This window comes from Vanellus vanellus (genome assembly GCF_965231255.1).
Source record: "Vanellus vanellus genome assembly, chromosome: 1".
Lineage (NCBI taxonomy): Eukaryota > Metazoa > Chordata > Aves > Charadriiformes > Charadriidae > Vanellus > Vanellus vanellus.
Window position 1 is genome coordinate 200,147,355 of NC_138905.1, and position 144,179 is coordinate 200,291,533.

The 144,179-nt window shown below is 42.0% G+C and overlaps 2 protein-coding genes across 3 annotated transcripts; one reads left to right on the forward strand and one right to left on the reverse strand.

The window, feature by feature from the left end:
- Positions 1–10,454: 10,454 nt before the first annotated feature.
- On the reverse strand, positions 10,455–104,648 carry CDK8 (cyclin dependent kinase 8; the record flags this gene model as incomplete). Of its 2 annotated transcripts, none has more annotated exons than XM_082488325.1 (13): positions 10,455–11,752; positions 16,403–16,558; positions 16,681–16,759; positions 18,142–18,239; positions 24,474–24,546; positions 25,589–25,658; positions 27,725–27,868; positions 29,977–30,108; positions 32,883–32,940; positions 58,605–58,745; positions 61,891–62,001; positions 71,677–71,752; positions 104,521–104,648. In XM_082488325.1, the coding sequence occupies 13 exons, from the start codon at positions 104,646–104,648 to the stop codon at positions 11,627–11,629; spliced, it is 1,392 nt and encodes a 463-aa protein (XP_082344451.1). In that variant the 3' UTR covers positions 10,455–11,626. The 2 variants fall into 2 exon arrangements, with proteins under 2 accessions (XP_082344451.1, XP_082344450.1); XM_082488324.1 differs by having other exon boundaries at positions 16,403–16,561.
- A 9,144-nt stretch (positions 104,649–113,792) lies between these two features.
- Positions 113,793–122,117, forward strand: RNF6 (ring finger protein 6). Its single transcript, XM_082487065.1, has 4 exons — positions 113,793–114,494; positions 115,832–116,044; positions 116,633–116,740; positions 117,953–122,117. Exons 1-4 carry the CDS (start codon positions 114,443–114,445, stop codon positions 119,686–119,688), a joined length of 2,109 nt encoding a protein of 702 aa, XP_082343191.1. The 5' UTR covers positions 113,793–114,442; the 3' UTR covers positions 119,689–122,117.
- The last annotated feature ends 22,062 nt before the right edge of the window (positions 122,118–144,179 follow it).

A 144,179-nucleotide genomic window follows, 5' to 3' on the forward strand; every position in this document is an offset into this window, starting at 1 on the left:
CTGAGACCTGCCTGTGCCCTGCCCCTGGCACCGGAGGGCAATGCCCTCCCTGCAGTCATCACCGACACGTCTCTGCCAGGCACCAGCTTTGCCCCCACAAATCACCATCTGTGAGCAAGACGTTTTTTATCTTCGTGAGATATTTGAGCTTGATTCGGGGCGGGGGCAGCACTGGGAAACATTGATGCCATTTGGGGATGCGAAGCGGACTCATCTGCCTACTCAGCCCCCAGCACGGTGGGAAGCAGCGGGTCCTGGTGCTGCCCAGCCCCAAACTGCACCACATCCTCGCCCGCCTTGCGGCACCCTTGGACACACACACCTCCAGAGCATCTTCAGACCACTCGTATGCCTTTTTCTCTAGTTACTTTTCATTTTGGTGCTCCTTTTAACTTTTCTTACCTCACCTTTGGTATTTTCACAGTCAACATCATATCCACATATTTCTTTCCCTGCCTTGTGGTTTCACAGGTCTCGGGGTTTTGATGGATTTTTTTTTCCCCTCTTGCTGTCACCCTGAGCTGGAAGCCTGAGGGGGTTTGGTGATGGTTTATTTGTGGGATCCTGATCCCAAACTGCATCTGCTGACTCCAAACCATTGATGCTGGAATGTTACTGGTGGAGCTTCAGCCCGAGGTCCGTGAGATGAAGGCACAGAATCTCTCCCCGTGACTTTGCCGGGGGTATGCACGATCTCTCGTGCAGGTGTTGGTCTTCCGCAGGGAAAGCGATGCGAAGCCCCTTCCCCCTTTGTGCATTTCTGTCCCAGTGCAGAACTCAACAGGAACCATCCATGGCCTCTGGCATCTCTTCTGCAACTAGAGAAGAGGGCTGATGCTTTTAGCTTGTTGTTCAGCCTGCTGAAAAAAAGGCCAAAATCTCTGCAGAAATCCTATTTTGCTAAATCCTCCTATTTTCTATTATTTTCAGTAGAGCCAAAGTTTGAATTATTTTCAGGTAAAAAGATTCATTGAAATACAAAGAAGGGGGGAAAATATATATACATAGATACAGTAATCCACCCTGATACATCACCACGAAGATTAGTAACCTTTCAGGAACAGGCACATAGCTCTTGGATATTAATTAAAATTGTATAAATAATTAGCATAATCAATATTTTAAATCATAGCATTGTTAAGGATTACACAAGGATTGTTAAGGATCCTTGTGTAATCCTTGTGTTAAGGATCTAAAAACACAGGTGTATCTGTAACCTCAAGGAGCATAAGCTACCGTACTTAAATATTACTATTTAAGTAAGTTGCCTCTCTCGAGGAAAATAATTTTTACAATCAATTCACTAGGTTTTCAGCTAGTGGAAATGGGTTTCAGTGTGGATGTTTAACTTTTTTCCCTGGGAATGCCTTTAATAAGGGAATAAATTGTAAATCTGTATAATGGCGATGACATCTATATATTATATTTAGTGTCCTCTGTCCGCGAAAAGGGCTTTCCTGCCCCATTTTGTGAAGTTCTGCAAAAGGCTGCGGTGGAAACAAAAGGTGCACCACCCCTTCCCCTGCCTGAGCCCCTGCACCCTTCAGATCCCTCCTCAAACCCACCGAAACCCACGAGCAGCACTTCTGGCTGCAGCACCCCACGGCCACGCACAGCGGGATCCATACACCGGGGAGGGAGCTCCCCTTTCATAGAAACATAGAATCATAGAATCATAAAATCATAGGGTTGGAAGGGACCTCTGGAGATCATCTAGTCCAACCCCCCTGCCAGAGCAGGGACACCTTAGAGCAGGTTGCACATGAACGCGTCCAGGTGGGTTTTGAATGTCTCCAGAGATGGAGACTCCACCACCTCCCTGGGCAGCCTGTTCCAGTGCTCTACCACCCTCAAGGTAAAGAAGTTCCTCCTCATGTTTAGGTGGAACTTCCTATACTCAAGTTTGTGCCTGTTACCTCTTGTCCTGTCACTGGGCACCGCCAAAAAGAGCCTGGCCCCATCCTCCTGGCACCCACCCTTTAAGTATTTATAAGCATGGATCAGGTCCCCCCTCAACTGTCTTTTTTCCAGACTAAAGAGACCCAATTCCCTCAGTCTTTCTTCATAAGAGAGGTGTTCCAGTCCCCTAATCATCTTGGTAGCCCTATGCTGCACCCTCTCCAGCAGTTCCCTGTCCTTCTTGAGCTGGGGAGCCCAGAACTGGACACAATACTCCAGGTGCGGCCTCACCAAAGCAGAGTAGAGGGGGAGGATGACATCCCTTGACCTGCTGGCTACACTCTTCTTGATGCACCCCAGGATGCCATTGGGCTTCTTGACCACAAGGGCACATTGCTGGCTCACGGTCATCCTATTGTCCACCAGGACTCCCAGGTCTCTTTCTACAGAGCTGCTCTCCAGCAGGTCAGCCCCCAAACTGTACTGCTGCATGGGGTTATTCCTCCCCAGGTGCAGCACCCTACACTTGCCTTTACTGAATTTCATGTTTCCTCTCTGCCCAACTCTCCAGCCTGTCCAGGTCTCTCTGTATGGCGGCACAGCCTTCTGGTGTGTCAGCCACCCCTCCCAGCTTTGTATCATCAGCAAATTTGCTGAGGGTGCACTCTATCCCCTCATCCAAGTCATTGATGAACAGTCCTATTGAACAGGACTGGACCCAGTACTGACCCCTGGGGAACACCACTCATCTCTGACCTCCAACTAGACTCTGCGTCCCTAACCACAACCCTCTGAGCTCTGTCTTGCAACCAGTTTTCTATCCACCTTACTGTCCATTCATCTAACCCACTCTTCCTATGAGTATGCTGTGGGAGACTGTGTCGAACGCCTTGCTGAAGTCAAGGTAGACCACATCTACCACTCTTCCCTCATTTATCCATCCAGTCACACCATCATAGAAGGCTATCAGATTAGTCAGGCATGATTTCCCCTTGGTGAATCCATGCTGAGTACTTCTGATAGCCTTCTCTTCCTCCACGTGCCTTGAGATGACGCCCAGAACAAGCTGTTCCTTCATCTTTCCAGGGATGGAGGTGAGGCTGACCGGCCTGTAGTTCCCCGTGTCCTCCTTCTTGCCCTTTTTGAAGACCGGAGTGACATTGGCTTTCCTCCAGTCCTCAGGCACCTCACCTGTTCTCCAGGACCTTTCAAAGATGGTGGAGAGTGGCCCAGCAATGACCTCTGCCAGCTCCCTCAGCACTCGAGGGCCTATGGACTTGTGAATATCTAATTGACCTAACTGGTCCCTCACTTGATCCTCCTCAACCCAGGGGAAGTCTTCCTCTTTCCCCGTTACTTTCTCCAAGGCATGGGACTCCTGAGGGCTCGGCTGGGTAATAAAGACCGACGCAAAGAAGGCATTCAATAACTCCGCCTTCTCCACATCCTCCGTCACCATGGCTCCTGTCTCATTCAACAGTGGGCCCACAGCTTCTCTGGTCATCATGGCCTTGTTGTTCAAATTGCAGGTTTATGACATGTTACACCCACGTTGCCTTCCAGAGTCCGGCGTGGATTTTCCCCCCTTCCTTTGAGGTATGTGCATGTTGCCGGTTTACAGACACCGCACAGTGCAGCGTGGGTTACTTCATTAGAACACAAACCTCTGTGATACCATTTCTTCCCGTTCCAAGTGAATTGGATTGCATACTTTTAAATGTCTGTCAAGAAAAAAAAAAATAGACAAATATGACAGACAAACTTCCATTTGTGTTTTATGAGTGACCTGGACAGGCCTGTGCAAACCTCATGAAGTTCAACAAGGCCAAGTGCAAGGTCCTACATCTGGGTCAGGGCAATCCCAAGCACAAATACAGGCTTGGTGGGGAATGGATCGAGAGCAGCCCTGAGGAGAAGGATTTGAGAGCATTGGTTGATGAGAAGCTCAACATGACCTGGCAATGTGCACTCACAGCCCAGAAGGCCGACCGTATCCTGGTCTGCATCAAAAGAAGTGTGGCCAGCAGGTCCAGGGAGATGATTCTGCCCCTCTACTTCACTCTTCTGAGACCCTACCTGGAGTACTACATCCAGCTCTGGAGTCCCCAACATAAGGAGGACGTGGACCTGCTGGAGCGTGTCCAGAGGAGAGCCACGAGGATGATCCGAGGGCTGGAGCACCTCTCCTATGAGGACAGGCTGAGACGGTTGGGGCTGTTCAGCCTGAAGAAGAGAAGGCTCCGGGGAGACCTTATAGCAGCCTTCACTATCTGAAGGGGGCCTACAAGAAGGCTGGAGAGGGACTTTTTACAAGGGCATGTAGTGATAGGATGAGAGGTAACGGCTTCAAACAGAAAGAGGGTAGATTTAAATTAGATATTAGGAGGAAATTTTTCTCTCTGATGTTGGTGAGGCACTGGAACAGGTTGCCCAGAGAGAAGTTGTGGATGCCTCATCACTGGAGGTGTTCAAGGCCAGGTTGGATGGGGTTTTGAGCAACCTGGTCTAGTGGGAGGTGTCCCTGCCCATGGCAGGGGGGTTGGAGCTGGATGTTCTTTAAGGTCCCTTCCAACCTAAACCACTCTATGATTCCATGATTCTACGTTGATCCATTTTTCACTGTCTTCTCTCCTGGTGGAAGCTAAAATCACTCTTAGAGTGATCTCCCACTCTGTAATATTTCAACCAAAATCATGCATCTCCTGTAAACATGGTGCAGCTCGCAGTTTGTCACAGCAGCAGTTTGGTGCCTGTGTCACCAGTTTCCCCAGTGACAGCGTCTCCCTGTACACAGCTTTGGGGTTCTGCACTTGCGAGAATTTGCCTGGCAAGGGCACAGCAATATGTTCCTGTGGAGGCTGAGAACGGCATTGCAGCTCCCCACAAACACTTAACTTCAAGCAACACGGGCCACCCAGCGCTCTGTACAGCAGCTGTACACCATCGGGCAGTCTTCTCCTTTCACCCCCCTTTGGGCAATTTGATCTGCCCTTGAGCACCCACGCGCTCTTCAACTTCTCAGTCAGGGAAAAGGAGGTTTTCTGGCAAATTGGCCCTTCTGCATTGGTCCCTGCAGCATCTTGAGCCCTCGCCATCCCGCTGAGCCCCAGGGTGTGGGTCAGCCATCGTGACTCACCAGCACCTCGCTGTCTGCGGCCGCTACCTTCCTTCCTCCCCTCAGACCCCACCAGCAATGCCTGTGCCTCCCGCGGAGCTGGAGAAGTGTGTGATCGCAAACGACAGCCTCACCTCTTCACCCACGGAGCGAAGGCTGGACGAGATCTGATCAAGCAGCTGCTCATCGGCCCCGGGCGCCGACTGCCCGTCACTCGGGAGGCAGAGGCTGCGTCAGACGTCTCCAGCAGAGCCTCCAAGGCAACTGGGGTGGGATTTTCAAACCAGCTGGTTTTGTCCAGCATGCAAATAAATTAAGCGGATATCTTACATACCTGCGTGGCTGGTGGTAGTGGAACACGTATTAAGAGCTTATATAAGGATTTTTAAGTTCCTGTGCTGGGACGTCATACTCCTCTCACCTTTTTCCTGATTTTCTGAAGGTAAGATGGGGCAGAGAGCCAGGGCAAAGCCTGAACACTCTGCACAGAGGACTTCAGGAGTGCCCAAGCTGTGTACGAGCTGCCGGCACTGAGGTGAACACAACTGAAAGCACACAGCCACCATGGTGATCATCCCTGGCACCCAGACCCAGAATTTATCCCCAAAGAGTCCTTCTCCACAGCTTGCTGGCTATCTCCATATTCTGATCTACAGGTGGAAATGGCTGAAGCAGATGTGAAGCACGCCGAACAATTTATTCTATTGTCTTCCCTACCCAGTCAGCAGGAAGAGCTCACTAAGGTTGGTGTAGGAAGCCTCATAAGTCCCTACCTATATTTGAGAAACACTATAAACAGCAAAAGAATTTTAAGTTGACTGGTAAGAATAGCTCTATGCACACCCTGCCAGCATCTGGTGGCAAGACCAGCCGCTGGATACCAAAGGCGACCCTGCATAAACCGGGAACACACAGTCAGATTTCGGCACAGGGACTCGGAGAAGGAAAGAGCTCCCATTAAAGACAGGAGCGTTATTTACACCCCACAGGGCAAGACAGTACCTCTTCGCCTTCTCACACAGCACCTTTGGGAAAGGCATAACGGTGCTTTCTGTAAGCGTCTGCTCAGGGCTTTGCAACTCTAATCTCAGGATTCACGTAGGCACTCTCCTTACACAGATCCCTGCTTCATGTCACCCCCTTCCTCAGTCAGCTAGTTGCATTTCTTGCGTGGCTGGTGGGGTGGCAGAGAGGCTGCTGCTCCTCAGACGCTGTGGGTAAAGCACTGGACAAATCCAAAGCTCCCACAACTATTCAGCAAGGGCTCGCTCCGAGCACACGGCAGCTTTCCCACATCCCAGGCTGAGGAAATGCGAACAGCTCCTGAAAGCAGGTGCTGCAAAGGCTGTCCTTGGAGCTTCTGTGGGCACGGGGTTACGTGCCAAGGCGTGCTGTGCTGCTGAAATAACAAGCAGTTCTTGCACTGGCCCCTTCTCCACCTCCTCTGGCCCCAGCGGAGCATCCAGCCCACCTAAGCAGGACCCGAAATGCAAAGGGATAGTTAAACTCAGTGTGAGGGCCGCGGAAAGACACCCTAATCCCGGCAGGCTGAAAAGTGCTTTTCAATATGGTGTGACGTGGGAGCTTTCAGAGCAGCGATGGAGCTTGTCCAGATTCCCGTCCTGGGCTGGAGCTGGTGTGTGTCACCCCAGGGCAGCGGCTTCATTAACATCAGTGCTGGTGCCAAGTTCTACAGCCCCAGATCCCTTTAGCAGTCCTCTGGAGGTAGCTGCCTTCTGCCAGCGCTGAAGCCAACCACCAAGATAAAGGCTGCTTAAAATCCTCGAGGAGAGGAACTTACTGCAAGAGTCCTGGTGGAAGAAGCACCTTTGTTTCTGTTTTGCTGTCAAAGAATAAGCGCCTTTCTCTCTACCTCTCCTACTGCTAGAACACAGTTTGTACATCCCATCATGCAGATGTCTGACATGATTTCACAAAGCGTTCTTTATTCACAGCTGTGACAAGCAAATTACACCGAATTAAGCTAATCTACCTTGGTCTCAAGGGACGCTGGCTATTAAACTGTCTCAGAACTGGCATCCTGAAGCACTGTCACCATTTAGCCTGGAGGAAGATGCTGAGACGTTGCGTTACCCAACAAAAAAGGGCTGCTCTGTTCAGGGGTGTAACTAAAATAGCACGTACTCAGCCCTTCTGCACAAAATAGGCTCAACTTATCAGCAGCAACAACTTTTAGTCCAAATGGCAGGTATGCAACTTCACCACTGGCTCCGAGAAATAATCTATGTCCTTTCTTTCTGATACACAATAACTAATTTGAGATCCTGCAGGCTCCATCCCACCACCATTACCCCGCTCGGTGGCAGTCAAACTGCCTAACCGTGCCCATGAAACCAACAGCCTCCATACATGAAAGGCAGAGATCACCACTTGCCTTTCAGTGAAGCCAGGGCAGGCTTGGGGGAGATACAACAGGAGCTTCTTATTGTTCAAAGAGCAATTTTAGAAAGAAAGCGATGGATGCTGGGGAATGGCACAAGTCATTTCTTCACAGAAAACCTTCACTTGCAACTGACTCCAACCCTTGTTCTCACCAGCTGCCACCTCTACTGGGGTCTGAACAGGCAAGAGATATACAAGAAGGTGAAAAAGACAGGAACAGCTTCCAAGATCCTTTTTGACAGAGCTTCAGGCCATTTCCCATGACACTGCTAACTCCTGCATGCTTCACTCACACTCCAGGCATGCTTTGCTGTCATCTTCTTGTTTCAGTTGGCAAAGGAGAATTGAGTTGACACCACTTCCTATAAAATAACAGGCTAATGATCAGCCGCACAGAAATGTGCTGCTCCACATTGCGGAGAAAGCTTTGTGCAAAGCCACCACGGACATGGTAGCTGATAAGACACGTGCGACGGGCTGCTGATGCCCCTCAGCAAAGAAACATGGAGGAACTTGCTCATTGCTTTTCGAGGAGCCCATCTAGTGGAAATCAGATGCCCAGGACTGCCACACTGTTTGACCAGGCAACGGCACATACCTGCCACCTGCATTACATATCTGCCCTGAGACACCAGAGTATAGAAACAAAAATCCCATAGAAACTAAGCATCACATACAGAAAGTAAAAAGGAATTTGGAGAGATGTGTTCGCTCCCTCCTCTCCCGCTCAGGCCCACCACCCTAGCTGCCAAAGGGGTTTGCTGCCTACACATGAATCACCCCATAAGAGACTCTGCCCAGCAGTGGCTTCAGAATGAAGGAAAAAGGAAGCCGAAAGAAAACCTGAACTACCACCGGCCTACCCCTCAGCAGGGGAGTGCTTGGGCACTACCACAGGCCATTCAGCGAGTATTTTCCAATTTATGGACACGCACGGGCAAGACCAGGACAGAACCAGTCTCATTTCCTTCCTCAGACGGTTCAGAGCTGGCAGAAGCTAGGCTTGCTGTGAGCGCCCAGGGGCAGCAACATATTTATCCTCACCATCAAGTTCAGCCTGTAGCCCTTTTTCACCATCAGCCTACTCTAGAAAAACAACTTGTTCTTTAGTCAGTCAACACAGACAGCCTCCCAGATTCCAGCTATTTGAAATGCACTCAGATTGGGCCAGATAATTGTTGGTGAAAAATGAAAAGCTTTGAAGTTCTTGAGTCGAGACATTCCTTGAGGAACGAGGCAGGGCTCACGCGCCGGCTGCTGCTGCGTGCCCAGCTGCCGTCTCCCTCACGGGAACTTACACCTCTTCAATTAAATGTTCTCAAAGGTACTTTCTTCCTCCCCTTTCTGTAACCCCCATGTAAAGTCACCCAGAGCAAGACAGGGACAGGCTGTTTTGTTTTTCTTTTTTTTTTTTTAAACCGTTCAGGAAAGTAATTTAGAGCCTTACCCTCAGTATTCCTAAAACCAGTATTAAAAAAAAACCAACACTTACTTGATGCAGCAGATCATTTATAATTGTCATGAATACGACAAGATTAACCTTATCGGCAACAGAAATATACCCCATCTCGAAAGTATCAGAGGTTACACCAAGCTCTGAAAAACCTTTTCTTTCTGCAGCCCTAGAGAAAGAAACCTCAAATTCCTCCTCCCAACTGACAGCCGACTCAGACAGCAGAACAACTCAGATATTAAGATTTGACTTCCCTGTAGGATCTCAGTTTGTCGAGGTAATCTGCAATACAACTACTAAAAATGGAGTAGAATGAATGAAATTACTGCAAATGGAGTAGCAGACTATTTAGAACTAAATGCAGAGTATAATTTAGTTTTATTATAATTAGTTGATAAGCTGTGTCTTCATCTCAAATGCCTTCTTAATAGGAAAATTAAATTCAAGCGCAAACTAATAGCAAGAGTCCTTTTTGTCGGTTGGATGCATTTCCATTTGCAAAACTGAAATTAAAGCCAGCCTGCTACTTTTAAACAAAGCGTTGGAGACATCACAATATACCGGTATCAAATAAGGCTGGCATTAATAGGAATAATATTAACTACTATGCATTAATATGAATAACATTAACTATTATGCATAAATATGAATATGCATCAATAAAAAAGCAAAAAAATCTAGGCCAACAGCACTATAGCCAAAGAAAAGCTACTCCCATCGCCATTTCAGTAGCTGGTAAGAGTTTAGAGATACTAAACAGGCAAGTTCAAAGCCTATATATAAATTAAGGAAAGGACAAAAAAAGGCTGTCATTTGAGAAACAAAAAGAAGTTTAAGGCACTCCCACCTATGTATTTATTTTTATTCCAGAAACTGAGATAAGCCAGATTTTGACAAGGCTTGTGTCAAAATGAAGAGGGTTGATACCACAGTGTTACTAAGGCAGCATAAACTGCACTCAGATTTTTTTTTTTTATTGTGTTTTAAGTCTCCTGAGTACGTAAACCTCTACTCCACTCAGATAATTCCATCTTCACCTCAAACACGGCTTGCACTTCAGGCTGGCTGCCTATTCGGTTTTTCTTTTGCTCCCTGTCAGCAGCTCAGCGCATTTGAACAGACCATACTAGCTGATGTTCACGCCACATGAAGCACTTGCGGGAAAAAAAATCCTGCGTATATTGCATACATTTATGTCACAAAATCACGGTGTGGTATTAGATACCAAGATAAGAACGAATTACAGAAACCTTAGAAGAACTATTCAGAGAGGAACGTCTCTAGATTCTGTAGATGAAAAGGAGCTGTCTGATCTATGAAATGTAACTAGTAATAAACCCAAGTTCGGCGTATCTCCAGCTGATCAGCTACATGTACACAACAGGGGTAATGACATTTTGTGAAGGCACTGTATTTTTTTCTGCTATTAAAGAAAAATAATTCCTTCTCAGCGGTTAACAGAAGCCTGCTCGCTTGCAAGAAAAATTCCTGTCAGATACTGTTTCTCAGGACTCAACCCGATACAGATGTACGATGGGGAACGGGTGTTGTCGTTGATAAAAAGGAATACAGGCAAAGGTCATATGCAGATTTATGAAAAATAAATTTATTACATAACACCTTGTTTTAACAATGTTTGATTTTTTTTTATTCAGAATACTTGCGTCATTCATGTAAAATAGTTTGATACAGTACATTGTATGTAAGTTTTTCCTCATAAATTCTAAGGCTCTCCTAACACCTTGATCCTCTGCTGTAGGAATGGCACCCCTAAACAACGTGCGAACATTTAAAAGAAATAATTAACTGAACAAAATTTAAAATCCACTACACCAAGCTGGTTCTCAAAAATCATGACGAAATATCTGAATGGATGCCGCACCTTTTTAGGAAATATCACTCATGCTTTTTTAATCCCAAAGCATGCTCACAAATCATTAACACCAACAGGAAAAAAATAAAACACTGTCTATGACAATCATTTTAGTTTGTTTGCTGAACCAAACATGTTTATATCAATGACAACATACTTATTTTACTATCAAATAGCAGCTTTAATACCAGTCAAGTCATAGATTTAAAAACAAAACCAAAAACTTATGTTGGAAATTAATCTTTGGGACATTTGTAATTGCTGGGAAAAAATGCAAACGTTTCCATGTTCTTAAAAAAAAAAATCTCATTGTAGCAATCGTGTCGGTCATAAAACATTGATCGAGGTGGAAACTGAACCAACCCACAAAAGTCACTAAAAATAAACGTCTATCAAAATTGTCTCAATCGGAGTCACGGTTAGTTTGCTTTTTTGCCATGGTAACATATACTGTATGCTTCAAGTACCAGTTCAAAGATGTTGTGTACTATTGGTCAGATAAAGTTGTTACATCAAGAGAATTCACCACATACGACAACAAAAATGCTTGCCCCTAGCACATTTCACAGCTTCAACTGCTACAGACTGTCACTGAAAAAAAATGCATCGGTCAGTCTGAACCATGTCAAGTAAACTATGGAAGTAGCATATCCACAACACAAACTGTGCTAGCACTTTCTTTTCAAGTCTAACCCCAAAAAACCAGGTACAATTTGGGAGCCACTACTCCGCTCTGTGGAAGGGGGTGGATCGTGGCGATCGGACAGGTTGGAGGTGTGGTTGTACAGTACATTCTCGTGGCCCAAGCCGGGTTCCAGGCAGGCAGCTGCGCGGCCGGTCCTGCAGCATTAGCAACAGTGCATTGGCGTTATTGGGATGCAGCTCAGTACCGATGTGTCTGATGCGAGTACTGTGGGGGCTGCTGGGAGGTAGTTGAATATCCCATGCTGCTCTGTGGCTGTGATGTGCTTGGTCCAGGGTTGGGGTAGGCAGCATGGGGGTTGGAACGCTGTAGAGGGGCAAAAGCAGAGGAAATGCTATCCTTCATACATTGCAAGACATCACCTACTGATTTAGTTCTTCAAGAGGCACCAAGCACACAGTCTCAAAGCAGCTGCACTTCCAGGCTTCTTTTCACCTACTCTGATTACAGCAGGTGTAGGTATGAACATCAGGAATACCAGATTAGACAGTGAGAGCTACCACCCTTTAGTTATCCACCCTAATTACCACCTGTGAATCTACACCTATCATAGTCAAACCTCCAGCCAGCCCTCCAGATGGCTACGGTACACCTGCATGTTACACAAGGCAACCACCGCTCACAGCAGCAGTCTTCTCCACTTGCTCCCTTCCCCTACCAAGAAGGTATGTTGGGGTGGAGGTCCAAACATCTGTGCAACTTGCTGCTGACGAGCATTATTCTGGAGATTTTCTTATACAAAGGATATGCTTGACACCCTTTTGTGTGCCCTAGGAGTAAAAGGCTGAGAGCGCTGTGATTATTTAGGCTACGGTGTCATCTAGCAGCAGCCTTACAAATACTTGAAGGAGAGGTAAAGAACAGCCACAGACTTCCCAGTGGAACTCAGTATTTCAGGGAGAAATGACCATAGACTGTGGCCTGGAAGGTTCAGGTTGGACATTAGGGGTAAAAAAAAAAAAAAATTTAAAAAAAGAAATCACTAAGAGACCAGTATAGCACTAGAAGAACTTGCCCAGAGATGCTGTGAAGTCTCCGACTACAGAGCTTTTTAAGACTCAGCTGAACAAAGCCATGGCTGACCTGATTTAGCATTAGCAACAGTCCTGCTTCCAGTGGGAGACCGGGCTAGAAGGTCTCAAGGCCCTTTCAACCAGCATTTCTACAATTATTTATTGAGCGGAGCATTCATCACTGCAAGAAACTCTGAGCAAACCAGCAACTGCCTACTTCAATTTTAACCTAGAAGTTAGCTATTTACACATCATGCATTATAAAGGAAAAAAGATTGTCAGATTTTCAATCTAAGCATGAGTGCTTAGTAGCGTTTAACATTTCATTAAATTAACACAGTTTCAGGACATTACTGTGCTATTTTACATTTATGTTAAGCTTTACACATACACAAATTCTGCAGCATTTAGAAACTGTTGTGTAACTTGTGAACTCTTGGTATCACAAGATGTATTAGGATTTTTAGCAAAAGCTGTTTCTAGTAAAGGTCTGGAAACTTCTCTAAGGTGAATATTCCAGGGCTAGGGTATTGCTACTGAGACCTGAATACACAAAACTATGGTGAACCAACATCCTGAAAAAGTAAAATATTAAAATAGCTTTACAGATTTTATAAGTCGCAACATGAAATAATAAATAGCAGCTCATTTTTTTCCTGCTGTTCAGCATTTACAATGGAAGCTATAACCAGGATGCTGAGATGATGGCAGAAATGAAAAGGAAAACTCTACCTGTTAACATGTGCTCACAGGACTGAGCTAATTCTTTGGGGGTGTACAGCATAAAGGGGAAGAAAAGCTGGAGCAGCACTTAATGCCAGCAGGAACAAACCAGCACTGATGAACTGCACCATCAACACAGAGACTGAGCTTTTGTGACATTTGCCTTCAGTCTTGAGAGATGGACGAAGTCACTGTCACAGCTCTGGGTCACCCTGCTCCATGTAACAAATACAGGACGTACTTCAGAGTATTCTTTTTCTGAATATTCTTTTTGCACAAGTGTGGCTCCTGTATGTAGGAAACTGTCACAAGTTTAACCATTTAAATACTGACCATTCATGTCAGTTGTAAACATTTTCTGCAACCTGACTTCTAAGACAGATCTTATTTTAGATGGACGCAATTAAAAAAAAAAAAACAAAAAAAGAAATCAGACTCTTTCACGACACCCAGCACAACAAATGGCTTTTGTTTAAGAACAAATGTAAATATCCAGTCTTTTATAGATACCATTAAGCACCCAGAGAGGCTAATCACAAGCAAAAGCTCAGTAGTGGAATTGCTCCAGCCTGTTTAGCCACATTGCCTTTGGAAGTGTCACATTCCAGATTTAAATGAGAAGGCAAGGAAGCCTGTGTGCCATGTGTCTACTATTTTTATGCATGGCAGAAAAGGATACAAGGTCAACTTGCTCTGCACAGAGTAATTCGACTTCTGAGTGGATGGAGAAACTGCCTTAGTGTGTCTTGCCCAGGAGATGGCAATCCTTCTTCACAAGCTTTATATGGGGAATTTGAGCAAATTAAATGAAGAACAAAGGAACAGGTGTTTGATTAAAACAGAGGGCTGTATTGTAGTATTTGTTTGCCGTCTACTCAAGTTGCAGGATCAGAAGCAAAAAATGTGAGGAATTTTTTTCAGGGAGACCTGAAACCACCAATAAGCAACTCTTAACTGCTTTTGTTCCAGTGCCAGCAAGTTCAAGTCTCCTCCCTTTGATTACCATGTTTTCCAGATACCTTAATCAGAAAAAAAATCTACCCACTGCCTTCTTGCAAGGCTGTAGGACAGATTTATTTTTTTTTTTTTTTTAAACCAGGTGGTTTGTCTCCTAAAGACACAGCAAAAAGATTAGTCAGGAGCAGTCAACTTACCAATAAGAGCTCCTGAGATAGCAAAATAGCAGTTATCACTATCTCAAGGAAAAATTATTCTGAAATTACATTTCTTGACAAAGGCTACCCCCAGCTACAATCCTGGGATGGACATCTGAGAGTACAAAAGTTTTGATGAATGTGAGTTGAAAACAAACCAGCATCAACTCCTGCTGAAGCAATCTGAGTCTTCTGACTTCTCAACTAGCAAATCTCAGCCCTTGCTCAAGGAAGTGGAAGCTGAAGTTTGTTCAAACTGCCAAGCTGCAGTAGCAAAATGAGGTGAAGGGCATGTAAATAGGGCATGTAAATGGGGCTCCCTGACACAGTATGTGCAACCTCTGCATCAGTCTCCTTAGATATGTGGCTCAACACGAGGGGAAGATTAAGAGAGAGTTGCATTTGCCTTCTTAAAAATACACACACAGAACAGAATTAGTAGACAGAGACAGCTAAAAGGCCCAAACAGCAATCAACTTTGCAGCTTGTCAAACTGAATGGGATGAATCTCATGTAAAGGAGTGCTCTGTGATGCATAACCCAAGTAAAAGAAAGACAATGTTTACACTTAGAGGCACCCCAAACTGCAGTACTGTAGTTAAGACTGACCACTGTTTCACAGAGCTCTAAACATTTGTATTGTTCAAGAAGAACAACTTGAAAACTGAAATGCTATTTATGTCCTGGGATGAGCTGAGCAAAGGCACTTGTGGACTATATGAAGGATCTTAGAGCAGTGCTCCTGAAAATGACCTTGGTTTACATTTTTCGGTACTCTCAAGTTTTTCCCAATGCTGGAAATGCAGAGATCTATGCAAGGATGAGGGTAACATCCCCAAGCAGCCTTTGAGGACATCTGGTACGCTCAAGAACAAACTCCAAAATGAAAGATTTCAAAACCACTGGTGTTTATGGAGAAACAGCGTCAAACTGTGAAAAGCAAGCTGACAGCAGCAGGTTTATTGACAGCATTCTTTAAGTCTCCCTAAGTTTTGAGTGGGTTCCAGATATTGGGGGAGGGATGGAAGGACAGACTATCCTTTTGCGTCTTTAAATTAACTGAAAACACTGCCAGCAATTTCTGACTTCCCCATCTTTCGATTCCATCAGAGACTCTCTTCCAATTGGCCTTCTGCACTATGCACTCCATGTGAACAAGTATTTATCAGCTCCTGCAGGCTAACATTTTCACCAGTATGCCTCCTCTTGAGATCTTCTATTCCCTAGGCTTCCAAAATCTGCCACCTCTCTAACTACTCCTATGCACGTCATTTGAAAAGTCTTCCTTGTTCCTCTTTTACAATTTCTTAGCTTGCATTAACTAAAGGTTCTGTCTTCTCTGGGAGTAATCTCATCCAAACCCACAAATTCAGGTATCGTTCCCTGGGATGACTCTCAGATATTCTCCTCCTCCAGACTCCTGCAATTTCCTAATGTTTGACCATAAACTCAAATGCAGGACGGCTAGAACACAGTTTTCAAGTTTTCCTCATGCTTTTTTCCTACACTCCTCTTACTCCTCACTCATTGATTGCCAACACCCCCACCGCCTCTTCAGATCCGGAATACCTGGAATCTGCCTTGGTCTTCAAAACAGAGATTATGACAGCATCATGTAAAGTCTTTCTGTTTCCCATCCCAAATATTGCTTTCCAATCCATTTCCCCAACTAAAACTCTTGTTCAGATTCTTATTTCACAGCTTGTTTACTGCAATATCCTTGCCTCCTACTGTTACAGGCTTGTTCAAATAAGGAATGGTATTTCCAGGTGATACAGAGTGCGGCAATACAGGCTCCTGTTCCACAATCAGCGTTCCTCAATATGAAGGTAAAAATTAGTAACTGTAATAATCTCTGATCCTAATTTCCTTACTGCTAACCTAAAGAGCATCAGCATATCAATTTACAGGCAAACCATCAACTAAACGCATCTGAAAAAAACATCTGAAAGATGCCAAAAAATACCAGTTAATACAGTGACATTTACAAAATTATTTTTTTAGCTTAAAGAGAAACTGCTGTAAACATGAGAACCAAATACACAATATATGAATAAACCAAATACCTGATAGTCTGAGGTCATAATAAGTCCACCTGAGGTAGTGGTAGGAGGAACAACTCTCACTTTTTTCAGTGGGGGTCCCTGTGTGTGACTGTTGTCTTGGTTCCCTGGATGACCAGTTCCATTAGTATGGTTATTGCCCTGCTGCTGCTGCTGGTTCTTCTCAATAGTTTAAACACAAAGAAAAAATTCAACTCAAAAGCAGTACGTGAAGTAACACGAAAACAGGAAATAGTGTGAAAGCCAGTGAAGCATGATGATACTGTTCTTCCAGTACTTACTTTGTCTCCTTTATCATCTGGTTCTTCTTCTGTTAAAAATTCTCGTTTTGGGTAAGGGATTTGACAACCTGCAAAAACACTGTCCCCCAGAAAAGTCTATTTATCACTGTATTAGAACAGAAGGGTTAGACCTGTAAGATTCATACTTCACCCATGCTAGTTTCAAGTTGCCTGAGCCACAGCCTAATATCTGTAACTAACAGAGAAGTTTTCCCCGTCTTACTTTCATCATGTTCTGAACTTAGTAAACCTATTCAACATTTACTTTTAATCTTCAACTGCCTCTTATACAGTCAAACTCCTAATAGTTTTCATGACTTCTGGTAACTGGCGTCTGGAAAGGTACACCACCTGTTAGATATCTGCAAGGGCACAAAGCTATCTTAGTCCAGCTATCACGTAATTCACAACCCCAGGACTAACTAAAAATACTCCTGGAAACTCCACTGACTATTAATAAAACCACCTGGAACAAAGTTTAAAAATACCTAGAAATTTAATCTGTCAATTCATATCTCATGGTCTGCATGAATTTGCTACTGCAAGCTAATATTTACCTGCCCTTAATCAGCAGAACGCATTTATAATAAAGTCTCTGTACACCCGTTAGCATTATTCATTGTGTATTCACATTAAAATGCCAACCTAACGTTGAGAAAAAAGCCAAACGCTGTCCTAAAAGCAGTTTCTGCAAAAGCAAATCATTCACATGACAACATTAAATCACAGAGACGGGTCAGGAGCTGTTATAAATAATCCAGTAGGTTTTAGTGAAATAATTTCATTTTTAATTAATTACTTATAAATATACATACCATATTTTATACATTCTTCCCTAGATAATGGTAGAGAATCATACACAGGATGCACTAATAGCCTTCCTAAAAAGGCGTACAATCATGCTCTCTGGCTAGTCTTTTGGGAGGTGGGCTTAATTTTTAACAAAATCACTCATTGTCCCTAAATTTTCTTCCTTTTGTAAATCTCCCTGTGCAAACAAAAAAAGAGGAGTGTCTACAGAAAATGGATTTAAGTTGTTAAGGATGACAGCACAGAGACCCAGAGTTGACTTCCCCCACCCACTGAATTTACAACAAAGGCTAAGACAGAAAAATGTAAGCTAATTAGAGAGTGTCATATGGCATTCTGGAGCAGAGAAGTGGACCTGCAGGCACTTAGCAGTTGTCTACAAAGATCTGTAGCGTGCATAATCAACCTGTCAGTGAATAACAAGATTAGTGCTGGGACTAATAGGATCAAAGTTCCATAAAGCAAGAGATTAATAAGAATGCTACTTAATTTTAAAAACCACAAATGGCATTTTAGTGGTTATAGCTTTCTTTGGCTGTTAGAGAGTAAGTATTTAGCTCAATATTCACAAACATATTTATAGCAGAGAGAAAGCACGCGTTTCTAAAGCATCTCTGGATGTACTGATCGGTTAATAAACTGACCACTTACTCGGATGTGGGAAGAGGATCTTCTAAGAAATAGGGATCCTGCATAGCCTGTTCTGAGGTAATTCTCTTTATTGGATCCATAGTGAGCAATTTCTGAAGCTGCAAAAACAAGAGATAAAAAACTCTGTGTTACCAAAATGGTTTACAGAAACTTCACTGTGAGTATTATTGCTGAAAGCCAAGCTGATACAAATGTGTGTGAACTCAAAACCCTAACCATAAATGGCATAATCACATTCTTCCCTCTTGTTAAAATAGTAACTTCACTTCCCATCGAAAACCACCTATTTTTACTTGCAAAGCCCACGACACACAGTTAGGTCCAGGCAAAAGTGTTCCAACAACAACATTCAGAGTTTCCATGACATATCAGCAGCTTTAACCATAGAATCATAAAATAGTTTGGGTTGGAAGAGATCTTTAAAGGTCATCGAGTCCAACGTCCCTGCAATGAGCAGGGACATCTTCAACTAGATCAGGTTGCTCAAAGCCCTGTCCATCCTGGCCTTGAATGGTTCCAGGGATGGGGCATCGACCACCTCTCTGGGCAACCTGCTCCAGTGTTTCAGCACCCTCATTGTAAAAACTTTCTTCCTTATATCTAGTCTAAATTACCCTCTTTTAGTTTAAAACCATTACCTCTTGTCCTATGACATGAGGCCCTGCTAAAAAGTTTGTTCCCATCTTTCCTGTAGGTGTGCTTTAAGTACTGAAAGGCCGCTACAAGGTCTCCCCAGAGTCGAGTCTTCTCCAGGCAGAACAGCCCCAACTCTCTCAGCCTGTTCTCATAGGAGAGGTGTTCCAGCCCTCCGATCGTTTTTGTGGCCCTCCTCTGGACCTGCTCCAACAGGTCCATGTCTTTCCTGTGCTGAGGGCTCCAGAGTTGGACCCCAGGTGGGGTCACACCAGAGCAGAGTAGAGGGGCAGAATCCCCACCCTCAACCTGCTGGTCATGCTTCTTTTGATGCAGCCCAGGATACAGTTGGCTTTCTGGGCTGTGAGCGCACATTATCGGCTCATGTCCAGCTATTCATTCACCCGTACTCCCAAGTCCTTCTCCCTTTAATGGTCTGTTCACTTCCCACAAGATGCAACATGCACATATTGAGCCTGGTTTCTTCAATTACACTGCACTTAAGAGGAAGCAAAATCAGAGGGCTAAGAAGCATACTATGTGCTGCCTGATGCCCAACTTTAAAAAAAAAAAAAAAAAAAAAAAGCACAAACAAGATGCTTCAGCAACAGACAGCAGAGCAAAAATCCTAAGGTAATACACAAATGAAAGCTTACGAAAATAAAATTGACCTGACCAAAGCAAAGGGAAAAATTTGTATAAAAAGGAAGTTACAAACATTGCTACTTAGATGGACATGTTATGAGAAATGCTTAGGATGCATAGCCAGAAGCTCCTCTTGAGTAACTTCAAATACCAAGAACAGACATGAAGTCTAAATTCAGCACAGCGTTAGATATTGAAAGGTAACTCTAAAAACCAGTTTTACTGTTTGTACTGTTTTTACTCTTCCACTTTCATTTTGCACCTATGTCAATGTTTCAGAAGCTGGCTGGACTCTATACATTTGTCACTGCAGCACCTCTACAGTGATTTTCAATAAAAAACATATTAGAAACATCATGCTGCCTCCATGGGTCTGAAGATTTTTCTCCATTTTAGGAATAGCAGACCAGAGTGATTTTATTTTACTCTAGCAGTGAATTGCAGTGATGCATTCTAAAAGTATGTGTCTCTTATTCAAAAGGTCTGGTGTACGTGGATATTTTTCTCCCCATACACCCAGCAGTTTTGTGGAATACAGCTATGCTGGACAAACAACAAGAACAGAACAAGGCAGAACAAGATAACCCTCAGATACTCCATGGAAAAAGGAAAATAGTGAGTCTTCATGTTTCACCATAGAATACAGTGTCCAAGGCAAAACTAACACTGTGACATATTGTCAAAGCCAATGATCTGTAAAAGAAATGCTACACTTTTAACCTATAGCTTTTTTTTTAATCATGGATATAACAACTTACGCAGAAACTACAGAGGCAAACAATATTAATATTACATTTGCTATTCATACTTTTCATGGGATTAAATTCACCTTTTTATAAAGATCCAGTGTCATGACCTACGTCTGAACTGGTCATCTCCTTTCACTACCTATTGAGTGAACATACACAACCACAATGAAGGCCTCCACGCTGCAGATCGCTAAAGTTAGACAGTACGTTTCTCTCCTCAGCCTTCAGTTTTAATGGCATGGTTAAGAACATAATAAATATGTATTACTACCACCAATCCCGTTTTGTTTTCCATATCAACAACAAGGACTCACAGTAAGTTATTTCAGCTCTCTGAGTCCGCATGTAGTCTTTGTAGAATATCAGTTCGAACAGAACAATTCTTGTTCTCTCAAACAACACAAAAAGCAATCCCTGGTGCCAGAAAAGGGGAAGGCAAAAAATGGAAAACAATTGCCAATGTGCTGAAAAACATCACAATCAAAACCCATTGCAAAATTCTGGCATCGTTTCTGGCAATTAGGTTATAAAGCTGTCCAACACACACTGACAAGATGTGAGCAAATTTGGTCATAATCAGCAACGGAAAATAGAACCTGCAAGAAAAGTTTAATGATTGCGCGACCATTAACACACAGGGGATCAAAAGTCCTATTTTGCCCCTTGTTCAGATGCCAGCACAGAACTGAATCTTCCACTTATTATTACAAATATTTTCTATTTTAAAAATTGTTCAATTAAAAGATCAGCTGGCTGAATGACATAACAAAAAGTAAACTTCATAGATCAGCAATGAATGGGACAATCACTACAGTTCATATGGACCAAAGCGACCAAATGGAAGATGAAGCATCACTCAATTAGCCAGGAGCAGCAGCTGCGTACCCATTTTCTAGGGCATAAACAAATAAGTAGGAAAACAAAATCAGGAAAGTGAAAGCAGAAAAAAGCGTAAGCTGCAAAAGCAGGAAGGAGCCAAAGTTGCCTCATGTTAACACATCAGTTCTGCATGTGAAAAGGGACCATGTGCATGAGTGTCAGGAAAGAGGGAAAAAATCTGGTTAATTCAAGTTGGGAAATGAAAACATTTCATTTTTGGCAGTGACAACAATCCAGGATTTACTAGTCCTGGAATTATTAGTTCTGGCATGTTTTACAATAGTAGATGTAAACAGCTTTTTTATCTGTTCTAATGCAGAGAGTAAAAGGGCTGCGAGACAGCTTGTGGAAGAGTAAGACCTTGGAGTATCTCTGGAAGAACTGGTACCACGAGACTCGCTGAACTTTTTCAGGCTCTGGTGGAGGGGCCTAAGGCACTCATCTGCAGTTCAGCTTACCCTCAAACAACAGGAGTGGAAACCTAAGGTACCTTCCAATTTTGACAGCACCCCAACAGTGTTTTAAGATGTTACTTTGGAAAGACCAGGGGTTTTAAATGGAATCTGATTTTCAGTGAATTGTTCTGACAGACAGCAGTTAGCAGAAAACTAAGAAAGTTCTATTAGAGCTAATTAACTATGAACTTCACAGTACTTTCCTCACAATCCATATCTACAGGAGGTATAAAAGAACATGGCTACATCTAAACTATTAAATACCCTATTTTTTATCTTGCGTGACACTGACTGACACCATCCAAATTGTAGGAAGCTCACTCTCTTGCTATCAGTTCTGTTGAGAAAAGGTGGGTGGATATCCAAACTGGAGCGAGTGGATGAGGCAGCAGTTGAGCAGCATGTTCGGTCAGGAGTCCATGCTCAAGCTCACCTCCTGGTCCTCGTTTGGTACTAAGAGATATGACCAAGGATGGAGGGGTGGTAGTGGCCTGGTAAAGGACGCCATTTCTTGATTTTGCATTTTAATGTAACCACTGCTTTTGGGTACAAAAGCAAACATGCTGAATACATTCAAACGGTTATTACCCTGTTGTGATACTGCAGGGAGAAGAGAAAACGCTGTAGTTAAGTGTTTTAAGCTATTGTCGTGTGATTATTTTCCGTCTAGTTTTGTTGCTGTGTTGAAAACAATTTCTAAACTTGCAAGACTGGGAGAGCAGATGAGAAATTTCAGGTTGGTTTGGCCAGAGCACTCACAGCTCGTAAGAGAAGTCAGTTCGTTCAGAGCAAGTCTTTTTATGGACTGCCAAGATGTACAGCAAAGCCTGAACTACCTGACTTTTACCTGAGCTTGGTGTTAAACCAAGAGACTGGAGAGCGATGAGAGAGAAATAGTTGAGGAATCGAGGCAGAGGAAAAGCACTTGGATTACGTGAAGTCACTGGCCATGTTACTGGCATGACATGAAGTCACAGACAACAGGTTGTTGTCTGGAAAAAGTTTTTAACCTCAGATTGCCTAGGTGTGATATGAAAATCTAATGCGACTGATTTTAATAGGCAGAACTGAGTTTTCTCAGCTATTTGTCATTAGTGATAATTAGCTGCTTTCAGATTTTGGTACAGCAACATAGTTTTGAGAGCTTTAGACTCCAAATATGTCACAAGTCACATTTGTAGGTGACAAGCAGCATGTGTGTTCTCAAAGAAGATGAAGTTAGGTTAAGTACTGATGCATACAGTTGCATAATTTTATGGAACGCCAGCTTAGAGTGGCTGATGAGAAAGATCTGCAAATTCACTCAATTTGCTTCACTTAAGTGTCCAAGGATGAGTTTTTGTATTCAAACCCCATCCAGTGTGAAACATCATATTCAACAGATACTTCACGTTCATTGTTTTTTGCTTCACTGCAAACACTTCAGTTTGAACACTTCAGTTCTTCACAGATCAACGTAAACTTTTTATGCATTACATACAAACACAGAGTGCTCTGTAGCTTCCAATTGTGCTTGGCTACAAAAATCTAAAATCTTTATCAGAGAGGCCTCGTTTCCTTGCTTATGTAAACACCTCTAGTATTTCACCAACTTTCAACTTTAGAGAGCAGAGCCACTTCACAGTAAATGATGCATAATGGTACAACCACCAGGTAACTTTGTGCAATGAGTACCTGATTCAGCTGGTTATACTTTTGGCTTTAATCTGAACCTTGAATATACATTCTATTTTAGACCAGTTGCAGTACAACCCATCTGCTTGGAAACCCCCATTAAATAATACTTGTGCAGTATGCCACAAGAAGAATATTGCCTCAGAGCTGCTCTGACTGAAAGATAAATTCCCAAATTTATATAGAGGAAAAAGCACTGAACAAAAAAAGATGGCTGCTTAAAAGCCCTTGGGTCTGATCATCAGAGAAGGTACAGCTTCCAGTGACTTGAACAAAAGCCACAAGGTCCTGGGACACCCAGGCTTCTTAACCATCTTCCCTTTTCTCCAGTTTATTCCTGTCATCTCCAAGATCAAAAAGCTTCCTGTTTTCTTCCCTTATTCCTGCCCCCACAAATAATATATTTGCCTTATAATTCTGGCCTGAAAATATCAAGATAAGAATGTCCATTCAGAGAGACTAGATATACTTAAATTCTTTCTTCTCCATGTATATATATATATATATATATATATAAAGTTTTTCTTTGAGACTTGAATGTTCTTTAAAACACTGAAGAAAAGGCCAAATATAGTAATTTCTGGAACAACATAACACAGGCACTTCCAGGGCTGCGCAAGTATATAATTTTAACTGGATTTTAAATAATAAAATAATTTTAAATAATATAATTTTAAAATAATTTTAAATAATAATAATAATTTAAAATAATTTTTTTTAAAAGTTATACACTCTAGAGAGGAAATCATTGTTATAAGAGTACTAGGAAGTTTTCATAGGAGAGCTACAAAGTGTAGCAGGAAGTGCCTTAGTGCACCAGGAAGACACTAAAATTTTCCAAACTACACGTTCAAGTCTCAAGTTAATTTTTTGTGTGTATTAAGTCTGTAATATCTAAGCTTAATAAAGAATATGTAAAAAATTAGGCATTTAGGAATTTATTAAAAAGAAAGAAATAGGCTATTAAAAGTATGTCAAGCAGCAAAAAGGGTAAGAGTTGCAGCAACACTGCAAACAATTACAAACTAAACATGACTTAAAGACTGAAAACTGGTATACTCGATACAGAATCTAATCCAGTGAATGACTCACAGAATCATTTTATCCATGTGATAAGATAAGGTCGTTTTGCAATTCTCAGATTGCAGACTGTTATTCTTAACTTTATCTTATAAATATTATACCTTATTTTATAATTAAAGTTAGTCACAGTGTATTTGACACCAACTCAACTCTCACTTTTGAACAACTGTAACCTATATGAGGGGGTTGATTTTTCACGCGTGTAGGAACTTACCAAGTGGAATGCCTTACTATCTGGTTTAACTTTATGTTTTTCCATATATTTGATAAGGCTGCAGTTGGTATACCTAAAAAAGGAAAAAAAAGTGACTTTTCTAATATGCAAATCCCCGATACTGCAAAGTTTGCTTAGTAGCCACAAACCATTAATAAGAACAATTTAGTCTCCATTGCTAATCCACTAAGCAGGGAAAAACCACAACTACCAGAGATTGCTTAAAAATCATTCAGACACTACAGAAACACGTCTCTACTTCACATGCTTGCAAAACCACATCACATCCACCCAAAAAGCACACTTTGAACCCACACGCAGACAGTAAACTACCACTTGGATTTAAACTGCCTTTTAGCTATTTTACTACCATACAGTTTCATTCTGTATATTTCTAATACGAGTAAACACGGAGATAAATACTAAGCCCATCTTAACACTCTCCTGCAATGCACAGGTTGCTACAAGTACATCCATGAATTCACTTTTTTGAAGAGGAACTCAGAAATAAGGTTTTAAATGGTTACAATAGCATGGCAGAGGCAGGAAATGTATGTAACGGTACAGCCCCAAATCCCTCAGCATGGAAACAGGGCAACAGCGTGGGCTCTTAAGTGCAGGTATTAGACTCTGGCAATGTGACAGCAAAACTGAAAGGTATTCTTTTCTTTAGCCTTCATAAGCTACCTTAAGACACCAAACCTAACAATTACACCCACTGTTTGCTGGAAACAGTATAAGGTTACCACATCCCTTTTATGCAGCTATCACAGAAAAGTAATTTCCAGTACCACAGATTTGGAAACAGCTGTGACAAACTATGCTCAGCAATCTTCAGAGCTGCGTGGGGTCTTACTGGCATCACTCATTTCACACCTGCCACCTTACCATTTACAGTGTCTCTGGTCACTCTTCTGATTCACACCACCTCAACAGGCCAAGTTCACCATTATGAAACTATTTTGTTTTTCTTTTTTTCACAATCTAAGTCATAACCATTTCATAGTCCTTGTTTGGCACTTACATAGAAAACATCCCGAGCTACAAGAAATCTAGGGTAGGAGGGAGAAGTGAAATACGCTTTCTCACGAAAGCTCAACTCAAAGCAGACTTACGTGTTTCTCCGGAAATCTTTCATTAAAGTTGAATGTTCAGGCATCTTTTTTATGTCTTCCCAGTCTTTATCTGCAAAATCAATATTTATTAATAATTTTTTTCTTCCCCCCTCCCAAGTAAAACAGAGGTTTTCCAAGTATCTCCGTAGACCTGATTTTTTTTTCTCCTTCTCTAATCTTGCAGTTACTAATTTCTTTGTAATCCTTGGCTCATATTCCTTCATCACCTCTTCACAACAGATCTTCACAATACCAACACCCAAGAGTTGTGCACTGATTAACTTGAGAACTTAAAAACAGCTACCAGCTACAGTGAAGATCACCATATGCTCAGAAGACAACACAGAAGAAAACCACGTCAGCCACCATGCTTGCACTCTTCAGGACTGTTATTTAATTTATAGTCGTGATCTCAGGACAGGAGTACACAGGACTCCTGCAAATGCTGTCTCCTTCTAAGGGATTTTCCATTCTCACAGCACTGTCTTTAGTTACAGGAAAATGCCCAGGGGTACTGTGTAAATTTCTGCTGTCTCAATGCAAAAGAAATACTGTTAGCCAACAAAAGGTTAAGAAAAAGTAATATTTGCATACTCAAATTAAAGTATACTTCATCTCAACTTCTCTGTGTAGACAAAGCCTGAAATAGATTTAAAAATAAAACAAAAAAATCCCTGTCAGTACCTAGCCCCAAATGTATTACGCTCTAACTCCTGAAAAGGCTCTGTGGGCAAGTAGCTTGATTCAAGTCAAATCTTTACTAAGTCTTATCACAATTGCAGAACAATGGGAGCTTAAAAACATTAAGTGAATGAATAAATCGGAGGTTAATTTTTATTTATTTAAAAGAAAAGATTCTCCTCTTTCTCTATCCCCTATCCTAAAGACATGTGAAACTGTTTCAAATACGGCAACTGTCAATTAAGAAAACCCAAAGTTTGCTGCAGTTAAATGAAAAATAATATTTCTTGGTAAGAACCCAAGACCTTCAAAAATCAAATGCAGACCATTAGAAAAGATAATTTAAACCAATCAGAAAACAATAATGAGAGTATCATCTATTAAAGCTACACAAAGAAAAGGTAAGACCCAAATGAAGTAAGAAAAGCATAAGAAAAGGGTAAAATTCTAGGCTAAAAGCAGAAAAACACAGTATTGCTTGGAAAAAAAAAATTAAGGGGTATTTTCAATAAAATAAAAATACTTAATATGCAAAGGCAACACTTCCAGGAATTTCATACAGCAGCATAGAAGCAATGAAGGGGGGGGAGGGGGGGGAAGGGGAAGGAAGGCAGGAAAGAGTGAAAGGGAAAATTAAGAGCAAATTTAATGACAAAATTCTAGAACCACACAAACATAAAGACCATAAAATTCATGTGATAGGAAGAAGAAAGTCCACCAGAAGAGTACAGATTATTAATAGTGAATGGACAACAGCAGGGAACACAAGCAGTGAGGAGACAGATGACCAAAAAGTGAAAATAAGCCCCAGTTATTCCGACATCTGCAATCATGTGAACAGTAAAAGACAAAGCATTAACTGAAAAGATGCAAGACAGCCTGTAGAAAAACAACATATGACCAACACTGAGGGGAATTGCAACAAGTGATATCCACATTGTAACATGTTTTGGTTCATGCAACCAGTTCCTTGTTCCAGTTTGGGATAAAGACATTCTCTTCATATCACAAGCTTTCTATCAAGGGGAAAAAAAAAAATTCCCTCCCGTACTTTCAAATGCTACGTTTAATTTAGCATGAGTTAAGTATCTGCATAATAGTCAATAAATGTATAGATTTTTGCTTGGTTTCATACAATCATCAGTTGCTTTCCAAATCTACAACCAGTACCGAAGAAACGCAGAGATATCGCTTCCAATTTTTAATCATCCACCATTAAACATGATATTTTAAAATTATAGAACGTTGATATATGTATACACAAAGATAACCCTATCATTAATAATAGGAAATGTATCTAATATGACCATTAGATTCTAGATTTATAACTCATGAAATAAAGATTGTGTTTGAACAGCTTTGTTGCTTTGATCAGCTGCCACCTTCATACACAAAGAAAGCAATACAGATATCTTTCTTTGAACAGCAGTGATAAAAAAAAAATACAGTATGTACCTGCAGGAAATCCCATTACATTGAATATTCTGTCCAGCTGGTCATGGTGATAAGGATTACTAGTTTTGATATCTTCTTGTCGACAATGGAATATTGGCTCTGATGTTAGCAGCTCTGCAAATATACACCCTATGGCCCAAATATCTTTAAAAAAGGAGAACAGAAATAAAAAAAAAAAAAAAATCAAATGAATCTTCCCAAAAGTATCTTGGTGAGGTAGACTGTTAGCTTATCAGACGTGAGATCCCTGCACTGAAAATTTCAAGTTTCTACTGCAGAAGTGCAACACTTCATAGCTAAAAGGAGAAGTCGAAGGATAGAGGTATTCAACTCAGTAACTACACAAGAGCTGAGAGAGTATCACACAGGTTTTTGTGGGGCTTTTAAAGTGTAGTTACCATTTATTGCTGTAAAAAAATTACTTTGTTTATTAAAAAAAAAAAAAAACAAAAAAACCCAACCAACCAAAGGAAACTTTGGGTAACTGTCCACACATAAAATACAAATGAAGCAAAGCTAACCAACACCTTGCCCATTCCCTGCCATACTGTCCCCACCAAGAAATGTGGCCCTGTCTGGTCAGCCACTGGGTTTAATAAGTATTAGATGACCCCAAAAATACAAGTTGAAAAGCAGTGATATTGGAATAAGCCAAATGGTATCTATAAAACCTTGCGTAATAAAAGTAACAAGAAAATTGTTCCATGCCCAGGTACCTCACCCCCTTTTTTGATAACGTTCATTTAAGAAAACAAACAACCCTTCTGTTTTAACTGCCGTGTCCCAATCTGCAAAATCAGACAGCCTGAATTTTCCCCAGTTGTTTTCCTGATTTTTTCCTATTATATACAAACACAATTTTTAACCTACATAAAGGAATGCTACACTGAACCTTGAATGAACAAGAAAAGGTCATGAACAAGGACAAAAGAAAACGATGCAGAGAGCATAACCCCACTACTCAGTGTTTGTATACACTCAGTTTTTATCTATGCTGAAAAAAAATTATGTACTGAAGGCTATGACTATCCATGCAGATTCACATGCAACAAGCATAAGAAAATGCCAGTAAAGTCAAGGAACATGCAAATACAACCAAAAAAAAAAAAAAGCAGTTTAAAAGGAACACAAAGAAATTTATATAATCTATAAAAGAAATGTAGTGTTAACGGAAAAGTCATAAACCTTAAGATTTCTGACAAAAACACTGACACGATCTTAAAAAAATAATGGTGAAGGTCTGAGGAAAGAATTTCAGGTTACAGAACCAACAACACGTATGCTGACATACAACCTCCGTGCTCGCGCAAAGTAAGCGGAGTGTTGCACGGGAAGTTATTTCCCCAAAAACGGTTGCCAGGCTTTAACGTATCTTTTAAACCAGCCAGCAAGAGAAGAACTTGCCAGTCCTCTTCCCTCCAGTCTCTCTCCCTTCCATGGCAAAGCTGTTCACATCCAGTAAAGGCGAACCTCCCTCCAGCCGGCTGCTGCCCTCAGCCATCCCTCACCCCCAACCCACAAGAGCAGAGAGCGGCAGAGCCAAGTCAACCGCACCACGACAAAGCTGTTAAAAGTTCAGACGGAGAAGTACGAATTAAGCGGTGAGGAGGATGCAGCATTAAGCTGATGTAACTAATGCCCTCCTCACAGTGTCTGCCTTTTGTGAGGCTTTGGGTTTTTCTGGATACGGATGCAGCATCACGGCTTAGCCTGTTGCGTGACTCTGATCACATCTCACTACTTCAAGCAATTCCTGTTCCCACTTGTGCTTTGAAAAAGACACAGAGAGAGACTAAAATGCAGCTCATTCGTACAGTTTAGTTTCAGTGCAACCAATATATTCTCCATTCTGTACATTCCTTATTGCATGTATTTATTACATTAGGTAAAAACCACTGCAATAGAATTAATGCACCATGCCTCATCATCATATGGATTCTACTAACAATTCAAAGATGCATCCATATTTTGTATAACCTCTAACAGCATTTATGAAAAACTTGTGTGAAAGCCATATAAAATTACATTGCATTGCAGGGCATTTGGAGCCAAAAACCAGAAATATTTCATTCCTACATCTAGCCGGAGACCACAGTAAACTAAAAAAAATTGTCAAAGTTTAGTATTCGCTCAAGAATCAGCAATGTACTTTTAAGCCAGTTTCTGTCCTCTGTACTATTAATCAGTGCTTCAATATTTGGGTACACTTTGCATAAAGAACAAAATAGTAACTTTTCATCCAATTTACTTACCAATAGCTTTGGTATAATGCCTTGCTCCAAGAAGCAACTCTGGAGCTCGATACCAGAACGTTACAACTACTGGATCCAAGTCTGCTAAAGGCTTCAGAGGTGAATTAAATAATCGGGCAAAGCCCATGTCAGCTGCAAAATTCAAGAAGAGATGCTTTAAAATTTGAGGAAAACTACAAATTTCAATATTTTTTTTTAAACAAACTGATTGAGTTAGTGCTACCATCACTGTACTACATAAAAAGACAAATGCAGACTGTAGCAGATACGAATTCTGTGAGCAGATTTTCTTAAAGCTTTTGTAGAAGTTACTGGATGTCATCACCTACAAAGTATATAATTATAAATCATTACTAACATGAGCCATTTAGAACAAAGAATTAACCATTGTTCTGAAAAAGCGCATCAACTCACTTCTCTCAGGACACTGGTAAATCCTGACTCATTTTACCTGATATTCTCCAGTAAAATATTCTGTTATTACAGGATGGCCTTTCAAAGAAGCAGCATTTTAAAAAAGTGAGCAAAATGCAAGTTCTGCAAAGGTTAGAATGATTTATAATACATACACGCACATCACAAAAGCTCCTCCTCACGAAGTTAGCTGTAGCAAGACTTCCTTCGCACAAAACCAGCAACTAAGCCTACAGCATCTGCCTCCCTGCTGGTTTTCTGTCAAGATGTATTTCCAGTATCAAGATACCAGTACTAAATACCATTTAGTCTACGATTTTAAAATTCTCTTTGGGGCCATTATATCATTAAAACCTGCTTTTTAGAATTGGTGGTATACAACTGCCTAGAAAGCTGTCTGAGCTACCAAATAAAAGTGAAACAGGAAAAAAATGGGCAAAAACTAAAATGTGCACCCCTTCTCCCACCAAATCCCTTTCCCAACCCGCCAATCCCCAAATCCCAACCAAGAAGGACTCTGTGGTGCAGAGATACACACATGCTGAGAAAGACTCAAATGAAATGAGATGAGTAGCCATTCTGAGGGAAAAGGACCTACACGCTACAGCTCACTGGTTGAGGGGAAAAATGCAGTGTAAATAAATACGGGTCTCTAACTTGACTACACAATCCTTAATAATTTTTTTCATATGCATTCCTATTTATGATTATTTTAATGCATTTAAAAAGAGAAACATTTTACAGTTATCTACATAAAAATATTCATTACTCAAGATATGATCAAGTCACTAGGAACTATGAAAAAATAAGGAAAATTATTGGCAGAAAGTGAATTTATGATTCAAAATGACACAAAAAGCCTATAAAAGTTATTTTTAGTTAAATACCAGTTATGTATTTTTTAGTAAAATTAGTTACACTGGAAAAATGGAAGCCCTTGGTATGGATATAACTTCTGCATTCTTTTCCTGCTGTGGTAATATCTTAAGAAAATAAATAAAAAAAAATTCTACATTTTGATAACACGCTAGAAATCCAGGGTCCCCCTCCCACTTCCCCCACTGGGAACGGATGGCTCAGAGGACTGGTGGTCTGATACAGAATCTTTCACCTGTCCATTAACAGAGTCTGACTAAATTTCGTTGTGCTCTAAATTATTCCCAAATTAATTCAAAACTATCAATTAAGAAATAAATGGGTGGTCTACGTGCAATTACTAGCAAGTAGTTGTGTACAGCAAATATCACCACCACAGTTGAATGTGAAAGTGCCCAGAGGATGACCTACATTCTCAATTTTGGAAGCAACCGCTCCGTGAAGAATAAGGTAATAGGAAGGAATTTTCCCTTCCGCTGTCCCTGCTGTACCTGTTTTGTACGGAGAAGACCTCTATCCCTACTGTCAACCTTAAACTTCGGAAGGGCATTAAAAGCGTTCAGGGTAGGATCTGCAGAAGCATTCAGTCCTGGTCTGTCTGCTCCTTGGATTTCAAAGGGCAAGGGAAGGACTAGAGCAGCACTGAACGCTCCAAGAAAATCCTACCCCGAATCATTATACTAGTGATTAACAATATAGTTCATATAAACAAAACAGTAAGAGTACAGAGCAACAATGCAGAAGAATAACCTCATAAAGGAAACAGAGGGAAGTGACAACGATGAACTACGGGGCTGCATTACCATAGCAAATATAAGTAGGCTGTGCATTAGCAATCTGCTATCAAAGCAACGCCATGCTAATGCACAGCGTGGTATAGCTTATTGCTGTTAGACTACAGTTAATTTTTATTTAGTTATTTACTTTAATTTAAAACAACTGATGTTCTACAAATTATCCTCTCACTGTGAACACCAACTCCCACCAGAAGAGGTTACAATAGTGGAGAAAGTGTTGGGTCCTTCCTACCCTGGTACACCCCTGTTTGAGCATTTAGCAGTAGTTCTCACTAAGCATTTTGGCTGGATTACTGCGTTTTCTGGACTCTAAGATCCCTTGTGTTTATCTCCAAGGGACCCATCTACCCTTTCAAGAACATTTTGTAGTCTAAATGCCACCTTTGATTCCATTATAAAATTTAAGCTTCGTAGTAACGAGTAGTTCCCTATTTAGATTTTATAAGCAGCAGCAAGATAATGTCATGACATTACAGGGGCAAATGGAGGAAATTTTAAAGTCCCATTTCTTTCTCCTCCTTTCCCCTAGCTAGCTCTTATCTTAATCCCCGTATCAAAATCCCCCACCCCACACAAACACCCACTTAAACAAAATATAACAACATTTTTCCACTTTTCATTGAAGAGGCTACAGCATTTCATCGTCAGAACTGGTGCACAGGGCTAATATCAAGAAGCCAGTCACTCAGAAAACAGCATTTAGGCAATGTGCCCAGGCATGTACTAGAATTACAATGACTACTTTAGGTGGTACAACTGCATCTTCAGAACATTCTAACTTAAATGCTACACTGGGACTTATCAAAGATATAAACATACCAATTTTTACTCTTCCTCGCTCAGGACCTTCACCCATAACTAAAATATTAGCAGGTTTCTGTGGAAAAAAAAATAAATATACAATACATATACCACGATAAACCTAAACATTAGTCTCTGAAAAGTTAGTTAAGCTTTGTTTTGCCAGTTTTAAACCAAATTTGTTTTGATAAAAATGACAAGTTTCTCTGTCACAGTAAAGCTGTGCAAGGACCCAAACTCCCTGACTGCCATCTTCCTCACATTTCTTTTCGGCGCTTCTGTGCTCCAGCACCATGGTCCCTGACTGACACCCTGGGGTCTGTCCTCAACCCGCATGAGCTGGCAGTCGCCGAGCCGCCAAGATTTCTACCAAAATTGCCCTAAATCCTTGTGGCAGGAGGCTGCCCGCCACCCTGCATCCCCAGCAGAGGGACGAAATGCCAGCTCTGGACAACATGTTTTGCCCAGGGTCACTAGGCATGTTTGCAGTCACATTTCACATAAAAAAAAAAAATACCCGAGTGAGATGCAGATTAAACATTACCACATCACTTTATACTGGAGAGAAAAAAAAAAATCATCTAAATGATTCTTCTTTACAAGTATATACCAATTCAGACAGCTGTAAAACTGGAAAGCATTACCTTTACATTATTTTTCTCTCCGTATTCCCTTTCTTTTGCTAGGGAGGCGAGTTAAAGAATTGCGCTAGAGTTCAGCTGGTTAGAAACAATGCTAACGCTTTATATAAATCAAACCTGCAGTGCTTATTTTGAGGAGAAAAAAAGTCAAGAAACTCACAACAAAGCTGAAATTGTATGCTAAAAAAGTTCAGTTTTGGTTTTGAAATTGAGTGATTTAGATACCCCCTCATACTGTAAATCCTGGACAAAACAGGGGCTCCTATTCGATTGCAAACTGTAAGAATTATAATAACGCCGAGTTACAGCTCTTGCTCTGATCTCCCAGTTTAAACTGATCTGAAGAAAAAAATACCCCAGTAAGATAGTTTAGGCTACTTAAAAGGTAACATAATAAATCCTAATATCTTAGCATGATTTACCAAACATGTATTCTGGGAAATTCTCAAATCCTCCTGAACCTATCAGGCTCTGGTGTGAACACATTCAAAGAAACAAAAGATCACAATTTTAGATCGATCTAGTAGCAATTCATACTGTGTAAAAGAAGGTGCAAAAAATTAATAATCCAGCAAAATATATCCTTGAGAAACTTATTTACTACTGCTTATGAAAGGCTCCAAAGTGGATCTCAAACTGCCCAATCCACGTACAAAATATGTAAAAGGAATCTGAGGTGTTGCATGTCTTCTCTGAGAGCTGGTTAAAGACAGAAGAAAATGTCATAGCTTGACTGTGATCAAAGAGGTAAGATATATCCCATTATCCTTCCAACAGCAATGACAACACATCCAACTTGTGCTGCATTAGCTCAGTGATACGCAGAAGAACTTGTGTTCCACACCACCATCCTTTTTTGTTTACTTTAATAAAAGCATACACTCCAAGTAAGTATTGCTTCAACATAAAAAAAAAAAATATACACAGTATGTGGGCGCACACCTCACAAAGCATTCAATTTTTATTTTTTTTGAGTCGAGTTAATGATTTAACAATTAGTTAACAGGCACTAAAGTTTTTCAGATAAATAATACATTAACCTAAAATATAATTTCTCCCCTTGCATTTTTACAGGGTGATAACACTCTACAAAAACGCTTGTAACATCCTCCCGATGGTTTTACCTTAAAATATTATACAATTTGAATTTTGATAGGGACAAGGAGCCATAGTCACACAAAGACTCCATTGTGCCAGATGATTAATCAACACAGCACTGGGTTAACAATTTCTGCCGCAAAGATCTTCTACCATAAATTCAAGGTAGATACAGATGAGAAGAGAAAGCACAAAGAGATGAGACAGCATTAGGTAGCAAAATAGGTAGCTACAGCTCGATTCACACTCAGATTATTTTTTTTTACTCTCAGGATTTACAGAAAACATTTAAAAATACAGACAATTTAGAAATCCGTGTAGGATCTTCTAAAGCTGTAAAATAAAAAAGAAAATTGAGTCGATCTAGAATAACCATTCACAGCAGTTCACCTCTTTCTAGAGTCAAAGGCCCTTCACTGAAACAGCTCTGTTTGAACCATAAGATTCTTACTACAGACAAATATATTGATATAGTCGCATCAATGTAAAGAGATACAACATCACAGTTAAAGATTAAAAAAAAATAAAATCAGAGGTCTTATTCTGAAGGTTCCCATTTCGAAAATCATTGCACTAGTAGCTTGGAACAACATTGTTAGTTGAAAGAATTTTCCAAACAAGAATTTAAATTCAGTATTTAAATTCAATAAGGGAATATCTACCAGAAAGCTATATAGGGACAGTATTGATATTCCTAAAACATAAGCATTTTGAGGACTCCCTGAAAAACATTCAAGTCCACTAACAAAAGTCAAAACGTGGGTCAGAGACTCTTGTTGGATATCTTTGACTCAAATCCACCATCTGGAGAAAAAAAAAACAACTCCCCAGATTTGTCTCTTTGGGCAACTCATTACATATTAGACATTTATTTGCAAAGGAAAATAAGCAGTCATATAGAAACAGAAGGGAGAAATCTGGACAAACGTCAGTTTAATTTGTTAAATTTCAGATTAATTATCCAGAGAAAATGAAAGTTTAAAGTGCTTATTCAAATCACTTGGGCTGGGCAAGAGAAGAAAAATCTTTCAGCAATTTTGATACTGCTTTCTGAAAACACATTACTTTAAAACAGCTATCATTTTTTTTATAACTATAAGTGATCAACTTTAAGTCATTCATTTTTGCTCTAATAGAGGCATATTTACTTTTGCTTTCAAGTAAAACAATTTGCTCATGTGAGACAAATGCAAATGAGAAAGCTGTTATGATCTTAAACCAAACGTGAAGAGCCATGCAGCGATGTACAGCTGAGTACTTGAGACCAACAAAACAACTTTCTGACAACCCCACAGAACAAAATTTAAGAAAAAAAAAAAATAAAAAAAAATCACTCTTTCCCTCCCCCCTGCCCTGCAACAGCCCACCTCAGCAGCAGGGGAATAATCCATTCTCATGGATGAATGGCCCTGTGACCAGGCACAGCATTAAATCTAATCTTGTCCTAGATCTGGCTTTGTATGACTCCCTGTGTGACTTCTAGACAAATCCTAATCTTGTGCATTTAATCACCATTACTGGAGAGAGAACAGAGATCCTCACTGAAACGTTTTTAGGTACTTCTAATTTAATCATTATTTGCAAAGTGGAAACAGAAATCCTGAGGAGGAGGCTAATTTCAAGTCAAGCTGCTAAAAACAGAGGCTATACCACCAGGTTCATAGATCTATGAAGAACTTCAGGCAATCACCTTCTTCCATCTGCCTGACCTCTCTGTTCACCCTGATCCTAAAGTCTCTGATGATGAAGGCTACACAATTCCCAGGCAATCTATTCGCTTGCGCTCTTCTCTACTGCAGGGTTTTTCCTTTGCTTCTAACACAACAAATGAGGTTCCTCCCATTGCCTCTTCTCTTATACATCAACAGAAAGATGAGACAACCACTCCTTCACTGCAAGAACGTCTTACACTTATGAAGATCTGTATCTCTTTTCAGTCCTATCACCTAGATTAAAAGAACTCTCTTCTGCTCAGTGTTTCCTAGTAAGTTATTTTTTCTGGATGTACGATCATTCCTCTTGCTCTCCTCTAGCTGTTCTGCCTTGGGCCACCTATTTGTTTAAACTTGAGTGCTTCAAATTACGTGCACACTGCTCCTGCGAAGGCTTTGCTAATGCTAAATACATCAGAGGGATCGTTTTACACGCCTTGCTCAGCATCTTCCACTTTCTACAATCCCAGCATGTTATCTGGTTTTGCCTCGCTGTGTAAGGCTATTGATTCACGTTAAGGTTACAAGCCATGCGTTTTCTGCAAATCTTTTCTGCAGGACTTCTACTTTTCTTTTTTTTTTTTTAAACCATTGTCCCATTTGAACAAACACTGCAGTCACATACTGCTTCCTAACATACACTGAAAATGCTTGTGTTCATTCAAAGGGGAAACTCAAGACTTTAGAACTTAATTGGTTTTCTGTTTTGAAGATAAAAATGCAAGCAACATGAAAATTATACCAATCTATGTCTTGATGAGATGTGATCATATCTAAAAAAAGACAGCATTCCTTTTGCTTACATCAAGTTATTCACATGAGTGGCGGATTCTCATTCTATGTTCACGTACCAGATGTCTGGAAATTATAAGATATTTTCTCATGCTCCAGGAAAGACAATCCACTGTTGGGTCCTCCTTCCACTAAGTTTTACTCTTCAAAGTAGTGAGGAGAAAAACTGGCATTTTTTGAGAATTTAGCCATTGTGATCTTCAATACTTATTACTTTTAGCATCAAACCAGGTCTGTAGGAACTATTACTCCACATATTTTTTGCTACTAGGCTGTTTCCGAACTCATTAATTTTCAGAAGTTGATTTTAAACATACCTATCAATACGTAACGAAAATTCCCTTGAATTTTGTATGGTATCAGAATGTAGATGCTACCTTTCTTCCCCCCACTTATTAACTGTTTGCAGTAGTCCCATGTATATCTATGAACAGACCCTCTCTCTTTAAGCCTCAATTTTAATGCACCTTTTAATACGGTTCTAGTACCATCCTAACCAATTTACATTTGGATAATCCCATAATTTACGAGTTTGGCTACTAAAACATTACTCAGAGAATTCACAGGGTGAGCCACACCAGTGACTTTTGTTCACCACTAATTTGTGCATCATTTATCTCTGTGCCACAGATTTTCAGAACTGGCCATCCCACCCATTTCTAACCATGATGAGCCAAGACAAGTGAAAAAAAGTATAATTTTGGTTTTCATTTAAAAAAACAATTTAAGAGAACAATACTAAGCAAAGTGCTTTATCCCTAAATTATTTTGCTTTTGCAATCATGGCCTCAACAATTACTCTATTAAGATTTAGAACAAATGACTTTTCAATATTTTAGACTTCGAAGTATTATATTGAACAATAGAGGAACAGGTTCAAATGCACAACCCTGCAATCATACAGCTGAAGAAGCCGAATTTTTTGTATGTGAGGAAGTGCCTGAGAAGCATGAAACACAAGCAAGTTAAAAAGTTAAAAATGCCTTGCTGGGAAGTTTGTAATATAACAGTATGGGGAAAAAAATCAAAAAAGTTTTGAAAGACAACTGCAAGGGCTTACCAAGTTGTAGCCTGCTTGAAAGAGCACTTTTGTGACGTAGCAGAAGAAATCTTAATATATCGGTGTGGTTTATCACTTCCCAGTTGGGTCCTCTGACAAGAAAAACTGCAGCAAAAACCTGCTAGCCTTCCACTAGCCTTGCAAAATTCACACCCCATCTCAGGGTCTATGACCCGCAAAACATTTATGCTTCTTAAGGTACATCTGTCTTAACCTTGTTGATCTCCAAGTAATCATAACAAACCAAAACATTTCCTTATTATCAAAGTGGGATGCTACCCTGTTGTGTTCTTAGGGATTGGAACTGACTTTTTTTGAGCATTTTGTGGTTAAAGAAAATAATTCAATTATCTTTTCACTTTGAACAAAACTGACTACTTCAATGATACCAGTACAATGGTACTCTAGCACAATGAATCACGGAGTTTTCAGAGTTGGAAGGGACCTCTAGAGATCATCTAGTCCAACTCCCCTGCCAAAGCAGGATTGCCCAGAGCACATTACTCAGGACTGCATCCAGGCGGGTCTTGAAAATCTCCAGAGAAGGGGACTCCACAGCCTCCCTGGGCAGCCTGTGCCAGTGCTCTGTCACCCTCACCGTAAAGAAGTTTTTCCGTGTATTTGAACGGAACTTCCTGTGTTCTAACTTGTGCCCATTACCCCTCGTCCTGTCACTGGGAACCATTGAGAAGAGCCTGGCTCCATCCTCCTTCAACCCACCCTTTAGATACTTGTACGCCATAATAAGGTCTCCCCTCAGCCTTCTCTTCTCCAGGCTAAAGAGTCCCAGCTCTCTCAGCCTTTCCTCATAAGGGAGATGATCCAAGCACTTAATCATCTTAGTTGCCCTGAAAGTGTCAATACAACCATATTTAAATGACAGTACCAGCACTTTTCTGAAGTTAATTTATTTCCTTGAATTCAAAGATGTGCATTCACAATTACGATAATTTCAGTTGCATTTATTAACTGATTTGGGGCTTTAGAGTAAGTTATTATCAAAATACCAACACAAACACTGGTGAAAACAACAGCTCCACAGAACTCAACATGTATTAAATCTAAACATTAAAGTCTTCTATTTAATTTAAAAAAACCACATGAATTGTGAAAAGCACTGGAAAATTAATAAAAAATTAATTTAATACTTCCTGTTAATTATTTTCTTATAAAGAACATCTCCGAGCTGTTTAAAAAAAATAAATCAAGCATCTAAATAAAATTCTCATTAAAACCAGGAACTGTTAAAATTACCAGCAACAACCAAATAAAAAGAAAAACCTAAATTATCAAAGCACACATGCTCAGAAATTTTAAAAGTACAGAAAGTATTTGGATAGGATAGAAGACAGAGAGATACCATATCTATGCCAGGGAGGCATTCTGCTAGCTACCATCACCACATTTTATCTCTGTTTCAGTCTGATGAAAGCTGTTGGCCTCACTATTACATTTTTATGCTCTAAACACACTCCAAGAATTTCTTTCCATTGCTGTCACTCAATTATTGCCAGCTTGGGGCAAATATAACTTATTAATGCCTGTACATAGCCTAATAGACAGGCTTTTCTATCACTTTCATTGGAACTGAATTAAGGGTGAAAGAAAAAAAAAACTAATTACGCTTTTCATGCCAATGCTCCCACTCCCTAAAAATGTACATCAGGACAAGCTGCAGGGTGTCACTTTCTGTACTAAGTCTCCAAGGAAGGAAAGGCGGATAATCATAGGCAAAAAACATTATTGTAGTAGGAAAATCTAACGTGTCAAATATCATTACCATATCATTCAAAAGTGTAATAACAAATTTAATAAATTATAACAGGACAACAGGAAGAGTTTTTTCAAATACATGGCAGATAAAACTAACACCAGAGGCAATGTAGGCCCACTACTGAATGGGGTGGGTGCCCTGGTGACAGAAGATACAGAGAAGGCAGAACTATTGAATGCCTTCTTTGTCTCTGTCTACTCTGTCGGGGGCTGTCCTGAGGAGTCATGTTCCGCTGAGACCCCAGATGAAGATGAAGTCAAGTCAATGGATGAGTTTGCCTTAGTTGATGAGGACTGGGTCAGAGACCAGTTAAGCAACCTGGACATCCATAAATCAATGGGTCCAGATGGGATGCACCCGCGGGTGCTGAAGGAGCTGTCTGAAGTCATTGCTGGACCACTCTCCACCATCTTTACCAAGTCTTGGGAAACAGGCGAGGTGCCTGAGGACTGGAGGAAAGCAAATGTCACTCCAGTCTTCAAAAAGGGCAAGAAGGAGGACCCGGGTAACTATAGACCGGTCAGCCTCACCTCCATCCCTGGGAAAATGATGGAACAGCTTATCCTTGGTGCCCTCTCAAGGCATATGAAGGATAAGAGGGTTATTAGGGGCAGTCAGCATGGCTTTTCCAAGGGGAAGTCATGCTTGACCAACCTCATAGCCTTTTATGAGGAAATAACGAGGTGGATGGATGATGGCAGAGCGGTAGATGTGGTCTACCTTGACTTCAGTAAAGCATTTGACACGGTCTCCCACAGCATCCTCATGGCTAAACTGAGGAAGTGTGGACTGGATGACCGGATAATTAGGTGGACTGCGAACTGGCTGAAGGAGAGAAGCCAGAGAGTCGTAGTCAATGGGGCAGAGTCCAGTTGGAGGCCGGTAACCAGTGGAGTGCCTCAAGGGTCGGTACTGGGGCCCGTATTATTCAATATATTCATCAATGATTTAGACGAGGGAATTGAGTGTACTATCAGCAAGTTTGCTGATGACACTAAGCTAGGAGGAGTGGCTGACACGCCAGAGGGCTGTGCTGCCATCCAGAGAGACTTGGACAGGCTGGAGATTTGGGCAGGGAATAACTTAATGAAATACAACAAGGGAAAGTGTAGGGTCCTACATCTGGGCAGAAACAACCCCAGGTTCCAGTATAGGATGGGGAGCTACCTGTTAGAGAGCAGTGTAGAGGAAAGGGACCTGGGGGTCCTGGTGGACAGCAGGATGACCATGAGCCAGCACTGTGCCCTTGTGGCCAAGAAGGCCAATGGCATCCTGGGCTGTATTAGAAGGGGGGTGGTTAGCAGATCGAGAGAGGTCCTCCTCCCCCTCTACTCTGCCCTGGTGAGACCGCATCTGGAATATTGTGTCCAGTTCTGGGCCCCTCAGTTCAAGAAGGACAGAGAGCTGCTGGAGAGAGTCCAGCGTAGGGCAACTAAGATGATTAAGGGAGTGGAGCATCTCCCTTATGAGGAAAGACTGAGGGAGCTGGGTCTCTTTAGTTTGGAGAAGAGGAGACTGAGGGGTGATCTTATTAGCGTTTATAAATATATAAAGGGGGAATGTCATGAGGATGGAGCCAGACTCTTCTCAGTAGCAACCAATGATAGGACAAGGGGTAATGGATTCAAGCTGGAACACAAGAGGTTCCACTTAAATTTGAGAAGAAACTTCTTCTCAGTGAGGGTGACAGAGCACTGGAACAGGCTGCCCAGGGAGGTTGTGGAGTCTCCTTCTCTGGAGACATTCAAAACTCGCCTGGACGCCTTCCTGTGCAACCTCATCTAGGTGTTCCTGCTCCGACAGGGGGATTGGACTAGATGATCTTTTGAGGTCCCTTCCAATCCCTAGCATACTGTGATACTGTGAAATAGTCTTGCAGAAATGTTTCCTGTGGGTTTTGCTACACAAGCAATTACTCCGTCCACAGGTCAGGATGACTCTGGATGCTGTGAACACATTAGAGCAGGATCAAATGCAAGACGAGAGTGCACGGAAACTGTTTTTTAGGTACTACATTATTCCAGATTAAATTGAAACAGGACATGGAATTATGAGTTCTGCCTCACAAATGAGGATTTTGAATGGGTAATAAAAACACAGAGTACCAGTTTTGCTCACTCATTTTGTTGGAGCAGCTTCCACAGGTTGACAGGCGTTCAGTAGTACTGTAACCTCATACATTCTGATACTTCCACACAAAGGAAGAAAACCGCCTTATTTACTATTTGGTTTGCATGCAGCTGTGGTAGCCCATGTCATTTTACTTAACAGCCCAATTTTATTTTTGTTTTTCATTTAAACAGTACTCTAATCACTTCCATATCACCCTACCTGTATTGACTAATACATAAACTCCTCCTGTTCTGGATGAAGAAAAAATAAAAAAGGTAAAAGCCTACACAATTTATTACTATGCACTTTTCAGTGGTTGCCTGGGCTTTGTTCATGCTTACTTGTTAAAGCGAGTTCTTGCATTTCCTTCTGGAGAGGGCCCACAGTTTCCCTAGTCTTTCTTTTCTCGTTGACATACTTAAAGAAGGATTTTTTGTTTGTCTTAATGTCCCTGGCAAGATTTAGTTCTATCTGGGCTTTAGCTTGTCTAACCTGATCCCTGGCTGCTCGAAAAATTCCTCTGTATACCTCCCAGGCTACCCGCCCCTGTTTCCACTCCCTATAGCCCTCCTTTTTCCTTTTGGTCGTGTCCAGGAGCTCCTTGTTCATCCATGCAGGCCTCCTGGCTTTTCTGCCTGCCTTCCTCTTTGTAGGGATGCATTGCTCCTGAGCTTGGAGGAGGTGGTCCTTGAACATTAACCAACTTTCTTGGACCCCCCTTCCCTCCAGTGCTTCATCCCACGGCACCACACCGAGCAGATTCTTCAAGAGGCCAAAGTCAGCTCTCTTGAAGTCAAGGGTGGTCAGCCTGCTGTGCACATTTCTCGCTGCCTTGAAGATCTCAAACTCGACCATTTCATGGTCACTACAGCCCAGGCTACCCTTGAGTTTGACACTGTCTACCAGCCCCTCCTTGTTGGTAAGAACAAGGTCCAGCATAGCTCCTCTCCTCGTTGGCTCCTCAACCACTTGGAGAAGGATATAGATCATTGCATTTTCTTTCTACAGCAGGATGCAAACAAAACAATTATTGTGGCTATTTCCTGTACTTCGAACAATTTATATTCCTGTCTTCCACAGCATTTTACACAGTTTACGCTTTGCTACAACCTTAACAAGGTATTTAGTACCAAAAAAACAACAAAATAAAACTGCAAACTGCACTTAAGTGTTTCTAAAACCACACTTCAGGGTTTTTACTAAATCCTACTGCAGGGTTTTTATTGACTAAGCTTACTTCAAAGGTACATTTGTGATCAAAGAGCTTCCAGTCCTCCATACCCCTCTCACGTCAGAACCAAAGGTTGTGTTGATACTTTTTCCGTCTAGCTAGTACAGCTCATTACCTTTAGGATAGGAATTAGATCTGAAGTTTCTAGAATGACCTTCCTCTGTAGAAGTCTTACCTCTATTTGTAGTTATGGATCTGGATATGAGAGTTATCTCAGCCAGTTTACCTACCACTACTATGTGGCAACGCACCGAGATGACTGAGCTAGCCTTCGAACAGCGAAGGATTACTTACATTACTCTCTTCGCAGCACCATAGTCAGATATCCGGCCACCTTGGAAAGCCAGCACATTAAAAAAAAGGCTAGTAACAAAAGAACAAGTTTAAAGCTACAGAGAAAAAACAAATCTTGTATAGTCTGCTCATCAGTTAACATTTTTGGGGATGCAAATATTCACCTAATTCAGGCAGGACTTTTGCTATTAAAAAACAAACTAGTCAGGCTATTTTAAAAATCCTCATATATATAATACAAGGATAGAAAAATTATATAGATATCAGGTATCTATATATGATATTCCTCAATATATTACTTATACTACACTCATATAATTCTCATTACATCATTACATTTCAATTATCAATCTCCTTAACTGCCCTGGAATTTTAAAAAGTCAAAATATTTCTAAGCTTGAAAAAAGCAATAGAAAAAGTATTTTACCAAATCCAAATTTGACAAAACAGCACCTCAAGGAATGCTGGTTCTGCACATGGGCATCCTGCTTTCTGAAAAGTGCAGAAGTTCAAGACAGAATGATAGATTAACTACACTTGCTAGTCAGGTATCCCCTTTGCAGCATTCAAAAATCCTCAGCTACTAGAACTAGAAGAAAGCAGAATATTTTTGAATATTTAAATAAAAAAAGATAGTTGTGAAATATATAGAAAACTTCCAAATCTTCATTTTTATTGTGAAGGCAGTGGTCATCTGACCATCTTTCCATACATCCAAACACCTACATCCTGCTGCTGCTCTTCCTCCCCTCCTCTCCCATTTTTTGTATTGCATGACAGATGAAGTTAGCACAGGTTTTGATATACACTCCTTTTGCAAGCAACTTATTTTCTCTTCTGAAGCCTTCGTGAGGGCAGTATGAATGGACCCAGATTGCTGCAGTAACAACTACTGAATGAATTCATGAGTGACTGAAAATGCCAAGTTCAGCAGATATGAAGTGATTTTCCTCACATATTCAGAAAAACACAAAGTGCCATATACATGAAATGTAAGTGGTATTGCTTTTGTAAGCAGTATGGGGATCAAAAATATCACCTCCAAAATGCTTTTCCATATTAAAAAAAAAACAACACCCACACACATACTTTTCTTCATGGTACATGTTCTTATTAAAACATTCATCACAAAAATCCTCAACATTTTCTGGTTAAAAGCTCTAGTACCTGTAAACACCTATTCATTTTTCAAAACACTTTTTATACTACCCGTGTAATTTTCCTACAAAAAAAGTTTCAAATATTCAACTTTCTGCTTTGCTACATATTTCCCCTTCCCCCCAATAAAATCAGTCTGCCATAGGATTCTCCACACTTTAATCATGAGATCCTGCAGAAGAGATACATTATATTTTAAATGGGCAGTGCCCTTTTGAGCATTCTTCATAGTTAACAGGAGTTGTTGGTAAGTTTGGCTGTTTTAATCTTACAGGCATCAAGATATTACGGTCTTATCAGCCCTTATGCTCGTGAGGTTTCAAGAATTCCAATAAAGAACAAAAATATGAAAAGTTTGTTAAAAGCCTTGAGTGAAAAAAAAAAAGATTTTTTTTTAAAAGCTTTTACATACTTTATACGTTAATAATTCATCTGTTCTCTCATGATGAAATCTTTCAGTCTGAAGCTTCTTAACAAGATGAGGTGTTCTCTGATGGGTACAGCTCTTGAAGCCCACGTTCTCTGCATTTAAGTCCTAGATCTTCCTCCTGCATTTCTCACTGCATATATTCCAGCTCCCTCCAGCCTTTCTTTCCCACATCCAGAATCCTCAAGCTCCTTTCCCACCTGCCATCTGTTTTGATGACCAAATGTATAGGGCCGGTGGAGAGAGGTATGCACTAAGAATGACCAGTGATCTTCAGAGTGCAGATGAGCCACGTTGAAATGGCCCTGGTGCAACTCTCAATGTATTTCTCCCGGAATGTGTCCCCTCCTCTATTTGACATCTGCCTTTCATGAAATTTAAAAGAATTTGACTGTTTTGATACCATATCATTTTACCAAATGTATCTGAAATTTTCTAACAGATACAAAGGTTACTTGGGGGAACTAGCAAAAAAAGGCATGCCCGGGTAAGCTTTGTCTCCTTAAGCAGCCAGGCTATGGCTACACAGTAGACCAACATAAAGTTTTTTTTATTTTGGAACACGCCACACCATTTCCTTTTTTTTTTTTTTTTCAGCTATTTTTCCTAGAGACCATAGTAGCAATACTATAATTTACCCTATCTCAAACTCTAAAGCACCACCTTATTTTCAGTTTAAAGTCAGTATGCAATATGCAGACAGGTGTGTTTCTGGTGCTGTTATTAAATGTATGTTCCACCAAACAAGGACAAACTTGTAAAAAGCCACTACAATGATATTAATTCTTGATGACAGGCACTGAAAAAGGCCTGCCTCGATTTGATACCCTATAAGGTAAAGATGTAAATGCCTATGATGGTCAGTCCTAAAATGTTCCATCTAGCACTGGAAGGCTCCTAGGGGAAAGGAAGAGAGAGAAACCAAAAGCAGTACTCTTCACAACAGCATTTATAGCCATATGAAGAAAAATTACAAGTTACTTACAGCCTCAAATTTGCATTTCCCCTTTTGCAACAATTATTCACTACCTGTTAACTGCACCAAGATCACAGGTTAAAAATTATTAGATTTACAATGACATAGAAATGTCAGCAAAAAATACTCTGCTTCCACTGTTTCTTGTGTCTGACAGTTCTGCAGCAGATAAGTGAAAAGTATCTCACTAAAATACCAATAATCATATAATATAACTTCATGCTTCCAAATACTCATCTGTGTTATACTCATTTCTCCCTAAGACATCTGGTGGTTAAATAAGCAGCCTGTCTTTTATCCATTTCTATTTGCACCTTGTACTACTTTGGTGTAGAAGTCTTCACTGCCTACAGGACTCCAAATTCAGAAACTTTACCTGCATTTCCTGTAGCCAGTAACATTCTGGCTAGGTTTGGTCATGTTATTGGCTAGGTAAATTAGCAAAGCTCTTCTAATATATACATTGCTCCACCTGGATCTTCCATTTAAAATCATAGAAGCATTTTGGTTGGAAGAGACCATTGGAAGATCATCAAGTCCAACCATTAACCTAGCACTGCCAGGTTACCGCTAAACCACATCCCTCAGCACCACATCTACACATCTTTTAAATACCTCCAGAAGATGGTGACTCAACCACTTCCCTGGGCAGCCTCTTCCAGTGCTTCACAACCCTTTTGGTGAAGAAATTTTTCTTAATATCCAATCTAAATCTCCCCTGGGGCAACTTGAGGCCATTTTCTCTCATCCTATCACCTGTTACTTGGGAAAAGAGACTGACCCCCACCTCTCTACAACCTCCTTTCAGGTAGTTGCAGACAGCAATAAGGTCTCCCCTCAGCCTCCTTTTCTCCAGACTAAACAACCCCAGTTCCCTCAGCTGCTCCTCATGAGACTTGTGCTCTACACTCCTCACCAGCTTTGCTGCGCTTTTCTAGACACACTCCAGCACCTCAATGTCCCTCCTGTAGTGAGGGGCCCAAACCTGAACACAGTACTCAAGGTGGGGTGTCACCAGTACAGGGGGACAATCACTGCCCTAGTCCTGCTGGCCACATCATTCCTGATACAGACTAGGATGCTGTTGGCCTTCTTGGCCACCTAGGCACACTGTCGGCTCATTCAGCCAGCCATGCACCAGCACCCCCAGGTCCTTTTCTGCCAGGCAGCTTTCCAGCCACTCCGCCCCAATCCTGTAGCACTGCATGAGGTTGTTGTGACCCAAGTGCAGGACACAGCACTTGGTCTTCTTGAACCTCATACCATTGGCCTCAGCCCATCCATCCAGCCTGTCCAGATCCCTCTGCAGAGCCATCCTACCCTCAAGCAGATCAACACGCCCGCCTAGCTTAGTGTCATCTGCGAATTTACTGAGCGTGCATTCAATCTCCTCTTCCAGGTCATTGATAAAGATATTAAAGAAAACTGACCCCAGCATCGAGCCCTGGGGGACACCACTTGTGACCAGACACCAACTGGATTTACCTCCATTCACCACCACTCTCTGGGCACGGCCATCCAGCCAGTTTTTTACCCAGTGAAGAGTACACCTGTCCAGGCCATGAGCAGCCAGTTTCTCCAGGAGAATGCTGTAGGAAACAGTGTCAAAAGTTTTGCAAAAATCCAGGTAGATAACATCTACAGCTTTTCCCTCATCCACTAAGCAGGTTACCTTGTCATAGAAGGAGATCAGGTTTGTCAGGCATGACCTGCCTTTCACAAACCCATGCTGACTGGGCCTGATCACCCTGTTCTCCTGCATGTGCCGTGTAATGGCACTGAGGATGATCTGTTCCATGAACTTCCCAGGCACCGAGGTCAGACTGACTGGCCTGTAGTTCCCTGGATCCTCCTTCCAGCCCTTCTTGTGTATGGGTGTCACATTTGCCAACCTCCAGTCAGCTGGGACCTCCCCGGTTAGCCAGGACTGCTCATAAATGTTGCAAAGTGGCCTGGTGAGCACTTCTGCCAGCTACTTCATTACCCTTGGGTGGATCCCATCTGGCCCCAAAGATTTGTGCACCTCCAGGTGCTGAAGCAGGTCCCTCACTATTTCCCTTTGGATTACAGGGGCTTCATTCTGCTCCCCATCCCTGTCTTCTAGCTCAGAGGTCTGGGTACTCAGGGAACAACTGGTCCTACTGCTGAAGACTGAGGCAAAGATGGCATTAATTACCTCAGCCTTTTCCTCATCCTTGGCCACTATGTTACCAGCCCCATCTGCTAGAGGACAGAGATTATCCTTAGTCCTCTTTTTATTGCTAATATATTTATAGAAACTTTTTTTGTTGTCCTTGACAACAGAATCCAGGTTTAGTTCTAGCTGGGCTTTGGCCCTCCTGATTTTCTCCCTACATAGCCTTACTACCTCTCTGTAATCCTCTTGAGTGGCCTGCCCTTCCTTCCAAAATGTATTACTAGAAACATTCTTTTATTGTCATTAACAGCAGAAGCCATATTAAGTTCTAGTTGGGCTTTGGCCAGTCTAATTTTCTCCCTGCATAGCCTCATGAAGTCTTTGTAGTCTTCCTGAGTGGTCTGGCACTTCTTCCATAGACCAAACTTTCTTTTTCTTCCCAAGTTCCAGCCAAAGTTCTTGGTTTAGCCAGGCCAGTCTTCTTACCCAGCAGCTCATCTTAATGGCACATGGGTACAGCCAGCTCCTGGCTCTTAAAGATTTCCTTCTTGAAGAATGTCCAGCCTTCCTGAACTCCTTTGCCCTTCAGGACTGCCTCCCAAGGGTCTCTGTCCACCAGTGTCCTAAACAGGTCAAAGTCTGCCCTCTGGAAGTCCAAGGTGGCAGTTCTACTAAACCCCCTTCTTACTTCCCCAAGAATTGAAAACTATTATTCCACGATCACTATGCCCAAGACGGCTTCCAACCTTCATATCATCCGCACGTCCTTCTCTGTTCACAAACAACAGGTCCAGCAGGGTGCCTTCCCTAGTTGGCTGGCCCACCAGCTGTGTCAGGAAGTTATCTTCCACACACTCCAGGAACCTCCTAGACTGTTTCCTCAATACTGTATTGTTTTCTTCCTCAGCAGACTAGAACTTCAGACAAAGGCTATGTTTACTGTAGTTTCAAAACAAGACATGTTCATGAACAGAGGCAAAAAAAGCATTGCCAGTGTCACTGTCAGTTGTAAATGACAAAGTTGCAGGACTTAGCTTTTATCACCACAGAGGATTTATTCTTTTGAGAATTATTTATGGAAAAGAAATACTGAGCTAAAACCGAAGAAAGTTATTGACAAACTAAATTTAGGTTCCAACAAAACAAAAGTTAGTACACCAGACAAACCGATACAGTCAGATCCTTTGGAAACACCTGCAGAAGATAATGAAAGCCTGAAAAAAATTACTCATCTTTATGATACTCAGATAAGCTTGGACTTGACCATCGAGCAAATGGGGCTTTGAATAAAAGCAATAGTATAAGAGAGGTGGATTTGGAAAATGTTCTTGAAATTGTGAGATTTGACCTCTCCTGCAACCCTATTTGCATTTGAATCAAGTTTATAAACAAGTTTTTTATTTGCAATCAAAAAGACATCTACCAAAAGTTCCCCTATTCAGCATTTCATCTTACTAGAAATGGGAATCTAACAGTATTGTGTGGTAAAATATTATCAAGAAAGGATTGGTCTCCCATTTTTGCTAAACACTGGTTGCTTGGATAAAAATTATTTTCAGGTGTATCTGTTCATCTCACACATTACCATAAATCTTGGAGTTTTATTCTATCCTTTCACAACCCTCACTTAAAACTTATTAAATGACCTTCTGCTTGCTTATAAGATCTGAGGTTAAAGATGATCAACCTGTAAAAAGCTACAGAAGATTATAATCATATTCAAGAATTGCTTGAATGGAGCTGGCCTATGAATTAAAAAAATCTGTTCACTATCTGTAAAGATGGCCAGTTTACAAAATCACCAGGAAGTTTTGCAATGAAGACCCAAATACAACTGGAGAAGTAGACTGAATACCATCTTTTCATTTACCTTTTCCATTTGATTTCAGTGTTACATTTAGCACAATAGGAATAGTATTCCAGCTAAGAATAAAAGACACAGGGCTAATCCAAGAGAGATCTAAAAATACCCCGCTTCTCTTCTATTGATTTGTCATGAGCTGGATTTTAGATTTTGAAAAAGCAGTAATTTAATTTCTCAAGACAGTTTAAACAGTGAAGATATAACACATTCACAGAAAGGCTGAGATTGGAAGGCACTTCTGGAAATCACCTGCCAATGACCTGTCCCATTGTCCAGGTCACTAATGACGATGTTAAACAGCACTGAACTCAATATCAGCCCTGGGGACACTCCACTAGTGAATGGTGTCCAGCTCAACTTCGTGGCACCGATCACAATCCTCTTGAGTCCATCAGCTCAGCCAGTTTCCAATCCACCTCACTTCACTGTGCACTTATCTAGTCTGTACTTCATTAGTTTGTCTACAAGGATGTTATGGGATGCAGCATCAAAAGCATTACTACAGTAGAGATAAGCAACATCCATTGCTTCTTCCCCCATCTATCAAGCTAGTCATTGAAGGCTTTCAGGTTGGTTAAGCATGACTGCCCCTTCATAAATCCATGCTGACTACTCCCAATCACCTTCATGTCTTTCAAATGTTTGGAAATTGCTTCCAAGAGGATTTGATCCATCACCTTCACAGTGATCAAGGCGAAAGTGACTGGCATGTAACTTCCCAGATCCTCCTTCTTGCCCTTCTTAAAGACTGAAGTGACATTTGTTTTTTTCCCCTCAGAGACCTCCCTTGATTGCTATGACCTTTCAAAGAAAGTGGCCTCACAATGATTTGCTTATATGAAGCAAATGATTTTATATATGTCTATAACCTTCTCTATTGTGAATTAAAAAAAATCTCCAAACAGCATGCCTTCTACTTTTCTGATTGGAAGACTGGTAGTACTCCATATACTCCATATTTCTAGCTTCAAATCTGCATTTGCACAAAGTTGACAGACATTACTCAACCAAGAGCTTGACCTAACAGGCCATTGCCAACAACCATGCCCAAGAAGAAAGCAAGCCAAAAAAAAAAAAAAAAGTTTGCTTGGGGTTTTTTTTGGGGGGTGGTTTGGCTTGGGTTTTTTGGTTGTTTGTTTTTGGCTTGTTTTTTATTTTTTTTAAGTCACTGGCATAAGCATCGAATACATAGCTTTGCAGCTTTGCAGTCTCTTCTGATCATTTCTACACTTTGATTAGTTACTGGTTTGAAAGTTTAACCTCAAACACAAAGAAAACGCTCTGAGTGGCAGACAAGGGAGTAGTCATGTTCCCTGCAAATAGTAGCATTAAGAAACACTACATAATGTTATTTTAGCTATAGAATATTTAAAATCACAATAAATTACAACTCACAAGAAAGCATGTTATTACAGCCTATGCAAGAAAACAAGGTTCTGCCAGACACTTTGTTCTTTTGTGACCTCATGAAAGCACACACTTACATAATGAACACCTCGCAAACAAAAATCTTGGGAAATGCAAAAGCTGACAAACAAAACAGTGACTGGGTTTGGGTTGGGTTGTATTTTTTTTCCCTCCTTTGAAGAAAATAAACAATAAGTCATTACAATACCTTTTGGGAAATAACGTCTTTTATCTGTAAGCATACTGAAACAGGATAGAAGATCAACCTATTTTTAAAAGCTGCTAACTTATTTTGAGTAATGTGCACAGCTTTTCCTACTATTTGTTTTTAAGCATTCAGGTTCATTCCTTCAAATGACCAGTTTTGTAAGCACTAGAGCAGGACCGAAGGGCATTCCTGTATTTCTGAAGTAGTCCTTGAATATTGATGAGGGAGACATTCTTGGATTCAAGAGTTCTAATATGGAAAATGGTAAATTGGCAGCCTAAAGCACATACTTCAGTGATTCACAGCCAGAGCCTGGAAAGTGACAAAGATGATGTCTACAAAAACCCACCCTGGCAGTAGCTTCTCCTCATTTATTGTTAAAAGAATATCTTTAATTTTCCCACTAATCCCAAACCTGGCAACAGGTATCCTTGGGAAGAGTCCAGGCCCCAGGAAGCTACATTCCAACTGTATTAAAGCTTGTCTGCGTGAAAGCTTATTAAAAACAATGCTCATCCCAGAGCAGCAGTTTACGGAGTCACGGAGTTTTCAGAGTTGGAAGGGACCTCTAGAGATCATCTAGTCCAACCCCCCTGATAAAGCAGGATTGCCCAGAGCACGTTACTCAGGACTGCATCCAGGCGGGTCTTGAAAATCTCCAGAGAAGGGGACAACACAACCTCCCTGGGCAGCCTGTGCCAGTGCTCTGTCACCCTCACCGTAAAGAAGTTTTTCCGTGTATTTGAACAGAACTTCCTGTGTTCTAACTTGTGCCCATTACCCCTCGTCCTGTCACTGGGAACCATTGAGAAGAGCCTGATTCCATCCTCCTTCAACCCACCCTTTAGATACTTGTATGCCATAATAAGGTCTTCCCTCAGCCCTCTCTTCTCCAGGCTAGAGTCCCAGCTCTCTCAGCCTTTCCTCATAAGGCAGATGCTCCAAGCCCTTAATCATCTTAGTTGCCCTTCGCTGGACTCGCTCCAGCAGTTCCCTGTCCCTCTTGAACTGGGGAGCCCAAAACTGGACACAGTATTCCAGTTGTGGCCTCCCCAGTGCAGAGTAGAGGGGGAGAATGACCTCCTTTGACCTACTGGCCACACTCTTCCCTATGCAGCCCAGGATTCCATTGGCCTTTTTGGCAACAAGGGCACATTGCTGGGTCATGGATAATTTACTGTCTACCACGACCCCCAGATCCTTCTCCTCAAAGCTACTTCCCAGCAGGTCTGCCCCTAACCTATACTGGTGCTTTACATTCTTCCTCCCCAGGTGCAGGACGTTGCACTTGGTTTTGTTGAACCTCATTAGGTTCTTCTCTGCCCAGCTCTCCAGCCTGTCCAGGTCACGCTGGATAGCAGCACGGCCCTCTGGGGTGTCAGCCACCCCACCCAGTTTGGTATCATCAGCAAACTTGCTGAGGATACACTCTGCCCCCTCATCCAGGTCATTAATGACTATATTAAACAAAATTGGACTGAGTATTGACCCCTGGGGGACACCACTGGTTACAGGCCTACAACTAGACTTTGTGCCGCTGATCACAACCCTCTGAGTTCTGTCCCGCAGCCAACTCTCAATCCACCTCGCTGTCACCTCATCTAGCCCATACTTCCTCAGCTTCCTAATGAGGATGTTATGGGAGACAGTGTCTTGCTAAAGTCAAGGTAGATGACATCTACGACTCTCCCCTCATCCAGCCAACCACTTGTAACATCATAGAAAGCTATCAGATTGGTCAAGCACGATTTACCCTTGGTAAATCCATGTTGACCACTTCCAATAACTTCCTCTTCCTCAACGTGTTGGGAGATGACATCCAGAATGAGTCGCTCCATTACCTTCCCAGGGACAGAGGTGAGACTAACCGGTCTGTAGTTCCCTGGGTCCTCCTTCTTGCCTTTTTTGAAGATCGGAGTGATGTCAGCCTTCCTCCAGTCCTCAGGCGCCTCTCCTGTTCTCGATGACCGTTCAAAGATGATGGAGAGTGGTCGAGCAATAACATCCGCCAGCTCTCTCAGCACTTGCAGGTGCATCCCGTCAGGGCCCATGGACTTATGAATGTCCAGCTTGGCCAAGTGGTCTCTGACCCAGTCCTCCTCAACTGAGGGAAAATCTTCCTCTCTCCAGACCTTCCCCTTTGCCTTCAGAGTATGGGATGTGTGAGGGACAGCTTTAGTAGTGAAGACCGAAGAAAAGAAGGCATTCAGTAACTCTGCCTTCTCTGTGTCTTCCACCGCTAGGGCACCTGTCTCATTCACCAGACGACCCAAGACGACCTTCAACCTTTACATGCCCCACAAGACCTTCTCTGTTAACAAACAGTAGGTCCAGTAGGGCACTTCCCCTAGTTGGTTCCTTCACCAGCTGTGTTAGCAAGTTGTCTTCCACACACTCCAGGAACCTCCATGACTGTTCCCTCTCTGCTGCGTAGTATTTCCAGCAGACGTCTGGGAAGTTGAAGTCCCCCACAAGAACAAGAGCAGATGATCGTGAGACCTCTGTCAGCTGCTTATAGAATACTTCATTGGTTTCTACATCCTGATTGGGAGGTCTATAACAAACTCCCATCACGATGTCTGCCTTATTGGCCTTCCCCTTAATTCTTATCCATACACACTCAACACTGAGTGTTGACCTGCACGCTAGGAACGCATTAAACAGGCTGCAGTATCCTGGGCTAGCGCTAGTTTGCAAATGGTCACATCCACAGCGACACAATCCCAGACTAACTAGGACATGGATGTTATTGAGAAAGGCTGAGATTGTCATTCCTCTGGCAAGAGATAGGAGGGGAACAGGAAACAGGAGCCCAAGCACTGTGTTACCCACTTCCATACCTGTCCTGACAAGGGACAATTCAGCTGCTCAGCACCTGCTCACACCACGCACAAAGAAATACGCCAGGGAATTTAGTCTGAAAATTTGGGAACAAAAAAAGTGTTTCATCATAGTGTCTCAGCTGCAGTAGTACAAGTAAGAGGTGTGAGATTTCCTCTGGGTTTTTTTTTTTTTTTTTGTTTGGGGGTAGGTTCAGGTTGGGGTTTTTTTGGGGGAGTAAGGGGTTGGCGGTGTGTTTCTAAGCTGCACCACATGAGTGCTTTAAATAGTTTTGGTGCAAAATCTATTATTAATTTCATATTTTGTGAATGTTATTAATTTAAATTGCAGACTAATCTTACCATCACCACACAAAACCAGTGGAGACACGCTCATCTCTTAGCCAAGACTGGATCCTGACTGTGCAGACAGGCCTACTACACAATAATATCAAATAAAGATGCACTTTTAAACATTAATGGGCATGGCATATAAACTGCTGTACCATGCAAAGGGACCTCTATTTTGAGCCCATTACTTGAAGAAATCTTCCAAGCATACTGCTAAGTCCATCCTCTCTTTCCTCATGCTACTGAGGAAACAGATTGATGGAAGCAGATATACAGCCAGTTTTCTGCTTCTGCTTATTTTTAACATGGAATAAGCACTTTGAGCACAGGAAGAAGCCCAATAGCTGGGTATTATAAAGTGGAAAAAATACTAGGAAAAGAAGTCAGCAAAATGCAGTATGTTTCAAGCATGCTTGATAACTGAATTCAAAATATTATTAAAACTATAATTGATGCACTTTGTGGTAATTACATGAAGTGTTCTTATTTCCTTCCTGCTACAGTCGGAGCATGAATAAACAATCTGCTTTCAATTGCTCTCAGTCATGAGATTAAAAAAAGCTGAAGGATATGCAAGTCAAATAAGACTTTTTTAAAGGACTGACATTTATTTGTTGAAAAATTTTACTGGTACGTTTCAAAGACATGGAAAAGCTGGCTACTCAAGCACAGCACTATTCAAAGATAAATAAAATCAGCATCTCCCTTGCTCTGATAGAAATGGTGAATCGGCTTTCATGTAACCAGTGAAAGGAAAAAAAAAACCAAACCCACCAGCGATGAGAGTTAACTATTTAAATAGTTAAGTTATTGCTGGGATTTGTACGCATTTCCTTTGTAAAAGACAAACTAGGACTAGAAAAAAGCACAATAGACAATTACTGTCTTCCTACAGTTTTTACTCTTTGCTACAGAATATACCCACTTTACAAATCTTACATGAATAAAGATTCCTCTATTCCACCGTTACGAAGACAAATTTCAATCTAAGTTTATCTGGTTTTAATAGCCATTAAGTTTTACTGCCTGGTTTGCAGATGCTAGCAAGGAAGGAGTTACTTTATGCCATTTTTTGTTTCTGATTACAAAAGTCAAGATCTCAAGAAAAACCCTCCAATACTTTACCTACCTAAAAACTAACTTCATTAAGATATCTCAAAAAAAAGAAAAACCAAAACCCAGAAAATGGCACTTAGATGGAGGATAATTACTTTCCCCAAGAGATAAGTTTTCTTATCCTTTGAAAAAAAATCCTTATCCTATGATAGAGATGTAGCAAAGAACAGATTTTTCTGCCAAAGTACTATATTCTTTAGCTTCCTACCACCACCAAGTACCACCACTCTTATAATAGCTCGTATATGAAATGAAAGCAAGCACATTACTTAAGCAACTCTGTGTGTGTTATCTGTACACACCTAAATGTAGGGAAACAAAATATTCAGAAACTACAGCAACACCTATAATTTTAAAGGCATAGTAGGAGAAACATAATAAATCTGTCCAGCCGTCCAATCAGGAGTTAAAATTGATTATTTAACACTGGTATTCCTGAAGACTACTATTACAGGGATCCTGGAACAGAAACCCACATCTGAGAAGCAGCATTAACATCAGTTATTTTGCTTTGGATCAGAATATACATGCTATTTAAGTCCCAACTTGCAAACTTAACTTTGCACCAATATGCCCCTGTCTTGTTAAGACAAAATAGTAGGTAGAATCCCTTCTTTTAATCAAGCTATTTCCAGGGACCCTCATAAAAAAAAGTATCCGACAGATACAATTCTGTCTTTTCTGCTACATGAAACACATGCCTTCTAAATTCAGTTCAAACTGAATGGTTTCAAAGCAACAAACCCAAAGGTTTCCACGGATGGGGCAGCACAGGCAGCCCCTACACAGCTTTTATAGAATTCTCACCGACACGGCTTGATAAGGTTCCAGTGGGAAGACCTCTCAGACTCTGCCTCAAGCTTTTGGTCTCTTCCTCAGATTATCAAAAGATAGCCAATTGTGATGGTGGTTTTTCTGCTGGAAGAAAACTTCATGCTGGACTGAGACCACCAACTCATTTCACATAGGTCAGAAAATGAGATGGTAATAGATTTTTTGCAGTTGCCAACTTAAAATGTATATGAGCTACAGACCTAGATGTGAAAGGCTCTGTAATAAATTACCAATCTCCTGAGCCATCCAGTTAACAACATGCAAGATTCTCTTTTTAAACTCAATTATGTTTAAGTTCATACATTTTCTGAAACTGTAGAAAGTAGAGCATTGAAAAAAATCTAGATTCTTGACGACAGGTCATTTTTTTTTCCGTATACCTCTTAAAATTATACTGAAGAGTACTATTGCAGGCAGAACATTAGAGTAAGACATTACATTTTGATTTAAAACAATGTGTGTCTAAGTAGTAACATGCACTATATATTTCTACATTATGTTTTGCTCCACTGCTTCATGAGCCATGACAAAGCCGCCACAATCTTTTTGACTTTCTCCCTCCATGCTGTGGCTTTTGTTCCATTTTGAAAACCAGGAGCAAATTAGAAACAATATCCATACAATTATTTTAATAAAGCAAAGCTTCCTTGTATTTCAGTTCTGTAAATGTTATTTATCAAAGACAAATCTTTTTCCATCAATTTAAACAGAGACTGGCACTCTGTAGAAGCGTTTATGAAAACAGAAGTAAAATAACCAGTCACTGACTACATTTCCAGTAACGCTTTTAAAGCTATTTCAAAAGACAAAAAGTGACTATGGAAGAGTAACAAGGAAGCCGGACCAAGCATAGAATAGCACTGGTAACACTGACTCATGGGAATGAAAGGTCAAACTAATAATACTCTCATGCACTAATGAGATTTCATTCATTAGAAGCATCATATATAGATGGTATCATATTTTGATAGTATTTTTCCAATTTACTTCTAAGAATAAGAGCTACAGACAAAAGGACCAGGAAAACTATCCAACTCTATGGCAACAGACAGAACCAGCTGAGTCAGCTATGGGCATATTTCAAAGGCAAATACGTAACAATTGGTAATATTCACCAATTTAAAACACTTCATAGAATTTGCTGGTTAAGAAACACTAACTCAGGTTCAAAAATGTTTTGCTTATACTGTAGTTTGGATAAACATTAGTTTATTTGCAGAAGTCTTCAAAAGTTGGCACGACTATGTTTCTGATATATTACAAATATTAGAAGACAATGGCCTTCAAAAGTTACCTTCATAAGTAAAACTGATAATTTTAGGGAGGGTTATTTTTTTTTTCAGCAGTTCTTACCGTAAATCATCTTTTCCCCCACCTACACACATGCCATATTTAGTTATTTATCTTGCCTGCAGTGATACTACCAGAGGCATTTTCTATACCTCAGCATGCCTGTTATTTAAATGAACACTTTTTAAAATAGTTTATTTAGAAAAAAAAAAAGGAAAACAGACATCTGATATACCTTGCTGTCATAAGCATATCAGATCATAGTCAGCTTTTAAAATTCACTCTACTAATCAAGGCTGTCTGAATGCAGTATAAAAATACATATCTATTAGTACATGCCCTTAGCACAAAGGTTTTTGTTTCCCAGCGATTTGTATAAAAAACAATCCTTGCCCTCAATCATCATCCCAGTGCTAAAACCCATTGAGGATCCACTTACCAAATCCCTGTGTAACACCCAGTTAGCATGCAGGTAGTGAATACCATCTAGGATCTGATATAACAGTGACTTCACCATTCCCCGAGGTAATTGAACTGGTTTCTTGTTTGCTTTAGAAGCCCTGTGAAACTTGATTATATGCTGTAAAGTGGAAAAAAGAAAACAAAATAAAAAAGTGTAATGTTTTGATCTACAGCATGACACAAAAGGACTGCCAGCAATCTTACACAGACTACTTACGTTTTTTTTCAACCTACCATCACTAATTTTCAAAATTAGAAACATTTACCTTAAGTACTAGAAAATTAACACTATACGAGGTAAAGTGATCACTGTCCCAAGGAAATCTCAAAAATGAAAGCGGTTGTTGCTGTGGTTTAAGCCTGGCAGGCAGCTAAGCCCCACGTAACCGCTCAGTTAATCTCCCACAGTGGGGTGAGGCATAGAAAACCATACAATTGTCAAAGCAAATTCCCTTGCAGGTCACCAATCTTTAACAGTTTGGAGATTTGGGGGGTATTTCTGTTTGGGCGTTCTTCTTGTAAAGATAAGCTGATACCTTGTATATCACAGCACAGAATTAAAAGCGCATCTCCTAACTTCTATGTTGTTTTACTTTGAGGTTCTCATACAGTAATAGTAACACTGTAATATTCAACACCTAACGCCAGACAGAAATTCTTGCAAACTGTATAGGGAGTTTCAAGTGTTTAAATTAGAAGCCTAGATTTATTCCTTATTTACTAGACCCTTAAAGCACAGTACTCTCAAAACACAAGCTGTTGAGAGAGCAAAGCTATAAATCTGTCCATTTGGAAGTCAGCTATCAAGGCAGACACAGAAAAAACCTTTAATAATTATAACTGTATACACAGGGAATGACATTTAGCAACAATGAGGAGTCCAAAAGGATATGTTGTCTTATCACTTGAGTAGCAGGTGCCATTAACTTCAATAGCGTAAGGTGTGCCACAGTAATGGTAAACATTGCTGTGTTTGTCTCCTTTTGAGAGAGAGGTAATTCCTAGAACAAAGTTTTTCATGCATTCACACTTCTTTTCTGTAACGACTAACACTTATGTGATCATCAAAACAGTCCTGATCTTGTCCATGTAAAACCTGGCACCAAATTTCTATCACATGTTCTTCCTACATTCCTGAGCTTTCATATTCCAGGTGCCAATTAGGTACCAACTACTCAAACCCCTTTGGAAAACTGCCTTTCCTCTCTTGCTGCAGCCCAGCTCCTCCATACACCTTGCCATCCTTTGCTTCAGGCATCAAGCTTGGCTTTTCTAAGAGGAAAAGGCACATCCCTGCTCTGCCAAAGGTAACAATACAGCTGCATGGAGAGAAACATTGATGAAAAAGTGACAGCCCCTGCCCGGTTGGACAAGCACCACATGCATGAGCATCCCTAAACCTGAGCCACAAGCTTCGCCTCCCACTTCCACTGACTCCAAAGCAAATGTTATTTTTCACGCAGCGGCCAGAGAGAAGTGAATCTTCTGAGACAGAGAGAAAGACAGATGGCTCTCCTGGACCTTTTTGTTCCTGCTCTAATACAGCCTGTGCCCTTTTCCCAGCCTTGTTTGAGACCTGCTGCGCTATACATGCTCAGCGTTGGAGGACTTGGTCCACAGCCGGCTCTCTGGGGCACAGAGCCAGCCCAGTCACTGCAACTGCGGCTAGGTTTCTTGCATCCAGACGGAGCAAATAAAGAGGAGCTGGTACAGCTGGGGAGTTCATACAGGTACGTGCATGTAAACATAAAGGTCAAAATCAAGGGTCATTCCTAAGTTACTGATATTCAAACCAGCATTTCATTGACAGAGGTGCTTCAGCAGTGATTCTGGTTAAGTATGAAGCAATGCAGAAGCGTATAAATACAAACAAGGCCAGGTCACTATTAGTCACAATCCTCCAAACAAATACAAAGCCTCGAAGCACATTTTGAAACCAAAGAAGCCCTCACACATTCCTCAACTTCTGCAGCTTAGCATATCATAATTATGGGGAAGCAGTGAAAAAAAGAATGTGCTTGCTTTTTCTCCACATTAGAAAAAAGCTTTACTCCGTTTCTTCAATTTTTTGTTTTGTACACCAGTCTTAAGAATGTCTCTATTTCAGCTCTTTGGTGATTTTTTTACCTTAGTTTTATTTTGGCAATGAAATCTCAATACCAACTATTGTAACTTCCAAGACATTGAACTGGGAGAAAATATTTTTGATTCAGCTTAGCTGAAGGAAAATTGACATACTAGTGCTTAGGCAAATACTACTGAATTATTCCCAACTACAAGGAACACCATTTGCAAAAGAAATTAGTTTTAATTCGGTTTGTATATCTTAGCTGTCTAAAGTACATGCAGAGGAAAAACCAACTCATGATTCATACTACACAAATCGTACATGAACACATACATCAAAGTTTCCACTGCATTCCAAATTGCCTCTGTTGTACCTTTTGATACGAATCTTAATATCTTTTAAGGTTAGTATTCCAATACTTGTTCCATTGAGAGCTATGCTCAAAATGTATGTCAGATTTAATTTGAGGCAAACACATACCTTTTTTCAAGGAAGTTAAGGTTGCATGGGATTTTGTATTCTTTACAGTGCTACTTTAATTTTATTTTTCTTTTAAGCATTCCAAATGGATGTTAAGGTCACAAATACTAAGTTAACAGAGGAAAAGGGCATACGTCGTAAAACAAATTTACTTTGCTTTCAATGTGGTTATATTTTAAAGCTGAATCTTGTAATTAGGAATAAAGAGCCTTCCTCACAAAAATATTAAATTTCACCAGATGAGTTGAGTAAAAAGCTCTTCCTACTGAAACGTATGAATTAGATTTCAATTATATGCAGTGGCATTACTCTCACTTCATGTATTCAGGGATGACATGCAACGTAGCTAAAACTCCAAACTGTCCTATTCAGCCAATAAGTTTGTAATCTTTCAAAGGGAATCCACCTGCATAATCAATTCAATTTTCCTGCAACCTACTTTAGCTGTAATGGAGGGTTATACCTGCATTTATTTAACTAGATTTTTAGTTACTGAGACCTGAATGCAGATTTTTATCTCTTAAGGAGGTCACAGATTAACTGTGTAGCGTGCTTATCCAACATTTTCCATTGCTTTTCCTTTAGTACTGAAAATGTTTCCAATGAACATAGGGCAAAAGGCTATACTGTTTTTAAACCAATGCGCCTTCCCTGACCTTGTCCCTTTTCTGCAACTAAAACTCTAAGCTTGGTACCTACAAGCAATTCACCTTACCCAGAGGTCATGCTCAGCGTAGTCAAAGAGAAGCCACACTTTCCTGTCAGCATGAGAAAGAAACACCTTTTGCAGAGAAATGACATTTGGATGCTTGAGCTCCCGCAGCAACTGCAAAATAAAGAAAGTCCACAACAGTTATAGCCACACATCCAAAGCTGTGAAAGGGCTGGAAAGACAAATACTTTAATAGTCCTTGCTACATATTCTACAATTCAAACAAGCAACTTGAAATCTGCAAGTCACAGAAAACAGCACATTTTTTTTTTTAATCAAAGAACCAGTCATTAGTCTGAAACCAAAGCTGAAAGCAGGTCATAAACCCCCTCGGGCATTCCCTTCCTATTTATTTCCTAAAAGTTGAAGTCTATGTAATTCTCACTATTATCCAGGATCAAGACGACTCCGCAAACAGCCAGCTGTGGCATCTGCCCTCTCTCATAGGCTGTAATCTTTGATAGAGCCATTTGGGGTATCCAATTTTCTCCTGACTCCCAATTATCTGAAAACCCTGCATTTTGGTTGCAGCCATTCAAGGCTGAATGGGATGACTCATTTAGAGGCTGTCAATACAGTCAGCTAACGAAGATGTGGTTTGTATGACGGAGTCAGCTGATCTACAAGGTCACCACCACCTACAGAAGAAGGTCCGACTCCCTCCCACAACATATATTACACCAGTTGTGTCGCTCACGGAAGCCATCCACAAAACAGCTCCCAGTTCAGGAGAAAACAAACCCAGACACACAAAGGCATTAATTTTCTGCTGAGTTCCTGAGCCAAAATGACTCACCGCACTAATAGCGGACCCAGCACTAGTGAAGGGACACCGCTACAGGCAAGAACTTCTTTCAGCAGCAGTGAGCCATTAAACCAGCTCATCTGCTTTCAAAACTATAGCTTTAACCACCACCAAAAGGAAAACATAGCCAAGATATAGCACAAAAACTGAATGCAGACAGCATCAGTCTATTTGAGCTCCACTGGTCATGTTACAAATATACCGTACTTACACAATTGCTAGGAAAGAAACAAAACCTTTATCTAAGCAAACTATTGTCAGGCCTGACTACCCAAGACTACACAAATTCTTGCCAGCTCAGTCTGCCAGAAATTATGACATTTTTAATCAAAGAAATGGCTAGAGGTTTTTTGTAAAAGCCAAGAACAATTTGAACTACTATCTGAATATAGAGTAGAAAATTAACAGTTTATTTCTGAGGTTGAATCTATTTTCAATAAAATAGAATTTTCCTGCTACGTAATAGAAGAAACAAGAAAATTCATTCCTTTCTACTCATACATTGGTGCACGTGGTAACATTTTAGCTGCTACTGAGATAGTAAAACGGGAGTGGATATCTGCATATGTTTGTTTCCACCTTTTCTATTTCATTTGAGACAGGCTCCCATCCCCATTCACTGGCCAGAGTCTTCAGTGTGGCATTTCTCGAGCAAGAGAACCTACAGGCAACAGAGCTTTTAACTCTAGCATGAGACCATACAGGGAGACAAGGGATCGAGGAGACAATGCGACTTTACAAATCAATGCAGAAGGTAGTAGTTTCAACATGTTAATACTTTTACAGATCTTAAGAAGTTTACAGAGAAGAATTTTAAGGCAGGATCTGCAAGTGTGGAATTCTGTAAATGCTTGTAATTCCTACAAAGAGTAAGATCAGCATGGGGAAAGCCAAGAAATGCTTATTTGCAATTTTTAATCAATTACAGGTGGGGACCACCTGTGGTAGGTCAACCCCAGCCAACAGCTAAGCCCCACACAGCCACTTGCTCACCCCCCTCAGTCAGATGGGAAAGAAATAGGAAAAAAAAAAGGAAGAATATTTGTGGGTGAGGATAAAACTTTAATAAGTGAAGGAAGAAGGAATTAAAATTAAAAAAAAAAAAAAAAAACAAACACACTTAAAACCCCACCACAAGTGACGCAAAGGCAACCACCACTTCCCACAAGCAGACCAATGCTCAGCCCATCTCCAAGCAAAGCCTACCTCCCCAGAGGGAGGAGAGGCAGAGTGGGACCTTCTGCCAGTCTTTAAAGCGAAGGACTTTTTGTTGCATTAGTATAAACTCACAGCTTAAATTTATGCTAAACATTTTGATGAATTAAGTATACCCAGGAGATTGCATGACAGTTCAGCAACTATGCCTCCATACCAAAATTTCTATTTCTATTCCTCAGAAGCAGACACTAGTCAGAGCTCTAGAAAACAATTTAGTTTTCCCCTTCACACCTTCCTGTCCCATTTTAAGTCCATCCTACTCCTTATTCCGCGGGTAGTAGCAATCACCCATTTTTAAAACCCAACCTCTTCATATCGAATGTGCGTCACCTTGCAGTACACAGAGAACCCATCACCAAAGCTGGTCCAGAACATGACACAAAGATGAGAAACTTTGAGTACCACAGCAGAAAGGTTTCCTGTCTGTATAGCGAGGTAACATAGACATAGTTCTCCTGTGTTTGTGCTAGGGGTAGTCAATCCTGCGGACCTTGAGATTCACAGCATTCCTCTTGTCTGCTAGACAAGAGGCTGCTGCTCCTCCCCATTTCCAAATCCTGCCAAGGTACAAGTAACTGAGTGTGCATTTCCTACAGGCACGCACACACAGAGTACAGACATGACCAACCACACAGTTATCAATATAGGCATCTTCTTTGCAGGTACCCACAGTACCTATGTAAAACTTGAACACCACAACTGGCCTGGATCCTTTTTCTCCACTCCAGCTAATCAGGCTTAAAGTTCACGTACATGGACACACATTCACTGGTCTCTCAGACTCCAGTGCAGACCTTACATCTGTTCAGAGTCCAAGCCCCAACGCCATCATGCCCTTTCATCCAAGTTCGAGCTCTGACATCAGGTGTCTCCAGATTTTGGTCTCCTCCTACTTGCTGGTTCTGCACACTCGAAGTTCACTGGCAGGTCACACACATGAGCTACCAGAGAGTACTGTGTGAGTGTTCATCACCTGACCTTCGTCTCCTGTATCAAGCTTCTGCAGACCTGTGGTATTCCCAGCACCTGGCTGGCCACTGCAGACCTCATCCTGTTCTCACCACCTAGCCCAGCTTGAAGTTTGCTAGCAGGTCACAGATAAACACAGAGAACAGTCAGGAACAGACACAGGACAGACTGTGGCAACAAGGCTTGGCCAGACAAGCACGCTGCCAGGTAGCCTGCTTGCTTACATGGAACCCACCTCTTATTCCCTCTACATTTTCCCATGCTTTTTCCTCCCCAATCCACCTTGACCACCCCCTTTCCTGTCTTTTATCCTACCTATAAACCTCCCACAGGAGTTTTACAGAGTCCCAGCAGCCCTCTCAAATATCCAGTAAAACCTCTACTCTCCCATAAAATCCATAGCAATCTGCTTTCCTTCTCATCCATTACAAAGCCTTGGTCACCTCTCTTCAAGGACACACCTGAGAGGCCCCTTTGGTCACCAATCACCAATGTTTTAAGAGTTCTAGCCTTTGTTACTGTCCCTGAGAGCAGCTGTTATGGTTTGTGCATCTGTATGCCCAGTTTATCATTCTTGCTAGTTTTTACCTTTTATGCTGAATAGCCATTAACTACATATTCTTTCAGTCCGCCTAAAAAAACTGATGGGTTTGGTTAAAGCTAGACAACTACAAGGAGCCCAGTGAACAGGATGGCTAATATACATCACCAAAACCATTAGAATAAGGAAATTATTGCTGCAGTGGTGACAGATGATCCCTGAATCACTGTCTTGGAAAGGCTGAAATGCTCCAGGACAGTGATAACAGAGCAACAAACGCAAATGCTGTCTGAAGGACAGAAAGCTCATGCAGATGACAACATGTCACATGGGCTGTAAACAGCATTTCCAGCAACCTCACTCTCCACGAATCAGGCCTCTCTAGCCCATATGCCACATGCCTTTCCTACCAGATGACTTGCCTCGTGTCCAGCAGCTGATGGTTCACTGGAGACAAAGCAGACTCCAAGAAACAGAGTACGACCATCAGCACGATGCCTGCTAATGATAAAGACCACTTTTTGGCCTGGTCGCTCTGGTATCTAATTGCTTCTCTCTACCCTAGTTCAGTTCTATAGAACACAAAGAGAAAGTAGACAAGAACTGTGCATTTTGCTCTCACAAAGTCATTTTCATTTGCGTATCACACAATGATTCGAGAGCATTTCCATAGTGAGAAAGGTTTCCCTTAAACTATTTGGCTTAGGTGCCCTTTGTAAGGAAGGGAGATCCAATGCACCTTCAAAGAAATACACATCAGCAACTGATAAAGACGCTGACACATCCAGTTTGACATGAGTGTTATAACTCCATGTTGCCCCAGTCTGATCTTGCCCTTGCTTTCATAAGTACTGTTCAAGACATCAAAAGAAACAGCATCCCTACGTGCAAGTCCTGGGCTCACGCTAAGGCTCCTCCATCTCCCTCTTCAAATGCAGAAATACTCATTCCACAGCCATGGGGCATCTGGGGGACAGTAAATGAGAGTGTCCTAACAATGCACAAGATTGGTAAATTGCTTCACAAACAAGGACAAAGTGAGGTAAGACAGGACATTATTAAATAATCACCAGCAGCATTAAGGCTGCCTGGCCAACTGCCACAAGACTAAGGCAAATCTTTTCTTGCACAGGGACACTAACAATAATTACCTTTCACATCAAATATGAGCTGAACTCAGCACAAATCTCAATGAACACGATCTCCTTCCCCCAGTGATATTCCTACATTTCCCGTACAGCTCTCCACCGCTACAGACGCTTCTCACAAGCCAAGACACTGTACTGAACGAGTGCATTCCACATACTGCGCTCTTCGGTTAAGTGAGGGTTTCTAGCTTTACTGCAAATGTCATTCCACCCCCGCTCTTGATGCTCGCTACTACACACGGTCCACAGAGAATGTCACCTGCCTAATGCTGCATGACTGCCACACTTACTTCCACAATCCAGCACAGACTCATTTGTTGGAGCTGCTGGCCAGGTGACTTGGCCCAGAAGGAGTTTCTCTGATGTCCTGTCTCAGGTCATTAGCTATTTCAGAAAAGGCAACTCCTTGCTTTCACTGCCTTCCTATGAGTGCTATGCAACATATTTCTCTCAAAGCTTGGGACAGTCAGAAAGCTGGCGAGACACAAAGCCATCAGCAATACCAAGCAAAACATTCACTTAAGCAAAAATCACTATTGTGTCATCTTGCTAGTTTGATGGCTTAAATTCAAAATCTAATAATCATCTCATGCTTCAAAAAGGCTCACATCAGTTCCACCAAGTGATCCAGCAACAAACAAATCCTATATTAATAGTCACGCCATGGCCCTCAGATGGAAAATGGGCAAACAGGGACTTGGAACAGAAAGCAGATTGCGGTTGATGGAGAAAACTGTGATTTTCAGACCAGAAGATGACTGACAAAGATTTAGTCATCCTGTAACAGAGAAGATACCAGTGGAACTACTGCTACAACAGATGAGTATAGACAGTAGATTCAAGATCTGTTTGTTTCAATGTAAATACAATTTTGCAGTTTTATATTCCCATGAGTCAGATATTCCACAGTACTAAAAAAGAACAAAATACCTGCTAAAAGTACATGCTGTTTTCCTTTCAAAGTGTTCAAATGAAAGCTTACAAAGGCAATGTAACAAAAAGTTACAATACTGCTCACTCTATGAATTTATTATGAAGCTGACAATACATTTTTGAAGCTCCAGTTCTTCAGACATACAACTGTGTGAAATTGTTATTTTATTCTTTTTTTCTTTTTAAAGTCCTAAATGTTGCAAAAAAGAAGCCTGACAACACAAAACATCAAGAGAAAAACACTGCACATTTCTGCTTTTAATTTGTGTAGTTTCCAAAACAAATGAGTCTTACATGATCACACATGCAAGTCAATATTTATTAGCACCTCTTATGTCCAAACAAAGTATTATAAGAGGTGTTACTAAACATTCTCTGAAAGTAAGGAGGTGGATGAAGAATCCAGATGAGACAGACACTGGATGTCAAGCTTGGTCAAATTCTGCTGTTCAGAGAAAATGTGATGATTCCTAAGGATTCCAATTTCTAATATTTAATCAGTATCTTTGTCCCACTTTCACAGAACTAAAAATAATACTACCCTCCCTTTATAGAAAAATCTCTCAAGAATACTGTTTTTAGCTGTGTAACGTAGCTTGATAAAGTCCTCAGTCACAACTTACATTTTACATACCATACTACTATTAAATTAAAGTTTTGGCAAGTCTGATGACTTTCAAAAGAGGGTGAAATCAAACATTTGTCCTACTCAGTACCTTGCTGCCTTTCACCACATGGAAGGATTGCTAAGAAACCATTACCTGTCTTCTGACATGAGGATTGTACTCACCTAAATGATTTCTGTGTTTGGTCATGTGGGAAACTGCTTTCACTGTTAGTGTCGAAGGGTCATGACAGCCTCCATAACCTGAGCAACCTACACCCAAATATTATTCCTTATCGCATAGCTGGTAGGGGATCTCCTCCAGCAAGCTCACTGGGACAGTCATTCATTCCTTACCAGGGGAAAATGTTGAAGAGGGTGAATCTTAGACCTACCTAGTTTCAGCTTCTGCCTTATAGGGTCCCTCAAGCTGCTGCATGCTGTCTCAGAGCCCTTGGCCATCCTCAGACCGGCTCTTAAGAACCCTTAAGCTCTTCTTCCATCCCCTCTACTGGCAGAGGGGAAAGAGGCCTGCTAATCACATAATGACATGTTTTTGTCAACCAGGGGACAGAAGCCCCAGTGTGTGAGGAGGACCAATTCACCTCTACAGCAGTCTCCTCCACCAAGGTCAACCTGGCCCAGACCACCAGTCAACAGCAGCTCCCTTCTCACCTGCCCGGGGACACAGAACTGCTGCTCCAGCTCTGCCTCGACCTCTCTGCCACCTTCCAGCCCAGAAGCTGAAAGCCAGGGTGGTGGAGCAGTTGCAGAGATGAGCAGGACTGCTGCAGACACTTTCCCTTTCGGCGAAGAACAGTAGCCACAACCAGCTCTCTCTGCTTATTCTCACACCGTCCCGGCACCGTGTGCCTGCTCCCTGCAAATCCAGCCAAGCTCCTGACAGAAGGAGAGCTATGCTGGGATCCTGAGCCTCCTGCCTGGGAGATAAAAATCAGTACTCCCCTTTCCTTTGTTAATGCTCAGACATGTGTATATTAGGGTACAAGTCATACGCAAACCACCCCTGCAGGCTTCTCACCACTTCCCCTGAGCTGCTTAAAGACACCAGAAAGACGGTTCAACTCAGCTTGTTTACACAACAGAAAACTCCAAACTGTTTGTTTTCCCCTTTGGTGAAGATAACTTCCTCATCCTACAGTCACACTATCACTAGATCCAACACAGAAGACATCACCTTTTGTGATGACAGCCTGCATTTGTTGTAATAGGAAGCCACAAAATTGTAGGAATGCCCAAATACCTCCAAAGCAGACCTAAAGGGTGGAAATGATCCAAGAAGCAAGCCAGCTGCTTCTTGTTCTGTATTTTTCTGTCCCAGCCTTGGCAGACTCAAGGCTGTTCTAACTTGTATGAGCTGGCTGTGGTGCTTGAAGGACACCACAGACAGGAGACAGCCAGAGTGAAGCATTGTCCATCCCAGCTCTGCTTTGTCCCATTCAGCATTTCCATCACTGAGAGTATCTCCACCATATCTAGCACTTTCTCTTCAGAGCCAAGTCAAAAAACTAATGCTAGCATATAAAAATACTATGTGGTGTTTTTACATACAAACAAGCTTTTCAGGGATATTTTTGTCAACCAAACCAGGCACCAAAAACCCAAAGCTACATGTAAGTCCCACAAAAAGTGGAAAAAAAAAAACAAAACCAAACAACCCAAGCAACTTCTCAGTAGCCAAAGGACACATAGGCAAGTGAAGTACTTGCAAACCTGCTAAAACTGAATGAAAAATACTAATCAACAAGAAAAATATCAGAAGGTCACTTGATTTATTTTAAAACCTAAAACTCCTTTATAGGAAAACAAATTCTATTTAACAGAATTAAAACAAACAATACATTTTGGGGAAAAAATTCACCTGTTAACTCCAAACAGCAACACCAAAAGAACAGTATGGAAAAGACATTCAAACACTAGGAGTCCACGGTGAATTATTAATTCAGCTGCAGGAAAAGTCAACCACAGTATCAGCAGTTGCAAGCCTGAAAGCATAACCAGAAGCAAAGTCAACAACAGCCTAAGAAATACTGCTTCAGGTTATTCTTTGTACCCCTACGCCTGCATTTGGGCTTGGCTAACCTCTTTGCTTTCGATACCTGCTTTCTTGGCATCTTTGGTGTCTCCAGTATGTTCCCCTCCTTCCCCCACTAACTTCTCTTCAAATGGTGCATGCTGCAGCAGCTCAGAGCAAGGACAAAGCCTCCCTGCTTCTTGCTCCTCTTCCATCGCTACGGGGGACCCTGCTGCCCAAGAGGAACGACCACACAACACTCCCCAAGCCATGCAATGAGGCCAAATCCTTTCTGACTGTCAGCCAAGTTAGTGATTCTCTAATAGATAGAAATTGAGTCAGGGTGATATCCAGAGTAAAGACACCTCCCTAACACCAGCCAAGCTTCTCCTGCCAAATTCAAGCAGAACAAACTAACCCTTCAAAATTCTTTAGGTAAAGCACTGCAAAAAAACAAACACAAAATTTTCCCAAATCCCTCTGAAATGGTAGCTGACACTGCCCAAAAGCATTCAGCCAGAGGGAGTCAAAGCATTTAGAAAACTTCTGCCAAAATGGTTGACATAAGCAAAATTTAAGGCCCCGTTTTCCTTTAGTTCAGGTGGATGCCTACAATGGCAGGGAGGCACAGCTTTCAACAGTGGGCAGGAAGAGCTACTCCTGCAGAATATTCTTTGCACTTCATTTTTTTCACCTCACTCAGTTCAAGGACTAACATGTTTGAGATCACAAAGCCAACTGGATGGTTACAAAGTAGGAAAGCCTGGTAGGCACTTTAACCCATAAAAATGAACTTAGGGTAGGTATAGTTTTACACTCTGGAGGAATATGGACTGAAAATAAATATCTGCTTCCCCCACACATATATGTTACATGCATTTCCTTTTAGCAAGCAATTTCAGTTGAAACACTAAAAGAAAAATAAACCCAAGCAGCAGTATAACTTATGAGCACACAACAGTTAAACTTCAGAATACCAGTTCTACCAGTATTTCTTTGGAAGCTTGTCATAGACCACATTATTCATCGGTTCCTAACATGGAATATACAAACATAAACCTGAATAACCTAAGAAAACGTTTGAATAATATTCATGGGTGTATTACAGCCTCCAAGGCAACAACAATGCCAGTTTAGTTTTAAGTCTTTGCTTCAATAGAAGCTAACACATATTAATCATTATGAGCCAATAAGAACTAATCTCTTTAGGAAAATAGCTGAAGTACTAATGCAAAAGTCAGATCAAATACATAATTCAAGCCACTGACTCTAATTATGTTTTTAAACTGCTACATTTAAAGTTAATCTGCCCCAAGGCAGGCAGTAAATTATAACTTAAAAACGCTGTCATTTTTAGACAGCAAACATAACAGGTGTGCAAAACCTTCCATGACATTTGTACTATTCCATACATCCATGATAAAAATATAGCACCCATAGTAGAATAACATGATTCAGCAAATAAAAACCAGCATGCACTCAAATCAATACTTTTAATAAGTCTGTTTGCTAGTAGAAAGAACTAATGTTACTTACTGCTATTTCTCTGCATGCAGACATAGAAATTCCAGTACCTTCTATTTGCTTTAAAGCATAATCTTTATCATCTTTCCTGTGAAAGAAGAAAAGAAGTGTTTTTTTAAAAATTGCACCATGAATTCAAAGTGAGCTCTTCATCACCATTCAGAGGACACTCTCTAATTAATACAAATTCTGCATCTTATTTTCTTTTGATTCTTTGCTAGTTTAATGTCTGGATAACCAGCCAAACCATAAGATAACCACACTACCTTGACAAAGCTTAAATATAAATTTGCTCTCACTACACAAATAGAGATTTTAAAAAATTATTTTATTTTTAATTCAATTTCTTCTATTCCTTCTTTCTCTTAAGAAGAAAACAAAGCAAACATTTAGAATACATACTAGAAATAAGTCTAGCTAGGGGTACATCTTCCATAAGCGTATTACTCTGGGACACAGCAAGTCTTCCCCATATTATAATGAATTCTTGAGTAGCCCAGAAGTAACACCATAGTAACATCTTATTTTTTCTTTCCTCCAAACTAATAAAACTACCAAGATTAATAATAATAATAAAAAAAAAAAACACCACAAGCCCACACAAGGTATCTATGCAATCTGAAGAATCCAGAGAAATGTTTCTTCAGCTTCAAACGTGTATAACACTTAAAAACACCACCGCCGTCACCCCATACTCTAACTGGTTATGCACTTTACAGTCATTTATTTGAAATGCAAGTCTATTAGTAACTTCAGCTACCAAAAGCAAAATGAAGGAGAGATACATTGCAGCAAAAGAAGATATTGAACTCTTGCCCGTCCTTAGCCTCAAAGAGCTCAGATTTTTTTAAGAGACGGAGTGCTTGCCCTTCCCACTTGTGGGCTGGCATCCACAGCACTCCTGGGGGACATGGCACTTAACAACACTGTTGCTGTCAGCATTTGGAGTGCTTGTATAGCCCCAAATCTCTAGGTTACATAAGAATCCTTATTAATTTTTAATGAATCCAGCTTTCACAGCTGTGAAGAATTGCCCTGAAAAAAAAACAGAACTCAAAAATCCTAAAGTCAAATAAAACAAAACTGTAGCTAGGCATTTAAAAGATGTGCACTTGTTTCTTCAAGCTTGCACTAAATATTTGCAAGGCTTTGAATTGCTGTTTTCCTACCTGAAACACACACTTTCCCCTATTCATCACTACCTTTTTAATTCCTCAAATTATCAGGTCCTGTCCAAGAGATTTCTCATGGGGTTCAAAGACAACCTACTGTCAACAATAACCTTTCAAAACAGAGAAGAGAGAAAAAGTGGGAGATTAATGGTCAAAATCTGAACACAGTTAACGAGGAGGAAAAATGAAACAGCGAGTGGGCGAGAGCAGATTTCACTAAGAGGGCAATTACATATTTTCAGCAAGATAAAAGAGGGGAAAAGATAAAGGATCTGACACAAACGGGGGGGGGGGGGGGGGGGGGGGGGGAAGAGTACGGAGAACAATGACAGAAGCCATTAAAAAGGTTCCATATAATAAAAACCTAAAACTTACTTGTCTGGAAGAGAAAGAGCCAATGCTGAGCACAAATTCATACATGGCCAAAACATGTTGGGAATAGGGAACAACAATCCCCTATTTCTCACCTTAGGGGAAAACAAGTTGCACAAAGCCCAAAACCAAGAAACACTCGTGGTACTAAGCACATAATTAAACTGCACAACTCATGGTGACAGAATATTATAGGGATCAAAAGTATAAATGAATTTCAAATCAAATTACACAAATTTATGGTGAATAGGGGAGCTATGGACCACTCCACGAGCAGCTACTGAACATAACCCAAATCTGGTTCCCAGCACGGAGATTTCCTATGCTGCTGATAGAAAAAGATACAGGGAAATCTTCTCAGCTAAAAATCATTTTACCCTCTGCCTTAGCCAGCAACAGCTCCTGGCCATTACTGGGTACAAATATGAAGCAAAACGGATTGGACTAGCAGTTATTCTCATTGCCCTATGTGCTCACCTACTTAGTTTTCGAGGTGTTTGGAAAGATCCTTATTTCATTAGAAGTGCTACCACACCACTGCTACTGTTACAAGCATCACCACCCGCAGAATATGGAACAAAACAGGTCAGACTAAAGGTTATTCTGATTGCCCTATTGCTTATCTGCTTAGACTTCAAAGTATTTGAAGAAGTCAGTATAATGAGAAATGCTACCACACAACTGGAATTATTACAAGCATTTCTGGTAGCACCATCTACAATGAAGCCTGCCTTGCATTTAAGATTGTATGACTATTTTTAATTGATCAAATTTTTGCCAAATTAAGTCTGGACTAAAATTTTCCATACCAGATGGCGGACTTTCACTGGAAGTTTTTAGAAAAAAAGAAAAATAATACTTCAACTGTTTCCTGGAACAAAACTGGAAGAACACACTTTCAGTTGTGTATGTTAACTCTTTTACAATCACTGCTTTAACGCTGAGAATTGACAGGCAGGTTTAAGAATGTACCGTTTGGTCTCCTCAAAACAACGGATGAAATAAGTAGTGTCTGAAAATTAATCTTCTCATATTAAAAGGCAGTTAAAGAACTGAGATCCAGACATCCTGTGACCAACCTTGCTCTGCCCTTACCCAGGGCTGTGGGCAATTAACCACTGCTCATTTGCTCTGCCTGGGTGCTGCATGCAGGAACTAAGAGCAAGTGGCCTCTGCCCTGTCCTCAACCTACCCAAGCAGTTTAAAGGAAATAGAAGCATGGTAAAAAGAAGGAAAAGAAATTACAATTTAGGGATAAAGCACATTTTTAGCACCGCACTACACTACACTCTCCCTCCAGAACCTTAAAAAAAACAACCAAAGACTTCCAAGACTTAAATTCTCTGAATTACGCATGCACAGTTGAGATACGAATAAACCAATTCCTAACACCCTCTAACATCTGTTCTACACTGAGGCTGGTAACACACCGTGTTACCCATTACACCATTATTACACCAGCCTTTCCACTAACAGAAGTAGGAAAATCCTACTTCTACGCTTGAGCCAAGCGAGATTTTCTTTATAAAACATAGCGTAATTCCTTGGGAGCCAAGGGAAGTGGGGGAACAGTTTTTAAAAGGGGTGATTAAGAGTTTACAAAAGTGTTATGAAGCCAAAAGAAAGGCCAAACAGAGTGACCAAGCTTATTTTACAAAGCTTCCAAAAATATTTTGCCAATAGTCTGTTCAGAATTGTAACACAGCCCAAATGGCTTCCCCGTGGTTTTGGATATGGGCAAATTCCTTTTCTGAAGATAAAGAGATGTTCAATGACAAGATAGGAAAAAGCAAACAATAAGGAAAAAAAAAAAGGGGGGGGGGGGGAGGGGGACCTGTTTATAAACATCTTCCACAGTCAACTGTAAGTAACAAAATTGGCCACTTAGCAGCTTGTATTTTAAAGGCACAGCAAGACTCAAAGCATAATTCCACTAAATTTCTTCCTTTTAACAGAGAGGCCCTGTTGGGAAAACTTGTCCACGTTGCTGCCTGGTAACTTCAGCAGCTCCTCCACCTACCAGCAGGCTTAGAAGAGCTGGTCAATCTGCAAACTTATTTTCATGCCAATATGTTCATACTTTCCTCCACTTAAGTAGGCTGACATCTCCAACACAGAAATACTCCCCACTAGTAACGGGCAGTTGTGAGAGCGGTAAGAACCGGAAAACTCACTTTGTACAGAGCTGCTGGAAATAGCAATTTTTATTGTAGTCACACACAAACTACATAACCTTGAGTAAAAATGTCACTTCCCAAGGGACAACATTAACATCAGAGGCATAAACTTGAATAAAATGGGTAGCTGCAACACCACTTCCAGTGTACTTTAATGACAAGAACAAATACACTGCAGTATCACCATAAAAGAACATAAGTACCTAGTTTTGTTCTTACAGCTCAAATAAACTAAACCCAAAAATGCCACCTTTCAGGGAAATAAGCTAATAAGTATTATAATGCTGTTTCCAAATATTAATATATTTTTTAAGTTCTACTGAATTTGGAAGCACAATGGCACCATAAGAAACATTCAGTCTGGGGAAAAAAAAAAAAAAAAATTCAAAAGGAGTAGGAACAGATGCCTGCTGAATGTGAGCACGTTGCAAAGCTTTAGTGTTAAAACGCCTAGTATTTCTACCCTTTATTTAGAAGGATACTTTAAGCATTAATATGTTCAGCAAGTGGGAGAAAATATCCTACACATGGAGAAAAGGGAGACTATTTACCTAAAAGGCAGTTTAAAAAAATCAGTTCTACTGTTATTTCATCTCACACATCACATATTTTGTATAAATGTATGGGCACAAGATTATAATATATCCTTTACTCAGATCACTAGGTCAGTTTAAAATTCAACTGAGTAATAAAAATAGCAGAACAAAGTACTGAAGCCTTAAAATCAGTGGTCATCATTCTAAATTTACATTACCATTTAAAAAAAATGTATCAACTTCAAAATTAGCTAGTCATAATTTAGGAAGAGTCTTTAAAAACAAAGAAATATAGAACTTGACTGCTGTTAAACATCTGAGGGAAATAGACTTTACTGTCTTACAGCTACCACAGGGGACTATAAATGCAGCATCTATTCTGCAGAAAACTCTAAGGAACCTGTTAATTGTTAATGGTTCTTATTCTCTAAAGAATACAAGAATCCTGATAATTAAAAGATAAACCCACCAATAAAACATATGGGTTTTTTTTAATCCTACCCTTGAGAATTCCATTATCATCAACAGTAGTAAAAGTAACACATCCTGAGTCAGTACAACTGCCGCACTGTTGCTGGAGTGATTCAGGCTCAGCAGTACTAACTCAAAATATTCTGAATGCATTACATAGGCATTTTGATTTTACTAGCCAAAAACGAATTTGTGCTGCAGAGCACCTTGGCTCTGAACAACTCACCTCAGTAAATGCTGAGTAACTCCAAGCCCTAAGCTGTACAAAGAGTAGCACATCATCATTATTAACAGCAAAACACACGACAGGAGCTTCCCCATGCGCTAGGGAGCCAGGTAAGGCAAAATACACCAAATGCACTATTACCTAACAGAACTTCAAGAAAAAGGCAATAGATGAATCGGAGGTTTAATTGTAGTTTACTTGTAAGTATATTAGAATAGTGTTCAACATCAAAGATGAAATTTAAACTACAAATGAAAATAAAGATAACAGAGTTAAACTGTGGTACTCAAGTTAGTTTTCCTTCTCTCTTCTCCTTTAAGTGTTTTACTGAAATGGAACATAGCAAATATATGGACTTACACCACATGCAGATTTGAGCTGTCAGGAAGAACTGAGCAAAACAGCCAGCTATAGGTTAGAGCATGAAAATAAAACACCTACGAGTGCAAAGTATAACATTTACGAGACTTACTTGGCATTTTCACTTTGCAGCAGCATCATCCCCTGCCTCCTCCCCCAGATCACACCAATGTTGGGTTTAGGTTTTAAATAAATTAAAATCAGCCTGGTACATACATGACATTCAATTAAGTTTACCCAAAGAAGCAGTAATTCAGTTCTTTGGGAGTATATGAATACACAAATTCAATTTTTGATGCTGAAAGATTTTATACATTTACACTAAATGCCAAAAACTGCTGTATACACAGCAAACACTTATATACACACTAAAACAATACATGTTTTTTTAGAAAGTGCAACAAGATGAGGGCAGACTGGTACTCATTCAAATGATGACTTGGGAGAATAGCATTACCTCTTTTTCCTCTTCCAACACCACATTTATGGCATCAAATAGACTTGCCAGAATAAGATATTTACATCAGGAGTTCTATAACTTTTTGCATTTTATATCTATTAACTGCAAACCCAGAAAATGAATGTGGTGGAGAACCAAGTGACAAAGGACACAAAAGAGGTTGAGGCTCTCACTGCCACCTTGGCATTGGTTTTCACATCATGGTCCACTCGCACAACTACCATATTCCCGAGGCTAGTGACAGAGTCCTGGTGAAAGCAAGTGGAGGAAAATCAGATTAGGAATGACTTCAACAAACTGGATGCACACAGAAGTCCATGTGACCAAGTGGGCTGCATTCAAGGATGTTTAACTGAGCTGGCAAATGTCATTGCAAAGCTACTCATCTGCAAAAGGTCATGGTGATGACTAGAAAAGGGCAAATATCAGAACTCTCCTTGAGAAGGGATAAAAGGTTCAATGATACTATAGGCTGATCAGTTTAACCACAGTCCTTGAAAAGGTTATGCAGCAAACCCTCCTGGGAAGCTACTTCCAACCACATGAATGAAAAGAAATGACTGGGAACACCTAGCAAGGATTTTCCAAGCACGAGTGGTGCCTTACCAACCTGACTGTGCTATACGAGAGGACTAGCTCTGTGGACAATGGAACAGCACTAGATGTTACCTTGACCTTAGCAAAGCTTGTGACATGATCTCATAGTAGACTCATAGCCAAATTAGAGAGAGAGCTTGGACAGCTGAACTAAAGAACACATGAAAAATCAGTTGGACTGCCAGACTTAATTGGTTGCAATCAATGGTAGAGTCCAACAGGCTGCCAGTTCCTAGTACATCCCTTGGGGGCAGATACCATCATCTTCACTAACAAATGGACAATGGAACAGAGGGCGTCCTCAGCAAATCCACAGATGACACTGAATCAGGGACAGTGGTAGATGCATTGAGGAACTGAGCTGCCATTTGGACAGACCTCAACAGAAAGGAAAAATGGGCAGACAAGAAGCTCAGAAAGCACAAAGACACGTGCAAAGACCTGTCTCTAGTTTGGAATAACCCCACGCAACTGGACACACTGCCAAGTGGGTCAAAAGCAGCTTTACAGAGCAAGACCTGGGGTCCTGGTGGACAAGCAAACATAACACAGCAATATTTGTTCTAGCATTTGCAAGGTGTGCAATAGTAACCGTCTCTTAAAAAAGGAGATCACTCTATGGCTCGTTGTAAAACCAAAGCAATGCAGAGATATTGCTACTTGTAAGCAGCATAAAAAAGGTTACATTTCTGTGAAAAAGAACACATCTTCAGAATTATACTTTTCCTCAATACTATGAATACTGGTATCTGAACCTCCAGATCTTAGTATAGTCTGCAGATGATCTGTATGGATGCCACAAAAATAAATTAATTCTACCTACCAGATTTCAATGGGTTTCATGTAGATTCCACAAAGTTCCAATATCCTTTGTGCTTACACACAGAGAACCATGGAGACCTAACAAAACCCTTCCATCCCTAAAGGAAGTTGACTTAAGTCTGCAAAGACCATTGCACCCTGACAAGATCAGTGTGTTCTAGAACAAGTGGACACTAGAGCACTGTGCTGGGATGGAGTTAGTTTTCTTCATTGTAGCTGCTATGGGGCTATGTTTTGGATTTGTAACCAAAATCATGCTGACAACACACCTACATTTTAGTTAGAGCTGAGCAGTGTTTACACACTGTCAAAGTGTTCCCTGCTCCTCACCTCAGACTACCCCGCCAGGCGAGTAGCCTGGGGGTGCAGAAGAAGCTGTAAGGGGATGCACCTGGGACAGCTGACCCCAACCGACCAAGGGATATCCCATATCATATTATGTCGTCCTCAACAATAAACGCTGCAAGGAGGAAGGGGAAGGGTGGGCATTTGGAGTTATGGTGTTTGTTTTCCCAATAACCACTGCATGTGATGGAGCTCTGCTTTCCTGGAGATGGCTGAACACCTGCCTGCCGGTGGGAAGCAGTGAACTAATTCTTTATTCTGCTTTGCTTGCGCACGCAGCTTTTGCTTTAGTTATTAAACCATCTTTATCTCAACCCATGAGTTTTTGCACTTTTAGCCTTCTGATTCTCTCTCCCATCCCACTGCAGGGAGCAAGCAGCTGTGTGGGGCTGCGCTGCCTACCAGGGTTAAACCTCAACAAGCACATCCAAGATATACAGCCTCGATAACTGAAGAACACACCAAAGTATTAAGTTTACTCGGGTTTATGGTCACAGTCCAACTGGCTGAGACTGGAAAAAGTTTCAAATTGTAAAACATTTAAATGTATGAGACGCAGTGGTTATCACTGCATACATTTAAATGTACAAAGCTGGACAGGTATACCTGTGCAGAATGAGTCAAAACTGCTGTCAGGATAGACAGTAACAGCCAAATAGCAAAGATGATGTATCAACAGAAAATAAGTTGTATAGGAAAAAAAAAACTGCTAACTAATTGGTACAAAGGCTGAGAAATTGCATTATAAGCACCTCACTTCCCCAAAAGCACATTTTAGGTCAAAACTTTTGTCCAACTCATTAGTACATACAGTAATTCCGATCACTGAGCCTGTACCTTCAGGTAAGCCTAAAACAAGGAGCAAAATCTTATAAATCGTTCTCTAAAAAAAAAAAAAAAATAAAAATCTGAGCTAACAGTGACACAATGATAACCACTCCATCTTTTTGTAACTCCATTTTTACAATTGTTTTACCCAGCAGTTTTTAAGTGTTTTATGATTATATTTACAAAAAGAACTCAGGCCTACCAGTGAAGGTTTGCACAATAGCTTGCTTTGAGTCAAGGGTTTGCTGCTGGAAGAACCCCACCTTCATCCCCACACACTCCTGTCCTTTGCACTACAGCCCAACCACTTGTTTTCAGATGGAGATGAGCTTATTCAGAGAGTGGAAAAGTATTTCTAGTTTTTTGTTTCTTGTGGCTTTCTGCCACATTATTGAGTTGAAGTGGCCTACTGAATGCCCAGATAAGCACTGGAGTTGTCTAAAAGCAGAGAGCAGACAGAGCAGAGGTGCAGCAGTTTCTGTTCACATTCAGGATGAAGTTAATCTTCTAACTAGTACTGTCTTTCCATGTCAGCTTGAGGCAGTACACTTACCTTTGCCGGAAAGTTGCAGCTAAGTGCTATACCCATTGCAGAAATATTCTATTAACTAAAACCACTCACCATTGCTAACTAGAATTATGTCATTCACTTACAGCTGTTTGAGGGTCATTTTACTTATATATAACGCACAGAACATCAATAAATCATTTCCAAAATAAGGTTATGAGATTATTCTGAAAATACTTAATTTTCCAAGGGCCACTTGTTGTGGGAGGTTTGGGGTTTTTTTGAGAGCAAACAAGAACCACGTTTCAGTTATATTAGCTAAAACAAGTTTTATCAAGCAAGACCAGAAGATAAACATTAGCTCAAATTACTGTTTCTTCATCTGAATGAATTTAAAAGCATTTTGAAAAATGGGGTAGTCCTATAACATGCATCAAACCTACAGAAAATAGGTTAAAATTATCTTCTCTATTATAAACTCCCTGCTACACAACCAAAGCATGACTATTTTTAAAAGTTGAGATTTATTCAAGCCCAGAGTATTTAAATGTATTTAAAACCAGCTTAAAGCTTATCCTATCATAGAGTCTAGCTTGTTCCTTTCACAGAAGAAATCTGCCAAAAATCAGATAAAAACCCAGATTCTGTGATGAAAGCCTCTTATGTATAAATAAATGAGAAAAGATCTTAATAATGCAACCCAGCCAGAAAAGCTGCGAGTCCAAGCTACTTTGTTGAGGATTTCAGCTCAAGAGAGTAGTTCATAACTATTCTCTCCACTACGAGATTACCTGTGAAGACTTTCCAGGAACAGGTGAAGAGAATAAAGAAGAGTCAGGACTAGTTAATCTGCAGAGAAAGATAAATACAGTCCATAAAATAGCATGACTTCTTATATATTTGTGCTTGCAACCACAAGCAGTGTCTTGTACCTGTTCTAACGTGGCCGCCACCATCAGTAAGTGCTTTGCAGTTTCGCACAGTGGTTAACATTGCTCGCTCCCAAAGGGGAAATTTCAGACCGTTTCCATACTTCTACAGTACTAAGTGTTGTCTACCTCTTCTCTAATTTCAAACATGAGATATGCAAGAAAAATCTGAATCAAAAAAATGCACGGGAGTATGTTTAAGAAGATATGCGGTCTAGAATCAGCAGGACCTGGATCGGTCATGTGCGAACACCACAGCCTCGCTGCTGTCCCAGAGCTCTGTGCAGAGCCAGGAGCAGAGCTGATCTAGCACACAGGTTTCCAAGTGACGGGGCAGCGGTTCGGAAGAGGGAGCAGGCAGCACACTCCTCTGCTGCCACCACCAGCCACCAAGGGAGTCAGGGTGGGTCTAGACCCTCACAGTAGCAATGCAATCCCCAAGTAGCCACTGTTTTCTCCAACAGGTACAATTTCCATGGGTACATCCTCATTTCCGTAGCTGTTGCTGATGCGCAGGCACTGTCAAATGATATTGATATGTAATTTATCAGGAAGACCAGCTACATCTTGCCTGGTTTCACAGAGAGAATACGACCAACAAAAATAGAGTAAAATTAGTTTAAGGCAAAAAAAAAAAAAAAAAAAAAAAAAAAAACCAAACACACCAAAACACCACACATCACACTATCTCCTAAGGTTCCTTTTCCTTTGCTTCTAAAGAGGCCAAGAACAACTAGAGGTGAACAACACAGCAGAAATCCAGGACCTCAAATTTTAATTTCGCCTTAAGATCATAATTCTAGATACCAGATGAAACAGAAACATGATAGTAGGAAAACATTAATACATGCTTGCCCATCTTACTTTACTTCCTAAAGATCTGCTAGAGTTAACTGTCAAAGACAGCTCGATGAAACCTTCATATGATGCAGAGCAACTGCTCCTATTAATCAATACAGACCTTAATTTTATAAACTCACGTCATAGATTACAGCTACATCAATCCAAGTTTCAAACAATGCGCTGTATGATCACAGTAAGTTTGGGCGAGTCTTAGGAAGCGCTTGCATAGTCATATCATTAAATTTCAATAAATTGCAAAACTCACAAGAAGTTGACAGAAACTTCATATTTAATTACCCTGCTGTTCTCTCATTTCCCTCTTTTTCTTCCAGAGAGATAACAAAAATATATTACTATCTTAATGCAAGGCAGCGATTACCTTCAAGTTTGTCAATAATTTCTAGCTGAATCAAAATTTAATTTAAACAAGGACCAATAGGAAGACCATACTTAAATGTAAATACTAAACAATGTAACAGAAGAAAAAAAAATGTAAAAACTTACCTCTAAGGTAACATTTTAACAAATTTGTATAGTTAGTGTTGGTTTTTTTCCTTTTAAAGATATGTACATGATGCACAAAAAAAGCAAACAGGTAAAAGACAGCATATTCAGAAGCAGGAAAAGAAAGCCAGTTTGTGTTCTTTCTTGTTGCTATTATCCCCCCCCTCCTCAAAAACTTACATTTCACCCTGAAAGAAAGCAATGCTTCAACGTGACTAAGTCTTGCTAGCTAGCACTTTAGTATGCAATTTTTAGATGGGTGTGCTTTAAGAAAGAGACAGAAAAAACCCTTACAAAAGGATAGAAGCGTACAAGGAACACAGTTTGCGACTGAAGCACATTTCAGGGAATGAGATCTGAATTTACAAGATGTCATGTGAAAAGAAAAAGCCATATTACTCAACAAAATGCTAACACAAATTATTGCAGGGGAAGATGCACTAACAGAACTGAATTTATTAAGGGTCTAACTCAGGCATTCATACTTTTTCTACCCCCAAAATACTTACAGGACATGGCATGATTACTGTGCCAGAACAGCATCATTATTCTTATCAGACAGCAAGGCTTATGCTGAGAATATTTTCTACTTCAAAACAAATCCCTCAGCAATCAGACCTTTTTGTGGGTTAAGAAAAGGTCATTTCCCACAGCTGGAGGAAAAACCATCAACAGCAAGCCAATAAACACTAGTGCTTCTGAGACAGCTGATACTATGTGGTGAATGGCAATTACTGATTCACTTTATTCCTTTTGTTCTTTGATTTTTTTTAAATTAACACCTTTCACCACAACATGTAGTTTGGCAAGAAGTTCAAAGTAAGCGAGTAAATTCAATGATACACTGTACATGTAGTTCTTCTGATCTAAGAATTTGCTGCTGTCAGAAGAAAAGCCTTTTCTTGACACCTCTGCCTTCCTGTTCCTAGCCAGAAAATCCCTCCCCTTACGCCAGCTCTGATCAGTGTCACGCTCCTCCATGACACGATTTACCTCCTGCATTCAGCAAAAAGTTATTCACTACTTTTTTCCTGGGTGATAAATTCTGTTAGTCTACAGTGGGATACGACAAGTATCAAAACCAAAGTATGCGGTAGGAGCAAAAGACAAAGAGGGGATGGGTAGAGCAAAGATAGAGATGGAGAAGAAAAGCAAGATGCCCTTCACTTCACTCCTTGCTTTCTGGTGTTGGTGAAACCACAGGGAGTAGAGTTGGCCATAAATTAAAAAAAATTAAAAATAAAAATTACAACAAACCAACACACACCCTCCAGCCCTGCGATTAACTCCAGCACAGAAGTTCCACAGAAGCAAGAATCCCTGGGACTCGGTTACATATCTTCCCCTCTCTTCTCCCACAAAATTATCATTTGACAGCCAGCCTATAAATGAAATTTTTAAACTGTACAATTATGAAGATCATTCCTATGAGACGAGTAGTTACCAACAGCAGTGCTTTAAGAAATTCTACACTGATGGACAGCAATACCTCATTCCGGACTCAAAGCTCTGAGATGCTTTATTAAAGCACACAGCAGTCCTACCAGTATTTTATATAAAGAAATACACAAGGTACATATGCAAATTCTCTACAAAGGAAGAGACTGCTGTATTTCATTTGCCCTTTCCTTCTTCTCTCAAGTTGCTCTTAAGTCACCTCAATATTAGTACCACTTCAGAAACTAGAAGTTGCATTAAGATAGCACAAGGTTTCAAAGTATGTGTTCTGAAAAGCAAACAACAAGGAGGATTAAAGCACTGGTCTAAATCTCACAAAACCATAACTTCATTAATAGCCCTTATTTTATCCTTCATAAATGTATCCAGTCACTGAACAACTGCTTCCCGTCTTCCTGATGACACTCAGGATTTGCGACTCCCCTCACCCCTCACTCACAGATACTGGAGTCCTTGTCTATGGGAACGACTGAAGTTTTCATACAGACACTGCTCCACATTTCTGAGTATCTGTTGGACATCCTTAGGTCTATTATACCCTGCCTGGGATGAAGAAATTAGAAGCACCCACAATACTGAAAATAGGATTTACAGCAACAATGGCACTGTGCTTAGTGCTCTGCTCCATTGCTAGTAAGTCCTGTGACTTTCTCCGCTTTCTAACAATTACTTGCACCGAGCTGGCACTTTCACAAAACTGTCATTATAAACTCCAAAATCTTTTTCTTAAGTCATAATACATTCAGAGGCTACCATTGTGTGAGTAAAGAAAGGACCATTTTCCCATGCACATCACTTCACATCAATGAATATGATATAATATAGGAGAACAACTTTGTGATACCAAGGGTCAAGCCTTCACAATCAGTCCTTGCCTTCACTATCCCAAGTAACTCTCTCTCATCAGCAAAGCTGCTTCCCAACTATTTATGACAAGTGATTTCCAAACAAAACTTTTGCGCAGCACAGATTCCCAAGAGATACCACTAATGACCTCTCACCATTAATTCGCATCTTTCCCTAGCTTCTCTATCGATAGAAGGACCATCTCTACGTTCACCTTAAGTCTTTGGTAGGTGCCGCGATTGAGAGACGGAGACCTAGTTGGGTGCACGCCAGATCTAACTTTATTGTTTTCAGCAACCATCTTTTATATGATCAAATATTCATTAGAAGACAGCGTGTTAGAGTCTGATTGGTTACACAGAAAATCATCTCATACATATTACAAAAGCTGAGTTCCTAATTGGCCAGTCATTTCAAAGTCGTCCGTCTCTTTTCGCATCCTGTTGCCCAATTTCTTTCAACCACCAATTCCTTGTTCTATAAACAAAGCCAGGATGTTGCAGTCTGTTGTTCCTGATGTTTATCTTGTGACAGATAACAGTCTTGCCCAAGCAGAGGCTTTTTTCAAGGTGCTGCATTGTTCAAACTTTCTGTAGTTCGCGCTGCATGAGCTCCAGCACTTCCTTTTCGATTAGCTGGCTATCACTAGGAGTTCTTCCAAGGCTGATCAGATCATTCCCTTCATCTCCCCCCTCTTGTTGCACAATAAGGACCCGCTTCATTGAGTTTGCTATTAACCTCTGTAAACATTGCAACAGACAGGGTAAAAAGAGCAATAAAAGGACAAAGACAGCCAAAGCATACACAATTGTTTTTACCAGGCTTCTTAGCCAGCCAGACAAACCCCATCCTTTAAAAAGTTTGTCTAGCCAATCCCAGCTGTCATCCTGGTGGAGTTTAGAGACTCCTTCCTTAAGCTGCTGAATACTTGCGTGAATCGATTCAGAATGATCAGAAAGGTTCATACAACACATACCTTCAAAATCCTCACACCCATGGCCTTGTGCTAAAAGCAAAAAATCTATAGCAGCCCTATTTTGCAGTGTAGCATGGCGAACACTATCCACATCTAACAAGAGACCAGATAATGCCTTGCTGGTGGCATTTGTTTGCTTGGCAAGCCAACAGCCAAGTTTATCTAAAGTTGCCAAGGCTTTCCCAGCAGCAGCCCCAGGCAACAAAAAAGAAGCAGCAAAGCATTGACCAAAAGACCAAAATTCCACACTATCATCACAGTCAGGGGTATAGGTATGGACACTACGTTTTGCCCTATGAGAAAGGCGGTGTTGCAAAATCATAGACGTGTTGGGGGTCAAGACTGAGAGGCGTCCAAGACTGCAGGGACCCCCTTTTATATGAGAAGGGATGCTAGGCCAAGCCTTATCCCCACAAATAAAGAATATTCCGGGGGGTAATAAGAGGGGGACATTCGTAGATTTAGACACATTTAAGGCTGTGGAGTTACACCAAACACTAGCATTCCGGAAGACAGGGTGAACGGGAGAAACATCCCACACCTTAGACTGATTTTTTCCTGTATAATTAAATTTAAAACAAAGATCCATTTTTACTGATCCCAATAACTCAATTTCTTGCGGTTCCAAACTGGCCTGCGGGAGTCGGGGGGCCCACGCGTCCCAATATTTTATTATTTCCCTGACGTCTACTTTTCTTAAATCTTGGGGTACCGGCTATTCATCTAGCGGCAAGCCCACGAGACAGGTAGAGAAAGGGTTGTTCGGGGAAGCAGTAGATAGACACAAGGTATCCTGTCCCGTGAGATTTGCTAGTGTTACCCATACATTAACCTTAGGCAATGCTGGCGGAAACAGATTGCCCCATGCTCCTCCCATTATATTGGTCATAATTATTATTGGGAAAATTGACGTCGCCACCCCTTTTTCATTTTCCAAGCAAACCGCCTTTTGCATTCTCTCTTTGTACGGTCCCAGTCCTTTCTTAAGACGGGCCAGATGGCGGGTACCAGATTGGTCCTACTACACTCCAAGTCACAAACCAATATCTTTCCTGCTTGATCAGTCACTATTTTTGCCCAATCAGTAAGGCAGGAAAAGTATCGATCAGTGTCACCTAACTCGTGTCCTGTGACAAGCAGGAGTCTGGCCGTACTAATTTCTTTTTCTAAACAAATTTCACACCAGCGTCCAGCAAGCGTCGCCCGACGCCACCACTCCTTGTCACAAGTGTAACAAACACACAGGACCCAGGGGTCACAATGTCCACACAAGCCACAGGTAATGTTTCTAATGGGCACTTCACGACACTTATTCATAGAACGCTTATTTGTTCAGAACAGCCAGTTCCTTTTGCTCTGTTTCCTCGATGAGAGATTCTTCTACGTGATGATCAGGATTCTCCGGTGAGGTTTGCGGTAGGGGCTCGCGGAAGGGTCGCACGTTCTTAGCAGGAATCCACCTGGGACCCTTCTCTGTGGAGACACAAGCATAACCTCTACCCCAGGTGATAAGAGGATAAGGTCCCACAATTTTACCTGTTTCTGGGTCTCGGACCAAGACTGGTGGCTTAATCCGCATTTCCAGCGAGGCGTTCATGTTAAAATGGCGAACTATAGGAGGATTGCTGTCCCTCGCGGGTAAGAGTACATTGACATACGGGCCTTCTCTGGGAAATGGATTGTACCCACAAGATTTGCGGGTTTCCCGTAGACCCAAAGCCCCCCTTCCTCTGTTGAGATTGAGTGGGGATAGGGGCGCCAGTCTCCTTGGGAATTAATATCAGTTGCGCTATACGGCTACCTTTCGGTATTGTACAGGGGGGGAATGGAGTCCATGCCATGATCTTAATCTCATCAATACTATCAGAGTCAATAACTCCCGGCAACACAAAAAGTCCTGACAAAGTTGTAGATGATCTTCCTAACAATAACGCTTGCGTTCCAGGGGGCAGAGGCCCCGAAACATTTGTAGATAATAGGTGGACCGAGGAATCGAGTACCGTTACTGTGTGGGCGGTTGCCAGGTCCAGTCCGGCGCTCCCGGCCGTTGCTGGACGAAGACTTGAGGCGCTGCTGCCCCCCCCTGAGGGTTTGGGAATGTCTGCTGCGGCATTTGTGTCTGCACGCGTCGCTGCTCCGCGCTCCGTGATCGGTTTCCCTGGATTAATTGACCCTGCAAATCATACTTAGACCGACATTGATTAGCATAATGACGCCCTTTCTTACATCTGGGACAAATTCCCGGAGCTCGAGGTTTAGTACTGCCGTTAGCGGCTAAGCAATTTTTCTTCAAGTGACCAGGCTTACCGCACCCATAGCAGACACCCGGACCCATTGGGCCGCGCATAGCCGCAAAGGCAGCTGCCATGGCTTCATACTTATGATCCGCAGTACCAATCCTATTACAGGCTTCAACCATTTCAACTAGGGTGGGGTTTTGATTAGGGAGAGATTTCAAAAGTTTTTTGCAATCTGCATTAGCATTTTCCACAGCCAGTTTTAACAACAAAATTTCTCGAGCTTCCGCATTATCTATCTGACGTTCCAGAGCTTGTTTCAATCTGTCAATAAACTGCATATAGGGTTCCCGAGGTTCTTGTACGATAGTAGTAAAGGCCTTTTGCGGCTTTTGAGAGTCTGGGACTTTTCTTAGAGCCTTTCTAGCTTCTTCCCGTATCGCCTCAAGAGCTTCCCGTGGGATGTCCCGCGCCTGGGCAACTGGATTTGCCCATTGTCCCGTACCCGTAAGATGTTCTATAGTCAATGCAGCAAGGCCTCCATTGTCGTGACCTACATAGGTCAGCAGAAGAGCTTGGAGTCCTCCCCTCCAATGCGATTCCCACAACGAGTACTGAGTGGGGGTTAGTAACAATTGTGCAAGGGACTTTAGATCATGCGGAGTCATCACATAAGTATCAAAAACGGAGGACAGCAGGCTCGCAAAATATGGGGAGGAGAGCCCGTGCTCTGTGATAGTACGGCGTAGTTCCTTCACTACCGGGAAAGATAGAGCCTCCCATTGTGCCCCTCCCCCACGACCTTGATATATCACAGGAGCCACGATTGTCCGAGCTATGTCCAGTTCTCCCTCTTTCAAGGCTTGTCGCTTGATATTAGCCCATACATCGTGTGGGTCAGGGGGGTAAAGTTGTGGCTCCTTATCAGGGTCTATGGGTCCTGGGTCAAAGGGATCCTCCTCCGGGGGATACCCTGCCGCTCCCACCGTGAGGGGCCCTTTAGTATGCTCGGTACCTGGCGGGTTATCGGTGTCTCTAGCCTCTCTACCGTCCTTGTCCTCCTGCGCCTTTAAGGTTTCAAAAATAGTTCGCCACCACGGAAGCATACGCTGCGCTTCAACGTTTCCAGTTGTGGCTGCATGCCACAGTTTCACCCCTACATCATCCCACAGTTCCCGTGTAAAAATAGTGGAGGCAGTCACAGTGGGTATTTTTACTTGTACCCATTTAAGCATCATTTTAAGGTCTTGCCCAGAAATATTCTTTCCATGTTTCTTAAGAAGAGCTTTCATAAGCTCATATACGTCTCTCTCTGGGGAAGACGCTTGATTTCCCATGTTTCCCACAGCTCACCTCTTCGTTCCAGAGGGATTCTTAGGCCGGCTCCTGCTTCCTTTCAGCAGCTCATTTAAAGTTCTGTGGGACTCGCAGCCTGCCACGCAGTTAGGTGGTTGTCGAACCCGGGAATCACGTCGGGGTCACCAATTTGCCGCGATTGAGAGACGGAGACCTAGTTGGGTGCACGCCAGATCTAACTTTATTGTTTTCAGCAACCATCTTTTATATGATCAAATATTCATTAGAAGACAGCGTGTTAGAGTCTGATTGGTTACACAGAAAATCATCTCATACATATTACAAAAGCTGAGTTCCTAATTGGCCAGTCATTTCAAAGTCGTCCGTCTCTTTTCGCATCCTGTTGCCCAATTTCTTTCAACCACCAATTCCTTGTTCTATAAACAAAGCCAGGATGTTGCAGTCTGTTGTTCCTGATGTTTATCTTGTGACAGATAACAGTCTTGCCCAAGCAGAGGCTTTTTTCAAGGTGCTGCATTGTTCAAACTTTCTGTAGTTCGCGCTGCATGAGCTCCAGCACTTCCTTTTCGATTAGCTGGCTATCACTAGGAGTTCTTCCAAGGCTGATCAGATCATTCCCTTCAGGTAGGGGACTTGACAAAATGCCTTTTGGAAATATTGGCAGATTACATCAACTATGTTACCTAATCCTATACGTTAACTCTGTCAAAGGATTTTAATAGACACAGGAGATGTTGAACGTGTTTTACAAGGCTGCTGTCTCTTCATCTCAACACCTTTCACGTGTCTGCTATCTCCGCTCTTGGTTCACCTTACAATTAGTAGTTTCCACTCTTTCAATAACCCCTTTGAAAAACTGATTTCACCACTGCCTCTTCCCAGTCTTCTATGACTGGGACATTTTAAAGCATTGGGTTAGACTTTCTGGTGAGGAATTTGCTTATTTCATTCATGAACTCCTTCAGATGCATGAACACTCTCACCTAGACAACTGACTGCCCTTCACTTCAGTTTGTTCACACGGCTCCTTCCCCAAACACAGCAATTTGAGACAGATCCTCCAATGCATTCCTTTGCCTCCAATTCTTTAAGTTCTTTCATAACACACAGACAAAACCCAAGCTTTTCTCCTGCTGTCATTTCATCTTCTCTAAACACTCCTTCTATAGTTCAGTGGTCCCCTGGTCCTACAGATAGCATTGTGCTACTGATGCATCGGAAAAGGAGGAGGGGAAAGGAAGATTAATTTCGTTCCCTTCTCAATTTCTCAAGGCTGGGGAGGGATGGGGGGAGCTTGTGTGTATTTTTGAGGGTTTATATGGAGGGGAGATTGCCAAGAGGGCCTGTCACACTACAATTCTCCACTTAGCCTACCATCACTTACCTTGTTTTCTACATTTGTTATTTACAGAAGAGTTAATTTTTCAAAGAACATATTCTCATGCCCAAGGGCTTCCTTTATTCTACTATTTGGCCATGTGAGATTTTTTTAATTGACAGGTTTGCAGCATGTCTTGATAAGGGATACATATCAATGAGAGCCCAGAGAAGCTTCAAAAATGGTTCCCAAGCAGCTTGCAACATTTCATTTTCTTGGCTCTTTTAGCTTTAAGAAACCTCCTCCCATCACCACCACCTCCTTTTTCCTCTCCCCACCCCCTGCCTTGTGTTTGGTTTTTCTTTGTTTTTGTGTTTTGGTTTTTTTTAAAACTGAAGTGGTACTTCAAGCAGATTTCTTAACCTTGTGTAGATTCAGCATCCCTCCAGGACCAAAGTAGAAACCATGTTTGTCACAGCCCACCCTCAGTAGTAACACTTTGAATCTGCTCTTTCATCCTACTGCAGGCTGAGTCCCCAGTCGACTCTCCTGTTGTGGGTGCCCTGATGAGCTGTTTCACTGAGTACCTACTCACTCTCCCAAAGTTTTATCTTGGCATCCCTCCCTGACAGAGCATCCACCTAAATGAAATGAGGCTAACGAGCCATTCATTGTCGTATTTTCCGCTTTGCAGCCTCTCTGATCTCACACAACACAGGCAAACTAGTCAGGCAGATGGAAATGCAGTCCTAAAGCTATTTTTCCCCCTTACATATGCCTGGAATTCCACCTATAGAGCCTTCAGTGTTGCAATAGCTACTCTTTTTGAGTCCTTCAGTATCTGACACTCATCTGGCAGAGTCAGATAAGCTTCCAGTCGAGCTTTTATAAAACTGAATTAACATAACAGTGAATGGCACTGTTAGCCACATTTACTTGTGAGGGGTTGTTTTGTTCAACCCTGCTTAAACAGGATTGACGTTCACCCAAAAAGAAAAGAGAGAATTTGAACTCCAAGCAGTTCAAGTACAAAAAGATAAGATGCAAATTACACTGGGGACAAATTTTTGCTGCTTTGCTGTCTAGAAGTGCACCCAGGTAGAATTTGCTCCCGTTGCTTTTGTTCTGCTCCATACCTTGCACTGTAGTTCTGTGAGAACAACAAAGCTGATGAAACCTGATTTTCCAAGGCTTCGTTGTGGGATTATCCAGTGTCTGAATGCAAACTGTAGTTGAAAGTACACCTGCAGGTAGGGTTCCCCTTCACAGAGTAAGGCTGTTCCACTCCCAGAAAACACATCTTGGCCAGAAACACAAGGTGGAATCAAGGGTTTGCTGCAATTCAGATCCTTTTGTATTCCAAGTTCTCAGCCGCACATATTATTCACACAGACAGTAATGAATTGAGTCTTCTTTTTTTGTGCAACTCTCAAGTGTCCTTTATTCAAATGTCAGCATCTTGTATGCAAGGTGTTACAAGCGCACAGCACGGAGCTTTCCCAGAAAAACAAGCAGATTGTTTCAGTGACCTTTAGTTGTGTTCTTCCCTGTTCGCAAAACGTGCAGTTTTTCAAGACTAATTTTAATTTTGGATGTTTGGGCTATCATCTGTAGTTGAGAAAATCATTATGTTCTCTTGAACATTTTGTCCTTTAAAGAAAATATCTGCAACTTCAATCCTGGCTTATAGTTTTCTCCTGCAAATTCTAAACTGACTGCGCAATATGTTTTGCCATACTACCACTTAACATGCAATGTAGTTAAGACGCACTTGAATAGAAACTGCTGCCTAAACAGCAGTATCTTTTTCCTCAAGTATTGCATATAATTTTATAAGGACTCTTTGACATCCTGATCTTCATATGCGTAAGTCAGACTTTCACTAGGATATGCAAAACACACACAATTGGGCAACATCAGCAGAATTCTCTGTAAAAAAGCAGAATACCAAATTGTCTCTCCAGTACCTGTCCTATCTAAGCTACTAAAGACTTCATATACTTCTGTAGAAAATTCAATATATTTATTCAAATCGCTGTTTCTCAAATGAGAAGCCTACAATACACAAAAGTTACCAACTAGTTCACAAGTGGCCTTGTACTTAACAAAAAATTGTGGCTATGAATAAAGCTATGCTGTAATCCCAAATGTGCTATTATGGGGGCTTGACAAGGTCTCGGAAACCATTTGTCGAGCCTCGGAGGAGACAAGAGAGAACAGCAGGCTGGCCAGCCAGAACACAAAACCCTCCTGCATGGTTATCAGCCTGCACGTAGCAGTAACATGCAGCACTACTTGCCAAGCTCGCAAAGAAAAGATGGGGGCAGTGGAGGGGGTAGGGGGAAGAGAGGAGTGTGGGAGTTACAGCACTGGCGGGATGAAGTCTGAAACTGAAACCTTATTCCCTCCCATTCAGGCAAGATGGGCTTCTCTACTCTAAAATCGAGACTGCTTTACAGTGGAATGATACCCAAAAGAAAGAAAAACTTTTATTAGCAGCAAAGTTAAGAATCTTGATGCTCCTGTCTCAGCTTCGTTACCTTACTTGAACAAACTTCGATAAGGTTCAACACAGGCAAATTTTAAAGAGCATTTCCAAGACTTAAACTAACAGAGAAGGGCAAACTGATTACCATCGTCTACATAAAGTCACAGTCCACAAAATAGACTGCTGGTTTACTTTATTAATACTTTAAACAAGTATAAAAGAGAGAGCCAATTATATATTGATTTAACATAATCTTCATAGGCTTACTCAGCTTCAAAATGAGAATTCTGAATGAGATTTGACATCCCTTAAGCATGGGCTCTTTTGTCATATTTCAGATTATTTAGATCTGGCAGCTCTTATTCCCCCAACACATGCCCAGAAAGCACATCATCTTTACCTCAAATCATTTGAGCTGATCAAATCTAAGGTTCTTCATGGCAGCAGACTGGCAGAAGACATGCAGATTTTAACTTCTGCACAACACGTTATTTACCTCATCCTAGGAGAGAGCCCTAGCTGCAGGTATACTTCCAGTCTCAATTTGCATTTAGACAGTGGATAATTCCACAGTAAAGCAGAGAGCCTTGGGGAGGGGAAAAAAAAAAATAAATAATAAAATCAGGTTTCATAAATGCCATTATTCACACAAGTACTTTACCAGCTACAAAAAGTTGCAACCAGAACTACTGTAGCCTATGCTGTTACCTGCAAAAGAGGTCCAAGTCCTGACTCTCCCAAAACACAGAGACTATGTTTAGAGAGGAGACCTTGCTTCATTCTGGCCAAGGTGCACAGTGGGGTATTTCCACAGATCATGCACACCCCATGCCGGCTTGCTTGTCATATTTATACACAAAGGTTACAAGGTAGCACACTCCCAGTTACAATGACTGGTTCGTAATTTACATATGATTATAATATTGGTTATGTCATTCTCATCAGTTACTGCACCTGTGCAAGGGAAGGGTCTTCACATGGGCAGGGGTCTTCTTGGCCGATGGGAGTGATTTTTAGTATTACAATGAAGGTAGTTCAGTTTGGGACACCCAGTATTTCACTTTTCTGCCAAGCTGGCTACACCTTTCAAACCATGGTAGATTAGTAGCATCCTCAAGGTTCATATGCTCATCTGTTCCAGGATGTTTTACTTCAAAGAAAGACAACACCACCTGCTCTCTTTGATTAGGTGTTCTTTTTCATACGACTCAAGGATAGAATCCTTGTTATCCGTGAGAACGTCTCAGAAAGTTCCTCTAATAATTAGCCCAGATATTGTGAAGAAACATTCCCAAGGCTGACCATCTGGCCAAGTACATAACAAAATGGTCATACGCAAGACCCTATATCAGAAGTTCAGCTAATGCCAACAGTTAACAGGCCTAATTAACTTTAATGCTAACAACCTTAAAGCTAACAACCCTAATGTTAATGAAAATGGCTACAATTCTAACTACAAGGCAACAGTGTGACTTTAAGACAGCAAGGCTGCAAGTCCATCTTCAATTTTCCAATGTCTCAAAAGGAACTAGTACCTCAGATCTCTTTATACAAGGACTCTGTATGGTCTTTGGATTTTAACCTCTGTATTTCTGAAACTGTTATCAGTATGTGTAGCTATGAAATTAATATTCTTACTTTTTTTTTTCCTTATGGTTAAGACATTTCTGATGGTTTTGCAGAACTATTTGAAACCTGTATTTTCCACAGAACAGTTATCACATGCAGAGACCACAAACAATCTTGTTTACAACCAGCAAAAAGGTTAAGGAATACATCCAGATATTCATTCACTACAGGTTATTCTTTTAGAATCTGCACTGGCTAGCAAAGGTCCTGCAGAAGCATGAAAGGCATTAATTAGAGCCTCCCCACACCCTCCTTAAAAGCAAAGGAGACAACCATTACCACCCCTTCCCTCCCCTTTTTTTTTAAAAAAAAAAAAAAAAACCCAACACTATCAGATATGAGGAGAGCTTTCTCAAAATCTGCTTTCAACCTGTTCACTAAAGAACTGTTACTGCAGTGCAAATTACCCACACTGTGTGTACTTAGCACTTAACTTGCTTATCTACCTGAACTTTTGTTCTCTGAGCACTTTTCTTCAAACACACAAAATTACAAAATTAGATTAATTCTTTAAAGAAACCATTTTATTCCCACTCTCAGATGTAAGGCGCTCCTTCCAGGGCAAGTGTAGGGTTTCTCCATCATTTCTATCAGGATTCTCAAAACTCAGTGCTGGAAGCAAGATCTCCTCCTGGCCCGTGAGACCTCTAGTAACAGTTCCCTGACTCCCCTCTCCCTCCTGACTTGTTCCCCGAGACAGAAACCCAACACTACTCTACACTGATCACTGATTTCAGCCCTAGGAAAGTTTCCAACTCCGTAGTTTCTCTCGCTGCCTCCAGACTGTTAACACAAAGAAGAATCCACTGTCACAGCCCGCACCTACTCTAGCTGTACAAATGGGTGCTTTCCCCTGCGGATACTACAGTCAAGCTCTGAGCTCCTGAACCCTGCAGGGCCTTGCAGCCACCTCTACCTCTTCCTCACCTTCCCTGAAGAACAGCTCAGCTCCAGGTTCACCTCCTCTTCCTTAATAACGTGCAGCCAAGAGCGTCCACCACTTTTTTCAGTGCACTTAACTGCACGTATTCAGCACCACCACCCCAGAAGCAGACAGCACAGTATGTTTTCTAGCATGCCACTAGACGTCCTGACATCTACAGATAATTCATGTTTGTCTTTCACCTTCGCCACTTAATTCTAGTGCACAACATTACCCCCAAGTCCACTCTTTTAGGCATTGTTGATGACAGTATGAAGCTTTCTTGTGGGTAAGCGAGGAAATGGAGCAGTCTCTTCTGCCCTGAAGTTCCTTTTGAATTTTTCAGAAGTTTGTGAACATAAACAGGATACAAAACCACACAGGAATTATTCTCCAAGGTGACTGAAAAATGCAACACAATAGTTCCTAGCACATTGCAGTAGTCCATCAAAAAAGCTCTTGCTTACTGAAAAGTACATGCATGAGAGCCCATTTTTAGCACATACAAGAGGGGACAATTAAATACAAACTGACACAAGTACCAACTCTCCCCTACCGTTTGCTTTCAGTCTTGACATTTTGTAGTCATTCATGTTTGCCAGTCATTTCCATTTTATTCTTTTCATATTCAGCTACATATTAGCATAATGTGCAAGAACTAGGATGGCATCAGGCTTGACACTGGAAATCAAGAGTTTTCTTACGTATGTAGGAGTCTAGAGGGAACAGGACTGTTTGGGAAACGAATTGTCTGTCTGTAACCAATGCCACTTTTGTTTTAAAAATTTTAACTTTTTTTTTAAAAAAACACTCTCCAAACAGAACTCACTACCAGTCCATTCAGCTGTTTACATCCCTCCCTCCACCGACCCACAATCTCTATATGCTCTAATGCTCTATATGAGCACCACTGCGACAAATAACTATTACACTTCTGTTGCTTCCAAGGCATCCATGAAAGGAAGCTAGAGAAGTCCTCCTATCGTTCATACTACAAACTCTTTCTAGGAAAATTCAGACAAACATTACACTTTGAGATGAAAGGATTATGCTCCAAAATTAAGAACCAGAGCCAAGTCTGAAAAACAGGCTGTACAGCAAAAATATAGACAAGGCAAACATCTTATTCTAAGATGAAAAAACAGCGTACCAAGCAAATGGTAAAGACTGAGGATAGCACTCATTTTATCAGCACAGAACAAAGGAGATCTGTGAAGAGCACAAGGCATCTGCTTTTGGGGCTCTAGCTCAGCACTCTGCTAAAAAAAATGCCTGTACACAGTACTTCTGCTAAAAAAAGGCAAAAACATACTAGCTGCCAATTGTTACGACCAATGCTCACAATCCTGCTTTCCAGTTCTCATTAAACTAATTTTGTGTTTAAATCCAAATATAAGATGATGAAAGGAGACTGTACCCTTCTGAAAGTGGAGCTGCACCTAACAGCATTAACCACAACAGAGGCAACAGAGGTGGGAAGACACAGTCCGCACCAGCAGCCTGTGCGCTGCCTCACACGCTCTGTTCATCTAACCCCAGCAGCCCAGTCTCCATTCCACATAATCACAACTCCATAATGATACGGGTCCATACTAGAAAGAATCCAATACCCAAGAAAGCTGTTGGGGGGGGGGCGGAATAAATAAATACTTAGTTTAGAAGATGCTGCTACCCAGACATTTTCACAACTGATGTCCTGCTTCTCATTGTCCCACTACTTGTGTATGGAAAATTATTTTTGTGGAAGGTGGAAGCATTTCGGTATTAACTGGCTATTCAGAATGATCTGTTTCTATCACGAATTCAGGAACACCAATGAATAGCTTTTAAGTCAGTACATTCAATAGAGGATGGATTTTTATAACCATTTTGATACTCACAGTGCCACAACAATCACATTTTAATGCCAAAATGGGCAGATCTGAGCTGTAACCCAGAGGTCTTGTGAACTGCATATCCCACGTTCGCTGTTGTTGCACACTGCTGGAGTACAACCCCACCAAACATAAATCCAAGCCACTGTACCTTCGTTATATTTGCACTGTAGTTTCCAAATTTCAGCATAACTAAAAGAAACAATTCTTAATACACAAGAGATTTTTCAGAGTTTCTGCTACAGCAGTCTGCAAATTACAGCTCTTCAGATTCCAATGTTAATAAAGGACATCTCCATTGCTTTGTGGTCATTTTTTTTTTTTTGGGGGGGGGGTGGGGTGGGTGGTGTTTTTTGTTTGTTTTTTTAAACTTCTAAAAGACTTTAAAACAGAAGAATCCAAGAATACCCAAGAGCTAGTGACCATACTACTTTACCATCATTTGGCTGAAAAGCAGCCTTCTCTGACGGGGTGCACCTTCTCTAGAATCAGCACTCTCAAAAACTATCCCCTATTCCTTATGAGAAACCAAGCACAGCAGTACATGTCCCCATTATTTGCATGTATTATTCTAATTTATAAATCCAGAATAAAAGCAGATACAGATCTTGGGTGTTTTGCAACACTATTCTCACACCCTCCTCTCTGCACTTGTCAAAGGCTTCGGGCAGGAATGAAACACTAACTCAAGGCTACGCCAGCTCCACCTTTGCTGCTGGCTATGAAAATAAATCAACACATCAGTGACAAGATAACAAAAGATCACACCAAATAAAGTCCAAGAGGCACAGGAGGACTCTTTCAACAGCATGACCTTAAAAACCTATAAAGCCTGGAGCCACCTAACTGGGTGAGAAGGGAAGGAAGCAGACGGGAAGAACAATTATACGAGCGGTTTACCAGAAAAATTAAAGAGCACAAGACCTCATGCAATAAATCATGCATACCTCATTATGTAGATATAGTTTAATTAGGAACTTTCTAACTACTATGGTAATGGATCCAAAAGAGACTCGGGGCATATATTTTAACAAGATAATTCCACAAATTACATACATAAATAAAGTCTGTGGCATTTAGGAATGCCACGCTATTGTTAACAGGAGTCACAAGCCAAAGACTTGCGTGCCGACTCGACAGCTCTCACCGCCTGCCTGTAATCTGCATCAACTGCTTCAGTTCAGAAGAGCTAAAAATCAACACAGACGAACATTCAGTGGAAAAAAAAAAAACCACCCTCATGTCTAAAACTGAGAAGCAAAGAAAGTTGTTTATGGAAGTTTATGGTGAAAACAGCATGAACTTCATGATACAACTCCTGCAAGGGCTCGGTACAGAATGAATCAAGAAATTTTAAATCCAGATCTGTTGTTTCACTCCTTGCCAAGTAAAATTTCTCACTGGACTCATTACCTATATCTGTGGCACTCCCAAATTCAACTCACCTCTCACTAAAAAAGTTTGATACAAACATTGACAAAATAAGTGATCTGTGATCTAAAGTAACTCAATCAATACATACTCAAACACCAAAAAACTGGAACTAATCTGGTATCAACCTTATGAAGGGTAAACTGTTTAAATAAAAAGAAACCCAAATTCCTAAAGTAAACAAAGGTGGGCTCTTCTGCATGCACTACAGAGCTTGGTCTGATCTCTAACAGAGCAGCCTGACTTCTAGAACACAAGAGCATTCCACTTGTTAACAGCAGTTGCGTCAGAAGTGACTGTTCTTGCTAACATTACGGAACAGACACAAAGCTCTCGACTTATCTTTTTCCTTTGACAACAGGTTGCACAGTTTATCTACTTTCCGTTAAAATATTACCTTATTGTTCACCAAAGGGATTCCACGTCCCCCTCTTCACATGCTATGAAACAAGAACAGCACTGACAACTTTTACACTACCCAAACTATTCGTTATTGTATCTAACTTAAAAAAAAAAAAAAAAAAAAAAAGAGAAGGCAGAATGTGTTTAAGGGAAATACTCTTAATCTCTTCAGTTTCTCTTTACACAAAAGTTTTTGAGAGAGAATCACTATTATCCTTCCAATATCCTTTTACCAGTACGTAGAAATTATGACATACCACATTGGAGATTAAGCAAACCAGTAGTTTACTAGACATTCACTATTTTTCCACCATTCTGTTTCTTATACAACTCATACAGACCCACAAGGAAAAAAAGTGGGTATAGATTTGATTATCTGAAGGGCGCAAGGAGAAGCCCAGCACATAAATATATTTTCATTGTCAATTACGTTTCAATAAGTCCAAATGAAAGAGTCTGTCCCTCCATCTGCAGCAGTATTTCCAACACAGCCCTATAATAGCTGAAATTAAAAAACTCTCCAGTTGCATTTGTGTTTGGGACCTACATCACCTCTTGCAGTTTCTGAGGGTGACTAGGAGAGCACTCACTCGCTGGCAGTTGGTTCCCCACCAACAGAGTCTCGCCACATAAGCCTTTCTGAGAGATTAAGAAAAGCTTCCAATAAAGCACCAGGGGATGTTTCTATAGTTTGAGATCTTCAATTATATTATTTTTTGCTGTTGTAATTAAGAAGTTAGTTAGATACTGCTTAACAGTGACATTCAATAGTTTCTTATTCTCATCCAAACCACATCTGATAAACAGGAAAAATGAATATTTGGAAACACTCCAACTTGCCACTGAAACAAGCAGCCTTGCTCCACAGGACAGAATTCTCTCTCAGATTCCGACTGTAGCTGTATCATAAAAAGAGAAGGGAGAGGAGAGTGAACAGGAGAACGCAGTGCAAGATCAGTCCCGTTGAAACTGGGTACCACTCAGGCATTAGCATGTGCTGCCCGCACAGACAGCCCAGCCTCGCAGCTCCGCCAGCCGGCCTTGCACAAGCAGCCGCTCCTGTCCTGCCACCTCAGTCTGCCCATACCTGGCGCTCGGTTCCTAATGAGCTTTGAAGGAGTCTGATCTGGTCAATTAAAAAATAAAGATAAAAAATATCAAATCTGTATGTTTGTCCAACAAACTAAAAACCGCTGGCATATTTTCCAAGTCAGGCATAAGTCAAACAGGTAGGTTTAGTATCTGGGTTGAGCAACGTTCCTGAGGGAGCACCCAGACGGCACGCAAAGCAGCTTTTATGCAGGAAATAACTGACATTTTCTGGAGGGAAAAAAAAAAAAAAAAAAGTACACTATCCTGCTACCACTAGAGATGAGCAACAGTTTCTTTATCTGAAGACTGATGTTCAACATGCCATGCCTGCTTTCCCTTCCCGGTGTCCGCTATTAGAGTCAATGGCCTTCTTGTACACCTTTCTGCTTAAAAGTACACCACATCAATTCACACAGAGTTTGTTCTAAGCAGGTTTTAGAGCCCACTACAAGTACTGCACTGATGAACAAAAAGACAGTACCATTCAACACAAAGCCAAGAAGATTTTTTTTCAACCACAGAGACCACAAACTGAAAAATAAGAGGGATTAAAATAAAAACTTGAGAACAGAATGCAATTTTGCTGCAGGCAGTACACCAGGTAGAGCTCAGCTGCAATGTCTGACACTGTTACTCAGCTGATTTGATGTTCAGCTGGGTCAAGTTTGGCAGCAAATATGTAAGAAAACCTCTGTGGAGTGGTACCTGTTGGTCCTCTAAATATGGACCAGTCGAGACCCCAAGTCTCACCTTGTGGCAAAGGGCATCACAGGGCTGGACGGGCTTTTTTGTTGGAGCAGGGCATGAAATCCAGGTAACACCCTCGTCAGGTCACTAAGGCACATCTCTTTCACTCACTAAAAGGATTCTCACTCCATTAAGATTCCTATATGCCTGTCCCCCAAAACGTTCCTGTGTAGTTTTAATGACATACAATTAACTTCTACAATTAGGACACGCAGCTGCTGTCTAGTTTTGAATTGCCATACTGCACCTCAGAAGCAGCTGTAAGAGCAATCAAAAAAAAAAGGTGAAGATTGCAGTCATACTAAAGACACTAGCTCCTACTACTCTTAAACTGGATTTTTATCACCAAGGGCTTTTAAACATACTTTTTCAAAATGAATTTTTAAAGTTTAAAGTTTAGTTCTTTTCTGTTTCCTCTATTCATTAGACATCCATATGTAGAAAGTGATGTCGTTTAACAAAAAGGTGTCCCAATATTTTTAATAAAACACTTGGGAGTCCTGCAGCACATTCTTCAAAGTACTCTAAAAGTCATGACGTGTATTTATAGACTTAAAAGATTTGTGCTATTTAAAATAAGAATTGGGATCACGTAACAAAGTTTGCTTTAAACTTGTAAGTTTAAGGGAAGATTAACTAAAAGATAGCAAACAATTTCATATGTAAAGAAGGTTCAAGCTATATAAATATTACAGACAAAAAGCAGGTTATTCATCCACCAGTATAAACCATTAGGAGGATATTGAAACAATGCAAGAATATTTTTCAATATTTGCACATAACGATATACTAACATTGAACTCTGTTTCATACACTCCGCACTGCAAGACACAACATCCGTTCATACATTACCATAGCTTCAGGAAAACAAAATGTTATTACACATTTGCTTTTGCAATTTAATTTATTCCTTTGGATAAAGGGATGTAAATGGAACCTTCAACTTCAAACCTAATTCCATCAATTTAATTTAAGATCACATATGTACAAGTATACTATAAGCAACAAAGCACCTACAGATGTTTCTATTTTAGATATTTTAGTGGTTGTCCAAGGACAATTACACAGCATATTTAAAAGAGAAAGTTTCCAGAAATCTGAAAGGGAAATGGGAAGTACTAGGGAACGGGAAGGGAAAGGAGGCACTAAATGAACATTAAGGCGAAAAAAAAAAAAGGCGACAAAATACATTGCTCACCCCCTTTTTTTTTTTTTTTTTTGAAAACTCTAATCAAATACCATACCTTGATTTCCCCCTCACCAAGAAGAGAGGGGATTTAAAAACGTACACACTCAAGAACTGAGAGGAAATTCTACTTTAAAGCCACCTTTGAGTAACTATTAATTTTTTAAAGCACACAATTCCATTTTTCTGAAATTTCTCAAAATGACACTATCACCAGCAGCTCTAAACGCACTCTCGTAAACACCATCAAGCACACTGATGATTTCACCAAAAATACGTTTGAATATATGCTTCACCAGTGTCACATGCTGAATTCCCTACACACTGCTGCAGTCCAATACGCTGAACAGCTGCAAAGAGCCTGACACGAATATTAGAAATGTAGTCATATCTTTCAGTACCTCAATCTATTTTTCATGTTGTAGGTCTCTTTATCGGTGCTGAAACCAGGGCTGTCTGTACTAGCAAAGTTAGTACCTGCATGTAAGGAGACCTGCGGCAATAGCTTATCACACTCACAACAGTTTATTCCCCTTCCCCTCCCAGAAAAAAAAAAAAAAAGAAGAATTCAGGCAAGATAAGAATTTCTCCTATGAACAGTCTGAAGGATCCGAATGTAAAATTTGAGAAGAAAAGTAGTTAGCTGACTCATACCAGTGAACAAAATTCATGCTGAAGTAACTGTGCCGCAATTAATATCAGCATATTTAAAACACAGACAAGATAAGGCGTGACCAGTCCCATTACAACCGTTCTGTAGGTAATGGCTAAAGCATTCCTAGAATTAAAGCTTATGCCAACAAAACCAGAGATCACGTTTCAGCCATAACTGACCACAGCCTGCTTGAAAAGTTTATTTATTTATCAAATGTAAAAATAAAGCCCAGCCTTTAAAAAATAAGCGTTATTTGAATGACAGCATACAGAACACTACTGTGAGGAGACTGCAAGAGAAAGAACGGGTGTAATTTAGAATTTCGGACCTGTTACAAGAACAGCCCCAGCCTCTCTTGCTTCTTGTGCTCCCCACTTCCCATTGTTCTGCTGTGCAGCAAGTGATGCCATGTCATGGACGAGGGAAACCGAAATGACAGTTTGCTGGATCTTTCTTTAAAAACATTTCTGCAAAGCAATTCGTTTGCTCGGGTCTGCACCAGGAACTGGTCACACATAAAGCTCTTTTAAGGCACTCTGAAGCCCCGAAAGGACCAGCAGACTTCGGTTCCCGAAGCAGCCGGCAAGAATACCCAAAATGGTGACGACAAGTAATAAATCAGACAAAAAAGCATTATTAAAACAAAAAGAATCAAACCCTGTTCTACGAAGCTGATTGCCGGGCTGACCATTCCAAGTGGTTACTCATTTATTCACAGTGAAACCCCATTAAGTTATGCGTTTTCGCTAACTACACCATTTTTCTGCCCAGCCCACCCGTACGGCGCTGTGGGGCCGGGAACGCTCACAGGAGCGACCTACGGGGACCCGAGCACAGCCCGGGCGGTAAAACGCGGGGTTTAACGGGGGGGGCGGCAGAAGCCGCGGCACCGAGAACGGAGATATGGGCGGGGGGGGTGAGGGGGGGGGAGAAAGGGCGGTGTTAAGTGTTAAGGCGGGGGGGGGGGGGGGGCACAGGCCGGTGGGGCGGGAGGCGGCGGGCCAGGAGGGGGCGGACGGGCCGGGTACGGGGGGGAGGAGGGCGTTGGGGGTGAAGGGATGTTGGGGGGTACGGGGGTGGGAAGGGAGAGCCGGCGGCGGGTCCGGGGGAGCCCCGCTCCTCACTCACCCGTCCTTCCGCTTGGCTTTGTAGACGTGCCCGTAGGTGCCCCTGCCCACCTTGCAGCCCTCGTACTCGAAGAGATCCTCCACCCGCTCGCGCTCCCCGGTCAGCTTCACCTTGAAGTCATAGTCCATCTTCAGCGCCCGCCGCGCCGCCCGAGCCGCCCCCGACCGCCGCGCACCCCGCCGCGCCCCGCCGCGACCGGGCGGCAGCAGGAGCAGGAGGAGGAGGAGAAGGAGGAGAAGAAGAAGAACCCCGAGCCGCCCCGCGGACCATCCAGGGGCTGCTCCCTTCCCTCCCGAGCCCCGTCCTCCGACTGCTCCCTCCCCGCCCCGCCAGCTAGCGGCACAACAGCCGGTCTCCCGGGGCGGAATACGGCGCCCGCGCCTGACCGCACTGCCGCAAAGAAACGTCGCAAACCGCGGGCACCTCCCCGACCGCGGGCGCGGCGGGCAACGCACCACGTGGAAGGCGGCGGGCTGAGACCTCCGCCAGAGCCCCGCCCCTCGCCCGTCCCGGCATGCCTTACGGGTGCTGCAGCACACTGGGGGATGTAGTACCGGAAAAGGGGAGGCGTGTCTGCGCTGCGCAGTGCATGCCGGGAGTTGTAGTCTCGCCGGCGGGAGGAACGCCGGGAGATGTAGTCTTCAGCCGGGCAGACAGCGCGCTGCCTGCCGGGAGCTGTAGTCCCCGGGCAGGGCTGGGGAGAGCAGTAAGCCGGGCCCGCCCTGGGGTAGCGGGAGCAGCAGAGGCCATATGTGCCTCTGGACCAGGCTTCCTTCACCAGGTGTGGCCGCGGATCAGCCCCTTGGGGCTGGGCAGCTGGAGTTGGGGCACAGGGCCTGCCACCGGCAGTCACCACAGGCTGCAGTTGTCCTTGTTACAGGCGCTGGTTACCGTCAATATTAGGGTCCACAGCTTACCGCAGGCTGGCGAGGGCAGACACAGTTGTTAATGCCTGTTCTACTTGCCAGACCACCATCTCTCTAATTAAGACGATTCCACGACTTTGTGTGTGGACACAGATACTACAGCGCTGACGAACCCTCTCTGTGTGGCTGCAGAGACAAACTGGGCCCACAGTGGCTGGTACTGTGTCATGCACAGGTACAGGCTGGGTGGAGAATGGATTAAGAGCAGCCCCGAGGAGAAGGACTTGGAGGTGTTGGTTGATGAGAAGCTCAACATGAGCCAGCAATGTGTGCTTACAGTCCAGAAGGCCAACCGTATCCTGGGCTGCATCAAAAGAAGTGTGGCCAGCAGGGCAAGGGAGGAGATTCTGCCCCTCTACTCCGCTCTGGTGAGACCCCACCTGGAGTACCCTGTCCAGCTTTGGAATCCTCAGCACACGAAAGCCATGGACCTGTTGGAGCGGATCCAGAGGAGGGCCACAAAAATGATCTAAGTGCTGGAGCACCTCTCCTATGAAGACAGACTGAGAGAGTTGGGGGTTAAGCCTGGGGAAGACTCCAGGCAGACCTTATAGCAGCTTTCCAGTATCTGAAGGGCACCTACAAGAAAGCTGGAGAGGGACTTTTTACAAGGGCATGTAGGGGCCCTTGTAAGGACAAGGGGTAATGGCTTCAAACTGGAAGAGGGTAGACTTAGATTGGATATTAAGAAGAAATTTTTCACTCTGAGGATGGTGAGGCACTGAAACAAATTGGCCAGGGAAGTAGTGGAGGCCCTATCCCTGGAAGTGTTCAAGGCCAGGCTGGATGGGGCTTTGAGCAACCTGATCTAGTGGGAAGTGTCCCTGCCTGTGGCAGGGGAGTTGGAACTAGATGATCTTCAGGGTCCCTTCCAACCTAAACCATTCTATGATTCTATGATTCTATTTAATGCTCTTATGTTTAGGAAGGCCCTTGCACGCGACCCATAACCAGGCACTTTCCAGTTCCTCTACTTGGCTGACAGAGCCGGAGTTACCAACCCAACACAAAGCCAGCTGGCCATTTTGTAAAATAGAGAGCTTGTAACTAAACTAAAGCTACGGCAATCTTTCTAATTACAGCCCAGCTTTTGGCATTCTTAATAACTGTGCACATACGCTTCACATTTCATCTCAAGAATGCTATGTGCATAAGTAAGTGGGCGCTCAAATCCCTAACCTAGAGACAAAATATCAGAGAATGTGGGGGGTCCTGAAATAATAAACAACATTTTCTGGAACTGTCTGAAATCGTCTCCATTTTAATTTACAAATGTCCACTTTCGCTTACGTGTTGATTCCTGAAAATTAAGGATAGGGCTGTGCCAGCCTCCTGAGCTGGCATCGTTCAATTGGACTGATGTCGATGCCCACAGTTGGACATTCGCTATGTTGCTACATAGTTGTTAGAGATAGTATGTACATTAGATAAAGCAATTAGGCAGATATTACAAAAAAATACGTGGAATCGGTAGAACTAGCAAAACTAAATTTTATATGCCCAGCAACTTAAATAAATTATACAAGGGTATTGCCCAGCTCCTCACTACACCAATCAACCAGGGAGAGCTCAGGGCAGCCCAACAGGCCATAAAGATCAAACAGTCTGGAAGATGCCCTCCACCTAATAAAATTCATCCCCCTCAGCCCAGAGCAGAGCAGCGCAACTCTGCCTTTGGGGACGCCTGGCTTTGGGGACTTCCACAGACGGCATGGACCACGCTTGCATAGCCAAGCCCACCATGTTTAGCACCTCCTGCCTGCCGACAACCCTCAGTCCTGTCAGCAAGGAAGGGGTAAGTAGAAATAACCACTTTTCTGTAACTTTCTACTCTTATTTCTATTATTATTTATGCTTTCACGGAGGCAATAAATATCCAAACTCCTTCACACAGTTCCAATTATTGCATGGTAATTACTGAGTGAGTTTAGTCTGTCCTGACCTAAAACACTGCAGGCTGTGGAGGAAGAACAATGTCTGCTTAGAAAGAAAAGAGGACATGATTAAAAACCAGAACACAGAATCCAGACTCATTTTCTGAGGATCTGTGCTATGTTTTACATCTTTACATAAACCGCTTGGAAAGAATTCCATACTTTGACAAATAAACTCTGAGAAGTCAAAACCACAATAGAAATAACTTCTCTTTCAGACTTTGGTCCTTTTCTTACAGTGTTTAGAAGTCTGCTTTTCTGCAAATGTTTCTTTCATTACTTTTTCATAACATTTGGATTATATGCCTTCCAGATACGGCGCAGCAGTAAATTTACTCCTTCACTCTGTTCTCACTTCAGGGACTTGTATTGCGGGCAACGTTCAGTTTTACCAAATCAGATAGATGGTCCCCAAGTTATATGAGATTTGAAACAGAAAACATACCTTGATCTTTTTAAAGATGAGAAATTAATATTGACATTTCAAGGTCAACTTTTAATTCTGTTTCTTGGAAAGTTGCATACTTTTTGTGCTTTGTTTCAAAAATCTGTCATGGTATAATATAATTTCAAGAAAAAGTTTGATTTGGGGGTTCATTCTTAAGAAGAAATACACAACCAGGCCATGATCTGCTATTCTTGACTCTCAGGTCTCCACTGTGTCCCTTTTGATAGGATTTCTAATCTCTTACTTCTTGTTTTGTTTTCCCTCCTTTCATGCTATCACAGAAATCAATTTTAAAATATATGCTTAACAAGTCCAGCTGAATTTGACTCTTTGGAGCTTTCCTCTTTTTCTTTTTTCCTCTAACACTTATGGCTTACTTTATAATATCCTTCTGTTCCAAGTTTGTGTTGCTTCTACTGTTTCTTGTACATACACACTTTTGACATTTTTTGTTTGAAATCACCACACCTGTGAAGAAAATCCAAGTTCTCCACAGGAAAGCAACTGTTACCATGTTAGCACCCATAATGTGCAGAGGGTTGGAGACAGTTACCAAAGTGAGCTGTGTGCTGAGAGGAAAGTAGTCAAGGAAGGTTCACATCATTAAACATCTCTGAATGTAGGGAATTGTATTTCAGGTGAAAGCCCAGGATTGTCTGGGAACCGCCTAGGTTGTGGTAATAAGCAGATGCTGCCTCTTGAGGTACGGCACCAGATAAAGTGGGTTCTGTACCCGAGCCGGAACAGCAGTACTGAAAGCAAAGTTGGTTTTGTTGCCTGCCTCCATGTTAACAGCCACAGCGTCAGTACTAGAATCAGAGTTTGTGAAGCAAAGCTTACAGCTGGGGAATGTACAACAAGCTACTTGCTCTGTGTTTTGTAATCTTTGTAAATAGAGAAAAAAATACACAAAAGTGTATCTTTAAAGTTTTTGCTTTCTCAATCACATCCCCATGCCATTAGAATATCCACTTGCTCCGTTTAACAATTTGCCAAATTTGAACACACTTTTGCTTTTCAGGTAATTTTTCATGGTTTTTTTTTTTTCATATTTTGCATCTTCCACTTCTGCTTAGACCAGGGAAAGCTGAAGGCAAGAGAGTAACGTGAGGATTGTTTCTTTTCTGTGTTTAAAGAAAAAAACTACTATCATATTTGCAGTTTGAGTATGTTCCAGGAAACTTGCAGTTGTTAATGTGCAGATCAGTGAGTTAGCTGAATACTGACAGCATTTAAGAATGCAGTTTACTTGTAGTAGATAAGTAAAGTGCTGGTTCTACAAATAGTTTTGCATGTAAAGCAACATGGGGTATTCTTTTTTTTGTATTTTGCACTTAACTGTACTATAAAGTTCATTGGACTAGTGATGTGCTTGATCTAACGAGGCATTCTAGATTCTGGCAGGAGTTATTAACAAACATAAACCAGTTCTTTGGATCCAGGTCCTGTACAGAAGAGAGCTGCGCTCACATTCACTGAAACATCTGTTTGCCAGACTCAGGACCACCTACAGCCTGACTGGTTTATGCTCCCGAAGAAGCCAGGAATCGGTTCTCAAGAGTCTCAACAGACCTTGAAAATTCAGCCTATGAACTCCTGGTTACTTTTGTTATTGAAAAGAGCCCTACCTGAGAGGAAATAAACCCTGATAACGAACATTATTTTTTTATTTTATATTATTTCAGTAAACAGAATCATAGAAATACTCTGGTTGGAAGGGACCTCTGGAGGTTATGTAGTTTAACATCCTGCTCAAAGCAGGGGTACTATTAAATTCAGGTTGCTTGAGGCATTGTCCATTCGAGTCTTGAAAGCATCTATGGAGGGAGATTCCACAGCCTCTCTCGACCTGACTGTCCTCAGGGTGAAATTTTTTGTCCTTCTACCTACTCTGGACCTCCCTTCTTTCAAATTTATGATCACTGTCTCTCCTCCCACTGTGCACTTTGGTAAAGATCCTGGCTCTGCCTTCTCAGTACCTCCTTGGTACTGGTAGGCTGCCCCTTCTCCCAGCTGAAGAAGCCCTGGTGCCCACAGCCTCTCCACATGGCAAGTGCTCCAGCCCATGACTGTCTTGGTGCTCTCAGCCGAACTCGCTCTAGTTTATCACTAATTTTCCACATCAGTATTGTTCCACTGGAAACCCCCAAACTGGGCATCGTATTCCACATGCAGGCAAACAAGAGCCAAGGAAAGGGCAATAACCACTTCCCAATCACTTCCTGTCAATACATTGTCTGTGCTTCTCATGATACAGCCCAGGATGCCATTAGCCTTCATGGCTGCCAGGGTGCACTCCTGACTCCTGCTTAGCCAGGACCCTCCATCCTTTCCAGCAGAGACACTACTCAGTCATAAGCCCCATTCAGTATCATCCCTGTCAGCCCTAGATGGAGGACTTTGCACTTGTCCTCATTGAACTTTGTGAAGTTCCTGATGGCCGATTCTTCCAGCCTGTCCAGGTTCCTCTCAAGTGCATCAACTCTATGTCACCAGTTTGGTGTCATCTGCACAGACTAAGATCCAGTTTAAAAAAAAAATGATTAAGAGGTTCTGCCTTATATAATATCACGTAATAAAACATAACAGAACAAAGTTACTTTCTACAGAACCTAAATGACTAAACAATCAAACTAAAACCAGGGTTACAGATTTTATGTTATTTTACAAAACTTTTTAATTGCCTGACGTTTGCTGCCCTCCATAGGCTATTTTGATTATCGTTTCAAAGAGAGTATGTTATTGTGGAAAGCATCACTACTCTGCAATAATATTGCAGGAAAGAGCTACTAATATTTTTTATTAACAACACAACATAAAATAAACAAAGACTGTACTTATACTGTTGTGAAACATCAGTATGAACAGGACACGAAGACAAAATTCTGCATTGGAGGACAGGTCAGTAGAAAAATAAACGAATTCAGTATAAGCTTTGAGTAAGGAAATAGGGGCTTATTTATCTGTCTAAAACATATTATAACCTCCTCCTGGGTAACAGACAATGTGTGGGCTTGATACCAGAGAAGTCGTTGTGTTTGACTGTGGAACAGTGATTACTAAAACCAGACCATGAGAGGAAAAGATTTCAAAAATAGGTATATTCCTGGACACAGGCCTGAGCTTTTCCTATGACCTCACTCATTAGTGAGGGTTTGCCTTTGCATCCAGACGAGTTGCACAAAAAATAACCAAACTTCATTTATTTCTGCAACCAAGTCTGAACAGAAGTATGAGCAGTTTGGACAGTCTAGGAATGAGGTTCTTTTACATAGTTAAAGCATCCCTCTCACAGAATCCTTTCATTTTGCTGATGCAAATAGTTTAGGTTAAGATGTGAAATGCAGTCCTCTGTCACAGCCTGCCAGCTTCCACCACGTATTGAAGGAGCAACTCAGAAAAGAAAGTTTGTAGATGCTCTTAGCATTATCAGCAATTAGCAGATATGAAATTTGTAAAAGGGTTCACATCTTGTGTGCAAAACTTTTAAGGCTCTGTAAATGGAAATGACTAAAATCACAGCTTGAAACACAAGTTTCTGTGAGCGCACTGAGCAAGCAATCGTTTATTTTAGAAAAGGGAGAGGGTGAAGGGAGGTTTCTGGAGAAGGAAAGGTAAACAGGAGAGGCAGAGAGAAATGAAAAATGGGAGAAGCGACCCATCTAAAAAAGGAGAGAGCAGGGGGAAGAAATTATTATAAAATTCCTTATAAATTACTATAACGTACCAAACGAGTAACGGAAGCTGCAGCCTTACGCTGATTTGGTAAAATATAATAATGGTCACTGGTATTAGGTTAAGGATCTTGAGGCTGTTCTACAGCTGAGATGCGATGTGCTGTCAAACCCCCTTTCTGTAAGTTTATCTGCCGCAGCAGTCAGGGCCGAGCATCACCACGCCACCTCTAACCCCCGCGCGTCTGCGAACGGAACGCCGTGGTCGCAACGCCTTCCTCTACCTGCCTAATGGGAGCGAGGGCTGCGGAGAATGACAAATTACCCAAAACAACAAAAAAATCCGCAGCTTTAAGGAGGACGTACCAAAGCAGACCCCGCCGCCTGCCCGGAGTGCGCGCGCCCCGCCCAACGGCCGCCCCGCGCATGCGCGGTGAGGGGAGGGGGGGAGAGGGGGCGGTGCCGGCGGCGGGGGCCGCCCTCGCGCGCTCGGAACCTGAACTGGCGGCTGCTGGCAGCCGCCCGGACCGCAATCGGGGTCGGAGCGCGCTGCTCGCACACCCAGGGGTCGGTTTCGTTCCGGTGTAGGCGGCGGTTGCTCCGGCAGCCGGGAGGGCAAGGGGAGCGCGGAGCGGGGCTGGGCTGGGCTGGGCTGAGCCGAGCCGAGCCGAGCCTCCCTGCCCTTGCCCCGGTCGGCGCGGCGGACAGCAGGCAGGGACGGGCTCTCGGCAGTCTCCCCCGGGGCAGGCGGCGGCATGGACGCCTCCCCGGTGTGTCGCAGCGGGTGATGCCGCTCCCCGGCGGGCAGGGGAAGCGGGGGCGCGGGCAGCGCTGGAGGGAGTCGGTCCGGCCGGTGGCGGTTAGTGGCGGGGCCCGAGCGGGGAGTCTGGGGAGGAGAGAAGCGGGAGGACATGGGCTGCCCTGCCCTGTTGTGATTGGTGGGTGGCCGCGACCTGGCCAGGTGATTGGGCGGGAGTCTTGTCAGTCACTCTCCTCAGCCTCCCCCAGGCGTCTGGCAACAGGCGCTGTCTGTGGCGGCGGGGGCGGCCGGGCCGGGGGCTGCCCGCCCCGTCGGGTACCCCGCGGCCCCCCCGCCCCGGGGCGCGGAGCCCGGCCCGTGGCCTGACCTGGGGAAGGGCTGGAGAGCCCTTCCTAGCCGGGTGTGGGGCTGATATCTGCAGGCCCTGCTGCCGGCCTGGGGGCTGGGGGGAGTCGGGTGGCCCCAGGCCCTGGGCTTGGATCGCTTTGGGTGTCCTGCGGTCTGCTTCTTAATTACCTTCTGATTCTTCCTTTGTTTGTCTTTCCCCCTTCCCTCCTTCCCCAGGCTCCGTGGGGTTTTCTGGGTATTAGTTTTTGGGGTTTTTTTGGGGTTTTTTTTTTTTTTTTTTTTTTTTTTCAAACTCAGTGAGATCATCTCGCCTGGAAGCTGCAATGTGACAGAAATGCTAAGTAGCCCTGTCGCTCGGGGAGGCTTCCTCATCTAAACTCTGTAGTCGTCTTGCTTGCAATCAGGTGGCAGTCTTTCAGAAAAATGAATACCTAATTGAATTGCGGGTAGCGATTCATGGAAAGAGGCCAAAACCTAAAAGCATAAGGTATATATATGTATTGCTCAGGTAAAAATAAATGTAAATCTCCGAAAATGTGATGGAGTGACTATGAATTAAGAACTACAAGAGTTAGTCTTAGGTTGAAAATTCTAGAAAACATAGATAAACTGTTGGCATGTGGCACCTGTTTCTTTGCAAAGGAAGAGTAATCCTGAGTCATAACTGGATTTCGATTTCGGTGTTTTTACATCTTGGTAGTTAATGTTCTTCAACTTTTCGATAGTCTGAAATATTTTGTGTGCCAAAGTACTTCATTTTGATATAGTTAATACCTTTCAACTTTTACTACTCTGAAACGTTTTAATTGCTAAAGTACTTAGTTTTGATAGCGTTTGGTAAATATGGATAGTAGTTGTCATCCATGCAGTTATGTTAAACAGATGGGACAACTGAACACTTCACGCTTCTTACTGTTTCTGAGTGAGTCATTTAAAGAGTGTGACTAATCATCCTACCATACAGTTGTCAACAAAACAGTAATTTTTTTCTACCACCCACAAAATCTGAAAAGATTTCCAGATTTTCTGTGGATGAGATGTGAAAAGTAAAGAACCTCTCTTTTGAACAGCATTTTAAATTTAGATTGAGTGGGGCGAAATGTGATGGACTTTTCATTTTAAGAATTTATATGTCATTTTTTCTGTGCAGCAATATGTTGATATATCCAGGAAGTCAGTTGACTTACTATGGTGACTGTGGGGCAAACAGTAACACGTTAGTTGTTTTAAGGCTTTCATCTAAATAGAAACTTTACATGTAACTAAATGAATTTTATCTGTCCTATTTCCCCTCCCTGCTTTATTTATCTCAAGTTGTAAATCATCTAGGACAGAGACACTTTAATATTCAGAGAAATATGGATTGGATATTTTCATTATAGTAGTCAAGTGTCATCAGCGTAATAATAGTGCTAACTGTGTGTTGAGGTGGGAGGAATTACATTTGTTTTGAGGAAACTGGGGTAGTAAGACAAAGAGCTGGCTGAGATATTCGTATTTAGAAATGTGATATGAGAAGTGACCTGATTTGAACATAGCCCTTGTGGTAAATGGAAGTCAGTGATTACCTACAGCTTGGGAGGCTGAGCCAAGAAGGCAGCAGTAAACTTAAAACTCCCACAAATACTATGGGAATAGAAAATGTCTTGAAGGGGAGATATTCACATTTGATTTATTTTAAGTGAGTTAAAGAGCTAGGAAGGAAGTATTAGATATACTGAATGCAGTATTGGACACAGGAGGCAGATGAGTGTAAAGACTGATTGGGAACAGGTGTTTAGAAGTGGTTACCTGTTGGGGGCTGGGGGCAAGAAGTAGAATATGGGGTGGAAATGAGGAGACCGAGGATGCATCAGAGTGGATCCCCCAAAGAACATAAGAAAGGTATATTAAATGTATGCCAGCTTCTGCTGTTGGCAAATACGTTTTCTGATTCTTCATATCTGTTGGCAGCGTTGATAAAGATTTACTCTTTATTGAATGTATGTCTAATAGTTAGTTGGTTTGGTCTGTTTGTTATCTCATCACCTTTCCTGTGAAGACTAATTACTGGTCGGGAGTGTGCTGAGAATGCTGTTCTGTGTTTTCCCCATAATTAATATTTGAGTGACTTTGATATGTTGGTGAGTTGACAAAAAAATGTATTTACTCAATAACTTTCTTTTCACACATAAGTAGAATGCTTGGCTTTGTTGGCCTCCTGATGTCTTTAGAGAAGTGATCTCTTCTGTCAGGTATCTGCCTCAGCAGGTATTACAGATGGCTTTTGCTAAATGAGAAGCCCTGTTAAAGGATGACACTTTGCTTTCTCTTTCAAATTGAATATTGAAGAACAGGCTTTCTACAGGAAAGTTTGGGAGTGGTCTGAGCGCCATTTGGTTAGGACTCCATCCTGGGCTGGAAAGAGCTGGTAATGGCATGGAAATCAACAGAGGTGATGCCTCTCTCTGGTGCTGGAAGGTTATTCACACCTTCTAATAGCGTGGTCCCACTGGTTAAACATTTGGAAAGTATTGAAGAACTGCGGGTAAAGTGTAGCCCTTTCTCTTTTACACTAATTTCCTGGAGATGGGTATCCTTTTGTTTGCTAATCCTTGGATTAGAGATCACAAGGATTAATGTCAGAAGGTCGAAAGAGTCAGTTCTGCCAAAAATGTATCTGTAGGTTTTGTGCTATGTGAGGGGTGGTACCAACTGAGATTCTAATATAGTCTTACCAGCTTATCAGTAAATGTTTCAAGTGGAAGATGGTCTTCTGTAAAGCAGGAGCTGTGGTTGTCAGAAGTCTACATTGGGTACTTTCAGTCCAATTAGAGAACAACGTTTTCAGTGACATTTTAGCTTTTAAAATACTCCATGCTGCTGTTGTATTTTACTTGGGAGAAGGGAAATAACATAAAATTTATTCCTTTAACTTTCTAGAATATCCTTGTTAAGCTAAAAGAAAAATAATCTGTCATTGCTCTTTTATTTTAAAGTTGCTGTACCAATTGCTATGTCCTTTCAGTGAGCAAAGGGGACTTCTAGCTACTTTTGAACAATCTAGAAGCAAAATAGTTGCATAATAAACTACACTGTCGACTTGGCAAATAACATGGAGCTTGGTTCATCTTAATCATCTTTAGCTACTAATAAACTAATTTCATTGAAAATGCTGGGACCTTTTTACTGTAAATGATTACTGTAATTACTGTGCAGTCTAACCTTCTGGTTTTGTTCAGGACAGCCTGGCATTATCATTATGGATCGCTCTCGGCACCATGCAGGAAATGGCAATGAGCAGGCATCTTCAGGAGAGCATAGTCATGGTGAAGATGAGAGACAACGACAGCTGGAGCGCCTCAGTAGGGAGGAGGCCTATTACCAGTTCATTAATGAACTTAATGAAGAAGACTACAGGTTAATGAGAGACCGCAACCTGCTTGGCACTCCTGGTAAGATGTGGGTACCTTCAGTAGAAAAGATGTAATGTGAAGTAGCACTACTGTCAGGCACCTCATGTGGTTGTATGATGGAAATAGCCTGACTTCTGTAGCTTTGTAGAAAGTAAAACCCCCTCAATTTCCATTCAAAATTAACGATATTCAGTAAAAATATCGAACTTATATTTTTAGTACAGCTTTAGCGTCTATTAAACCTCTTCAAATACAATGTCTCCATATACAGGTAATATCCAAACCCAAATAGTTAACATATGGTATACTAAAGTATATTTATTGGTACATGGCAATTTTGGGGGCCTCTGAGTGGTTGCTGAAAGTTGCTTTGAGTTTTTGCTGGTAGTTGGCATGCTCTTGACACATATTCAGCATTTTTTTTTCACCCACCCTAGTACCCACTTCCTCTGTTATCTGTGTACCTTCATTACAATCTCATGCTAGTGCTGTTTTCTTTTTGATTTCATTAATTTTACCTTATTTCTGATATTTTCCTTCAAGATAGAAAATATTATTTCTGCATGGCTGTGTTGAGCTAATAATAATGTCCTATCTAACAGCATTATAAAAATTAAATTATTTCAGGGGAAATAACAGCAGAAGAGTTGCAGCAACGCTTAGAGGGGGCTAAGGAGCGTCTGGCATCACAGACTGATGTGGATAACAGAGAAGGTGAAGGTAGAACTGTTGGAGGTAAAGATTCTTCATTCGTGTATATAGATACACACAGTACGTGATGCATAAATATTGTTCTGTACAGATATTTAAGAGGCTGGTGGATTTCAGTACCAGCCATTTCAAGTCTTGTTTTTTCATTGTGACTCTATGGATTGTTTTAAAAGTAAGAGAGACTTCCTAATGATATGAAAGCAAACTTGAAATACTTCATGAAAACTGATTTATGTCGGCCACAAATTACTTTGTCCTTTTTTCTTGGTTTCCCTTTTCTAGGAAACCTAACAGCACAAAAATAATTTTCATTCTTCTAATTCTTAAAAGGTTTTATCATGTATTAGAGAAGTTGGAACAGGAAAGAAGTTAATTGGATAACAGTTAACCTCTCCACTGTTCTGTTGTTTTTGTTGTTTCTTTTCCATTTGTTTTAATGGAGTGAGGCTTTTATTATGTGCATTGTCTGCATTCACTTCCCCAGCAATATTGGCTTAATCATTTGGCCAATCCTAGTCAGATTTAGGAGAGGAATAGGCAACTCGGAAACAAAGATACCAAATTTCTGGCAGGTTTCATGAAAATAGGGAGATGATGGAGTAGGGAGAGCTTAATCTGATCCCTTCAAGGGAAGACCTTCACTGTGATCATGACCATTGGCTTTCTTCATGCATGGAGTTAGCACTAACCAGAACAATTGTATCTGTTCTTGAGCTTGTAGTTGGAAGAGATGTGGGAATGGAGCTGTGGATATTTTAGTAGGAAAAGAGTGTATTTGTACAAAAGGAACAAATCTGTCAAAACCATGCATCATTTGTTCTGCTGCTTATAGACAACAATTTTTTTAAATGTTTGCCAGAAGAAGACAAAACCTTTCCTTGCTTTATCAAAATTAGCTGACTAGAATACCCTCAAATTGATAGCTTAAGCAAGGGATGGATATTGGACAAATACAACTAACTTTGGACTGCCTAATTCTGAACACTTTCTCAGAAGAGGCCGTCTGGGCATATTAATTTGTCTGTGTATCTGCTGGTAAGACAAAAATGCTAGGTTGAGCTGATGTTTTTACATAGAGCATGTTTTCAGCAAAATTACATTAGCATAGCAAGGTAGCTGTCCTGCTACTGTAACGTTTCTGAAGTCAGGGCCCAGCAAACACAGAGGATTTGGAATGCATCGTAGTATACTGAGTGTGCAGTTGTATGAATGTTTGCAATTCTTTGTTTCTCTCAGATTCTGATGTTCTTGGAGAAAACTCAAATGGTGACTCTTTGCTTGAGTGGCTGAACACATTTCGTCGCACAGGAAACGCCACTCGCAGTGGACAGAGTGGAAACCAAACCTGGAGAGCCGTGAGTCGAACAAACCCAAACAGTGGGGAGTTTCGATTTAGTCTTGAAATTAACATAAACCATGAGCATAACAGTTTTGAAACTGCTGGTGAGGAGTATGTGGGTATAGATAGTAGCAGAATGTATTTAGAAAGAAGACATCAAAGAGCTGTCAGTCCAGTAACCCCACGATCGAGGAGCAGGACTGCAAGAGAGGCAAACAGTGAGGCTTCGAGCACTGCAAGGACCAGGTCTGTAAGAAGTTCCGTGGCACAAAGCTCTGAAGCAGCCTCTCGTCCGGTCTCGGGGAGGCTCAGGAGTAGAACGAGGGACTTGACAGGCCTTTCCCAAACAAATAGTGCACGTAATAATTCTGCAGCTACTGGTGAGCAAAGAGAAATGCCAGAAAGAGGTACTTCTACAGGAGTCAGAAGAGGTAGAGCTAGAACTAGTGTTCGGATGGGTACAAACCAAAGACTAGAAATTCTGCGGCTGAGGTCTACTTTAAGTAGTCGAAGCCGCTCTCCGCTGCAAAGGCAAGGCGATACTGCTCATTCTGAGGAACATGCGCAGAGACAGGATAGAAATGCACAGCAAGTCAGCAGAAGTAGAAGACAAACAGCTCAGCCTTCTCCACAGCCTACTGAAGAACAAGCAAGAGGTAACACTCAGACTCCTCAACTGTCCAGTGTAGCCCCATCCTTGGGAATAACTTTGGAAGAGGAGGAATCTAGTAGGCCAGCAGCTGCTGTTAGAAGACATCCAACAATTACTTTAGATCTTCAGGTGAGAAGAATTCGTCCTGGAGAAAACAGAGATCGGGACAGTATCGCCAGTAGAACTCGTTCTAGAGTAGGAATGGCAGAAAACACAGTTACCTTTGAAAGTGACAGTGGGGGATTTCGGCGTACGATATCACGATCAGAACGTGCAGGTATTCGAACCTACGTTAGCACTATACGGATACCTCTTCGTCGGATTTCGGAAACTGGGCTTGGTGAACCTTCATCAGTGGCTCTTCGATCAATCCTTAGACAAATTATGACAGGCTTTGGAGAACTGAGTTCTTTAATGGAAACTGAGTCTAACTCGGAAGTGCAAAGAAGTGGTCATCACTTACCCTACCTACAGCCAGAGCGGAATAACTCAAGTTCAGCAAATAATAGCAGTGATCCAAGTGAGGTTTCATCTAGAAGTGGGAATGCAGTAGAAGGCAGCAGGGAAACAAATGGACAGAGTGATGATATTCAACGCTATGGTCGCAATAATGAAAACCAAGATAACAGGCAGTCTCAAGATGCTAACAACCTAGTGGAAAATGGAACACTGCCCATACTTCGACTTGCCCACTTCTTCTTGCTGAATGAAGATGATGAGGAGGATCGTTTAAGAGGTTTAACCAAAGAGCAGATTGACAATCTTTCTACCCGGAACTATGGGGATACTCACACTGAAAATGAAATAAGTAAAACGTGTAGTGTTTGCATTAATGAATATGTAACAGGGAATAAGCTAAGGCAGTTACCTTGTATGCATGAGTTTCATATTCATTGTATTGATCGCTGGCTTTCCGAAAACTCCACTTGCCCAATTTGTCGGCAGCCTGTATTGGGGTCTAATGCCACAGACAATGGCTAAGATTATTTATACTGTTCAGTACTCAAGGATTTGCTTCTGCTCTATTTATGATGAGCCAGATGGAATTAACTGACTTACGTAGGGGTCCATTTGTGTGGGGAGTTTTGTTAAATTTCTTTAAAAAAATAGGAAACTTGTCTAAATCTAGCAATGTAAATACTATTTTTCTCCAAGTGCAGACCTAGGAGTACACATAGAACCAAATGATATCAGTAAAGTTTATATTTTTTTAGGTAATTTTGTTATGCTAAGCACTTTTGTAAATACAGAAATGCAATAGTTAATCAGTCCTGCTTAATGTATGTTTTTTTAACAGTGTAATGGACTCGCTTTATTTAGATGACGAATTGTTTCACACAGACCAGCCACTGTGTTGAAAAATTAGTGTCTAAATAGCCATTCATTACCTTTTTGTTCTAAGAACAATTTCTTTTACAGAGAGTCTCTTGCTGGAAATGTTTGCTAAAGATATTTAAGTTACTTGAAGTGCTCATTTTAATAGACAGTATATTTTTTTTAACATTGAAATATCCTTTTCAAAAAACTTGCCAATTTGGTTCTATTTAAAAAATTTATGGCAATTTTTGCATGTGGTTCTACACAATGCGTAAGGCTGATGAGTTCATATTCAAAAGTGGATGGGTTAGTGACATTATAAAATGTACATAATTAAATGCTCTCTTTGACAATCGCTGTCTTTTCAATGTAGACAGCAATCAAATCAACGACAATTCCAAGAGAGTGTGTCTTGCTGAACATGATATTTGCTCAAAGAATAAATGAGCGCTGAGGAAGCCTTTTTACTCTTCCAAATTACTCAATTAATATTCATGGGTTTTTAACTGCCTTAGTTTAAAGAGGAAAATATTTCCTTGACCATTATATTGTCTACAATATGCATGATTTCTGCATCCTACTCAGAAAAACAAAACAAAGGCTTGAAGTGGTTTTGTACAGAAATTTAAGGTACACGTATAATATTAGTCCTCTTAAAACATGTCTGAGGACCAAATGGCAAAAGACACTAAAAAGGACAAAATAAGCTTCCCTAAAGTCCCCAGATTACTGTATAATTAGATATTAAACTTTATACCAATAACTTATAAAGAAATAAAGTTGCAAAGTAATAATGGAGGCTTCGTGTGAATTACTGCTAAGCCATATTCAGTAGATTGGCTAGAAGGTTTATCATTCTTGATGTTCAGTCTCAGTTTTCACTTTATTTGTTCCTGGGTTTTCCCCAGCTGTGTACTTATGTTTCCACAATGTGTGTGTTAGCTGCTATGGGTAGATAAAAATGCACGGCAAAGCACTCTTGGGGTTTCTGGAAGTAAACTGAAAGTTAGAAAGCTCATCTTTTGAGCAACGTGCATCTCGGTCCTAAGAGTATTGCACAATGGTGCCTTTCTCTAAGGTGTGTATATTCTGAGTGGTAGAAAATACCTAAAGTGAAGAAGTCACTGACTTTCTGTGCCTATAGAAGTCCTTGACTTCTGTGCCAGGTGTTTCAGTTAAAACATTTGCTCATGACATCCTTGAAGGGAAACTATAAAATCCTGTGTTAAGCTATCAGATGTCTCCTTCAGTTTTAGAAGTGGAGAAACTTTTGTCAGAAGTTCCACAGAAGTGCTTCTTTTTGTTCCTAAAAGTAGCTTTAAGAAATTTTCTTAGGAGCTTTAGATGAGTTTAAGGATATGATTTAAGATCTCCTCTGATGTGATTTGGACTGCTAATTATTGCAAACATTGTTGACGCTTTTATTGGGTGCCTCCTAGTCGTTTTAAAGAGTGAGGGGAATTTAAACATGATTATCAGAACTAGCTTATTTTTTACATTATTTTTTTTCTGTTAGGTCCTAATGTTGATCGTATCTGAATATATGGGTGCCTTCTGCTACTTCCTTGTCTCCTTATGTTTTTCCTTTGTATTTCATAGCTGCTTGACTCAAGTGCCACATTTGTAGAAACCTGCCTTTGGCTCACCATCACCTTGCTGATCAGTTCTTTCAAGGTCAATTTTAACTTAAATCCTTACTATAGGGGATATTTTTTTTTTCCTGTGTACTGCATTTTTTAACTAACTAGTTGGAATACTGCTCAACTGCTACACTAATGCACTAGAGGTAAAGGAACATTCCCTGTGCCGCCTTTCATTCAAAGGATATTTTGCTGTGTAACTAAAAGAACAAAATTTCGTACATTGTTCAAGACAAGATCCTGTATGACGGGGTGCGTGTAACTGAGCTGCTGTATGGAAATATCCAAAAGTACAGTGAGAGCTTCCTGTAGAAATCATAGGCTATTTGATAAGAAACATGAACTCTCCTGTGCCCTGTTCCTGTCCTGCTGTGTGTGACTTGTCAAGTATTTACCCTCCATTGGAGGGGTATGTCATTTGTTCCTCAACTTGTGTTGATATGACCAATTAAATCTCAGTGTTTCAGTTGGTCTTGGCTTCTGTTACCTGCATTCCTGTGACCTTCCTTCAGTTCTACAGACACCCCCCAAATACTATTTTACCTTGTCCGTGGCTCAGGTGTTTCATGTTCCAACAGTCATATCTGTGTGTTCCAGAGCTTTGTTAGTTTATTCTCCATGCATTTCCTATCACTTTTCAAACCCATCTGTTTCCTTGATCTCTGCAGCTTCCCTTTGCAGAGTTATAATATAGAATCATGGAATCATAGGATGGTTTAGGTTGGAAAGGACCTTGAAGATCATAGAGTTCCAACCCCCCTGCCATAGACAGGGACACCTCCCACTAGACCAGGTCGCCCAAGGCCATGTCCAGCCTGGCCTTGAGCACCTCCAGGGATGGGGCCTCAACAACCTCTCTGGGTAACCTGGTTCAGTGCCTTACCACCCTCAAAGTGAAAAACTTCTTCGTAATGTTTAATCTGAACCTGCCCTCTTCCAGTTTAAAGCCATTCCCCCTCATCCTATCGCTACATGCTCTTGTAAAAAGTCCTTCCCCAGCTCTCCTGTAGGCCCCCCTTAGGTACTGGAAGGCTGCAATAAGATCTCCCTTCTCTTCTCCAGGCTGAACAGCCCCAACTCTTTCAGTCTCTTCTCATGGGAGAGGTGCTCTAGCCCTCGGATCATCCTCACGGCTCTCCTCTGGACACGCTCCAGCATATAGTTTGTCTTTTGTGACAACTGTTTGTTTTATACTTGCTTTTTAGGATCTTAAATTAAGATCCCTCATTCTTGTACTGTAAGGAGCAACGTCACCATAAATAACACCTCCCCATTCACTTTGGTAGTGTCTTAGCCCATTCTCCTTTTTTTTTTTTTTTTTTTTTTTTTAATAGCTAAGAAGTCCTAATTAATGTCTCTTTATATAGAAGATATTATTCTGTAACTATACTTGTTCTTTTGAAATGGAAGGACTGGTACTCCTGCAGAATTCAAGATGTGGATTCACTAGGCATTATGTGGTGATGTAACTTTTTTCTTCTCTGTGATCTTCCAATTAATGTCTAATACTCTAGTGTTGGTTTTGATTGCTGCTCAACACTGAGCTGATATCTTCACAAGTTTTGCAAAAAGATTTCACAATCACTTTCCTGAACGCAAATTGCTAATTTAGAATGGATTATTGCATGTTTTTCTTTTGTGTATTATTGTGTAAAGTTTTTTCTTTTTGATTTTGTATGTTGTACAAAGCAAATTTTCTCTGCCCTTTTATGATTCTGCACACCCTGCCTCCTGTGATTTATCTTTGCTTCTAATAGCTCAATAATTCTGTACCACTTGCAGATTTTATTCCTTGTTATTTATTTCTTTTTTTCTGATCGTTTATAAGTATGTCGCATAGCACAGGTATTTCACTAGCAATGCTTTCTACTTCAAAGTTTAACCATTTATTTCTAGCTGTTTAATCAGTAAATTTGTAATTTTTTTTTTTTTTTTTAGTAAAAGGGGACTAGATGTAACTACATGTAGAATTTAACAAAATAAATATGGTAATTGTCCTTAAACTGATACTTGTTGAGGAGAACTTGAAAGCCAAGTAAAGCACTGACAGAATGAAGCTGGTTTGTTAATAATTAAATTCCTTTAGTCATCCCTGAATTCCATCTGATTAGATGAGCTAATAACATGTTTTATCCTTTATTTTGCTTGTAAAAGAGGTGAGGAATAATACTTGTTTACTCTTCATATATTTCCTGTAAAGGTGCAATAGCCTTTGCCTATATCCTCCTTCACAGGACAGTTTTATAATGTTACTACAGAAGACATAAACATAATATGATGGATATTTTTATGGTGGCTTTCCTCCAGCAAGCGCAGGTTACAGCAGCAGCAAGATCAGGGCAGCAGTGGAGATGTGTAGCCAGGTCCCAGCAGGTCCTTACAGTTCCCACTGCTGAATAGATGTCTGTGCCGCTCACTCATGGTGCCACGTCTTCGCTGTACCCAGCATCAGCATGATTAGAGCAGGGGAAGGGAGGTATATCTCCACATGTGATAGTACCTGTTTAATTTGCCGAGCAGACAGTTTAGTGTTACCAGTTTAAAATGAAGCAGCACATGTCGGCAGGCGTGGTGGGAGCTGTGGGGGTGCCAGCTCCCAGCAATGCAGAAGGTGGAAGGTTTTCATCGGCAGCACAGACAGGCGCCGATCTAGTCAAAGTGACAATGATCCCTGTCCAGCATGGACCGAGAATGCTTACTTGTGGGGTGACAGGCTTATGTGGAGCAAGTCTGGAGCTTTTGTGTCTGTCATAGCAGTCAAAGGGAGAGTGCATCCAATTCTGTGAAACTCTGGGTGGCTGGAGTTTGTGGCAGCCTGTTGATTCATCTTACTGTGAAGGCTAAAAATACAGGGAAGATGTTTCAAAACACTACATAACATAAGTAATGACTAGACATTTACTGGATGTAAAAGACTGGAAGCCTTATAGTTAACTACAGTCATGGGAATAGGGTGCTCTTAGGTTGGGGTAACGAACCTCTTCAGAGGCAGACCACTACTGGTGGCACCGGTGCATAGCGTAAGGGAAAAGACAGCTGACCCCTTGCACATCTGTGCAGAAACAAAATGTTCCTGCAGTTGTGAAGCTGAGTATGAGGAAGCTGGGAAATGTGAGAATGAAGGTTGCCTATGGCACCTGAGGTCAGCTTTGTAGTGCCCCTCCATGCTGATGTTATTTCTCGCTGCAAATGTGGCCTCTCTCAGAGCACCAGCTGGGTCAGGTTCACTTCCTGAGCTGCAGGCAATTCGTTCCTTACCTTTTGTTATATGCCTTGGGGTCTTTTTTACTCCATGCTTTTAAATTCCTATCTTTAAAGGAAGTATCTACTTCTTCTTGAGTTATTTCATGATGCTCATCATTCATGGTGTTTTTCTCCTTGCTGTTGTGAGAGAAGGATCTGCTTTGTACTTAGAAATTTTACTTCTCATCTATCTTTTTTTTTTCCTTGTTTTTTGAAATGAGCATCTGTTTCTTCATCTGACTTCTACTCAGGTGTTTAATGGGATATAGCTTACATAAACATAATTGTATGGCATGAAAGCTAAAAGTAAAGAGATGTTAAAGATGAACAGCATTATATCCTCAAAGTAGAGGAAATGTCTTCTAAGCCAACTTTGGTTGATCTCCAATAGGTATTAGGACAAGAGGAAATGGGTTTAAGTTATGTCAGGGGAGGTTTAGATTGAATATTAGGAAACACTTCTTCACTGAAAGGGTTATTAAACTTGGAATAGGCTGCCCAGGGAGGTGGTGGATTCACCATCCCTGGAGGTGTTTAAAAAAAGGGTAGATTGTGGTACTTAGGGACATGGTTTTTGTCAGGGTAGGTTAATGGTTGGACTTGATGATCTTAAAGGTCCCTTCCAACCTCAACAATTCTATGATTCTGTTTTCTATTGGTCATCTCCTGCTGCAGGGCGCACAGCTATTGGTACTGGCATCCGGCTAGCTTTATCTCTGGAACGAGTAACTGACATATTAAATGACTTTTATTGGTGACATTAAGAAATGTAATTTAATGCTGTGACAAAAAATGGAAAAATGTGGTTAGAAGTTTTTAAAATAACAATTTATTTCAATTGAAATTGAAATGGCAGCACTAACCCAGAGCCTCTCTAGAAAGCCTTCATGCTGAAAACGACCCAGAAAGCTGGACTGGACAGGGCCCTTGGTAAGACACAGAGAACTATCAGGCTGAGATAATACATTTTTCCATTTCTTACATGTGTGATGCTATCAGTGACTTTCTAGCTGATATTATGGTCCTGTATGCCTCTCTAATAGTCTCTTCTTTAAAAATGTATGACGTAGAAATGGATTCCTACGTTACCAAATAACTGCAAACAGGGCAGAAGTGTTTTAATTTCATCCCATTCCTCAGACTCTTTCCAACTTCCTTTTCCTTCCCTTCTGTATTCATTTGATCTTTTTGTACACTGTAACCATTTCCAAGCTTTTTTTCACTCTTTCATCTTGGAAACAGACTATTTCTGCAAAGTACTTTCCTCTGGCACTACTGAAAAGTTCATGTATCACTCCTCCTGGTTTTCATAGTCTCGGGGTTTATTGAACCCAGAGTGTCTCAGAGTAGCTCCAAAACAAGGGCATCATACTGGTTTTGTGTTTCAATAGGTCTGTGACATATTTGTACCATAACAGCGATGTTTGCGTTATACTGTACCATAAACCAGAAAAGCAACACCAGAGAACTGTTAAGCAACAGCGTATATTCACACTGCTGTGACCCGAGGGGTTTGTCAGACAATCTAATTTGAATTAACCAAAATAATGCAAGAAGTTATGACTTGTGCAGCAGCATCGCCATGATAGGTTGTACAACCTCTCTTGGCTTGACTCAGCATCAACTGGTCATTCTGTTCATGTTTTTAGATCTTTAGAAATACAAGGAGGGAATTAGTTAATTAGGTGCTTTGTTGTCTGATATACAGCTGAATTATAAATGTAGCCTTTTCATCTAAAACCAATAGCTAAACGGAACATGAAACATGAAATATGATAGTTTGACTGGAACACACAGGCTGGGTTATCATGCTAAGTCACAGGCATGGTTAAATTATGTTAATATAAATAATGACAATAAGGTTTGGCTTGGCTCTGGCATAAACGTGGCTGAATTTGTATGGCCAAGTGGAGTTGCACAGCCTAGTTCTATTGATATAAGGCAGACTTGTTAGGTAGTATGAAAAATAAATATGTAAGTACATAAAGGAATCAAAGGCATGTGTGAGAGGACAGTTTTCTGGAGTTATTGGCTCAACAACTAGCAATGTGCAAGTTTGGAAGTATGATGATGGTAAATTACAGCAGGTCATGTCCTGCCACTTCATGCATTTGCCTTGATGGGAAATAACTTTTAAAAGCAGATGCTGTTTCCCCATGGCCAGGCTCCTGCGGAAGTCAGCCTGTGCGGTCATGTAGGAACCACCAAGTGACTGAGCCCAACCAACCCAGTGAGAAACCACTGTGACCACTAGGCCAACTAGGAATGATGTGGGGAGGGACATGACAACCTGCAACCAAGTGAGGAAGTGGTGGACAGGGTTGGTAAGCAGAGCACGCAGGGTGATGCAGATAGGAGAAACCTCTTAATCACCAGAAGAGTGTTGAAGTGGGGTCACTCCAGGTGTGTGCCGACAAATAGGGAAGTGCCTACAGGCCAGCGTGGTGGGGACAGCAGTCATACCTTTCCTGGGAAATCAGCAGCTAAGGTGCCTGCCGAGCAGTGCCTGCGGCATGAGGAACAAGCAGGAGGAATGAGAGGTCTGTGTGGAGTGACAGGGCTATGAGCTCATCAGGATCACAGAGACATGGTGGGATAGCTCATGCAGCTGAAGTGCTGCAATGGATGGATACAGGCTCTTTAGGAGGGACAGGCCAGGGCAGTGACAGGGAGGAGCTGCCCTTCTTATGCCAGAGCAGCAGGAACACCTGAGCTCCGCATTGGGATGGATGAGGAGGCAGCTGAGAGTCTACGGGTCAGGACTAGTGGGCAGACCAACGTGGTTGATGTTGTAGTAGGGGTCTGCTATAGAGCACCTGATCAGGGAAAAGAAGTCGATGGGACCTTCTTCAGATAACTGGAAGAAGCCTCATGTTCACAGGCCCTGGTCCTCATGGGGGAATTTAACCAGCCTGATGTCTGCTGGAAGAGCCATGCAGCAGAGCACCAACAGTTCAGGAGATTTCTGGATTATCATTTCACAAATGGTAGCAAGTATTCTTGCAAGTTTCCTCATCCCTTCAAAGTTTAAGGACTATTTCTTTCAAAATAAGCCCCTGAAATGAGACATTGACACTAAGATGATTCATGGTTTGTAGGATTTTCCAGTTCCTGAAAAGGTTTTGAGACCTGACTCTCCTTTTGGATGCACTTAACCATACATCAGTGTAGTCTGCAGCATTTTAAGGGAGAGAGGGGACAAATGGCAGGAGGCTCTGCATTAACGTTAGCCGGTCATACAATGTGGCTGTAACAATGGAGCTGTGCGTACCCAGCTTTGATCAGAGCAGCACACACAACAAAAGAAACGGGCACACTCACAGTGAAGCACTGAGAGATGAGTCTTTAAAATGAAATGTATCATTTGCTCTCCTGAGATGGTGCGCAGCTAATCTGAATTCAGACTGTACGCAGAAACCATCAACAGCAGGCGAGTACTGCACCGCATCCTGCAGCATCCCTGCAGCCCCCTCTCCTTTAAAGCGGGAATGGGGTTAGCCCACCTTTTTTGGTGGCACAAGGTACCTCAAAGCAAAATTCCTCCCATTTTCTTTCTTTCCCTGGGCTTACACTGGACTTTTACCAGTCTACATGAGACCTGCAGCAGGTTCACCAAATACCATCTCAGTGCAAGTTGCTCCTTGGCATTCATGCTTACTCCAGAAGGTGTTTATCCCACCACTAAATTTATCTTTAGTGTAATGTAAATTGCCTGAAGTGCAAGAATGAAACATATACACAATAAACCAAAACAAACACAGCTTTCATTTTCTTCCACAGGTTGAATGTGGGATCACTTTGTCTCATTATTTTAAGCAGTCCTTTATAAAAGCCTAACTTCAGGCATTTATAGCCCACAGCTGGGCTTCTTGTCCTGAGTAAAAGTGGGACAGATATACTATATCACTTACTCCTACTTCCAAGAAAAGCACTTTATTTTTTATCTTGAATGTTTTTGTCTCATCTTTAGTATTAAGCCTTCATCTAGGCCTGCTCCGTTATAAGGTATTTCTTTCTGCAACATTGGTTCTACCTTCCACAGCCTGTGAGCTATTTTTGCAGTTCACACAGGTTTGAGCTACATTAATAACGGCTCATCCCTTTACCTTCAAGCACGCGTGCTCAGGAACGCATACCGTGTTGCTATTTTAATACAGGGGTCTTGCCCTTATCTGAGTGAGTGATGCATGAAGAGCACTTCAGTTGCTATATGCCTTTTACTGATTTTTAAACACATTTTGCGTGCAGTTCATTCCATTTGTTAAAAGTTAACAGCATACATACAAACAGCAAAAGAACAGCAAATGTGTATAAGCATACACTTGGTGTGTAGTTAATGTGTGTATGTGTAGCAGTTAACTTGAATATGCAGACAGTGAGTATAACATCATTTCTTGCCTATCACAGTAGGTTATGTCTGTGTGTGTATGTAGATAAACATATATATACATACATAAATTGAATTCTGCAGGAAAAAATCTTGTAATCATAAGGGAAAAAATATAAGCATCATAGTGTAATGACTAAGTTACACTTACTGCATGTCTGAATCCAGGTCCTTTTGTTGGGCTACTTTATCATGGTACAGACACTACAGTTGGGCGCTATCCCTAATATCATGACAGCTGAGACCTTCTTCCTGTTTAGATTGATTTTCTTGAAATTTTCTGTTGAATGTGGCATTGAAGTAAAACCCCAAGTCTGGGGTTCTTCCTCTCTAAAATTTAGCCCCTTATTTTTTTAAGGCATCTCCAGGTCCACAGATTCCTTTTTTTTTTTTTTTTTTTTCTTGTACCTGGATCTCAAACACCAATTCTGGCCTCCCAGCTCGTCTCACTCACTCGGTTCATGTTATTCCCGTGTCCATACTGTGCTCCAGCCCGTCACACGAATCAAGTGATAGCTTCTTTCCTGCCTCACTGTATGAACCAGGTTGTGCGATGCCCCCTAGAGTAACGCAATGTGGGACACCCAAAACCCCAGCAAATGCTGTGTTGTGATTCATTCTAACTTTGGTGGTGGCAGACGGTGGGAGGAGGTGGGGGACAGAACGATTGGAATGAGACGGACTGCTCGGGCCAGAAGCGCGGTGAGACCACAAGCCTGACCAGAGCCCAGGGGCCCGCAGGAGCCCGGGGCTTATCATCCCCGTGCACTGCCTGGACTTGCTTAATTAAGGCTAAACCTTCAGCTTCCAAGATGAAGACGGTGTCGCACAGCAGAAGAGGGCGCCAGACGACAAGGAGCGATCTGGCGGTGCTTCCCTCGGCTCGGCCGGGGAAGGCTACCCGGCAATACGGCACCGGCGGGTGCGGGGAGACGCGCTGCTCCTCCCTCTGAGCCTCAACTTCGTCTCACGGGGAGGGCAAAAAATAAAGATTTGGGGGCATGGCGGGTGGGGGGAAGGGGAAAGTTTCCCCTCCTGCTCTGCTGGTCCCCGCGCAGGGCAGGACAGGGCCGTGACACAGCGCCCGCCGTTTCGCTGGGCGCGGAGATACTGACGTGGTGAGAGCACCTGAAATGAGTGGTAATTCCGAAATAACATTAAAACTACATCTTAAACAAAACTAGGCAAAGCTAACCGCAAAACTAATTGACACAAGTTTTACTGGCGCAGCTCTCAGGCTGTTAGGTGGCTCCTTGTGCCTTGTCTCACACAGTGTCCTCACACCCTCGCACACCGGCACAACGGAACAAAGCGGCCAAACGCCGGCAGCTGCCGAGCGCTTCCCGCTGCCCAGCGGGCAGAGTCGCGACGGCAGCGTTTCGCCGTCCTTCCCCCGCCAAACACAGCGGCGTGTCGCGATACAACCCCACAGGCAGCTCACGACTCCGCACGAGCCTCTCGGTGGGAGGAGGCAGCGCGTCCGGACGCGGAGCCGCGGCACCGGCGGCGGAACCCGGGCCCCGGTCCCAGCCCCGGCCCCGGTCCCAGCCCCGTCTCTGTCCCTGCCGGTCCCGGCCGGCGGGAGCTCTCCGAGGTGCTGGAGCGGCGCGCCGGCGCTCCCTCCGCCACCGCTCGTCCGGCGCCTGTTGCTGGTCGCCAGCCGTGGTCACCACGCGTTCCCCATGGCAGAGGCTCTGCGGTCCAGTGCTCAGGACACCCGGGTTCCCTGATAGGGCTTTGTTTTACCAGATACCCCAAGAGAAGTCACCACTTCCGCCTCCTCCATCCTGGGGAATCGGGGGCAATGATGTTGCCTCTCCATAAGCTGTTTGGAGACAGGTGTCTAAAGCAGGTTTGCGGCCTGCAGAAACGGCTCTTGGCAATGGGAGATACCTCGGTTTGCAGGGCACGAGTCCGACGAGTTTCCTGAGTAGCAGAGAGAGCAACGTGCCTTTTGTCCTTGTCAGCCAGAACACTGCAAACAAGGAGCACCGTGACTTCTGGTTCCCGGAGCATGCAAAACACCCCTCTGTTATATTAAACCACATTTCAGTGGTTTTAAAATGACTTTTAACTTATTCTGTGTTGTACATGACATTTTAATTTTTTTTCTGGTATCTAAATATTTTAAATAATGTGTAAGTCACAGATATACTGTATACTGAATTCTCTTTCCAATCAAATGATGGCCTGGCCATAATAGCTGGTTCAAAACATATTTTGGAACATTTACACACTTGCTGCAGAATACGGTTTAATCTTCACAAATGTGTCAGTTCTCTCAAGCTTCTTTTCTGTCTTTCTGAACACGTCTGATTGGGACCAATTTTTGCTTTTCTGTAATTTTTTACAACAGTACAAAGTGAGTGCCACCAAATCAGTATATCAGCATGGCAGTGTTACATGCACGCTGTGGATTCCCTCCGCACAAATGTCATTGATGACGAAGCCAGAGAATACTGGACCCCCGTTAGCCAGTAACCTTGCTGTGGGCCAAGAAAGTGAGTGAAAATGATGAAAACATACCTCAAACATTTTGAGAACTGTTCACATTCTGGAAATGAATCTCATCTTAAACTTTTCTTCATTAAGCTTTTCATTTCTTCAGCATTATTCTTCTTTGCTTAAGAATACAATTTTTTATTACTAGTTAATTATTAACTTGGCTCTATATAAGATGAGGGAATGTCTAAACTATGGTCTACTGTACCATATGTCCTCTCCTTGTAAAGCATTTGTAAAGGTTTTTCTACACACAGTTTTCCATCAATTGCCAGCCTGAGGAATTCCTTCTGTAGACACCATTATCACAGAATAAAAATTACTTGTTCCAATTTAGCTTCCTGTATTTTGAAAGTATGTTTAAAAGCATACAAACTTGGAGTTATTCTAGTAAAGTAATAACACTGATGTTGTTCCCTGAATTAACCTACAAGCATGAAGACGCCCCAACAGTTGTTACAATAAGTACTTAGTCTTGAGTATACTAGAAAAAATTATGATATTTTTCTTTATTTAGTTTCACTGGTTTTGTTAGTGTTAGTATAGAAAGGGCTATTTTTCAGTTTTTCAATATTTTTCAGGCAAATCCCAGATTACCTTCTGCTACAAAATGAGTACCAATTTCAGTTTCCAACACATCAGTGTGACTATTCTAATCACCATAATTTTATTTACATGTGTCATTATTCAAAAGTCATCGGGAAAACCTTGATGTGCCTGGTGCTGATTATTTTCCATAGGATAGAAAAGTTCCACTGGAAATATGAGGAAAAAAAAATGTATAGCCTTGAATGAGCTTTGAATGGGACTTGAAAAATGAAGATGCCTACATTTCCAAATCTTTGACCTTTTTTCCACCATTGCACTGATAGATAATGGTTTACTCTTCCTCCACCCTGCCACCCCCCTCTCATGCACCCATTGCAAATGCAAGTCATCGTAATTTTTTTTTCCACCTTCACATTAAATCTGTGGACTATGGTTAGCTGTAGGAGCAGTGTATCGTTGAGCAAAGCCCCTTCGGCACTAGAAAGTACAGGAGACTACCAGATCCTTTAAAAGGTCATGCATTAATACCTGTTCATAAAATGTCTTACTGCTGCCCAAGAGTTCTCTGTCTTTGGTCACATCCCACTTCTGTCTACAGAGACACAGCATCTCTGCAAAGATGATCCATAAATGATTTCATAATTTTTTGTAAGTTCAGTGATGCTAAGCACACTTTCTGGATCCGGGAGCAGCTTCTTCTACAAATCCAGAAATGGCAAGCGCTGGCTTTTTCACCTTTTTTAAATTGTCATGATGAATGACAGATACCTCCCATGTATCTCAGCAAATAATTTGCATGATGCTGGTTTTGATCCTGTGCACGTAAGCAAGGGCAAAGCACCACAGCACAAAGATTTGTTTTAAGACCAAGACAGTCTGTTGTGGTTTTGTTTTGTTTTGTTTTGTTTTGTTTTGTTTTAAGACAGCAGAGTTAGACAAGCAGAATTTGCATGCGATTACTCTACTCCTGTAGCCCAATAACATCACTGCTGGTAGGAGGCCACAGGCTTTGTACCGACAGTGCAAGGCCTCGGGACTGAGACTTGTTTTGTTGGACCTTTTCTTGACCTGTCTGTAGCTTTCTTTTTCCTTTATTTAGCTGTAACAGCAGTATCTCTAATGAGCAAGTGGCTATGTCTAACTGGTTTACTTTTGCTTAACTTTGTATGGTCCAACTGTAGTTTTTATATGGATAGTGACAAGAAGTTATACTGTGTAGAATGAGATATTTATAACTAACATAAGGATGTAGTGTAGAGGAATACAGGCCTGGTATGACAGCAGAGTCCCCTGAAAGTGGGGACGCAGGACACTGCAGAGGAGGCATAGGATGATAAAAAACAGGGCACAGCCTCGGCACTGGAGAGCTCAGGGCTATGAAGAGCTCTCCAGTAGTCAGCTAAAGCAGTGCAGACCTGGGAGCTGGGCAAAGCTGGTTTACAGATAACATATGTAACATACATAAATGGCATCACATATAGTAAACTTGGATGTAACATGGAGCTGTAGACAAATGAACAAAGAGCAAGGTGTAAAGGAATGTTAAAAAACATATTAAAATAGCCCCATAACAGTACTTTGATTTTCTCAGCACAGAACTTGTTGGGAAGACACCATTGACCAGCTGCAGCTCCGACACCCAATGCCTGAGGAAGGCTGGCAGTGCCAAACCGGGGTCCCAGAGGGGCAGCGGAAGGGTAACACACTACCAAAAAAAGGACAGACAGGAAGAGTGTGTCTACAAAAAACCAAAGTGCATTATTATTTCTGATCATTTTTTTTTTGTCGTAGTAGCATTCTTTAATTTCTTTTTTTTTCTTTCTTTTTCTGTAATAATTAGCTCAGACCTAATAGTTTTTGATTAGACTGTTAAGTTTTCCACTATACTAATCATAAATTCTGAGTAAGGTGTGTTTCTTTTTTTTTTTTTTTTCAGAACCAAACTCTGTGCATAACATTAGTAATTGGAGCAAGGGATGCATCTTTTGGAAATTTGGGCTTAACAATCTCTCCAAGGTCCCAGATGGTATCTGGCACAGTCAGAAATAGAATAAAGATATCCTGTCTCCCAGCCTGGCACATTAACCACAGGACCATTCTTCCTGTCTTTGCTTTATTTATTACATTGAAATAATTATTATGCATACTGAGCTCTTTGAAAGTACACTGCTATAAATACTAGAAAAGTAAGCACATTGTAATTTGAAAAATACCAACTCCTGTTTTTCGGTACATCATTCAAACCATGGAGCCATTATGACAGACCTCAGGGAACCATACTGCCATGACTCATGGTCTGATAATACACAATTTAGCACACATCACTGCTAGGACAAAGACTGGCGATTCACAACAAAATGACAACGGTGAGTCCTGCACAACAAAAGAATCTGTTTCTTCTAAAAACTCAGGGCTAACCTGCTTCTTGCCAGTACTAGTTAATTACGTTAGTACTACTAATGAACGTGAGCTTTCAGAAACTCAACCAACTCATGTTTGCCTCTGGACTACACACTTAGCTTTCCTGCTGGCCTTACTTCAAAGCCTGCCGAAGAGGACTCAGCTTCTTCCTCGGTTTTCTTAGACACTTTTGCAGTCCACTTTCTCCCCTCGACTTCCCATTAGACCGCATTGTGCAATTATATCAACTTGTGACTGGAGACAGATTCTGCAGGCAGGTCCTCTGATGCTCACAGTCTATGCAGGGGCAAAGATTTTTTTTTGTTCTTCCATGCCATTAAGGATCACTGAAACGCCTGGTGACTAATGCTCAAGGATCTGCCTTCTACAAGGATACATCTCAGGCTTGTTGAGAATAGTGTGGATTGGGTAATTAAATCTCTTTGAGGAGCTTGAGTAGTCAAGTTTATGTGACTGAGTAGCCCTGCGTAGATGCAAGCCAGATGGCATGTTAGCTGGAGCACTCTTTGAGAACACTGAGGGCACAGAGGTGAATGCAAGGGCAGTGCATGAGAAGGAATGAGTGCTTTTAGCTGCTACTTGGGCTTCCAGGCTGACAGGGCTGATGGTTTACAGTCGACAATACTTTTAGTGTACTGTAAACACAGTTCACCTGAGGGTTAATTTCTATAAAAAAGCAAACATGAAACCAGGAGCTGCTGCTCTTTCTTGGTCCTGTTTTGGAGCACTTTCCCTGACTTTGATCTGATAGCTTTAACCCAAAGCAAACTTCACGTTAATTTGTCTACTATCTAACAACATATGTGAATTGATTTTCTGTTCTCTAGGCAATTCCTACTGGTTCAAAAACATGGACCACAACAGAAAATAATTTGTGGAGAGGTGAAAGACTAAGCTGATGGAGAAAATCATGTTCCTGAAAAGAACCAACTCCATGTCATGGGCTGAAAATGGTACAGGCATGCAGGAATGCCAGCATTCGGCACTGCCTCTACTGGATGATTTCATTTGCAAAAGCCCTTAGGTCAGCCTTCTCCCAGAGCAACAAAATCCACAAGAATAAAAGCTTCTCACAGGCCAAGAAATATGTGTCTGCAGTAGTCCTGTCCCAAAGCAAACTTCTCCAGGTGGACTATGATGCACACAGTAAAGTCAATGCAAAATGCCACAGTTCTACATTACTTTGCATTTATGAAGGGCAAAATGATTTGTCAATAAAGTGTCTATGCAACCTTTTGTGAAGTGGTGGCTGGAAAGTATCAGTTTCTATATTATATGTGAGAACACTGAAGTACAGCAAGATTCAGCGGTTTAGCATGATCTTTGAAATAACACCCAAATTCCACATCTTGTATGCTAGCTAATTCTGTATGGTAGAGTGCTTCAGATAGGATTTAGGGCCATTTTTCACAGATCTTCAAGGTACTGGGGACCCTTTCTTATGCAGCAGGTCTTCCCAAAACTCAATACATCCTCACCCCGGGGGAGCTTCTGCCTCATTTAAATCATCCTACCTTGAAGCTCACCTACTAGAGAAAGTGACCCCTTTAAGATGTGGCAACCACTGCTAGCTATGCCTGATTGAGACCCACATCTGTAAAGCTTGAGTGGCTTCTATTTAGTTATTTTTTTTTTTGCCCTTCGATTTAATTCCTTCTTTGCCTGCTCTTGGTAGGTAAATTCTCATGGTTGCAAAAGTTGTGCACAGAAAGGTGACGCGCTGCAGGAGTTAAGTGGCGTATTGATTATTTTTTTCTCTATTTTTTTTTTTTTTGTCCTTGATTTACCAGATACTTGAAGTCAAGAAGGAATGACACCTTTTGTGAGGCGGCTGGCAGCAGGCCAGTGGTGAAAGATGCCCTTGTCACTGGAACAAAGCAGCCCGCTTGGGGACCCTGATGCCAGCGGGGGCTTCGTGGGGATGCTTTATGTGCCTAAAATGCCAGCGACATACTCTTTTCAGACAGGCACCTCAAAAACCCCCACCCCAGCCCCGAGTTCATCGTGCCCTATGTAAGGGTTCACGCTGGGGTACACGGGGTCGTGAGAGGCCGCGCTACCAGAGGAGCAGCGCTTCGCCGTGGTACCGGTGGCTGCAGGTGGGGCACCACAGCCCATCCAACGGGACAAACAACGCCGGGCCGCCCCGGCCCGGCCCTTCTGCCCCGGGAAGCCGTTGTTCCCATAACGCGGCGGTGAGGAGGCGGTCAGGACCCGTCTCTGCCCCCCGCCTTCTCCCCGCTGGCGTTAGCGGCGAAGCCCGGTAAGGCGCCCCGGGGCCGTCAGGTCGCACCGGCCCCTCAGGCCGGTATCCCCCCGGGCCGTGGGGTCGGTGGGCCTGCAGCGGCGAGCCGCGGGCCGGCCCTCCCCCGGTGCCGGGCGGGGAAGGGGAGGCAGCCCCCGCTGCCGGAGGGAGTTGCCTTGGGACCCGGCCCTGAGGGAAGGGGTGGAGGAGAACGCAGCCTCCGTCGCGGCGCCTCGCCCCCTCCTGAGGAGGGCAGCGGCGGGGAGCCCAGCCCGGCGAGGGCTTAGCGCCTCGCCCGCCCCCGCAGCCAGGCCGCGGCGGTGCCAGCGGCCGCCGCCGCCGCAGCGCGGCGTCTGCGTGAGAGGGGGCCCATGGCCAGCCCGCCGCCGCTGCTGCCGCCCTAGCCGGCCGCGGGCTTCGCCGGCCGCAGCATGCCGAACAGGGCCGGCCTGGACACGGCGCTGAGGATGTCCCTGCAGCGGAAATCCTCCAAGATCCACTCCTCGGCCGGTGAGGAAAGGGCGAGGCGAGGCGGGAGGGAGGGAGCGGCGGAGGGAGGAGGCGCCGCGGCGGAGGAAGGAGCGCGAAGGGAAGGGAGACGGCGCCTCCAAGGCCCGGCCGCCCGGCCCCGCCGCGCCGCCCGCGCCCCCTCCTTCTCCTCCTCCTCCTCCTTCTTCTCCTCCTCCCTCTTCCTCCTCCGCCGCCCTCGCCGGCGTGTTTGGCGGCGGCGGCGAGAAGCCCTCAATGCCGCCCCCGCCCCCGGGGTCTCAGCGCGGGAAGGCGGTGCCGCGGGCCCCGGGGCTCGCCGGGCCGCGGTGGGGCGGGGGAGAGCTGCCCGCCCGGCCCCCGCGCCCCATGGGCACCGGGCACCCTGCGGCCGCCTTCAACCCCCGGCCCCAGCACTGCACCCCCCGGCGCCTTCCCTCGCCCCAGCCACCCCAGTCCCTGCACCCTGCAGGGCCCTGGCATCCCACTGGGCACCCACCCCACAGGGCCCCCGGCCTCCCCCGGGCCCCCGCGCACCACAGGGCGCCCAGCCGGCAGGGCCCCGCACCCCACAGGCCGGGCCGCCCTGGCCCGCTGCTGCAGCGGCAGTGCCAACCCTCTCCGTGCCGTCAGCCGCCGGGGTCAGGGACAGCCTTCAAGGGACAGCCTGTGTCCTGCCTTCTGGTGACAGCACTGCTGAGGGGGCAGGGTGCTGTCCCCTTTCTTTGTCTTGGTTCTGATAGTTTTTGACAGGAAAATTCTGTGGTGCGCATCTGGTCAGAGGGTAATGCTGCTGGAGGAGGGGGGGCAGGGGTGCCCTGCACCCCACCGGGCTGGTCAGGGGCCTCTGTCCTGTGGTCAGGAATGGGGAGAGCACCAGCACTGCATTGAGCTTGCAGAGAGGTAAATCACAAGGTTTCTCAAGAGGTTCATTTAAGAAAATGCTTTCCAACTCGTTCATAAGAAAACAAGCAAAAATGGAATACTTGGAAGGTATAATTCTGGTCCTGAAGGGCCTCCACTGACTTCTGTAGGACCAAGGCGCATTTTGAATTCACTTTTATCTGTTTTACTCGGGGATAGCTGAATCCTCAGTGACATTGTCTGTGACTTACAGGTCCAGTAAAAGGCTGAGACGCCCACTCCGGTGCAAAATATTTAGGCTTCTAGTACAATCTCTGCGGTGGGTAAGGGTGCAGTATAGTGCTCCTTCAGCACTTTTTATTTGAGTAAGGAATGTGCGTTTGAAGCACATTTCCTGATCAGCTGTACTTTGGGTTAAATCTCAGAGCACCTTGGAGAGCATTTGCAGGATTGCTTTTGGATGATGCTGAAGTAGAAGATGTACTCTAGCCATTCATGGCTGTTCCACCCATGGAACCAGACTAGAGCGAGCTTGGAGGAGAAGCCAGCTTCCCTTTTGCTCCTCTGAACAACCTGGTCACTCTACTAATATACCCCTTTTTGGCCTGACTGCTTGCTATTAAGGACAGAACCTCAGGGACTTCTGCATAGCTGCTGAAGTAAGCAGGATGCTAAGCAAAGAGGTGTGTAATGCTAGCTCATAGGAAATGGTGAGGTTTCAGACTAGGATTTAGCACATTACCAGCTTTACTTATCTTCAGCGTAAGCCATTCAGATGAAACAGTCACACTTAAGCAGATTCCACTCTCTAGTGCTTGGGTTGTGTCCCCTTCTGCAGTCCGATCTGAAATCCTGTCCTGTGGCAGGGAGGCTCCTTTCCCACAGCTGTAGTTTGGCAGATCTGTTTGCAGCCTAATGTTTGGAATCCAAACCTAGCTGCCCTTACCTATAACCAGCCCTTCAAAAGAGATCATAGGATCATAGAATGGTTTAGGTTGGAAGGGACCTTAAAGATCATCTAGTTCCAACCCCCCTGCCATGGGCAGGGACACCTTCCACCCAGATGTTGAATGCTTGGCAATTGGAGAGTGTTTAGTTTGAACATGGAATACATAAGGAGTTTAAGCTTCAGCTTTTTGTAAATCATACTTGTGGATCTAGGTGGTTAAGTTACACCTCAGTCATACTCTGGCTGCCTGAGGAACCCCGATCTTCCAGCTGGGATTTATCTATACACAGTGTTAGGCTTTTACATATTCCCTGCATTTCATGTAAGTGAAATCCAAATTAGATGATACTTTGAAGAAAAATGCAGCTTGCTGGTTGGCATTACTGTCACTGCTTCTCAGTTGCTGAACAACATATTTCCTATTTAAAATATTTTTCTGAAGGATAACAGAGTAATATCAAGTATAGGTATATGTAATGCCTGTAAAATTTACATAATAGAGGTTTGTGTAACTTATTACATAGACTTTTTAAAGGATATGATTGTAGTTGTCTTAGAACAACCAGAGCCAACCAGAGAGAAGGTCCTGCCTTCCCCCTTCCTGCCTATTCCTGTTGCCGTACTTGCATCAACATTCGCCGTCAGACGGTTACCTGGTCACTTGGATCACTGCTGATGTGGCTCACCACCAGCCTGTATGATCTCAAATGGCAGCAGGGAACAGATACAGAAAGGCAGGAGTGCTCTGTTTTTCACAGCATGCTGTGGCTTGGTGTGCAGACCTGCTGTCTGTGTGGACTGAACAGGTTCTTACGAGGGGCTGTGCAAACCCAACTATAAAAGCACATGTTTGGAGACTAAGCCACTGTCTGCTGAAAAGCAGTTCAAATGTGGTTGTGCGGTGGCATTGTGAAATCTGAAGACCTTTCTGAGCTGAATGGCATGGAGGAGGGAACGGTCATCCTTTTGTCATCCTGTCTTCATGCACTGCAGTTTCTTTGGCACCTATGTATCAGAATATTCTACCTTCTTTCCTTTTTAGAAGAGATGTTTTCTGCTTTGAGTACTTGTAGTTTGTTTGCTAGTCCTGTTTACTTTTGAGGGAGGGGTTGGTAATCTTAGAAGTATTAGCTTTTGGTTTGGGTCACGGGGATTTCTTTTCATACTGTGTAAAGTATTTCTGTAGCATATAGATGTTCTTCTTTAGTCAAGATGAACAGTACCTCTGTGATGGTCTAATGATGTCTTTTCACATCATGTCCAATTGTGATTTTCTACCTTCTTGCATTTTGTAGTTTGGCTTCCATGGGAGCTTGTACAGTATAAAATGTAATTGGTGTATTTGGTACCAGAGCTTTAAACCCACTTAGTGCCGGTACAAAGGACTTCACAGAAGAGCAGATGATGTGAAAAGGAGAATTTAGAGATCACGAGTCACCTGCTGCCACTTAAATGATCAGTCCTCCTCTTTTTTATGCATTTGCTCATTAATCGATTTTTTTTTCTGCTTTGTACAACTGAATATTTTTATTGCTGTAATGTTGTACCAGCTGAGCTAAATTGATTAGATTTAAATTATTCTCAAAGAAGTCTCCAGCTCTTTACTGTTGGAACCACAGACATCAAAGACTAACCTGTTCTTCTCTTTCCTGTCTCCTTAAAGTCACTAAAAATAAGCAACTGTCAATAACACATTGGATTATTACACAATAGCATTTTTATTTTTAGGGAAAAAAAATTCAAATTCTGACTTTAGAATGGATTAAAGGTACAAATGAACTCGATGTCATTTACTGTGGTCTTTTTCAACTGCTCAGTGGTGCACATCAGCAAGAAGAAATATTTTTAGTGTAAAGGTAGTGACATAATCTTCTCCCAGGCCATGAGGAGCTGAAATATAAACATCATTTCATGGTATGAAACCATACTCCTTTTATATCTACATTTCCCCTGAAATATTTGCTTATATTTTATGCTGTGTATTTGGTCTTAAGAACAGCGACTGTGTCCTAGAGTCCTACTCCCTTATGATTGCAAAGGATCTGTCTTTCTTTTGTCAGAGGAATGTCTGTGTAAGAACATCTTTGGGCTAGATCCTATTTTTGTGCTGTGATAGTACATTACCGTGATTGCAACTGTTAGGTAGTGTCATACGGAGCAGTTATAATTGCACACAGGCACTTGTATTTTGCTCAAAGCTTTCATCTGTAGTCATTAGCAGGTTAGACATAATTCTTACAGATATATGTAAAACACACAGTAGCTATAGGTGAAATACTTAGCTTTGCACTGTTTCCATATTTCTCTTGCTGCTTCAAAGAAGGTTTATTTTGGTATTGGAAGGTCAGGTTCAGACAGTGCAAGAAGCACAGTGAAAGCTAAAGCTTTTGCCATGAAGCTGACGCAAGTCACCTGTACTCACAGGATATCTACATCATCTTTTGCAGGCAGATCAGCAGTTGTCCTGAATGCATTTTTAAGCAAACAAACCTTTTTTTGCTTAAAAAAGGGTTTTAAAAAAGGAAAAGAGGAAAAAGGGCTGAGCACAGTGCTGAACTAACAGATTCCTAAAATATTAACATTCAAATGTTTAACTAAGAGCACTGTTCTGCTGTGAGAAATATACCTGGCAGGTGTAGTGACAGTGGGCACTAAGCAGAGGGGTGTACTTCCTCCACAAATGCATTTAGTGCCCATCATCACTATCAAGAGTTACAGAAATGTCTAGTATGACAATTGCAACTGTAGTGTTGGCACATAGAAGTTATACCCTATGATGAGAAATTTTGCCAGGTGAAGACTAAAGTGCGTGTGTGTTTATGCACATACTCAAACTGTGTGGTGGTAATTACGCATAAGTGTTATGAAGCTCCTGTTTCTTTTCATCCACATTTAACTGGCACATAGCATAATATAATGTGCAGCTTGTTCAATCACATCAAAGGCCTGAACCTATTTCCATAAACACCAGTGACAATTATGCCTTTTCAGCAAGACCTCATCACAATAAACCCCATGTTTTACGTTACTATGTTTTTATAGTAGCACAAAGCAGAGTCTTCTCAAGCAGTGTGAGATCTTGCTCTACTGTAAAGAGAGGTGGTGACAGTGACGGGGCCAACCTGAACTTCTGCTGTCTTGGATAACTCACTTAAAGCTTGTCTGGCTGTGACAGTTTGCATTAGGATAGGAGGGAATTTAAAATACATCTGCTTACAACACTGAATTAGAAAAAAAGATGTTGTATACACAGTTACTGTGGAATAACTTCAAAATAAACAAGGTCCTAAGTACTGTAGCAGAAGAAACACTTTTTTGCATTACTGTGATGGGAGAGGTGAGATCATGAATAAATCCATTAAAGATCAAACCACTCAGATGATGGGGAGCACAGTTATTTAGGAGTTAGTTGAAGAGATTTAACTAACCTCCAGTTTTTAAGATTAAATTAAATTAAGTGTATTTAATAAAAAATAAAAATTTGCACCCCACTGCATAGCCAATATATGAACTCTCTTATGTTATTTGACTATATTCCACTGGAAACAGATGTGTGTACTGTCTATTGTCTGCTCCACTCTCTCTCCACAGGACTTTTTTTTCAGATTTTAGTTCCTTAGCAGTATCTGCTTTTAGTGTACTTCCCTGTGCTGGGTGAGTCAGTATTATTCTCATTTTCTGGCTGGATCTAAAAGTAGTGCCTTGCTAGTGTAATTTGGCAGTAATGCTGTTGTAATTCCATGCAGGATTAAAACATCTGACAGTAAAATGATGGCAAGGAAACCTGCTTGTCTGTTCAGGGTCCTAGAATATCTCCAAGACAATGAAACTGCACTTACTGGGTACAGAGAGAATAGTTGTTCAGTATTGCATTTTCATTGCCATGAGGTTTGAGTACAGCCTTGAACTCTGCCATCTCTGTAGGGAGTTTTTACATGGAAATCTATGGCTTCAGAAATGATGTTGATTTAAAGCATTCCTTTTCTTGTTGTTTTGTTTTGTTTTTTTTTTCCATAATTAACTCTTTTTTTCCTCCCCAAGAAGTTCCAAGCTGACAGCTCGCATTGACTCTACATGGCGTTTGGATGATCATCTGAAAATTGGTGGCAGCATCTCAAACTGATCACTCTCCAATTAGTTACCAGTTCACCTGGCATTTTTATTGTAGTGAAGACTTGCTGAGGGCCCTATAAACAACCAGGTCATCCATTTTTGCTCTTCTGGAAGGTTGTCAAGTGATACTCCATAGACTTGCTACATGGTGGTACTCTTAGCTGTTTCATTTCCCTTCGACCATTCATCTCTTGAGCTGTCAAGTATACCCTCTAAATAATCTTTGAATCTGAGAAGACTGATTTGCTACTTGTGAAGTAATATTCTAAGCATCTTTGTTGGCTTTATTCCTATAATAGATTACTCTTTCATACTTGTTTTCCTGCACCATGTTGCATTGTGGCACATTTTAATTAGTTTGTAGTAGTACAAATATCAGAGTATCTGTTACAGGCAGTATCTGTAAAGCCTGATTGCTGACAGGTTCTTTTAGGGGATAGTTAATCACAAAACCTCTCTTGTATGTATAGCTGGTAGAGCAGAGCAATATATTAGACTTTGAAAAGGCAGCTGAACATCTTTGCAGCAGCAGCTTTCTGCTTCTGGGACAACCGTTAATTAAGTTTGGCTTGGCCTTTTCATCAACATAAATGTTTTCCCTTCAGTCTCCCATCTTTTCTAGCTAAGCCTTTTGGAACAGTTGCAGGTATATGAGACTTGACATCTGAGAGCTTTAGATAACTGATCCTCAGCTGGTACACTCAAAGGATGACTTGTGAAAGATTGTTGACATAGTGGAAGATGGAGAAAAAAAAA

Coding starts and splice junctions, on each gene's coding strand:
- RNF6 (XM_082487065.1), top strand. CDS start 114,443: ATGAGGAGACCGAGGATGCATCAGAGTGGATCCCCCAAAGAACATAAG. Junction 116,045..116,632: donor CAACCTGCTTGGCACTCCTG/GTAAGATGTGGG, acceptor AAATTATTTCAG/GGGAAATAACAGCAGAAGAG. Junction 116,741..117,952: donor TGAAGGTAGAACTGTTGGAG/GTAAAGATTCTT, acceptor TGTTTCTCTCAG/ATTCTGATGTTCTTGGAGAA.